At 39.3% G+C, this 144,179-nt stretch overlaps 1 pseudogene; it reads right to left on the bottom strand.

Moving 5' to 3' along the window:
- Window positions 1–11,800: 11,800 nt before the first annotated feature.
- Window positions 11,801–13,546, bottom strand: LOC137206500 (adenylyl cyclase-associated protein 1-like; annotated as a pseudogene).
- Between the last annotated feature and the right edge of the window lie 130,633 nt (window positions 13,547–144,179).

The following is a 144,179-nucleotide window of genomic DNA, read 5'->3' on the forward strand; positions in this document are numbered from 1 at the left end:
AGGCAAGTCTTAGCTAATGCAATAGGACAAGAAAGGAAATGAAAGGTATACTGATTAAGAAGGAAGAAAAGACAGTCCTATTTCACAGATGAGATATTCATCTATGGAGGAAATCTGAATCAACAAAATAACTCTTGGAATTAATAAGCAGTTATATCAAGGTTGCAGGACACTAGGTTAATACACAAAAGTCAATTGCTATATTATATGCCAAGAATGAACAAGTGTAATTTGAATTTAAAAGCAGAGTACTACTTACACTAGTACCTCCCCAAATGAAATACTTAGGTGTACCTCTATCAAAATATGCACAAAAATCTATGTGAAGAAAATGACAAAGCTTTGGTGAAAGAAATCAAAGAAGAACTAAATGAAATGGATAAATATTTCATGTTCATGGATAGGAAGACTCAATATTGCTTAGATGTGAGTCCTTGCCAACTTGATCTATAGATTCAATGCAATCCCAATTAAAATCCCAGCACTTTATTTTGTGGATATCAACAAACTAATTCTGGAGTTTATATGGAGACACACACACACACATACACAAAAACAGAATAGCCAATACAATATTGAAGAAGAACAAAGTTGGAGGACTAATACCCTGGACTTCAAGACTTACTATAAAGTAAGTCTTACTTACTTACAGTAATCAGGACAGTGTGATATTGGTGAAAGAATACACAAATACATCAATGGAAGAGAATAGCCCAGAAATAGATCCATGTAAATATAGTCAACTGATATTTGACAAAGGAGCAAAGGCTATACAATTCAGAAAAATAGTCTTTTCAACAAATGGTCCTGGAATAACTGGACAAAAAAATGAATCTAGGGGCTTCCCTGGTGGCGCAGTGGTTGAGAGTCCGCCTGCCGAGGCAGGGGACACGGGTTCGTGCCCCGGTCCGGGAGGATCCCTCATGCCGCGGAGCAGCTGGGCCCGTGAGCCATGGCCGCTGAGCCTGCGCGTCCGGAGCCTGTGCTCCACAACGGGAGAGGCCACAACAGTGAGAGGCCCGCGTACCGAAAAAAAAAAAAAAAAATCTAGAGATAGACCTTACATCTTCACAAAAATTAACTCCAAATGGATCACAGACCTAAATGTAAAGTGCAAATCTATATAACTCCTAGAAGATATAGAGGAAAACTTAGGTGACATTAGCTTTGGTAACACTTTTCAGATACGTTACCAAAGGCACAATTCATGAAATAAATAATTGAAATATGGATGTTATTATAATTAAAAACTTCAGCTCTGCAAAAGACAACAGCAAAAGAATAAAAAGACAAGCCACAGACTAGGAGAGAATATTTGCAAAAGACATATCTGGTAGAGGACAAAATAAAGGATTCTTAAAACTCAAAAATAAAGAAAATAAACAACCTGATTTTTAGAATGGGCCAAAGACCTTAACAGACACTTCACAAAGAAGATATATAGATGGCAAATAAACATATGAAAAGATGCTTCATGTCATCAGAGAAATGCAAATTAAAACAGCAGTGAGATACAACTACATACCTATTAGAGTAGCTAAATTCCAGAGCACTGACAACACTAAATGCTAGCAAGGATGTGGAGCAATAGGAACTCTCATTCAGTGCTGGTGGAAATGCTGTATGGTACAGCCACTTTGGAAGAGTTAGGCAGTTTCTTACAAGCCTAAACAGGCTCTTACCATATGATCCAGCAGTCATGCTTCTTGGTATTTAGTCAAAGGAGCTAAAAACTTATGTCCACACAAAAACATGTACACAGATGTTTATAGCAGCTTTATTCACAATTGCCAAAATTTAGAAGCAACCAGGATGCCCTTCAGTAACTAGTGAATGAATAAACTGTGGTACCTGTAGACAATGGAATATTATTCAATGCTAAAAAGAAATGAGCTACTAAGTCATGAATAGACATGGTGGAAACGAAACGAACACTATTAAGTGAAAGAAGCCAATCTGAAAAGGCACAAAGGACATTCTAAAGGACATTCTAGAAAAGGCAAAATTATGAAGACAGTAAAATAATTAATGGTTGCCAGGGATTGGGGGGAAGGTAAAATGAGTAGGCAGAGTACAGAGAATTTTTAGGGTAGTGAAACTATCTGTAAGATACTTTAATGTCACTATACATTTGTCCAAACCCATAGAATGTACAGCACCAAGAGCGAACCCTAATGTAAACTATAGACTTTGGGTGATAATGATGTGTCAATATAGGTTCATTAATTGTAACAAATATCCATTCTGGTGGACAGTGGTGATAACGGAGGAGGTGAGGGGTATATAAGAAATCTCTGTACCTACCTCTTCATTGTACTGTGAACTTAAAACTTCTCTAAAGATATAGTCTTAACATGCAAAAAAAGAGAAACATTTACTGTATATTTTTTCATCATAATGGAAGCCCTTATAAAGATCTGATGATATGACCTAACCTGGTCCTGAAGCTAAGGGGTTATTTATGATGCTAAACTTGGGCTGGAATAGTGCCACTAGAGCCATCATAGGGTGGTATATCCACAAATAGATGATGTAACTTCAGAGACAGGGGTTGGGAGCAATAAGACTCAGCTACCCCTCTCTACAATGTCATTCTATTTCCTTGTTGACTAACACATTTCTGGGCAACATTTAATTTTGAGAACTTTCTTCATTAAACCATTCATTCATCCATCTCAAATTCAGCAAATACTTAGTTGAGTAAGTAGGAAGTGCTAGGCGTTAATACATTAAACAATTATCATTCATCATCATTGTGTTTCAGATACAACAGTGACCAAGACTATTTTCCTGCCCTCGAGGTGCATTTAGTCTAATATACTTATTTACACATCAAAAATATAAGTGAGGGCTTCCCTGGTGGCACAGTGGTTGAGAGTCCACCTGCCGATGTAGGGGACACGGGTTCGTGCCCCGGTCCGGGAAGATCCCACATGCCGCGGAGCGACTGGGCCCATGAGCCATGGCCGCTGAGCCTGCGCATCCGGAGCCTGTGCTCCACAACGGGAGAGGCCACAACAGTGAGAGGGCCGTGTACCGCAAAAAAATAATAATAATAATAATAATAAGTGAATGTCATACTAAGTAGAGTGTAATATATGAGAATGATAAATAAAGTGATATGGAAGTTTATAGAAGGATGACTTTTTCATGATTATGGGTGTCCAGACAGAATTAAGCAAAAAAGGGTGAATTCAGAGATGAATAAACAAGTTAGGTGTGGGAGAACAGAGAATATTTTAGTGAGGGGAAAAGATAATAGGTTGTACAGAAACAGGAGGGCAGAAGCGTACTAGGAATAGGTATATAGTCCACTTTGACTAGAAAAGAATATTGAATAGATGAAAAAAGTAAGAAGATTGAGATAGACCAAGGTCAAATTACAGAATGATAAAGTCATGGTGACTATGAATCTTAAGAAAACAAGGGAAAACACTAATAGTGAAGATCAGAACGAAGGAGAAAATGTTCATAATGAAATCTCTGCTGGATCCCCTAGGGCTAAAAAGTATAAGTGAAAATAATCATTTTAGATGTACAGGAAACCCAGAGAAAGCATTATCACAAAAGATCATTTCTGAAATTGAGACTATTAAGTAAAAAGAAGATAATCCCCACTTACATGGAAGTGGTAAGTAAATAGGTACAGTTGGCCAAAGATAGGTGTATTTACTTCCATACTTACATTTTACGTTAACAGTTCTTGAAATGTGATGCGTAAAGAGATGAATAGAATCTGATTGAAATAGAAAATTGGCTGTGGAGTGGCAATGCAGAAGGAAGAATGGATTTAATTGTAAATAATATAATTTCAAGGAATCTTTTTATGCATCCTCCACTACCCACCCCACTACTCAGATATATTTTCGATAAAAAATTAACTTGGGAGAGTAAATGAGTTAATATCAAAGGGAAGTGATTCAAGCTGTTAAGAAAGGCACTCTACAACACCAACCTGTTATTACTAATGATCACAATAATAATGAGAAATTGCTGCACAGGTCGGGGGTCTGCACCTTGTCTTTGAGAGAGAGGAGAAAAGAAAGAGCCAGTGTGTTCACACTGCCTATAGCACTGCATGGTACGGGAGCGAGGCAGGTAGGAGAGTAATTTTTTCCAATAGCTGATATTCACTTCTGGCATCTTTAGACATAGAGAATCATCAGATAACAGTTAACAAAAAAGTAGTAGGAGCCCAAATGCCCACTAAATGTAAAAGCCTCAGCATTGTGCTGAGACACAACTGTAAATATTAGACTCTGCTGTTATGATAATGGCACGTATTTGGCACTCACCTATGCCACCCATCTGTTGGCTGTTCTCAGGATGGAAGCAAGACAGCGGGCTGGTTTCTTTCCTATTCAAAGCATGAGCAGTTTGCCATTTCTCATTTAGGATTTAATGTGCATTTTAGGGCAATTGCTCCAGGAGAAAATGATAAGGTAGGGAAGGAGAGAACAGCTCCTGGAGACCACAGATTATTCAGAGCCAACAGAGAGAAGAGCTGGTGAAGATGTTCAGTCTGAAGGCAGCCAGTTAACTCATATGTTTGAGGAATTCTGTGGTGAGCCTTGCTTCATGCCAGGGTTGGAAAAATAAGAGAGACTAAGAGCTTTTTCTGAACACAAATTTATTTTCTTAATACAATGGAAGTCTGGCCCAAAGATGCTTGGTTATTATTGTTTCCTTGTCATCTCCTCAATTCTATTTGTATTGTGAACTAGACAAAGCTCAGACACACGTCCTGAAAAATATTATAATCAAATCTGATGAAATTCTGATTTCCTTCTAATATCTATTTGATCAGCCACTATAAATGACTATTTCTGTATTTCTTTCTGCTTATTAGACTATGTACTCATTGAAAGCAGGGGCATATTCATCTCAGTATTGATGATGTCTAACACATCATCCAGCATGGAAAAGATAAAAGCAAATATTTAAAGAAAGAATGGCAAGAAAGCTTAAGGGGGATACTTTACCCATAGCCCAGGTCGGTGATCAGGTCCTTGTGTCCAGTCACCTGAGATGACAGTGTAAGTGATTGGTACCTTGGGAACCTTATGCAAAAATCTCATGGCTCTCAGAGAAGCCACACTGTAACCATCAAATAAGTATGTATTTCCAGGGGGAGAGGGGAGGCAGGAGGCTTCCCAACAGCACAATATGGTAGCCAGAGGATTCCAAACATCCAAGTGTTATTTAACTGATGCCATGGCCGGAACCAACCAGGAGACCATGATGACACTTCAGTTTGAGAACCTGGAGTAAGACTTACGGTCATCTCCACCACTTGGCCATTAGAGACAGTTAAGGATCTGACACACCGATTTCTAGGAGACTTAGATATACTTTATGCCAACTCATCATCCACCAAGACTGAAAGCAGAACACATACTGATGAAAAGTGGTGGGACTGTGACTCATCCTGACCCACAGCTATTGATTGGCATTCTGGTATCAGGCCCCTGAAATTTTCCTGCAGTCTCTATGTACAGCACCTACAGCCAAGTAGAGTGATGGCCGTATCTTCCCAGAGATAATTTATGGTGAAGTCTCTCTTCTAGGGAAACTTTTTTCACAAAAGTTTTCATTTGACAATGATTCTTCATAAGATGTAATTTTTCCTGAATGTTCTTTGCCTTCAGGCACCTGCTCTGGAGCATTCTTCCCTCTGCTGTGGTGGTGCCTGAGATAGAAGAGTCCGCAGCCCAACTGCTGCTACAAATAATGACTTTTACCTCCCAGTGTAGAATCTCAGGCTTCCGAGCCCCACAAAACTTAGAGAAAGGAAAGGAAAAGTTAGAACTTAGAGAAGGGAAAGGAAAAGATGGAATAGTGAATGGAGAGATACTTTGGAACCAAGGAAAGAAAGAAGAAATGTCCTTTGAGTAGAGATAACCCCAGCTGAGGAGGAAGGAAATTCTTATCTCTGCCTTATTTTGTGAGGTCATAGAGATGCCTTCTGACCTTCAATTTCTTCTTATGTAATATATTGCTCCCTTAAATATTCAACAAATAAGTCTTGGGTACCTACTCTATACTATGACCATTGTCTCCCAACTCTCCTCGAGGAGAAAAATTTCTTGTCTCCCAGAAGTTCTATACATAGGAGTATGTCTTCTTCACCCTCCTTCATCTAGCCTGAGGATTGAGCTCTACTTTGTGGGGGAAAAAAAGAGAATACAAACAAAAGCAAAAGAAAGAATTATGAATAAATAAGCCTCAGCTATTTTCCACTCTTATTCCGATCTTTCATAGACGGAATGATAATCGTTTATTCATCCATCCATCCATACTTTCAAAAAAAAGTTTTATTGAGTGTGTAGTGGGAATACACACTGCTCAAAGGGATGGGGACGTAAAAAGACCTTAGAATCACTGGTTCATGGTTCTCAGTGAATGGACAAAGATGTAGTGTATCTGGAAACATTGTCCCCAAAATACGTATGTGGAATCCATTTTCGCTCAATCCCTACTTCCACCTGTGTTATGATTTATATAATTTCCTGCCAATTCTACAAGCATAAGTTATTCATCTGCTTATACCACTCCTGTCCTTCACATCAATAAGCTGTATATGTTTGAACTTATTGTGATCACCAAAAGTACACCAATTACCCCTAAACACACTGAAGAGCATCCTAGAAATGTTGATCAAGAAACAAATAAATGTACAATATACAAGTTTGTTATCTAAAAACTTGGAAACCTAAGATTTACCTTTGATTATTCTCTCTTACTTCAACATCAAATCCATTAACAAGTCCTCTTAGATATACCCTCAACTATATTCAGAATTCATCTCTTCTCTCCATCCATACCACCACCATCCTCATTCAAGCTTCCATCCTCTCCATCGTGGACAACTATGATTGTGTCCTCAGTGATCCACCTGCTCTGTCATTCTACGGTCTTTTTCCACACAATTGTAAGAATAATCTTAAGGTAATCTAAATTTGATTATGCAACTTTCCCACATTAACCCTCCCTTGGTTTCTTATTACACCCATTACTCAACTCAGGCCCCTTGTCATGACCTATAAAGCGTGTATGATCCAGCTCCTACTTCACTTTCATCCTTATCCCAGACCACTTATTCTTTAGATCTTTCTGCTCCAACCATATTGGGTACCTTACTCTTCCTAGAGTTTTTCAAGTTCATAACCATCTTATAGACTTTGAATTTGCTATGATTTCCTCTGATTTTAAATATTATCTCTTAGGCCATTACATGGCTGCCTTCTTATCTTTCAGATTTCAGCTCTGCTAAGAGAAACCTTCATTGACTATCCAGTCTAAAATGCCCTCCTAACTCTAGTCACTGTCACCTATCCTGATTGATTTTCTTCCTAGTAATTACAACGATAATTTACACGATTCTTGTCTGCCTTTGCTGATGAGAATGTGATCTCTTTGGAGGTGAGGTCATGCCCATCTCATTCCTATCTATAATCCTCAGAATCTAGAAGAAGACCCACAACAGAGTAGGTGCTCAATAAATATGTGTTGGATTTTTTTTTAATGAATTAATTCATTAAAGAACAGTAGACTGAGATAGATGGGTACTCCCAGACCCTTACCCCTGAGGAAATTTCTCCTGTGCCACTTGTTGGCTAAATAAACAAGAACAAACAATAAAAGCAAAAATCAAACAAAAAACAGACAAATTAACAATTGAAAGCATTTTAACTAATTACTGCAAATAAATACACCAAAAAAAACCCCAAATCAACAAATAAACACACAAAAAATCAATAACCACTGATTTTGTCTAATTTATTGCTGTTTGCTCTTCCTGTTGCAAGACCCAAGTATTTCCTGAACTGAGGGCCATCTTCAGCTCTTTCAGCCACCACTACCTTTCTCAGGTGATCCATTTAGTGGTTTCTTCCACCCGGAGTAATGTTTTCCCCAGAATTCTACCACCACAGGCTTCAGTAGAAATATCTGTGACACAGATACTACAGCCATTTTTCTCCCAAAAGTAAAAAGAACTGCTGTCTTCTCACAAGGGGCCCCCAACACTTCCAAGGTGGCATCCTTTTTTCCTTTCCAGCGACGTGAATGCAATCTCAGGCACACAATAGAAGCAGTGCCGACAAAGTCTGTTCTTGTCAGCCTCACAAACAGCTTCATTACTTGCTAACTGCAAACATGGTTTGAAGCTGCTGCTCCTGCCAAGCTGAAGTCTTCAAACGCCGGGGTTGAGTGATTGAAAATTCCAGATTATAGGCAGAAGGGGATGAAGAGTTGTTTAGAGCTCTTGCTTATCCGCTAAAAGCCTCTGGCCAGAAACAGCTCTCTGCTTGAAGGAAAGTAAATTTCTTCCACAGCTGAAAATTAATGTGTTTTGAGGGAAATCTTGGCAGGACTTGTGGCAGGGAACGTGGCTTACAGGCCTGGGGTAGGCATGGGGAGTGATAACTAGCAGTCATTCCTCAAACCAGGGAGGTCCCTGTCTGACAATAACCAAGGCTGGGAGCACTAAGATTTAACTGTTTCTCTCAGTGTGAGATGGGATTAGTTATGCCATTGCAGAAAAACACGTCTGTAGGTTGATCATGGCTATAATTCTAATTGTATCATATTTGATGTAAGGGTTCTGTTTTATCTGACATCTTGAAAAACTGGACCACACATCATTGGACATGGAAGTGCCAGGATTCTGGTTGAATATTCAAGGATATAAGGACTTTAGCTGGGTTACTGAAATCTCTTTATCTTGAATTGTCTTCAACACCAAACTGTTCTTGAATTACAGATTCAAGTAGGAAGAAGAAACAGGAACAAATTTCCTCTATTCTCTATCACATTCTCTCAACATTCAACATATACATTCATTCATTCATTCAATTATTAGAAATTATGAATTGAATTCTTTCTGACACATGTTAGGTGATGGTTATGCAAGGTATCTGGAGCAGTTCAGTAGCATGGTCCCTGCTGTCAGCTGCCTCATATTCCCCCTGGGGAAACAGAACAGACGCTTAAACAAATACTCAGGATGGAATGTGATGTAGCTAAATATGAAGTGTTGGAGAACCCAGATGTTGGAGTGATTTGTTGCACTCACTTTTGGAAAGGACTTGACAAAGGTGGAAACCATAGAAGTTGAGTAGAATGAGATTTCCAGGTCTAGATTGGAGATGGAGGAATTGAATAAGTAGTTTTCTAAATAAATAAACACATACACGCAAACATCTTTAGAGGTTATTAGCTCTGGGGGTAAAGTTGTGGGCAGACCCTTTGAAGAATATAAGGAAGATTTTGCCTTTCTCACTCAAAAAATAATGCCTGTAAACATACCATTTTCAAAAATGTAATTCCAAGGAGATCACAGAAGCCTCCATAGCAGTACAGATTAATACTTTAGGAAAACTTTAGTCTAAATCCCTTTAGTTCATTTTCACCTTTAATGCAGTATTTCTCAAAGTAAAGGCTGGGAGCCAGCTACATTGGAAACACCTGGGATGTTTGCTTAAAATGCAGATTCCTGGGGCCCCATTTCAGACCTATTAAAAAAGTTTCTCCAGTGTGGGGTTCAGGACTCTTCATTTTAACAACAGTTGTGTGATTCTGTTCAATGAAAACTTTAACAGCTCCTGGGAGATTCTGGTGCACACTTCTAAACCCTGGAGCATTTCCTGTTTATTTGGACTCACTGTGACCCTTTTAAACTAGGGGTGTTGCCCACCTACATCTGCTGAGAGGCCTAAAGGACTTCACTCACAGAACATCACCTATTTAGGATACCCTGATTCCCATCCTTCCTGCAAGTTCCGTATATTGAAGTTCAGCTTTTGACATCAAGTGCCGTTTATGCCTACCTTGTTCCCATGGGTGTGTCTTATCTGCCTAACAAGACTGCAAATTCCCTGGGCTCTTGGTTCCTTGCTTTTCATCTTGTATCCTAGATGGCTGGGTGCATGGCATGTGCTTAATAAGTATTTATTCGTTGCTTATGGAATCAGTGTTCCTTCCTCTTATTCCTTGAACACATCTGGCCAGCCTCACTGTCATTCCATCAGGATCCAAATGGTTTCTATTTGTGGTGGGGTTTTTTTGCATTTTGTTTTCGGCTGGTCTTGTACACCCCTGTGTCTACATCATCTGGTCTGTTTTATGAAGAATGTATTGTTAGATTTATCCTCAGCTTTGCTTTTCTCTCCCCGGCCTCCCTGTGGTTCTTTCACAGAAAGCCCTTTGTGTTGAGCAAACAGGCTCTAATCTGCACATCTTCCTCTGCGCTTCAACAGGGCTGCCAGGTGAGCATCCCGACACCGGCCTGGAACAGCTGTTCAGGTGGTCCTGAGCAGTGGGCAGTGATTGTGTGTGCAGTTCTCTTGTCTGATGGGCCCTGGGTTCAGCACGCTCAGGGAGGAAACCACAAGCACAAATGTTTGCCTTGCTGCCTGGAAGTCCTAAAAGCAGCTGCCTGCTGATTGATGATAACTTGCATAATGACACCGAGTGTTCAGTTGCTGCCAGGCGTGAGCGAGACCCTGCGAGCTCCCCTGTGCAAGCCCTGGCTGGTTGGCCAAATCCTTATCTTTCAGCATGCAGGCAACAAAGACGGCAAGAGCCAGAAGGTACCTGATCCAGAGATGCCCATTACAACCCCGATGGTTTTAACACATGGAGAGAGCGAGGGAGCAGCTTGACGCTTTCCGCTTGCAAAGTCACTAAGAAAACTACACACAGGGGTTCAGCACAGACATGGTGCCTCTATATCGGAATATCAGGATAGGATATACTAGTATTTTTATACTTTATGGATAAAATGGAGTCTATTATGGAGCTAGTAGAATTGGCTTCTAGAAACATTTCTCTTTTTTTTTTTTGGTTTTAATTTTATTCTATTTTCTGTATAACTTTAAGTACATGAAGATTCATTTCCACAGTCCTCAGGAAATGGGTAGAAATCACAGGACAATCTCTCTTCCCACCAAAAAAAAGTTACGTATTTTGGTAAAGTGTTTGGCCTAGAGGAAACACTGAAATTTACAATAGCAATTCTGTGCAAGATTTTTACACAAGACCTAAAACCAGCCTGCAATGGAGACTTTAGTCCTCTGTTCAGGTGCCCAGACAGAAGCCAAAAGCTGTCGAGCCTGACAGGGCAAAGGAAGCAACGACGATGGATGATGGGTACCCGGCATGGAAGGAGGAAGGGAAGCCAGATTCCTGGGAATGGTGTGGTTTTCCTTTTTTTTTTCTCTCTCTCTCTTTTTTTTTCTTTGCGGTATGCGGGCCTCTCACTGTTGTGGCCTCTCCCGTTGCGGAGCGCAGGCTCCAGACGCGCAGGCCCAGCAGCCATGGCTCACGGGCCCAGCCGCTCCGCGGCATGTGGGATCTTCCCGGACCGGGGCACGAACCCATGTCCCCTGCATCGGCAGGTGGACTCTCAACCACTGCGCCACCAGGGAAGCCCTCTCTCTCTCTTTTTAACTCATCTCTGTAGGAAGGTGGTGGGCAGGGGTCCCAGAGAGAGGAAGGGTCCAAGACTCCTTTAGCTGGCCTGGGTGCAGGGCACCACCCCAGCAGCTAACACAGGACAACCTACTATCTCAGGTTCGGGCAGATACAGGATGGAATGCAGAAGAAAAGGAATGCTTATAGGAAATCATTTTGCTTGGAATGCTAGATGGCCAAGCTTCAGTCTTTGGTCCTATGCAACCCTTGCCTAACTTGTCAATAGTGAAAATTAGTTTAAGTTAGAAGAGCCAACTAGGGTCACACCAGGTTCTGCTACCTTCACGCTCATTGTTAGAAAAAGGCTGAAAAGCTAAAACAAAGGCTGAAAGCTAAAACACACCTGTCCTGATGTGCACTTCCTTAAGAATGGACTGGCTGTACGGTTGAGCTGATACGGAAAAGCTGCACCTTCCTGCAGAAGATCAAAGACCTGCTATCCCACCCCAGATCTCAGCCTGAGGTATATTTCAGTGAAGGCAGGTAGCTGTGCTTCTCAAAGCAGAGAAGCAGTTTAAGAGCAGAAAGGTAGAGGAAATCTAGAAAAGAACCATCTTGATACAGATTTATCCCACAGTGTGAGGGAGAGGGCAAAGAACCCAGTGGCACTTTGCTTACCCAGCAATTTCTGTCACTGTGGTGACCAACTTCTGCCCATTCCATATGGTCTTGAACTGCTCAGGGACTGGGAACTCATTGAGGTCACCACCTTCTGTAGGAATGAGGACATTCATCTCAGAAGATTTGGCACTGACTATCTCACAATCCAGGGAATTCTTGCTCAGGTAAACGTGGCAGCCATCTGTTTCGTTGATGGAAATGGTTAGCACTTTACCCGTTACCTGAACTTTGACATCCCTACAATTGATTATCTCCACAATGCCCACCACGTCATCGAACACCAGACCGAGTTTCTTACAGTTAGCTACTGTAGCAGAGTTAATTTTGCCCTTGATTTGCAATGTTGAGTTGACACACTTGAATATGTAAGCTGCCTGTTTCAGCTCTGTGTCATCTATCACCAGGTTGGGAACATTCTCCTGATTTTCCACTCTCCACTTCTTGCCCTTCAGTTCAAGTAGAGCTGGCTCCTTCTTTGTGACTGGTTTGGGGGATGGGCTGACTCCTGGTTTAGATGCAGAGAATGGTTTGGGGCCACTCGTACTGGAGCACTCTGAGCGTTCAAGGCAGGGTTCTTTTGAGTCTTCATGTCACCAGATACAAGTTTCAGGGCATGTGTGATGCTCTCCCCCGATTAACCTGTGCAAACAGTGCTGAGCGGGAAGCAGACTCATCTGAGCCTGAACTGGTGGGGACTCGGGGGGTGGTGGGCCTGGGGGTGGGTAGGACCCGATCCAGCAGAGGGTCCAGATGGCAATCCACTCAGTTCTTTTGCCATGGCCCGGTTTTGCTCCCGGCCAGTCCAGTGGTATGGAACTGTTTAATGTAAGCCTGCAGCTCTGTCCATATACTCAAGTAAGCTTTGACCCAGCCCACATCTTTGTACTCCTTGAGGAGTCAGCTTCTATAAAACATGGCAGCATCATTCATTTCCTTCACTTAGGGACCAGACTTGGGAGCCGTAGCCACCCAACCCAGGGCCTGGGTACTTTCGCTGACAGCTGACAGGTGATTGAACAACTTGCTGCCTCGATTCTTCTCCCAAAAGGTTATCACTTCTTGGATCTGCTCGGAGATGGGTGCCAACAAATCAGAAAGCTTATTGCCTGCTGGCTGCTGGCCTTGAGAGGCTGTAACCAAGAGCACTCACTCCAACTTCAGACCTGTGTGGGCCGTCTCCGCATATGCTTCTGCACATCTCCCCCAATCTCTTTACCGATCTTGAGGTACTCTGCCACAGGACCGGCCAACGGTGAGTCAAACGCTTGCACCTATGGAGTCGTTCCTGCTTTTGCAGCACTGTCTCTATACCCACGGTGCGTGTCAGGGGTACGGAGCCTGCCTTCAGGCGGCCCACCGCTCTCTCCAATCTTTCTACCAGATTTTGCATGTCAGCCATAATGTAGCACCTGCTCAGAGCTCTGCCTCACCTCGGGACTGTGCTCAGCCGCTCTCCCTAGAAACATTTCTTAAGGAGATTTTTTCTTCTACTGAGGCCAGATTCTAAGCCAGCCACACTTATGTTCATTACCTTCCCATAGGATTTGGCTCACTGGTGTGAAAAAAAACTATGTAGTCTTTGAAATTAAAATGGCCTACCAAAGTGGTTAAAAATGGCAACGAAAAGTGGAAGAATACCAATGTACAATCTTTTGCATCAGCATTTCTCAAATCACTCTCTTTCATCCATTTTTATTTCTACTGATTTAGTTGAAACCCTTACCACTTCTGTTGCGATCCTAACAGGTTCCCTTACCTGCAGGCTCACCCTGCTGTAATTTATTCTCCACATGGCAGAGAGATTTCCCACAGTCGTCATGGGTCACGTTATTCTTCTCATTGGCTCTCTTGGGTTGCCTGTGGCGGGAAATGTCCAAACTCTCTGTTGCAGACTAGAGTGTGCATCGTGATTCTCCACTTCTCTCTAAATGCGGATAAACCTCCTCAACCAAGGGGCCTATAAGCTGCAAAGTGATCAGGTTTCTGTCTACATCTCCACAGGCAGGGGACCCTTTACTCTTTACCTCTCACGTTGTTCTGTCTACCCTGGCTTGGCCTGCCTTTTGTGTCGGTAGCCATTACATTTATCACATTGAATTCTGCAGAATGTAAGTCATGAAAGATGTTAACTGGAGCTGTTAAAAAAATTGGTCAAAGAAATTTGAGAAATTGGTGAATATTAAATCACACTATCATACTAAAGTCTGAACATCCTATTCTAAAAAAAAAAGAAAAAGAAAAAAGCAGCTTTGTTTAACCAAACATAGCTGAACTCAGAATACCTTTTTTTGGAAACACACCTGGGTAAATCTGTTTGCTGGGTCAACAATCTGGAAGATTCACTCTTAAAGCTCTTTGCATCCTGGTCTCTCTTTTGCCCCCTCCCATACATACACACTGATGTGAATTCTTCTGTTTTCCTTACGGCATACACCCATCACCCTTAGCACAGTGCTCTAACATTTACTATCTCAAGATTCCTTTGGATATAATTTGCAAAAAACAAATTCAGATTAGTTTTAGCAAATGGGGAAGATTTCATATTGGCAAATATAATGGTGGATGGCAATCTTGGTTATAACTTAGTAGTTCTCAGTAGAGGGTGATTTTGTCCCTCCACCTGCTGTCCCCCAGGCGAAATCTGACAATGTCTGAAGACATTTTTGTTGTCACAACTGCACGAAAGTGGTGCTACTGGCATCTAGTGCCAGGTAGAGGTAGGCACCCTCACCACCACCAGGAGGAAGTATTGAGCCCAAAATGCCAGCGGTGCCAAAATTGAGAAACTCGACTAGATCCAAACACTCAAGTTATTAGGAATTCTTTGTTATTCCTCTCTCATTTCTTCTGTCAAAGCTTGATTTTATCTTTGTCTGCGTAGCAGGAAATATGCCTGGTGTCCATATCAGATTCCCTTAAATCTGGTTTTATGACCTAATAGAAGAAAAGTCTTCTTCACTAATTTCAACCAGAAAAATATGCAAGAATTTATTTAATTGGTCCAGGTTTAATCATGTGTTCATTACAAAATCACTCCCTGTAGCTGTTACAATGATCCCAACATAGGCCATGTTCCCATCTTTGGGGAGATGGCATGAGAATTGGGGTGGGGTGGGCAAAACTGTATTAGTCAGACAAAAGCAACATTTATCACACTTTCTTAGAATTCACTTCCTCATTTTAAAAATAGAAATGATAATTTATTTCATAAAACATCATTGTGAGACATTTTTAATGTATATAACGAGTCTAACAATATTTGAAATAAGAGAGATGTTTAATAAATGGTAGATATGATTCGTAGATTCTTTTTAATGTTTTTACTGTGGCAAGAACACTTAACAGGAGATCAACCCTCTTCACACGTCCTTAAGTCCGCAATGCAGTATTGTTTACTACAGGCACAATATTGTATGGCAGATCTCTAGAACTTATTCCTCTCACGTGACTGCAATTCGATACCCTTTGAGAAGCAACTCCCCAACCCCCCTTCCCTCAGTCCTGGTAACCACCATTCTACTCTCTATTTCTATAAGTTTGACTATTTTAAAGACTTCATATAAGCAGAATCATACAATATTTGTCCCTTGTGTCCAGCTTACTTCACTTAGCATAATGTCCTCCAGGTTCATCCGTGTTGTCATATATGGCAGGATTTCCTTCTTTTTCTAAGGCTGAGTAATATTACATTTTATATATATATACACATATATATATCACACTTTCTTTATCCATTCATCATCAATGGACATTTAGGTTGTTTCTATGTCTTGGCTATTGTGAATAATGCTGCAATGAACAAGGGAGTGCATGTATTTCTTACAGATCCTTATTTCAGTTCTTTTGGATATATAGCCGGAAGCAGGATTGCAGGGTCATAGGGTAATTCTATATTTTAATTTTTTCAGGAGTCTCCATACTGTTTTCCATAGTGGCTGCATCATTTTACATTCCTGCCAACAATGTATAAGAGTTTCAATTTCTCCACATCCTCACCAATATGTGTTTTGTTTGTTTTGCTTTAAAAATAGACATTCTAACAGGTGTGAGGTGATCTCTCGTTGTGGTTTTATTTGTATTTCTCTGATGATTAGTGATGTTGATCACCTTTTCTTATACCTGTTGGTCATTTGTATTTCTTCTTTGAAGAAATGTCTATACAAGTCCTTTGCCCATTTTTTAATGATTATTTCATTTTTGCCATTGAGTTGTAGGAGTTTCTTACATAATTTGGATATCAATCCTTTATCAGGTATATGTTTTGCAAATATTTTCTCTCATTCTGTAGGTTGCCTTTTTGCTCTGTTGGTTGTTTTGTTTGCTTTGCAGAAGCTTTTTAGTTTGATGTAGTCCCATTTGTCTAATATTGCTTTTGCTACTTGTGCTTTTGGTGTCATATTAATTGGTAGCTATTTAATGATGATGCTGATTAGAAGACAAATAAGAAAGCAATATAAATAGTCAATCTCTAACATGAAAAGAAATCAATATCATATGTAGTCCAGAAATCAGGATAGAAAACATAATATTTATCTTTGGTTTTGATATTTATTTTTAAGTGTCAGCAATTGGGCTTTTAAATTTGCTTGCTTACAGAAGTATACCACAAGCTGATAAAATATATCTGGTAGCTGTGGTGTCAGGAGTCCCTTTAGAGTTGTGAAATATACACAGTTTGAAATATTTGGTGTCAAGGTAGCATTTAAATCCTCAGACCAATTAAGTCTAATTATTGAGTGAATAGTAATACTTTTCTTCAACAACGTGAAAGTTAAATTAAAACTTATTTTCAAATTAGAAGTTAACACCTACTACCTGTCAGTCAGTCAAATGTTTGTTTGAGGATCTGGTTAGGAAAAAAATAGAGATTAAAAATACTAAAGTAAAGTCAAGTCTTTCTTATATTATGAGCATTATACTTAGATTATACAAAAATCTTGCTTTTTAAACCAGTACTGTGGCAAACCTAAAATAGATTTTTCTGAAACTCATGAACAAGGTCTAGTTAAACGTGTCAAGCATGTGTGAATTGTAGGTAACTCATGGGCTTGGAATGGCAGAAACGTCCCATCGGTTGTTGCCAACTGACAACAATCTCATTGTTCTCTCCAGCTATATTAAAATTACATAATATTTCTCCTGTTTTATGTGAGCTCTGGTGGAGAGCTATAAAAAGTAAACAGATAGGTAAGAACCTGGCTATGGAGATTAGCGCAGGAGGAAAACCTTACCATGGCAGTCAGCAAAGAAGACCATCTTGTTGGGTATAAAAATCACGAGTAAATACACACAGGGTGTACACACATATATGAAGTATATTCCAGGCTTTACCCACTGTGCTACAGAAGCTAAAATTTTGCTCACTGGGTTATGGATAACATATGAAGGGTGCTGTGCAGTGTAGAAACAAAGACATCAGAAATGGCCAATGTGAACCACGTTTTCTGATGATCAATAAATACGGAGTAGGCTCAGTTTTATATTCAACTATATATTTTTCTTTTTTTTTAACATCTTTATTGGAGTATAATTGCTTTACAATGGTGTGTTAGTTTCTGCTTTATAACAAAGTGAATCAGCTATACATATACATATATCCCTATATCTCGTCCCTCTTGCATCTCCTTCCCTCCCACACTCCCTATCCCACCCCTCTAGGTGTTCACAAAGCCCCAAGCTGATCTCCCTGTGCTACTATTGCTGCTATTGCTAAGTAGTATTCCACTGAATGAATATACCACATTTTTTAAAATTTCATTAAAAAATACCATTCTTCCATAGAATGGAACAAAGTAATGTATATTACAACATTGGTATGTCTCAAAAATATTCCTGTACCAACACCAATAACCTTGGTGTTTCATTGACCAATAATCCTATGAATTTGCAATATTACCTCCCCCTCCTCTCATTTCACAAATGTGGAAGCACAAGCCCTTAACTACTAGGCTGTATAGAGACTGAATTCATGCCTTACAACTGGTTCTCAGTACCCGCTTATATATCTAAGTGGTTAGTAACTCCAAGCTAAATGAGCTAATCAAATTTAGGAGTATTGTGAGTATACATAGATTGTTGTTTTCCAAGTTCTGTGGGCATGGAAGGAGAGCTGTGTTCAGGAGAGCTGTGTTCTTGACTCTTTGAAAAAGAGAGAGTTAGGTTTATCAATTCAGAAGGGCCTGTGTTTCTACTCTCTAAATAAGAGACTGTTAACAAATGTCATATCATCGTGGCAAAAACTTTCTTACAATATGCCAAATTCCTTTGCTTCACTCTCTTGTACCTTAAATAGACTAGTACACTTAAGCACTCAAAATCAAATCATTGGAAGATGTTTTATATAAAAAGTCTCTTAGTGCTTTTTCCCCTCCCTTCTTATTAAAATGTCAACACCTAAGTCTAACCATGGAGAAGGTATTGTTTGCTGGATGAATAATCTTAGCCAGTGAATGGTCCTTTCCCTCATGCCTCCCTCCTTCAAAAAGAGGATTAAGCCATTGTTCCCTCTGAATTCAACAACTAAAGTAATAAAAATGATGTTTTTCTTTATAAAGTCAAGAAATCACAAGTTTACTAGTTTTCTGGGTTCAAATTTTAACCCTCAACAACCCTGTATAGCATTCCTGAGAGGGTAAACCCCTGTTTTCTTTTTCCCAAATGATGACAGGAAAATTCTTCTTTCAATGTACCAGAAAAGGCAGAATTAATACAATATTGGTAACACTGAAAAAGAGAAAAAGAAAAACAAAGAAAAGCAACAATCATTAATCATTGAGCATTTTACAAACACTACCTCATTTATCCCTTCATTGGTAGTGGAAGTATTACCATTATCACAGATAATTGTGGCTCCATGAGGTGATATTACCTACACAAAATCACTCAGATGCTAAGAGGTGAAATTGGGATTTAAACTTAAGTCATTTTTGACCCCATATCCCTTATGTGTGTACATTCAGCCGTATGGAGTATTTCATCAAAACTCACTTCTGTGCTCTTTTCTCATAAGTTTAAGAATTACTGGCTATTAACCTGTTAACCTTTTATTCTTCCTTACCGAATGTTATTCTTAAATAGGGAAAGGAAAATAAAATGTGCCCTCAGGAGCCAAAGTTGTTAGGTCTAGTTTACCCTACTGTTTCCCCCCCAACTTTGTCTACTCAACTTCCATTCCATGAGTTGAAAACTCCTGCTGATAAAATAGAAGCTGTTAATAATGGAATTCAGCGTCATACTCTAGTTTTTCACACTGGGGTGTTGAACATCAGGATTCCAATCTAGTCCCAATGTTTTTTCTATCTGCTTTCCTTGCGTGACCTCATTCATGTCCATGGACTAAATTATTATATCCGTGCTGCTTGTTTTCGAATTTCACTCCCCAGCCCATACATCTTCACTGTGCTCCAGATCCTTGAGTCCAAGTACTTTTTCTTCATTTAGAGGTTTCACTGGCGTCTAGAATTCAACAATTCCAAAACCAACTCTGTCACCTCTCTGCGAAATAAACATTATAGATGTGATAAAGAAAGAATGAAAAGGAAATAAGGAAGGAGGGAAGGAAATAAGGAAGGCGGGAAGAACCAGTTCCACATTCCGTGTTTTACTTTTCATTGAAGGGTACCACCAGCCATCGGTGGCCAACCAAACACCAGAGCAGCACATTTGACTCCTCTTCATTTCTTGCAGCTGATCGATCTCCAGGACCCACTGGCTTTACAGTCTATGTTTCTCAAGTAGTCATCCTTTTTGCCCCTAATGTTGTTTAGTCTCTGGCATCTATTTTCAAGAATCAATCCACTAGCTTTCTAAAGGGGTTTCTATTCAATCTTTTTCCTTGTCCACTCCTACAATCTGAACTCCATGCTGTAATACGAGGTAAACGTTTAAAAATGAATATCTGAACATGCCAATCCCTGTTCCTGCTGTAGTACTATAGGGTTTAAGGCATGGAGCCAGACTGCCTGGGTTTGATCCTGGCTCTGTCATTTATGACCTTGGCCAAGTTACTTAACCTCTCTATGCATCAATTTTGTTTTTGTAAAATAAGGATAATAATAATGATAACCTTATGGGATTACTATGAAATTAACCACATGAAATGCATACTATGTAAGTGCTATATAAATGTTAGTTGTTTTAGTTTTTTTCTTATTATTGCTGAAACACTTCAGTGAAGCCCAAACTCCATTACAGGACTTACCAGGTTTTTTGTGTTCTGACTACCATGTACCTCACTGGTCTAATTCCTCAACGCTTTTCACTCTCACGGTAGAAGCTCTGGCTATAAATTTCTTTCACTTCTTCCAGTGTACACTGCTTTCTTTTATCTCTGGCTAGTCCTTATGTCTGGAACACATTTTCCTAACCACCCACCTCCTCTTCTTCCTTAAGGTCTCAGTATAGGTATTTCTTCCTCCTGGAAGCTTTCCTTGAATCCCTAACCTGAGTTAGGTGCCCTTCCTCAGTGATGCTGTGGCATCCCACAGCTGCTCCATCTACACTTACCATATCTCTCCAGAGCACTGTGACTGACCATCTACGTATCTGTCTTCAGCACTAAATGTGCAGACACCGTGAGTGTGGGCACGCTGTCTTCCTTGTATTCTTTGACATAGCATCCAGTGCAGAGTACATTCTTTATAAATATTTACTGGATGTGTTAACTAAAGAGACTTTTTGCACTTTGTTGATGCACAAATGTTCACAATCAAATATGCTCCCTACCATACCCAGTTTCTAGTGGAAAATATAAGGAAAATAAATTCGTTAATTCTAAACCTGGTAGATTGGGCTGTGGAGGAGGAACATCTCCCTGCCGCCCAGTGACTTTGCTGTTTTTTGCTACAGTTCCTGAACTCATCAGTGCAATATTAGCTATAGTCATAATTTTGATTGGATTTTTTTTCTCCCATTGTCACTTGTTAGGCTCTCTGTTTATTTCCTCAAACTTAATAAAACTTACTGTATTTCATAACCATTATGGTGTAGATTATCAGAGTCTCAAGACCCAAAGATTACTGAAGAATTATAATTTGAAGAGCAATGATTTATTAGTTATAGCAGTTTTATTTAAATAAACAAGAGAAGATAAGATTCCTCTTAAATTCATTTACAATTCCAAAGAAATTTCCACAGATATGTGTGAGGAACAGTCATAATCACTTTTTCTTTATAATCACTTTTTTTTTTTTTTGGCGGTACGCGGGCCTCTCACTGTTGTGGCCTCTCCCGTTGCGGAGCACAGGCTCCGGACGCGCAGGCTCAGCGGCCATGGCTCACGGGCCCAGCTGCTCCGCGGCACGTGGGATCTTCCCAGACCGGGGCACGAACCCATGTCCCCTGCATCGGCAGGCGGACTCTCAACCACTGCGCCACCAGGGAAGCCCCCATAATCACTTATTTATGCTTCTACTATATTCAAACCACTTTTAATGTTTGCTTGAATCATTGTTTCTTCTTGAATTGCCAGTGGTGATAGAAAGACAGTACCACATTATATTTGAAAGTACAGGGAGAATTTCTTCAATAATCCCAAAGGTAGTGAAATAAACTACTAAACAAGTATAATAAGTAACAGCAAAAGTACCATAAGTAATAAGTTATAGCAACATTTTCTAAGCTAATTTTCTACATATTAAGTTGCTACAAATATTTTTGCTGAAACAAAAGAAAATAAAAAGAATAGAATTGGATAGGAATTTTACAAAATATGATTTGATCGAAAATAGGAAAATTTTAAATGCACAAAAGATTGCCCACAGTCTCCACACTGTCTGGAAAAATAAGTGACAAGGTAACACTATAAAGTAACTTTTCTAATCACATCTCCCAGTTTTCTGTCCATTGACTGGACAAATTTTAAAATAAAAACCAGCTTTTCCTTTCTTCTTTACTATCCCTGAGGCCACTTTAATTCTTTACATTCTAAGAATAGCCCCCAAAATAGGTAAGAATTTTCCAAGGGGAAATATTATTTCAATTTTCTTCATTCAATATCTACCACCCCAGGGCTTCCCTGGTGGCGCAGTGGTTGAGAGTCCGCCTGCCGATGCAGGGGATATGGGTTCATGCCCCGGTCCGGGAAGATCCCACATGCCGCGGAGCGGCTGGGCCCGTGAGCCATGGCCGCTGAGCCTCCGTGTCCAGAGCCTGTGCTTCACAATGGGAGAGGCCACAACAGTGAGAGGGCCGCGTACCAAAGGAAAAAAAAAAATCTACCTCCCCTATGTCATCTAAATTCTAATTCTACAAAATTCCTTTATGTCTTTCCTTATGACAGTACCCTGGTGATTTAATAACTCTTTCCCTCTCCCTTTCTTCCCCCCTTCCTTCCTCCCTCCCTCCCTTCTTCCCTCTGTCCCTTCCCCCCTCCCTCCGTCCCTTCCTTCTCCCCTTCCTTCCTCCCTCCCTCCCTCTCTTCCTTCCTTCGAATCTTTAGCACAACCTGGTACTGTGCTACCAATTTGTTTATGACCCTTAATTTCCCCCTTAATGAACCAAGGTTCACACCAGGAGAGCCTAGGTGGGGTGATGTTTCTCTCCATCTGTTGTTTGTCATGTTAAATTTACATATCACTGGCAGTGCCCAGATTCGATAATGATAGGTGAGGGTGTGTTATATATGTGCTAACAGAAAGCTATTTTAGAATTTCTGCATGCAATTAGTAATTTTCATCCCAGTTCAATCTTTCTTGCGTGCAGTAAACCTTAACTACAAAACGCTCAGCTGGAATTACTAACAAAATAACCTTTACAAGTGATGCCTTTTTTTCTTTACCTGGTATCATTTGAAGCATGATGTCCAGTGAGGTAGAACTTTAATTTCTAAGTATGTGTGTATGTATTTAAATAAGAGAGCTTGCACATAAAAACTGCTTGCTTCTTTCATTTCTAGAGATAGTGTTGTCCATTTATCTTGGGGTAAATTTTCTTTTTTTCCCACCTTATAGTTTGGTGAAAAAATGGACACGTTTGCGTAGGGAGCCCAGAGGCTTGCTGAGAGTGGAAAGATAATGATCTAGACTCCTTCCCATTGAGTTTCCATGTTTTTAAACCATGTCTGAAGGACCTGGAGCTATGACTGAGACCTACGAATCCCTAAAGGGAGATAACTGTAATGAAAAGAGTAATTAGGGCTGGTGTCCCAGACACAACACCAACCTGTAAGTTTTTATGTCAGGTCATATAACAGGTGAGTTACACTTGTTTCCTTTCTGACCCAGTTACTCAGGTACCATGAGCGTGGTTGAAAGAAGGAGATCCTCTGTACAATCTGTTTTACATCTTAAGACTGCTGGCCTTCCCAACTGGGAAGAATGACACACAGAGGTAGTAGCAGCAGCAATGGAGAATGAAGTCTCACCTTCCTTTCTATTATCACCATCAGCACACCAAAGCTACTAGATCCTGGGAATGAGAAATGAAGTGTGGACTTCCCCAAATCAGTGGGATGAGGGGTCGAAGGCATTTAATCTGAGTATATAAGTAAACTCTTCCCCTATTGTGTAACTTCTCCTAGAGAACTGACACCATCTGGTAATATAATTTACATGGACTTTATTATTCCAGTTGAGGGATCCGAGCGTAAATCAGATATTTTTGAGGTTGGAGGAAACAAAATAGACTCATGGTGAAGGAAATGTATGCCTTATCTCAAGTTTATTTAAATGTTGGAACTTCTTGAAAATTTTCCAGTCCCAAAATTAGGCAGTAGTTGCCCTTGTTGGCTTTGTATGTGCTGATGTGGCCTGGTGGAACCGCATCTCCTGGAATCCCCTTCTGTGCAGGTGTGTGGTCAGGGAGGGCCAGAGAGAGGTCCTCGTGGGAGATCAGGAGGGTGAAGTGGAGCTGTAGCCCTTCTGTGGCTGGTGACACACACTGTCACCACTCAACTGTCAGCTCACCTCCTTGGCCTGAGCCACCAGCTGGGTCAGCTATCGATTCAGTTTCCCTGGTTTTTCCTTCAGCTTCTTTGACCCCTGGGCCAGATATGTGTTCAGCTCCATGATGAAAGGTCCAGCTTCCATAGGACACCCTACTCATTATGGTCAGAGGCAACAAGAACTGATGAGGGTTTCTGTCCATCCTTGTAGGTTCCAGCTTGTTCTCACTCCCACCCACTTTGCATCAGCTTTCCTCCCCCAAACCCAACTTCTGTCCAGCAGATACCAGCTCCAGCATCAGAAATGGGATAACAGCCTTAGAGAAGCTAAGTACTCAGCTCCCACAATTACTTATGGCCAAATAGGTACTAAATCCATATATATCTGATCTACAGTTCTGTTTCTCTGATTGAATCCTTGCTGATACACTGTCATCTGGCATCGTAGACTTAAGACTATGGCAGTCACATGGACACCCCTGGCAATATTACCTTTCAGTGAGTATTTTAGAGGCGTATATACTTAGGCAACTACTTCCCTCACTCTTCAAATTTGAAGAGATCATTTTAACAAAGGTAAAACTCATTCTTCTGACAAACATGTTCCCGATTCTACTTCCTCACCCTCTTTTTAAGGCACTGTCTCTTTCCATCTTTTCCCACCTTTGTTAGATAAAGATCAGGACAAAATATTTGAATCTGAAGTTCTAGAAAGCTAAAGCTTATCTGTTTCTCAAAAGATTGGTAGTGGAGCATTTATCTCACTATTTTTCGATGGGTACTTCTTTAATAAATCCGTAATTCAAGTGCAAGGACAACTTGATTTGGGGATTTTTTGTTGCTGACCAAGGTTTTAAATCTCAAAGACATCAGTGCATGGAAATCTTCATCAATGTGCATGTTACTTCAGCACCACCTTCATCAGAAAGTTGGCAAGAAAAGAAAGAAAACATCTAAGAAGGTAAGAATGAAAATGGAGCTTGATTGATCACTTAAAAAATCATCAGTACATGTATTAAGCCTGAGCTTTTTCTGGGTTAGAACCACCTCTCCTTCCACCCTGTAAAACTACCCTTAATCATTAGATTCCACTAAATGAACAAAATCCATAACCATATTTCAAACACATGTAGAAAATTAACTCATAAGAAAAAAGTGAAAATGCTTCATTAAGGAATTTAATTTCTAGTAAAGTTCTTATTAATGATATATTGAGTCAGGAGTAGTGACAGTTTATTATAAGATAAACAAAGCAACGTGCTACCTGATGTTGGGAAGCTGAGCACAAAGAAAGGTTCCTGGTATAGCCTTTGATAGGATCATTTCAACAAAAAAAATCTGAAATTAAATGCCAAAAATATCGTATATGGTATGACATCAAATATAAATATATACATGATATTTGGGGCACTTAATTTAGTATAAATATGCAAATATATATAATATATAATTTAATATATAATTTAATATATATGCAAAACTACTTCTTTATAAATTTTAGAAATATATTTTTGAGAATAGTAATGTAGCAACTATAATGAAAATTAGGAGTATACATAAAGTTGGACACTTAAGTGCATTTGTGATCTAAGGTGAGTTAAGACCTTCCCAAAACCACCAATAGGCCTCAGGAAACAACAGAGTCTGAATTACTCATTTTACAGATGAGGAAACTGACAACCAAGGACATAGAGACCTGTGGTGGTCACTGCAGGTCAGGGGTCCAGGGTCTCCTGACTTCTAATCCAAAATGCTAACAAACTAGTGGTTATCAGTAGGGTGAGGGTGAGGGGCAAGACAAGGTAGGGGATTAAGTGGCACAAACTACTAGGTATAAAATAAATAAGATACAAGGATGTAATGTACAGATGTACAACGTAGGGAACATAACCAATATTTTTTCATAACTTTATATGGAGTATAATCTATAAAGCTATCAAATCACTGTGTGGTACACCTGAAACTAATATAATATTGTAAGTCAACTATACTTCAATTAAAAAATATAAAAATAGGTAAATGCTGACCCCACACACTGGCCCCTCTGTGGGGAGCAGCTGGTTCTTGCGTAAAACAAAAGGGCTGTGTTCTAACGCTGTGATTACTGCAGCTTTAGTTGCAAATAAAGTGCACTTTCCCCACTTTACATAAAAGACAAAATCCACACGCTAAGAATATCCCTGTTGTCGGTGTGAAGGGAGTGATTGCACATTTCACAAAATGATGCAAACTCAGGCACACGTTGCTGGTGCCTGCTCCCTGCAGGCTCGGGCACCTCTCCAAGTCCAAATCCAGCTGCCGTGTCTCATTTTGAAGCTCATATAACCACCTTCTACTAACAAAAGTCATGCTTATTCTTCCCATTTTTTAAAGTTATGTGTGAAAAGTAGGAGATTAAAGCAGATGAAGAGAGAGCCATGCACATAGCAGGGGCAACTTGTTACTACAGTGAGGCACAGGCTGGGAATTAAATGAGTTACTGTTTCACTTTTAGAGTTGCTAGAAAATACAGCAAGAGGAAAATACTGGGAATCTGGGCACAGGTCTCTGGATTTGATGTTTAAAAATTTGCTTAAACGATTCATACTGGCCTTTTAACAGTCATTGCATACCTGTTAACCCAGTTCTACCACTTAGCGGCTTGGACCTGTTGACCCCTCTGTGCCTCAGTTTCCTAATCTCTAAAATTGGAGTGTAATAGTATCCACACTCCCGCGTAGACTGGCCTATGTTAGAGTCCTGGAAATACCCCCTTACACAGTGGGCAAACCACAGTAAAACCTTGACCTTTCTGCCATCTTTTCTGTTCTACCTCCTGTTCAAAATACTGTGAAGATTGAAAGAGAATAAGATCTAAAGGGCTATAGAGACGTGGGGGATGGTTACAATGCTCTGTCTATACTGTACCTACCCTCAGTGATGTGACCTCCAAACGCCAGCGCAGGTGACCAAGTTTACCTCTATGATATTGAGCTTAAGACCCTTTCACTCTGTAGTTGGGAACCTTAGCTTCTAGGGAAAAACTTGCTGGAAAAATATTAGGACATTTTATTTGTCACAAGATGACACTCCCACCCAAAGCCATGAAAATCAGGTAATAACCCAGGCTGTCTTATGATGGTTTCAAAGTATCAATGCTGGGAACACATTTCAAACAAACTACACGCGCGCGCGCGCGCACACACACACACACACACACACACACACACACACACACACACACAAGCTCACAGAAGTTGGATCCAGAAACTCGGGGCATGTTGTCATGTCTCTTCCATACCCTCTCCCAGATCCAAAGCACCTACATGATGTCTACAACATATTAACTTCTCAAATTATTGAGTGACGTCTTAATCTACTATACATGTCTGCTGACATATTTTCTTTTTTTTCGTTTAAACATCTTTATTAGAGTATAATTGCTTTACAATGGTGTGTTAGTTTCTGCTTTATAACAAAGTGAATCAGTTATACATATACACGTGTCCCCATATCTCTTCCCTCTTGCGTCTCCCTCCCACCCTCCCTATCCCACCCCTCTAGGTGGTCACAAAGCACCAAGGTGATCTCTCTGTGCTATGCGGCTGCTTCCCACTAGCTATCTATTTTACGTTTGGTAGTGTATATATGTCCATGCTACTCTCTCACTTTGTCCCAGCTTACCCTTCGCCCTTCCCATATCCTCAAGTCCATTCTCTAGTAGGTCTGCATCTTTATTCCCATCTTGCCCCTAGGATCTTCATGACCGTTTTTTTTTTTTTCTTAAATTCCATATATATATGTTAGCATACAGTATTTGTTTTTCTCTTTCTGACTTACTTCACTCTTTATGACAGACTCTAGGTCCATCCACCTCACTACAGATAACTCACTTTCGTTTCTTTTTATGGCTGAGTAATATTCCATTGTATATATGTGCCACATCTTCTTTATCCATTCATCTGATGATGGACACTTAGGTTGCTTCCATCTCCTGGCTATTGTAAATAGAGCAGCAATGAATATTTTGGTACATGATTCTTTTTGAGTTATGGTTTCCTCAGGGTATATGCCCAGTAGTGGGATTGCTGGGTCGTATGGTAGTTCTATTTGTAGTTTTTTAAGGAACCTCCATACTGTTCTCCATAGTGGCTGTATCTATTGACATTCCCACCAACAGTGCAAGAGGGTTCCCTTTTCTCCACACCCTCTCCAGCATTTATTCTTTGTAGATTTTTTGATGATGGCCACTCTGACTGGTGTGAGTTGCTATCTCATTGTAGTTTTGATTTGCATTTCTCTAATGATTAATGATGTTGCGCATCCTTTCATGTGTTTGTTGGCAATCTGTATATCTTCTTTGGAGAAATGTCTCTTTAGGTCTTCTGCCCATTTTTGGATTGGGTTCTTTGTTTTTTTGATATTGAGCTGCATGAGCTGCTTGTATATTTTGGAGATTAATCCTTTGTCAGTTGCTTCATTTGCAAATATTTTCTCCCATTCTGATGGTTGTCTTTTCCTCTTGTTTATGGTTTCCTTTGCTGTGCAAAAGCTTTGAAGTTTCATTAGGTCCCATTTGTTGATTTTTGTTTTTATTTCCATTTCTGTAGGAGGTAGGTCAAAAAGGATCTTGCTGTGAATTATTGCACAGAGTGTACTGCCTATGTTTTCCTCTAAGAGTTTGATGGTGTCTGGCCTTATATTTAGGTCTTTAATCCATTTTGAGTTTATTTTTGTGTATGGTGTTAGGGAGTGTTCTAATTTCATTCTTTTACATGTAGCTGCCCAGTTTTCCCAGCACCACGTATTGAAGAGGCTGTCTTTTCTCCACTGTATATTCTTGCCTCCTTTATCAAAGATAAGGTAACCATATGTGTGTGGGTTTATCTCTGGGCTTTCTATCCTGTTCCACTGATCTATATTTCTGTTTTTGTGCCAGTACCATACTGTCTTGATTACTGTAGCTTTGTAATATAGTCTGAAGTCAGGGGGCCTGATTCCTCCAGCTCCGTTTTTCGTTCTCAAGATTGCTTTGGCTATTCGGGGTCTTTTGTGTTTCCATACAAATTGTGAAATTTTTTGTTCTATTTCTGTGAAAAATGCCAGTGGTAGTTTGATAGGGATTGCATTGAATCTATAGATTGCCTTGGGTAGTAGAGTCATTTTCACAATGTTGATTCTCCCAATCCAGAAACATGGTATATCTCTCCATCTATTTGTATCATCTTTAATTTCTTTCATCAGTGTCTTATAATTTTCTGCATACAGGTCTTTTGTCTCCTTAGGTAGGTTTATTCCTAGACATTTTATTCTTTTTGTTGCAATGGTAAATGGGAGTGTTTTCTTGATTTCTCTTTCAGATTTTTCATCATTAGTGTATAGGAATGCAAGAGATTTCTGTGCATTAATTTTGTATCCTGCTACTTTACCAAATTCATTGATTAGCTCTAGTAGTTTTCTGGTAGCAGCTTTAGGATTCTCTATGTACAGTATCATGTCATCTGTAAACAGTGACAACTTTACTTCTTCTTTTCTAATTTGGATTCCTTTATTTCTTTTTCTTCTCTGATTGCTGTGACCAAAACTTCCAAAACTATGTTGAATAAGAGTGGTTAGATTGGGCAACCTTGTCTTGTTCCTGATCTTAATGGAAATGGTTTCAGTTTTTCACCATTCAGGACAATGTTGGCTGTTTGTTTGTTGGTTTGTCATATATGGCCTTTATTATGTTGAGGACAGTTCCCTCTATGCCTACTTTCTGCAGGGTTTTTATCAAAAATGGGTATTGAATTTTGTCAAAAGCTTTCTCTGCATCTATTGAGATGATCATATTGTTTTTATTCTTCAGTTTGTTAATATGGTGGATCACATTGATTGATTTGCGTATATTGAAGAATCCTTGCATTTCTGGGATAAACTCCACTTGATCATGGTGTATGATCTTTTTTTTTTTTTTTTTTTTAACATCTTTATTGGGGTATAATTGCTTTACAATGGTGTGTTAGTTTCTGCTTTATTACAAAGTGAATCAGTTATACATATACATATGTTCCCATATCTCTTCCCTCTTGCGTCTCCCTCCCTCCCACCCTCCCTATCCCACCCCTCCAGGCTGTCACAAAGCACCGAGCCAATATGCCTGTGCCATGCGGCTGCTTCCCACTAGCTATCTACCTTACTACGTTTGTTAGTGTGTATATGTCCATGACTCTCTCTCGCCCCGTCACAGCTCACCCTTCCCCCTCCCCATAACCTCAAGTCCGTTCTCTAGGAGGTCTGCGTCTTTATTCCTGCCTTACCCCTAGGTTCTTCATGACATTTTTTTTTTTCTTAAATTCCATATATATGTGTTAGCATACGGTATTTGTCTTTCTCTTTCTGACTTACTTCACTCTGTATGACAGACTCTAGGTCTATCCACCTCATTACAAATAGTTCAATTTCCTTTCTTTTTATGGCCGAGTAATATTCCATTGTATATATGTGCCACATCTTCTTTATCCATTCATCCGATGATGGGCACTTAGGTTGTTTCCATCTCCGGGCTATTGTAAATAGAGCTGCAGTGAACATTTTGGTACATGACTCTTTTTGAATTTCGGTTTTCTCAGGGTATATGCCCAGTAGTGGGATTGCTGGGTCATATGGTAGTTCTATTTGTAGTTTTTTAAGGAACCTCCATACTGTTCTCCATAGTGGCTGAACCAATTCACATTCCCACCAGCAGTGCAAGAGGGTTCCCTTTTCTCCACACCCTCTCCAGCATTTATTGTTTCTAGATTTTTTGATGATGGCCACTCTGACTGGTGTGAGATGATATCTCATTGTAGTTTTGATTTGCATTTCTCTAATGATTAATGATGTTGAGCATTCTTTCATGTGTTTGTTGGCAGTCTGTATATCTTCTTTGGAGAAATGTCTATTTAGGTCTTCTGCCCATTTTTGGATTGGGTTGTTTGTTTTTTTGTTATTGAGCTGCATGAGCTGCTTGTAAATTTTGGAGATTAATCCTTTGTCGGTTGCTTCATTTGCAAATATTTTCTCCCATTCTGAGGGTTGTCTTTTGGTCTTGTTTATGGTTTCCTTTGCTGTGCAAAAGCTTTGAAGTTTCATTAGGTCCCATTTGTTTATTTTTGTTTTTATTTCCATTACTCTAGGAGGTGGGTCAGAAAGAATCTTACTGTGATTTATGTCATAGAGTGTTCTGCCTATGTTTTCCTCTAAGAGTTTGATAGTTTCTGGCCTTATATTTAGGTCTTTAATCCATTTTGAGCTTATTTTTGTGTATGGTGTTAGGGAGTGATCTAATCTCATACTTTTACATGTACCTGTCCAGTTTTTCCAGCACCACTTATTGAAGAAGCTGTCCTTTCTCCACTGTACATTCCTGCCACCTTTATCAAAGATAAGGTGTCCATATGTGCCTGGGTTTATCTCTGGGCTTTCTATCCTGTTCCATTGATCTATGTTTCTGTTTTTGTGCCAGTACCATACCGTCTTGATAACTGTAGCTTTGTAGTATAGTCTGAAGTCAGGGAGCCTGATTCCTCCAGTTCCTTTTTTTGTTCTCAAGTTTGCTTTGGCTATTCGGGGTCTTTTGTGTTTCCATACAAATTGTGAAATTTTTTGTTCTAGTTCTGTGAAAAATGCCAGTGGTAGTTTGATAGGGATTGCATTGAATCTATAGATTGCCTTGGGTAGTAGAGTCATTTTCACAATGTTGATTCCCCCAATCCAGAAACATGGTATATCTCTCCATCTATTTGTATCATCTTTAATTTCTTTCATCAGTGTCTTATAATTTTCTGCATACAGGTCTTTTGTCTCCTTAGGTAGGTTTATTCCTAGATATTTTATTCTTTTTGTTGCAATGGTAAATGGGAGTGTTTTCTTGATTTCACTTTCAGATTTTTCATCATTAGTGTATAGGAATGCCAGAGATTTCTGTGCATTAATTTTGTATCCTGCTACTTTACCAAATTCATTGATTAGCTCTAGTAGTTTTCTGGTAGCATCTTTAGGATTCTCTATGTATAGGATCATGTCATCTGCAAACAGTGACAGCTTTACTTCTTCTTTTCCGATTTGGATTCCTTTTATTTCCTTCTCTTCTCTGATTGCTGTGGCTAAAACTTCCAAAACTATGTTGAATAATAGTGGTGAGAGTGGGCACCCTTGTCTTGTTCCTGATCTTAGTGGAAATGCTTTCAGTTTTTCACCATTGAGGATGATGTTTGCTGTGGGCTTGTCGTATATGGCCTTTATTATGTTGAGGAAAGTTCCCTCTATGCCTACTTTCTGCAGGGTTTTTATCATAAATGGGTGTTGAATTTTGTCAAAAGCTTTCTCTGCATCTATTGAGATGATCATATGGTTTTTCTCCTTCAATTTGTTAATATGGTTTATCACATTGATAGATTTGCGTATATTGAAGAATCCTTGCATTCCTGGAATAAACCCCACTTGATCATGGTGTATGATCCTTTTAATGTGCTGTTGGATTCTGTTTGCTAGTATTTTGTTGAGGATTTTTGCATCTATGTTCATCAGCGATATTGGTCTGTAGTTTTCTTTCTTTGTGACATCCTTGCCTGGTTTTGGTATCAAGGTGATGGTGGCCTCGTAGAAGGAGTTTGGGAGTGTTCTTCCCTCTGCTATATTTTGGAAGAGTTTGAGAAGGATAGGTGTTAGCTCTTCTCTAAATGTTTGATAGAATTCGCCTGTGAAGCCATCTGGTCCTGGGCTTTTGTTTGTTGGAAGATTTTTAATCACAGTTTCAATTTCAGTGCTTGTGATTGGTCTGTTCATATTTTCTATTTCTTCCTGATTCAGTCTTGGCAGGTTGTGCATTTCTACGAATTTGTCCATTTCTTCCAGGTTGTCCATTTTATTGGCATAGAGTTGCTTGTAGTAATCTCTCATGATCTCTTTTATTTCTGCAGTGTCAGTTGTTACTTCTCCTTTTTCATTTCTAATTCTATTGATTTGAGTCTTCTCCCTTTTTTTCTTGATGAGTCTGGCTAATGGTTTATCTATTTTGTTTATCTTCTCAAAGAACCAGCTTTTAGTTTTATTGATCTTTGCTATTGTTTCCTTCATTTCTTTTTCATTTATTTCTGATCTGATTTTTATGATTTCTTTCCTTCTGCTAGCTTTGGGGTTTTTTTGTTCTTCTTTCTCTAATTGCTTGAGGTGCAAGGTTAGGTTGTTTATTCGAGATGTTTCCTGCTTCTTAAGGTGGGCTTGTATTGCTGTAAACTTCCCCCTTAGAACTGCTTTTGCTGCATCTCACAGGTTTTGGGTCGTTGTGTCTCCATTGTCATTTGTTTCTAGGTATTTTTTGATTTCCTCTTTGATTTCTTCAGTGATCACTTCATTATTAAGTAGTGTATTGTTTAGCCTCCATGTGTTTGTATTTTTTACAGATCTTTTCCTGTAATTGATATCTAGTCTCATGGCGTTGTGGTCAGAAAAGATACTTGGTACAATTTCAATTTTCTTAAATTTACTAAGGCTTGATTTGTGACCCAAGATATGATCTATCCTGGAGAATGTTCCATGAGCACTTGAGAAAAATGTGTATTCTGTTGTTTTTGGATGGAGTGTCCTATAAATATCAATTAAGTCCATCTTGTTTAATGTATCATTTAAAGCTTGTGTTTCCTTATTTATTTTCATTTTGGATGATCTGTCCATGGGTGAAAGTGGGGTGTTTAAGTCCCCTACTATGAATGTGTTACTGTCGATTTCCCCTTTTATGGCTGTTAGTATTTGCCTTATGTATTGAGGTGCTCCTATGTTGGGTGCATAAATATTTACAATTGTTATATCTTCTTCTTGGATCGATCCCTTGATCATTATGTAGTGTCCTTCTTTGTCTCTTTTAATAGTCCTTATTTTAAAGTCTATTTTGTCTGATATGAGAATTGCTACTCCAGCATTCTTTTGGTTTCCATTTGCATGGAATATCTTTTTCCATCCCCTTACTTTCAGTCTGTATGTGTCTCTAGGTCTGAAGTGGGTCTCTTGTAGACAGCATATATAAGGGTCTTGTTTTTGTATCCATTCAGCTAATCTATGTCTTTTGGTGGGAGCATTTAGTCCATTTACATTTAAGGTAATTATCGATATGTATGTTCCTATTCCCATTTTCTAAATTGTTTTGGGTTCGTTATTATAGGTCTTTTCCTTCTCTTGTGTTTCTTGCCTAGAGAAGATCCTTTAGCATTTGTTGTAAAGCTGGTTTGGTGGTGCTGAACTCTCTCAGCTTTTGCTTGTCTGTAAAGGTTTTAATTTCTCCATCAAATCTGAATGAGATCCTTGCTGGGTAGAGTAGTCTTGGCTGCAGGTTTTTCTCCTTCATGTCTTTCAGTATGTCCTGCCACTCCCTTCTGGCTTGTAGGGTTTCTGCTGAGAGATCAGCTGTTAACCTTATGGGGATTCCCTTATGTGTTATTTGTTGTTTTTCCCTTGCTGCTTTTAATATGCTTTCTTTGTATTTAATTTTTGACAGTTTGATTAATATGTGTCTTGGCGTATTTCTCCTTGTATTTATCCTGTATGGGACTCTCTGTGCTTCCTGGACTTGATTAACTATTTCCTTTCCCATATTAGGGAAGTTTTCAACTATAATCTCTTCAAAGATTTTCTCAGTCCCTTTCTTTTTCTCTTCTTCTTCTGGAACCCCTATAATTCGAATGTTGGTGCGTTTAATGTTGTCCCAGAGGTCTCTGAGACTGTCCTCAGTTCTTTTCATTCTTTTTTCTTTATTCTGCTCTGCAGTAGTTATTTCCACTATTTTATCTTCCAGGTCACTTATCCGTTCTTCTGCCTCAGTTATTCTGCTATTGATCCCATCTAGAGTATTTTTAATTTCATTTATTGTGTTGTTCATCGTTGTTTGTTTCATCTTTAGTTCTTCTAGGTCCTTGTTAACTGATTCTTGTATTTTGTCCATTCTATTGTCCATTCTATCTCCAAGATTTCGGATCAACCTTACTATCATTATTCTGAATTCTTTTTCAGGTAGACTGCCTATTTCCTCTTCATTTGTTAGGTCTGGTGGGTTTTTTCCTTGCTCCTTCATCTGCTGTGTGTTTCTCTGTCTTCTCATTTTGCTTAACTTACTGTGTTTAGGGTCTCCTTTTCGTAGGCTGCAGGTTCGTAGTTTCCATTGTTTTTGGTGTCTGACCCCAGTGGCTAAGGTTGGTTCAGTGGGTTGTGTAGGCTTCCTGGTGGAGGGGACTAATGCCTATGTTCTTGTGGATGAGGCTGGATCTTGTCTTTCTGGTGGGCAGGTCCACGTCTGCTGGTGTGTTTTGTGTGCTGACATATTTTATAAAGAGCATGAATATTTCAAATTCTGGATAATATGTTGATTTATATTTTTTTTATACTTTACAAAATCACTTTTGTTTCTTTTGCTAAAATATGTTCTGTTAAGCCCTGGGAACTTATTCTTCATTGTAGAAGTACTGAACAAAATAAAAAAGACATTCTCAGCCTTTTCTTCAGATGCTTTAGACATCCTGGCCTCATTTTAAAAGTGAGATATTGAAGTTTTCATAACTTTAAAGTTATGATATGTTTGTCTCTCTGAACCTTAAGGTAACTGAAAGAAGACATTCTTTTTCCTTCAACAGAGTGTTGTATATCACTCATATGGGATAATGTGAGGAAAAATAAGGGGCAGCATTTGCCCTAAAATTTGTCACAAAATACCCTAAATTTTGAGTTCTTAATTGACTAAAGTTATAACTGCACAATAATTTCTTCTTAAACACTACCTCTTCATTTCACGTCCACCTTCCTTCATTTATCTGTTTATTCATTCATTCATTCATTTAACAGTCATGCACTGAGCATAAAATTAGGTATGGAGACAGCCAGTTGAATGAAAGAAATGCACAGAAAGAACATCAGATCCCAAGCAAGAGGATGCAGATTTTGATTAATTCAGCAAATATTTATTGAACCTCTCCTGATTATCAAGCATTGTGCTAGGCTCTGGAGATAGAGCTGTAAACAAAATACAGAAGTGCTGTCCTTATAGAACTTAAAGGATAGTGAGTCAGAAAAGAAACACCTGAATAAACAATAGAGTGATCATTTCTATGAGAGTCATACATGGGGTGATATGATAGAAATCCGTTGCTGATTATTTTCAACAGATAGGGTAGTTAGAAAAGACCTCTGAAAAGGTGGTCTGAGAACTGAAGGAACTGAAAGATGAGGACAAGCCATGTGAAAAGACAGGGAAAAGAATGTTCCAGGCTAAGGAACAGTATCTGCAAAGGTCCTTTTACATAAAGAATGATCTGGAAAGGAGACAAGCGTGGGTAAAGCGAAATAAAACAAGATGAGAAGTGGGGAAGCGTGCTAGATAAGGTATGCCTTAAGACATGGTAACAGTTTTGATACATTCCCTTTGATTAGAACTATGGTATTAATGGCCAACTATCATATATCCAATAACTATGTGTTGTATAAGGGATCAGAACATCAGGAGAAACTATATATCATATATGAAAGATACAGAAGCAATTTCAAATTTACAGAGGAGTTGAAAGAGTAGTGCATAGAACTCCCATATATCCTTTGCCTAGAGGCTTCTTTCAAGTTTCTGATTTTCCCGTTTATGTCCTTTGAAGTAAAAGGATGCATATCCAGGATTGCAGGGCACCAGCTGTCAGCTCTCTGATCTCCTCTAAACTGGGACAGGGCCCTAATGTGGCCTTGACATTAATTTTCAGTGCTTACAAGCCAGTTATTTTGTGGAATGGGGTTTCTCTAGTATTTGTTTATGACTTGACTAAGGTATGCATTTCTTCTTTTTTGACCAGATTATCACATATGTGATATTTTATTCTTCTGTCTGCATCCTACTGCATGGCTTGTGACACAGATTTGTTTCATTACTGGTGGTGCTAACTCTGGTTACTTCATTAAGAGGGTACCTGCCTGGCATTATTGCCTCTACAGAGTAACTTTCCTCCCCCTTGTAATTAACAATGTTTTGTAGAGAGGTATCTTGAGACCAATTAAAATCCTATTCTTCCACTTTTACCACTGGTTTTAGCACCACTGATATGCCTTGCCTGAATTAATTATTAGTATGATTATTACCATGAAATGGAGATTTTCTAATTACATAATTTCTTTTATAGTTGTTAGTTTGCATTTTTTTGTATGGAAAAAATCCCCCCCCTTTTATTCATACAACTATTTGTTTTTATTAGTATGGACTTGTAGATTCCAGTTTAATTTAGTGAGTTATAATCTCTTAATATCTTTATTAATTTTGAGGCTCAAATTTTCCCTGATTTTAGCCAGTGGGAGCCCCTTCAAGCTGTCATTGCATCCTTTTGATATGTCCTCATCAATCTTTGAGCATTTTCTTACTTTCTGGTACAACAAAGTGCTCCAGGCTATCTTGTGATTTTCCTGACCTAGTCCTGGGAATCTGCTATTTCTCTGATGAGACCTGGTTCCTTTCAATAGAGAAATGATATTTAGAAACCAAGATCTGGACACTAGCTGTACGCATGGCCACTAAGATATCAGTGATCTTAGGATCTCAGGGTGGAGAATTCACATCAATATCTCCAATTCTGATCCAACAATAAAAAGTTCATTCTAGCTTTTCCCCTTTCCATTTTTCCCCTCCCTTCTCAGACACTGAGAAACCTCACTGAACTGTCATCTTATTGCATTTCAATACCCTCCTCATATGGACCACAGCTGTCACCAGACTGACTGAAAAAAAAAAAAGAAAGGAAGAAATGAAGGAAGGTAGACATTCATTTTTTTTTAATGAATGAATTTAGTGATACCACAGTGAAATCATTTCTATTGCATGTATTTTGTTTCAGGATCATTCCATTTACAACCATATCCAGCCTCTTTCAATCTAAATTGTTAGTCACCCAACAAGCTTCCCTCCTAGGGTCTTTTGGAGTCCAGCATCACTGTTGTGTCATTTTAACCTAGCCAGTGGCTGCGTGGATCTGCTTTTAGAAAGTTCTTGTTTAGGCACAGGTGGGGGGCTGTAAAAAATATATAAGTTACAGTTCTTCAACCAAAAATGAGGGACTCTGCTCTAGCAGAATGGCTAATCAGTCAATGACTATCTCAGAAAAGACTATGATAAATGTCATAAGAAGAATAAACTGCATCAAAGGTGTAAAGGAGGGAAAACTGATAACTAGAAACAGAAACTGTTCTCACTAGGGCTTAGGTTGTATTCTACCTCAGTCTTACTTGACGAACAAGTAAATACCTAAGAAAAGATAAAACTGTTAGATTTAATAGAATTTGCAGAAGACCTTAAACTAAACACATCTAACAACAGCAACAAAAAAAATGTGATGATGGAAATGTCAATTTCCTTAACAGCTTCCTCTGTTTTACTTTCTGATGCCAGGTACAAATTCACTCTAAATCCTGTCACAGGGATTTAGATGCACATGTTTGAGACATTGACAGTTGCTCAATAGTGGATTTTAAAATACCGTTGGTTTGCAGGAATGCCTGATAGAGGATATACATGATTCATGGGGAAGTGGGCCTTCCTGACTCATTTTCTAGGCTGCTTCTATCACCAAAGGCAAACATTTGACCCTGAAATCCCCAACATTAATGTATCTTACCCAGCTCTAAGTCTTGCTGCGTTATTTTTATCTTCTCACAAAGAAGTCATTCATCCATTAATTCCTTCAGTCAATCAACAAACACCAATAATTCTCTTCTGTCCCATCAGCATGGGATGAAAAGATGTTTCTGAGATTCATATATTTATTCACAATTCTTTACTAAGTAGTTACTATGTGATAGGAATTATTCTTGGTGCTGGGGATGAACAAGGCAAAAGTTTCTGTTCTCATGAAGTTTGTGGGAGATTGACATATAAAGTAATGAGTACTTTTCAGAAAATTATAAATGCAGTGAAGACAATGAAACAGGCAACATGATGGAGTGTTGAGGAGTGCTACTTTCAATTTGATGGTCAAGGAAAGCCATCCCTGAAGAAGTGTTGCTGGGTCTGAATGATGAAAAGGAGCACAAGTCTAAAAAGACTTTGAGAAGAGTATTTGAGATAGTGATATCCATTACATTTTAAAGAAACAGTACAATACAAACTGGGCATTCACTGTAACGATAAGTTCTTCAATGGAAGTATATATAGTGAGTTTAGGCAGACAGAACGTAGTGCATTAGGAAGGCTGGGAGCATGAGACAGATATTGGAGATTAGGGAAAGCACTGCAGAAGGGTAGTATTTCAGAAGAGTTGATGGTATTTCTGAGCTTCTTAGGCAGATAAGAGAAAGACATGAAGTCAAATTATCATGGGCAAAGGCTGAAACCACACGGTATGTTCAGGCAATAAACTTTGGTGGATACACTTAGAGCTTATAATGAAAATGAGACTGAATGGAAATGAGTGGAAAGGTAGGAACAGGGAAATATATTTTTTAAGTTCTGCACTGAGTACTTAACACTCAGTTGAGCTACAATTTGATTGCTGTGATTTTTAAAAAAATAGGTTAATGATCCTCGCAAACCACCTAGATCTATGATATTCCAAGCATTTCTCCCAGTGTCTGGAAATTCTTAAGAGGGCCCCAAAGCTTATGCTAAGGAATGAGGGAGGGCTGAATGGGAAGACCTTGAGTATTCATGCCCTTGTTAAACTGGAGCTCTTGATTTTTTTTTTTTTAATGTTTCTAGCTTGTTGGGATTCTGTTTCACAGGTTGTTTTTGAATAATGAGTTTTAATATTAAAAAACAAACATAATTACACAGATCTGAGAGTTTTACTTCTGGCTATGGCAGAATGGCTTCTGGCAGACTAATCCCCGCTCCCCCCAGCCCACCTCCACCCCACAGAGCACAACTATAAAGATGGAAAGAAATAAAAAACCCTCTGAAAACCCTGGAGAGTGACCAAGATAGCTGGAACTTTCTCATAAATGATTAGTGATTGGTGCTACTAAATATTCAGTAAGAGAAGCATTTCCCCCCTTTTCCTATGTTCCTATTTTTGCCCTAAGTAGGAACTTTCCGCCTTTTAGAAGTAGTGGGAATTTCAGTACCTGGTCTATTATCCATCCAATTCCACACGCATTGGATTGGTGCTATTTGGATCTGAGCATGTATATGTTCTATCTTCCCTGGACATGCCTGTGTACTTGATTGTGCTTCTGCTTCTGTATTTACCCTGTGTAAAGAATCAGTCCTGTGTGTGCCCACTGTCACCACCCGAGCATATAAAGAAGTGACTCTGGGTGTCTGGATAAGTGTCCACCCCTGAGACCCTAACTTTTCTTGGGCTGGACCACGGATTCAGCTCAGGAAGCACTGCAGAGCTTGACTGTGGCTGCAGATTGAAACGAAACTCCAAAATAAAGCCCACTAGTGTGAAAACCTAATTAAAAGGCTGAAATTTTGATTTCCATCTGTCTGACTCTTCTCTTTATTTTTCAGTTTATTCAGAACTTACGGGGAAAGAGAAGTGTCGTGATTCATTCTCTCTCAAATCTCAACACACAATACAAATCAATAAATTATTGGTACTGTAGCTCTAAGAGAAGAAATTCCCAGGCCTAGAGCCTTCCTCATTTCCTGTCTTGCATGCCACAGTTCTGCTCTAATCCACTGAGAAAATGGGTTATCTCACAGGATTCATCTCAGCAGTTGTTATTGAGTCACTTCCATTGGCCAAGTCTTGTGCTGGGTACTTTTGGGATATAAAAATCTTGCAGTTCAGTAGGGGAACTCCAATCTGTGTGAGTGAACCATAATCCATTTAAGTTTGCAGCAAGGCCATCCTTGACTCCCCTTTGATAAAGCAACCTCAACCCTGACTCCATTCTCCACCCACCCATTTACTATCATGTTATTCTATCTATTTGTTCTGCTACACTTGTCACAATGAACTGAGTTACCTTGTTTATTTCCATTGTTAAATTACGTATTTCTGGCCTAAAATGTTAGCTCCATGAGGCCTACAATACTGTTTTGGTCACCACTGCCTCCTTCTAAGCTAGAATATGATACTTGCTCAATAAATGTGTTTACTGTCAAGAGAATTAATTAATTATAAATTAATAGTACAATATCACTTTATAAAAAAGTCAATGATAGGGTATGGTGCCCTTTTGTACTTCTTCCTTGGAAAATTAGGAAAGGCTAGGAAGAGGAGGTGTCATTGCCACTGGACTTGGATGTTAGGTTTGGGATGTGTAGAGAGGAGAAGCATTCTGGGTTATGAGAGAAGCCTAAATACAAACATGGCACCAAAATCGCAAGATTATTTTTATTCAATGAGTATTAGAATAATGACTAACATTTATTCCTCGTCAACTTGCACATATTTCCAGTGGGATGAATCTTACTAGTTCTTTCCAGTCACACAAAGAAAATTTAAAATACAGTCAGATTCTCTCCTTGGGTTCATACAGAGAAGACTCACCATGCCAAAGGTTTTTTTAAATTTTGTTTTGTTTTGTTTTTATCCCTCTTTTTGTATAAGAAGCTCTCTGTCTGACATTAAAGGGACTCTATCCCAACTGCAAGATTGTGAGTCAAGTTTGAGCAACAGTTCACTGAACAATAATTTTCTTCAATCGAATCTTGCTCTTGCTGGGGAAATTCTCTCTACACTTGACAGTACTGAGAGCTCCAGAATAAGAGTTATCTGTCTTGTGCTTTCCAAGTCAAGCCTGTTGTCACCATCAAAAATCATTCATGAAGGGCCACATCATCTAGATTTAGCCCCAGCTTTATCTCTGAACAAAACAAAATAAGTGGACACCCTTTTTCTTTACATCACCTATGAACAAATTTTATCATAGTGTCTTTAACACTTTATCATCAGTTATTCATTTTTATGCTTGACCTCCTGTGGATAATGTGCCTTTGGTGGATGCAAGCTTGTCTTATTCTCCTTGATATTCTTGTTGCCTGGCACCCAGAAGGGCCTCAAATATTAGCTGAACAAATGGGTTTTGTAAATGATAACATGAATAAACATCAGACTATGCAAATCACCATAAATATTGAACATATAAAGTATACTGTATACATATTTGCAAGGTTTCTCAAGACTAAATAGGAAATTTTTAATGTCCATCATAAAGATGTCTATTAAAACTCCTGTTCAGGTTTACCTTTTAAAAACGATAAACTGTGTGTTAGAGGTATAAGCATCTAAGATTAGAGCCAGAAAATTTACTGGTTGGGGAATAGGAAAGAAATGTGACCTCAGATTTCCTTGTAGAGATACTGTGCTTCCGTCTTCATTGGATTTTCATTGCATGGTACCAAATATAAATTCAGCAACACTAAATTCAGCAACGCTAAAATGAATATCTTTATGTACTTCTGTATATTGGTTTAGTTTCTTAGAATTCTTACACAATTGATATTTCCTTTGATAACGTACACTATGGCAAGTGTCTTGACTCAGCGATCATATAATGCAAAAAAATTAGACTATGAAGCACCTACTAAATGACATACTATTCTGACAGCTGCTGACACCACAGGAATAAGATAGATATGTGCTTGTCATTAAGCAGCCTTATCAAGTGAAGTCTAAAGACACTGAATTAGTAACAATTAGTATGGTACATGTAAAAAGGAATATGCAGTGAACACATGTTGGAAAAAAGATATCAGACCTAAATTTCTCTTCTGTATTGGGTCACTGTAAACGTAAATTCTACTTACGATTTTCAAAAAATGTGTGGAACTTGTATAATTGTCACTCTGTTTATCCGGCCCAAACAGAGACTTGAGGAAATATCCTTGCCAGGCCCTTTCTGATGGAATGTATCTGAGGCCCAGACAGTCTCTGTGATATTTCTCCAGGGATAAAGCCCAGAACCTTGCTGGCAGGTTGTTCAAAGGGCTAGAAGTGGATTTCCACAACCTCACCCCCTTCCGCTCCTCATGTGAATGAGCCAAGCCACACTGTTCTGTGAGGTCAGAGGGCAGCATTCGTTTTCTTTAGCACAGCAAAGGGAACGATCAACATCTCTAAGATAATAAAGACTGTGTATATTGCAGATTTCTGATTTCAAGCAACAAAACCCCTTTCAGCTAGCTGAAGCTGAAAATGAGGCTTTTCTATGTGGCAACAGGAATATTGCAAGGAACCAAGGGCAGGAAGACACCAGGGATCAAGTAGATGATAGAATCAGGAAGTAGCCCAAAGACAAGCTTTTCTTTCTTCATCTCTGATCCTTTTCTCCTATTGACTTAATTTATGTTTGTTTCCCTTCCCTACTTCACAGGTTGGGTACAAGATTGACACCCTTTCTTTGAGGCAGTCTCTCTCTGTCTCACTCTCTCTCTCCCCTAGATACTCCTAAAATAATCTGTTCACCCCTTTTCTCCTAGGAATAGATCCCCCAAATATCTTCAAGATTCATGCCCAACTGAAGTGTCTACACACCTTTGCACCTTTGCTGCAGCTACCTGTGGCATACGACTGTCAAATGAGATATAAGAAGACACAAGTACAATTTGCAAGAAGTCTTCTTAAAGGGAATCACATGGAAGAGATCTTTTATCCCTTTTAGTCCATCTTGCTGCAGGATTGATAACTGTAACTAAAGCACCCATAGAAAGGACCATGGGAAAGATGGTAAAATGTGAAAAGAACCATGGGGTAAGAGAGTAAATGAACAACAAGAGGTTAGGAGTCTGGGACTCTGACACCATACAGCACTATAACAACCCTGCAGTGCCAATTCCTGGAAGTTGATGTGAGAGTTAAGTCCCATCTCTTGTAAACTACTCTTAATTTGTTTTGTTTTGTTTTGTTTTCTGTATCAACTTCTTAACTTAATCCTAACTGACTGATATACTTTCTCTCCCCCTATCTTTCTAATATTCTTTTCCTCTTACATTTTTTCCTACCCTCTTACTGTTTTCCAAAGACCTTTATCCCTGATCCTATGACTGGTCATGAGGCTCTTTCACATTAAAATAAAGTGGCTGCCTCTCCAACTCCCACTTGGTGAGAGAACCAATTAGGAGGTCTTTGTGCACAAGATGGGCTTTCTAAAGATTCCAGTAGAGTATGAGTCGGGGAGGCTGAACATTCAAAGGGGAGTCTTGGAATTGTTCTGAAAAGGATATTCTGCTAAGATGGATAAACCCAAACACCTTGTTACACTAAAATATTACACTTATAGAGCTCATCCCTCCAAGAAAGTAAAGTTACTCCCAAATGTCAACAGGTTCAGAAACCATTTAGTGACTATCTCAGAGCTTGATCAATAAGACACTTTTAAGGGCTGTCTGGGGTGCAACCTTAATCTTGAAGTTGAGGCCAAGGAACGGCCACGAGGTCTTCCGTGGTGTCTCTTTTATAGTTGCCACAAAGGAAAGATTCTCAGCATCAAAAGGCCAAGGCTTTAGCCAACAAAGATTCTTAAATTCTTATCACAATTTCTAAGGAGAAAGAAAGGGTAAAAAGTGTTTGTTTTATGTTGCTTATCCTCAAAGATTCAGAAGCATGACTCTGTGAACTAAGTACGTCCCAAAGGCAGGTCAGGTTGGTCTGAGAGCCCAGCTGTTTGTAGATGCCCTGCTCTATTTCATGTGGCCAGACGGGGGCAAAACCTTTGGGGTTTTATCCCATAATTCAGCCACTGCTCCCGCCCTTTCCTTTCATCAGCCAACTTTCATTATATCTTTTTTATTGAGATGGTTTCTTTGCTTCACTGATAATTGGAATACCAGCCCCTCTTTGCTGGTCTATAAATTTGGAAGTTACTGCATTTATGGCTGTGTCAATCTGACACAGTTTTTCAGCCCTGAGAACTGCAGCATGAGTTGATTTGTTGAGGGAACGCAAACATTCAGAATATCATGCATGATTTGGATAGAGGCAAATCTATAATTTAACATTGCTCATGTCTGCACTATTGCACCAACATACCAGTTGATGGGGGCAACTTGATTTGGATGAGAGAAATAAGTATCTCAGGGCCATTCTTGCATGAAGCCTGATTTGGAAAAGGAAGTAGGTGGACCTCAAAAAATAGTGAACGTGGGTTTAATCCTATCTTTGTTACTTCATATACTATTCACTAGGTACTTACTAGATTACTTAAATGTAAAGAATGTTTAATATTCTCTATGTGTCTGATGTAATTTGGGTCTCTTTTATTTTCTCTTATAGTTTTAGTTGCTAATTTACTGGTCAGTATTCAGAAAGTCAGATTCACATAGTGGCTAAGGCCAATGGGCTTGGGAATCAGACTGGCTTTATTTAAACCCAACGCCACCTCTTCTAGCTGAAGACCATAGGAAAGATCTTGAAATTCTCAGAACTACAATGTCTTCTCTGCAATATAGTGATATTGACTATAATACCTGCCTCATAGTTCTGTTGGGAGAATTAACTGAGATCATGTCAGTAAGTGTTCTTTGTTGTTGTTTTTTTTTAAATTTTATTTTATTTTTTTATTGTATTTATTTTTGGCTGTGTTGGGTCTTCGTTGCTGCATGCGGGCTTTCTCTAGTTGCAGTGAGCAGGGGCTACTCTTCGTTGTGGTACACGGGCTTCTTATTGCAGTGACTTCTCTTGTTGCAGAGCATGGGCTCTAGGCGCATGGGCTTCAGTAGTTGTGGCACATGGACTCAGTAGTTGCGGCTTGCGGGCTCTAGAGCTCAGACTCAGTAGTTGTGGTGCACGGGCTTAGTTGCTCTGGGTCATGTGGGATCTTCCCGGACCAGGTCTCGAACCTGTGTCCCTTGCATTGGCAGGCAGATTCTTAACCACTGTGCCACCAGGAAGTTCCAGCAAGTGCTCTGAATGCAAACTATCCCTGTTATAGACTATAACTGTGGCATTTGGGGCCATCGGGCAGGGTTCTGGGAAATCCTCCAAGAAGTTATTCACCTGTTCACCTGAAAGATAACCCAATTTGACCTAATGGAAGCCTGGGATAGTGTGAGTCACATGGTCCTTTCATGACATAGTTTGCCATGTCCAGCCATGACCTCTAAAAATCAGACTGAAGTGACTATAATTGTAATGGGAACACTATATTCTGAGCAAGAACAGTCTCAGCTCTTCATCTTCTGGTCAAGTGCCTTCACAAGGTCCTGCCGTCCTGCCTTTGCTAAGGCGCTGTGTGCTCTTAATTGATCTGATGGAGGTTAAAGACTGATAGACCACTAGGCATATAAATATGCTGTTGCCCACAGAGGGTGAACTTGTATGTTTTCTCCTAAGTTTTTTTTTCCATTAAATTTCTATTCTCATAGAAATAAGTGATCACTAAAGAGGTTCAAAACACTCACTTATAATAAAGTGATTCTTTTTTATTTTTGCAACTTGCTGTGTTTGTCCATCCATACATTGATTTGTCTATCCATCCAACCAGTAAGCATTGCTGGAGGATGTACTTCATCACAGGCACTCTCTTGGGTGCTGGGGACTCAGAAATGGGTAAGGCACGTGGTCTTCGTTCTCCTGTATCTCACTATTTAGTACGGTTTACAGATGAGCTCATCAACCTAATGTAATGTGATATGTAACAGTAACAGGTAAAGGATTCTCCAAGGAGAGGGTCTCCCCACTCTGCTTGGGGGAATAAGAAAGAACAACACAGGATGTGAAGACTGGGTCATTTTGCAAAAGATGGAATAGAGACCAAGGACAATCCAGTGATGAATCCCAGGAGAGAGTGCTGAGTCCGAGCTTCATTTCCTGCTCTGCCTCTCCTTAACTGCAACTTAAACCCAAACTTGTCTTCCCTTAGCATCTTATTTTTCTCATCTGTACAATGGAGACACAGTATATAGAGTAGTACCTCAACTTAGAATCCGCCATGTGGAGCTGTTAAAAAAAAATAGCTGCCTGAGCCCTGTCTCAGACATGTTGTTTATCCATTCATAAATTCAGCCTACTTTTTGTGCACATGTTTATTAAGCGCCTGGTTGTACCAGATACTGTGCTAGGAACTGGGGAGCAAAAATTAAATGTCCTTGAGATGATATTAGGGGAGACAAGCATAGCAAGTAATCACTATAAGAAAAAGAAAAGAAAAAAGAAAAAGAAGATAGATATTTCAAAAGAGAGCTTATAATAGCAGCAACCAACTTATTAGAAGGACAGATTCCTGGAAGAAGTGAAAGGTGAACTGAGGTGTCAAGGATGAGGCAGAAGAAGAGCAAATTAATTAGGCGAAAGATGGGGAGACCATGCCTGGAAAAGGAATCGCATGTCAAAAGTCCTATGAAATCAAACTCGGTAGGTGAGGCCAACAGAGCATTTTAAACTTTGCAGGTGATTTGGATGTTCATTCAGGGTTGAGAAGCTCTTGCTAACCCCCGATTCTCAGTTTTACAGGGCTGCTGTAGGGAGCAAATAAAAAGAGGCTTCTAGAAAGCCTTTGAAGTGTAAACAATGCTTTACACAGAGTGTTGTGTGTACAATAGCCCTCAATGATCATCAGATAAGAATTGTACTCAGGGTGTTAAAACCGATGAGCCCTTGATATGACCATAAATTTAGGGGATTACTGATATTTCACACCCAGATCGACATTTCATGTCCCTTTAGCCATAGTGATATGACTCTTACACTATCGATAGCTTCTCCATTTTCCATTTAAGAGGTCTTGTACCTCAATGTGAACACTAATGGTGTGTAAGGATTGATGTTTATGAGACTGAGGGAGAATGCCAGGAGAGTAGGATGAGCCCGGGAATGAAAGGGAAAGTTCTGGCTACTTGCCAAAAGAAATAGGAACTTACTCTGTAACCACCTATATGGGAAAAGAATCTAAAAAAGAGAGGATATATGTGTATGTATAACTGATTCACTTTACTGTACAGCAGAAACTAACACAGCATTGTAAATCAACTATAGTCCAATAAAAAATTAATTAAAAAAAAAAGAAATAGGAACTTGCAATCACGGATTGGATATCTGGTGGAAACAAATACATCACTGGTCTGGGGGGCAGGGCTACAGAGCTGTGGTCTTCACTGTCATAGTTAGACTTCTTGACTTTAAATGTGCAATAACCAAACCAACCCGTCGTCCTATCCTTAGTTCATTATAACACCAAACTGTATAGCTAGATCTTTACAGGGTTGAGCTAATATCATAAAGGGATGTGCAAAGTCCTGAGGAGCTCAAGTGAAATAAACGATGGAAATGCCAACCTTAGATTAAGGAGATACACAGTAACCACAGTCCCTGCCGTTTCCATGGGCAGGACATTCCTCATCTGATAGAAATCAGACGAGTGAATGGAGGTAACGAACCAAACCAGATGCTCCATGGGATAATTCACTTGGGCACAGAGATGTGATGGAATGGGAAGTGGAGTCCCAGACGACAATATAAATCCTGCCTGCATTGTGACTGTGTGTGAGTAACTCAACCCATCAGTGCCTACATTCTCTCATATACTAAACGGGGGTAGTAGTTATGATGATGATTAAATGAGACATTGAAGTTAAAATGTTTGACACAGGCACAGAAGAATTCCAAACCAGGTACTGTAGATACTCTCTCCCTCTAACTCCCATGAAGGAGGTAGAGCATAACTCACTACCCCTTAACTGTGGACTTTCTATTACTTCTCTGCAAAGGATACAGTACAGGAAGCAGGGGATTACAGGGACCTTTACACTGACAAATTGGATCTCAGCCAACAGTGATAAATCATGTAGATAATATGTACCCTTAATAGGATGGGGTAAGAATGACACTTTACCTCTTTGGTCTTCCCTCCCCCAAAATCTATAACCCCAGTCTAATTATGAGAAGATTAGCAAACAAACCCAGATTGACGGTATTCTACAAAATACCTCAGGAATGTTTCACAAAACTGTCACAAGCATCAAAAATAAGGAAAGTCGGAGTAATTGTCACATGATATCTGGATGGGATCATGACACAAAGAAGAAAGAAAAAAGGAGGAAGTAAAGAAGGACCTAAGTTAAGTACTCAGGTCCAAATCCAAATAAATAGAAGGTACTTAATAATAAATGTAACAATATCGGTTCATTAGTCGTGACTAATGCAGCATAATGATGTAAGATATTAACAACAGAGGAAAATAGATGTGGGATAGATGGAACTCTCTGTACTATTTTTGCAAATTTTCTATAAATCTAAAACTATTCTCAAATTTTAAAAGCTTATTTTAAAAGTGTTGGCGCCACACGAGGGACATAGTAAGAACTCAGCACGTGTTCTCTCTCCACTTCCTCTTCCTTCTTCTCCTCCCTCCTCCAGTTTATACAAATTGAAAACTTGACTTAGTCAGCGTTCAGAGGCATGCCTCGATGTATATGGGTCTAATCCCACATACACACACGTATATGTTCCTCAAACTTAATGCATATATAAATATATAAGTTATGATGATTCTGCTTGCAAATAAGATGGCTTATAAAATAAAACCATGTTATTTTCTCACAATATAAGAAGTCTAGAAAAAATAGGTACAGGAATGTCCTGGGAGTCATCATTACCATTAAATATCCAGGTCTTCCCATCACTTGCCTTTTCCATCTTCAGAACACAGATGATGTCATCTCTGATTCCCAGTGACGTCTGCTCTAACCATGCTAATTCAACATTGTGCTGGCAGTTCTACCTGGTCAAAAAGACAAGAAAAGGAAATTAAAAGCATACATCTAAGAAAGAAGGAATTAGCAGTCAGAATTTGTGAATGACGTGAGTATCTATATGAAAAATCACAAGGTATCTACAAAAAAAAGAAAGAAAATCCTTCTAGAACATATAAGTAAGTTCAGTGAGGGCATAGGATGCAAGATAAATACACCAAAAAAAAAAAAAATCACTGTGTTATACTAGCAACAAGCGTGTGTACACTGAAATTTATAATATCAATATAATACCATTATGTGTCCAAAAGTCAACCACTTAGGTATAAATCTAACACAACAGGTATAGGACTTGTGTACTGAAAAATACAATATGCTAATGAAAGAAATCAAAGATTAAAATGGAGAGTCACACTGCAGGCATGTATTGGAAGGTTCAACTTAGTAAAGAAGTTAGTGCTCTCTAGATTCTTATACAGGCCTAATCAAATTCCTATCAAGTGGACCTACACACTGTCATGCAGAGTGAAGTAAGTCAGAAAGAGAAAAACAAATACCGTATGTTAACACATACATATGGAATCTAAAAACAAAAAAAAATAGGTTCTGAAGAGCCTAGGGGCAGGACAGGAATAAAGGCACAGACGTAGAGAATGGACTTGAGGACACAGGAGGGGGAAGGGTAAGCTGGGACGAAGTGAGAAGGTGGCATGGACATATATACACTACCAAATGTAAAACTGATAGCTAGTGGGAAGCAGCCGCGTAGCACAGGAAGGTCAGCTCAGTGCGTTGTGACCACCTAGAGGGGTGGGATAGGGAGGGTGGGAGGGAGGTGCAAGAGAGAGGAGATATGGGGATATATGTATAGCTGATTCACTTTGTTATACAGCAGAAACTAACACACCATTATAAAGCAATTATTCTCCAATAAAGATGTTAAATAAATATATTTTTTAAAATTCCTATCAAAATCCCAGCAAAATTTTCTGTAGAGACAAAATTATTCTAAAATTTGTATGGAAAGGCAAAGGAATTAGAATAGCTAAAGCAATCTTAGAAAAGGAAGGTGAGATGAATCAGTCTACCTGATTTTAAGAGTTATTATATAGCTACAGTAATCAAGACTATATGGGATTGGCAAAGAGATAGACACATAGATCAATGGAACAGAATAGATTCTAGCACGTACGTATTCCCAAATGATTTTGAACAGAAGTGCAGAACCAATTCAATGAAGGAAAAATAGCCTTTTCGATACATGGTGCTAGAGAGTAATTGAATATCCACAGGCAAAGAAATAAAAACAAACTTCGACCTAAGTCGCATACCTTATACAAAAATTAACTCAGAATAGATCACAGTTGTAAATGTAAAACTTGAAACCATAAAACTCTCAGGAAGAAAAAGAGAAGTCTTCAGGATCTAGAGCTAGGCAAAAACATGTTTGATTTTACACGGAAAACACAGTCCATAAAAGGGAAAATCAGTACATTGGACCTCACCTAAATTAAAAACTTCTGTCTTGAAAGGTCTCTGTTAAGAGGATGAAAAGCCAAGCACCAGACTGGAAGAAAATGTTGCAAACTCCATATCTGATGAAGGTTGAAGAATATAATGAATGTTCAAAATTCAACATTTAAAAAAAATCCATTTAGAAAATGGACAAAAGACATAGTCATTTTACCAAAGAGGAATACAGATAGCAAAGAAGCATGGAAAAAGGTGTTTGACATTACTAACCATGAAAAAATAAAAGTTAAAATCACAATGTGCTATCACTATACACATACTAGAATGGCTAAAAATTTTTTTTTTAAAGTGACCAAAGCAAATGTTGGCAAGGATGCCGAGAAACCAGATCACATATATTTCTGGTGGCATGTTTTTTAAATAACTAAACATGTGACTGCCATACAACCCAACAGTTGTACCTCTGAGCATTTATCCCAGAGAAAAGAAAATTGGTGTTCACACAGGACCCCCCACGTGAACGTTTATAGCAGCTTTATTCAGAATAGCCCAAAACAGAAGCCCAGATGTCCTTTAATGGGTGAACAGTTAAATAAACTGTGGGACATCTATGATAAACTATTCAGCTGTAAAAAGGAATGAGCTACTGGTATATGCAACACCTAGATGAATTTCCACAGAAAAGTGATGAGTGAAAACTGCCAATCCTAACGGGATGTATCGTGTGGTTTCAATTTATGTAATATTCTTTTTTTTAAATTTTTATTTTGTATTCGAGTAAGGTTGATTTACAAGGTTGTGTTAGTTTCAGGTGCAGCAAAGTGATTCAGTTATACATAAACATATACCTATTCTTATAATATTCTTGAAATGAATGACAAAGTTATAGAAATAGATAACAGGTTACTGGTTTCCAGGAGTTACAGAGGGCTATGGTTTGGGAGAGAAGTAGATGTGGCTATAAAAGGGCAACAGGAGTGATCTTGTGGGGATGGAACTGTTCTGTATCTTAACTGTATCCATGTCAACATCCTGGTTGAGATGCTGTGCAGATCTTCTTCAGCTTATGATGGAGTTAATGTCCCGACAAGCCCATCATAAGTTGAAAGTATCCATAAGTGGAAAACCCATTTAATACACCTGACCTACCTATCAGCATAGCTTAGCCTCATCTACCTTAAACATGCTCAGAACACTTACATTAACCTATAGTTGGGCAAAATCATCTAACACAACACCTATTTTATAATATAGTGTTGAATATCTCATGTAATTCATTGAATACTGTACTGAAAGTGAAAAGCAGGATGGTTATCTGGGTACATAATGGTTGGAAGTGTCTGGGTGGTTGACCCTCATGATGGCATGGCTGCCTGGAAGCTGCAGCCCACTACTGCTGCCCAGCATCACAAGAAAGTATCGTTCCCCGTATCCGGAGTCCAGGAAAAGATCGAAATGCAAAATTTGAAGTACGGTTTCTGATGGATACGCATCGCTTTTGCACCATCATAAAGCTGAAAAATCAGAAGTTGGGGATGGTCTGTACTATAGTTACCGTGGAGAAACGGGAAAGAGCACAGGAGATATCTTTGTATTATTCTTATAACTGTGTGCAAATCTACAGTGATCTCAAATAGAAAGTTAAATTTAAAAACAATCATGCTAGCTTGGTCTTAATACCTCATTTGCACAATGAAATTAAATCCACTGGCATTTATTGACACTGTTTTTTAGGTACAGTTAGGTACTGCAGGGGGTTCGATATGTGTATGTGTGTAATTTGTCTGTACAAAATTATAAGAGAGCAGAGCATGGAAGACGCATTGCGTTGACTCGGTGGTAAAGGCTGGGAGACTCTTGTCTTTTCCTCAGTCTCAGTTGCAGTATCAACCTCTTTGGTAGAGGGACTTCCATGGGCATGTACTTTAGACTTACGGGTACTTGCAGATAACTCATGATCACATCCTTGAACTAGAAATGACCTTTTACTTCTTTCCCAAGATAGCTGTAGATATAGATATAGATGATATAGACAGAGGTATAGATTATGATTTCCAGTTATTTTATTAATGATATGTAAACTTTAACTCCTTTTTGTTGAGAAAAAGCCTGAAGGATTAAATGATTAATAATAGAGACTTGTCTGGGCCCAGAGTGACTGCTTGAGCTGAGCTAGTCACTAGCTGTGTGACATTGAGAAGGATGCTTACCCTCTCTGTCCCTTTCTTTACATAGAATAAAAATAAATATTACTTCAGAGAGTTGAAATGAGCTCTGAATGAATTAGTATTTGTAAAGCACATGGAACAGTGCTCTCAACAGCATTTGTAAAATAAATTCACTCTGAATTTCTTCTGTAGTTTCTCCTGCAACTACAGTTTATGAAGTGAAAATAAATTCACTGTCTATTTTTTGTAACTTCTAAGCTGGTAACACTTACAGATTTATATGCCTATTGTAAATGATCACAAGGAATTTGAATACTTTTGTAAGAAAAAGATGAAGTTAAAATAATACATCTTTTAAAAGATACGATTTGAATGCTTCAGTTTGTCAAAATATTGTTCATTTAAACATTTAACAATTTTGTTTTTCTAGTTTCAGTCCACATATTTCAAGAAGAAAACCCTGCAGGCTGTGTTTTGTTTTTTTTTTTTAACATCTTTATTCGAGTATAATTGCTTTACAATGGTGTGTTAGTTTCTGCTTTATAACACAGTGAGTCAGATATACATATACATATATCCCCATATCTCTTCCCTCTTGCGTCTCCATCCCTCCCACCCTCCCTATCCCACCCCTCTAGGTGGTCACAAAGCACCGAGCTGATCTACCTGTGCTATGCGGCTGCTTCCCACTAGCTATCTGTTTTACGTTTGGTAGTGTATATATGTCCATATAGGCTGTGTTTTATTATAATTATTTTGTCAGTGTTAAGAATGCAGATGCATGGATTTGATTTGTTTGTTGAGCATTAACCCACTGTGTGCCAGGACCCTCATCCTTGCACCACTTTTTGGACCAATAAACTCCCTGGGGCATGTCAATCAAAAGATCAACTGTGTTGCATTTAACCAGGGAAATGGGATAAAGATATTTTTAAAAATACATACATGCCTTTACTCACGGTTCTCGGTATGACATGAATGCTGGGGATTTGCTGAACAGCACAGTTGATAACCAGAAAATTTGGACCCCTTTACTCTCAACTTAGAACAATGTCATTTCTCAGAGTGACAGCAGAATGGATGCTTAAAGATAATAAATTCATTAATCTTACCCTCATAACATTTCAAAGGAATAATGACAGATGAGTAAGTGACTCAAAAAGAACTTATCACCAGAAGTCTCCACTTTGTAAGGCAATTAACAAAACAAAACAGGGCAAAAAGGAGCTTCAAAAGGGGGGCTGATTGAGGGCGATGGGTCTTGTCTGGGGGAGATTTTGCATCTCCAGGTGACAGCTGTCAATGCTGGAGACATTTTTTGATTGTCACAACTAGAAGAAGGGGTATTACTGGTATCCAGTGGGTAGAAGCCAGGGACGCTGCTAAGCATCCTACAATGCACAGAACAGCCCTCCTTAGCAAAGAATCATCTATCCCAAAACACCAGTGGCACCGAGGTTGAGAAACTCTTTTCAGGACGTTTGATTTGCTTGGTTGGCATTATAATTTACCAAGCCTCCCCAGTCTTTTTTTCCTTTTTCCATGTAGAATAGTAAAAGGTGATAAGAAAAATGGATATGAGGCTCAACACAGTTTTCTAACAGGCTCTATTGCAGGCTCTCTGTAATATTCTCTTTTTGTTTTTTAGATTACTTAGCATTGCTTTCTATTTTTTTTTTAAATTTTATCAGAGTTATAACTGAATTACAGTGTTGTGTTAGTTTCAGGCGTAGAGCAAAGTGAATCAGTTATATATATATATATATATATTTTTATATATATATATATATATCTCCATTCTTTTTCAGATTCTTTTCCCATATAGGTTATTTCAGAATATTTAGGAGTTCCCTGTGCTAAGTAGGTCCTTATTAGTTACCTGTTTTATATATATCAGTGTACATATGTTAATCCCAATCTCCTCATGTCACCCCAGTGTTCATTGCAGCACTATTTACAATAGCCAAGACATGGAAGCAACCTAAATGTCCATTGACAGAGGAATGGATAAAGAAGATGTGGTACACATATACAACGGAACATTACTCAGCCATAAAAAGAATGAAATAATCTTTACAATATAATTTCCTTTTGACTTGACTGTCCTCCTTGGGAGGTGATGTCTCACCGAGAGCCTGGCCAAGATCATTTCCATCTTTATGTGCCTAGTGGTTAGAGTGTGTGATGTGAAGTTCTACACACTCAGCGAAAGTTTGTCAAATGAATGGTTTCACGAGTCATCATAGTAGGATACTTCTCTAAAAGGAGCACCAAAGAAACTCTACATTTAAAGAATGCTTCAGAATCAATCAGTCCTGGATTTAAGGGAAGATTGTGGCATTAACAAGCAGGCAAGGTATAGTGGAACAGGTACTGTAGATTGTTAGGAGGAAAATTGAGATGTGAACAAAGTTTTGAAGGAAGATGTCAAGCAAGAATACTCTACACAATTAAGAAGTTATCCAAGTATAAAGACAATGGCCAGCCTTCTCAATCTGAAATGCCTATGAATTCCTCCTTGGGAAGAAAAAACTTGTCAATACTATCCAGACATTTAAGATTTTAATGTAAATAACAAACTTCAAACAGAGGACTGGCAAAAGGACTGGTGACAAGTACTCAATATGTATAGATGTTTGCATATATATTCAACATATACATTTATATATATGTGTGTGTGTGTGTCTGATTATACATATATATTTATAAAAATATATAAGTGTGTACTCAAATATAAATACCACATTACTGATCAACAACTATAGAAATTATGTTCAGGGTATATAGATAGTAAACCTGAAAAATTAAAAATACTATAATGAATGAGTAACAAATTAGAAAGTGGCATTAGGGTCCTTATTCACACAACTGAGTAAAACTAAAACTATAGGTTACAAAAAATGACTCCTGGGCTTCCCTGGTGGCACAGTGGTTGAGAGTCCGCCTGCCGATGCAGGGGACACGGATTCGTGCCCCAGTCCGGGAAGATCCCACATGCCGCGGAGCAGCTAGGCCCATGAGCCATGGCCGCTGAGCCTGTGTGTCCGGAGCCTGTGCTCCGCAACGGGAGAGTCCACAACAGTGAGAGGCCCGCGTACCGCAAAAAAAAAAATGACTCCTGATTTTTAATGTTATTTATTCTTTCTAAATTTTAGGGATATTGGGAAGATCCTTTTTTAGAGCAGAATAATTTATTTGCCTTTTAATAATTTTATATAATTTTTTCAGTTTATTTCTTATGTTAAATTTAACAAAATATTTAATATTTTTATTTTAAAATTCCCCATAATATAACATTTCCCTAGAATATTTCTCTTTTTCTCTCCTCTCTCTCTCCCTATCTATCCAATCATCCATTTATCCATTCAGGTTTGTAGGAAGATACCTGGAATGGTGCTAAGAAATGTTACTTATGCTATTTCCATGTGGTTGGATTTGGAGTAAATTTAAAATTTCATATTTTTCTTCAATTAATTTTTATAATAAACATTATTATTTTAGCAAAATCAGTGGACCAACACTTCTTTTATTTAAAACTTTTCCCTCAGTTTATTGACACATAATTGTCCTACATTATATCATTATGCTGTACACTTTAAATTTTTATCAGGCTGTATGTCAAAACTTTGCTTTTTAAATACAGTAAAATTATTTTTCTTCAGCACACAATTCTATGAATGTTAACATGTATGTAGATCTGTGTAAGCGCCATTACAGTCAAGGTACACAGCAAGTCCACAGCTCCAAGAATCAGCCTCATGTTGTCCCTTTATAGTAACACCTCCCCCCAGTCCCTAAGCCCTTTCAGCTACTGATCTGTTCTTTGTCACTATAGTTTTGTCTTTTTGTCTTGTAAGTAGAATCACATAGTGTTTAATCAGGGTTCTCTGGAGAACAGGACCAGTAGGATGTATGTATATTGTAAGGAATTGGCTCACGTGATTATGGAGTCTGAGAGTCTAAGAAATCCAAGAGCTGCAGTTGGCAAGCTGGAGGTCTAGGGCAGTCGACGGTACAGTTCCAATCAGAAGGCAGGAAAACAAATGAACTTAACTTATAAAACAGAAACAGACTCACAAACATAGCAAACAAACTTACTGTTACCAAAGGGGAAAGGAGGTGGGGGAGGGATAAATCAGGAGTTTGGGATTAGCAGATACAAACTACAATAGATAAACAGCAAGGTTCTACTGTATAGCACAGGGAACTATAGTCAATATCCTGTAATAAACCATAATGGAAAAGAATATATATATATATATATATATATATACACACACACACACACACACACACATATATAACTGAATCACTTTGCTTTACACTGGAAATTAACACAACATTGTAAATCAACTACACTTCAATTTAGAAAAATCTTTTTTAAAAGGGAGGAAAAGACCAATGTCCCAGCTCAAGGCAGTCAGGATGCAGAGTTCCCTCTTCGCTGCAGAAGGCTCACCATCTTTGTTCTCTTCAGGCCTTCAACTGATTGATGAAGACCACCTACATTAGGAAGGGCAATCTGCTTTTGAGTGTTGAGCCCTATCACTTCTTAAAAAGATTTTGAACACAGATAGGACAAAATATTGACAGTGGTTAATTCTGAGTAGTAGTGGTATGAATGACCTATTTCTTCCTGATGCTCTTTGTATATTTTGCTTTGAAAAGTTAAATTTTCCAAGAAGAGAAAAATTTTTCAGTAGATCATTCTACAGTTTGTATGTAGAGACTGGAAAGACTTCTGTGATTCATCCAGAAGACAAACTTAAGAATAGAAAACACCGAGGAAATACAGAACACAGACCTTCAGCATTCCTGCTTATCTCCTCTTTGACTCGGTCCAAGATAATTTACTCTTGGTTGTCAGCTTGGGCAACCGGCTGTTCTCTGTAACTTTGGGCTTAAGTGGTCGCTTCGTGGCACCTAAGAGAAAATACAGAGTTGGAGGAAAGTGACTTAGAACCAGAGTCAAAGGAAACTATGAAAGTAAATACACTTTATTAAACTTCATCTGTCACAAAGGAGTAAAAGCGCAGACTCTGGAGTGATTGAGCGGCACCAGACTTTACGCTGAGCTCAGCTATTAAATATTGTCATGTATCGCTGTGCTCTTTCTCTTGCCTCTAAATGAACTTCCTTCGCTCCCTTTAGATTCATTTATTATGCAGTGAGTTGCTATTTAAAAAAAATTATTTGGAAGAAGTGACTAATATACTTGCACAGACCACCTTTTGTGCTAACTGGGTTTATTTGTCTGCATCAATGCAAACTCACAAAGTTTTTCTCGTGAAAAAGGCAAAATCTACAGGTAGGATACCTACTCACAAAATTCCTGCCTATTACGAAATCCGTATACTGTCTAAGACAAAGTTTTTAGCAACTAAGTTCGGGGCCGAACTACTGAAAACCTTCTTTCTTAAGGACATCAATTTATACGGAGTATAAAATAACAACAACAAAAAAAGAAATGAAAAAATAACCACCCAGAAATCCAAGCAATCCAGTAGATATGAAAGGGAGCCAGGAGGTTCTAGGTTGTTAGGTCCAAGCCATGATGAAGGTAGAATATACTAATGTTTCTATTAATGCATATTCATTTAGGGTTTAAAGAGAAAAGATTCTGCTTAACAAAAAGAAATGAATAGATCAAAATTGCTCTATTTTGTACAGCAATTTCTAATATTTATACTTTTTTGAAGTTTTTTTAAAATTAATAAACTTTAGTTTTTAGAACAGTTTTGGGTTCACTGCAAAATTTAAAAAAAAAAAAAAAGAATTGGGTCTCCTCTTTTGGGTTCATAACTGTATAGTATCTGAGTTAACTGGATACTTGTGGAATCCTCTTCATTGAAAGAAGTGGGACTCTGACTCTCAAGCTTAAAATCCTTTGTCGGATGCTAGCGGCCCCTAGTTTTAAGCACCTATAGCCCAGTGAGAGTTCTTTTCTAATGGGGCCATTGATGATCCAGAGTGAGGTGAGGAAACTCAGAACAGCGGATGGAGGTTCTCATAAACTAGATTTTTTTCAGTTTAACATATCTGTGGTCTGCAGAATAATGCCCCCCTTCAGGTGTCCACTTTCTGTTTTTTTAGTATTTTCTTGGTCATGCTATGCGGCATGTGAGATCTTAGTTCCCAGCCAGGGATCAAACCTGCACCCCTTGCATTGGAAGCACAGAGTCTTAACCACTGGACTGCCAGGGAAGTCCCTTCAGGTGCCCACTTTCTAATTCCCAGAACCCTATGATTATGTTACTTTACATGGCAGAGAGGACTTTGCAGATGTGATGGAATTAAAGACACTGAGACCAGGAGTTTAGCCTGGATTATCCAGGTAGGCTCAATGTAATCAGTCGAATCCTTAAAAGTGAAAAATCCCTCTCAGTTTTGGCCAGAGAAAGAGATGTGATGACCGAAGGAGAGACAGAGATACGTGATGTGAAAAAGATTCACTTCATCATTGCTGGCTTGAAGATGAAAAAAAGGACCGTGAACCAATGGATTTGAGCAGCTTCTAGAAGCTGGAAAAGGCAAGGAAACAGACTTCCCTGCAGAGCTTGCAGGAAGGAGGCAGCCCTGCCGACACCTCATCTTTAGCCCAGTGAGACCCATGTCTGATCGCTGAACTACAGAATCATATGATAATAAACCTGTGTTACATGAAGCCACTAAGTTCGTGGAAATTAGTTATGGCGACAACCAAAAACTAACACAACATTTTTATTATTTTTGTGAGATCATGACTTTTGGCATCTTTTTTTTTCTATGAAACAATAGAAAATGGTACTCTGTGTGTGTGAGGGGGTTCATTTTCTTACTTACCAAAAGAAAGTATAATCATGTTTTTATTAGTCCTCTAATCTCCCTCTGCTGTTCCCTCTGTTCTCCATCTCTCTGCCCCCCCCCTTCCTTCCTTCCTTTTTTAAACTGTCATGAAACCTAATTGTTCACATTACAAAGTCCACGTGTATTGTTCATACGTACATTTCTTGGATGGCCTTTCTGATCCTGTCCACCTCTCCAGATGCACATCTCCCCACCCTCCAACTCTTTATGCTCTGCGATAGTGGATCCCAATTCCCAATTCCTGTGATAGTGGAATCACAATTCCTCGGGGTACTTACGAAGATCCACACACCCACTTCCCACCATGCACCTACTGAACCAGCATCCCCCAGGGAGGGGTCTGAAAATCTGCATATTTATCAGGGAATACAGGCCTTAGTGAAGTATGAGAAACGTCATTCCAACAGCACCAAGCTGGTGATATGCCTTGTGCTTGCTGAGTCCTCTCACCCTGTGCTTCTAATCAGGCGCCCCTCTGCCTAGAATCCCCTCTCCCCACTCTGCTTCCCTCCCTGACTTTTCCTGGCAAGCACCTCCTCATGCTTCAGTTGATATCGTTGGATTCTGCTTCTCGCCTCCTGGGAAAGAGTTCCCCGGCCAACCTTCACTCCTCGAGTCCTGTGCAGCGTTCGTCATAAACTACAGTGAAGGCACTTGCCATACTGTTTTGTAATCATCTGTTTGTCTTCATCAGCAAGATTCTAGCCTTGAACAGAGAGGTCGTGCCTTATTCGTTTTTCTCCCCCAGTGTCCAGCACGGTGCTGGAGAGGTTATTAGGTGCTAAATAAATGCTTATAAAGTGACTGACTAGGAGAGGGAATACAAGAACACATTAAATAGTAGAGGCATGATGTCATGAGGCAATCCTCTGCTTTCTCCTTTAAGCATCAAGCTCATTTTCTGATAATTGCCTGGGGACCCAATTTAGAGAGTCTGTCACAAATGTCTGCATGAGAGGAGAAATCTGGTGTATGGGTTTTCTATGATAGAAAGTCTCGCCATGACAATGTTACCTTCAAAATGTATTTCACTTATTTCTAAACACTTCTCACCATTTCTATGAACAGCACTGTGGTCCAAGCTTCTATCCTGTCTCCCCGTACTTCCTCCAATATGACGAGCACATGGGCTTTTGTCCTCACTACTTCCTCTGCTTGAGGAAATCTTTTTATATCATGGTATATGGATCATGGCTCAGTCCCTCCCAGAGAGGCTGTGCCTAGACAACCTGTCTAAAATGTGCTCCTATCACAAGCTATTAATTTACCCTGCTTTATTCTTTTTTTTTAAATACTCATATAAAATGTCTACTATGTATTTAAATGTTTGCTTTTAACCTGTCTTGACAATTAGAATATGAGTTCCATGAAGGCAGAAATTTTGTTTGCTTTGTTCACTGCTCTTTCCTAGTGCCTACAGTAGTTCAACATATACTGTAGAGGTTTAATACATGTAGTAGGCAACATATATAGTAGGCATTCAGTACGTTGCATGCAGTAGGTATTCAACACCAATATATGTTGAAGGCTGCACATGGGTGTGGCAGAATATTCCATGATAATCATGCAGCCCGGCACAAGGCACGATGCATACGTGTACTCATCTAGGGCACATCAGATACCTGAAAGTGCATTTTAAAGGCACATCAGCTATGCCTGTGATTGCCAGTATACAAGAATTTGATGCACATTCTGTTTCTCAGTTGTATATGATTATTTCCTAGGAAAGCATGTGAGAGTTTTCCTGTTGTTTTTTCCCTTATGAAAGTGGTCCCTGACTTGTCCACGGCAGCGTGTGGGAGCACGGCTGGGTTTGTTGTGGGCTATGGTGTTCCTGGATGTAGGTCCAGTTTAGCTTTTCCTGTTCTGCTGCTGAGATCCATTAAAAATCAAATAAACAAAGAGAGGTGAGCTCAGAGACAGTGCCAGCCCTGGAAACCTTGTTTGCTTGTGCAAGACAGCCACATGCTCTGTTTCCACCTCCCCCCAGAACACCCTCTTTGTTTTGAATTCCTGGAGTGCAGTGAGCCATCCATCTGCAGGATTTGATCCTGGGATTTTTTTTTTTTTAACTGCATAGTAACTCTTATATCAAGCACAGCACTTTTTTTTGTTAGCTTCGGGCCATTGCTGTCTGTATTATCTTCCTACCTAGGAGTCTCTTGCTTCATTTTGCTGATGCCCTGCAGGGATTTCTGAACTCTGATCCATTTCCTTTCCATACCTTGAAGTTTTTCCTTTTTTTTTTCCTTCTGGGCTATAGCTGCAGCAACTATAGCCTTAGCTCTTAGACACTGACTTCCTTTCTTTGCTTTTCTCAGTTTTTCTTTCTGTCTTTGGTGGATCAGATGTTTCCTAATTGCAAGAATAAAAAATATACTCCAGGGACCAGCGTCCGAGGCTGCATAGTTTTCTATTTTGAGTTACATTTGTGTTGCTTCCCTGCCCGACTCTTCACATCTCCATGCCTGGGTTGGCACAGTCGGCATACGATGGTGCCGTGGATGTCTCGTTCATTTGATGGGCATGAACAGCTCTGGGACAGTGCATGCGATGCCTTTTCAGAGAAGCAACCCTGCCTTTGAAATTATATTTTAAAAGCTCTTAGATGTCTGGGTTTACATCTTTCTGCCTGAAAGAAATAAAAGGAAAGAAAGAATATGCTGGATATATAAAAGGAGAATACTTCTTTCTTCCCTTGCCATCCTTCCCGTCTCCAAGTGCAGGGTCCACGTGGACACAGTATGGGCATGTGCTTTGAACTTGATGATTGGAAAGAGAGAGGTGAGAAGGTATGAGCCTATATGAGACATTGGTTAGCACGGGTTGGATGAGTTGGATGAGTTGGATGAGTCTGGGCTATCAGAATCCTTCAAAATTTAATCAGATCTGCTAATCTAAGATGACCAACTTGTCCCAGTTTTCCTGGGGCTTTCTCGATTTTAACACTGAAACTCATATATCCCAAGCAAACCAGGATGGTTGGTCACCCGACAAAATCATCCAAACACAGTTTTGAGTGCCTACTGTGTGCCAGCATGTCCCTTAAGGAAGCTCATGGTTTGGTCAGCCAGTCCTTTATCCTGTCCTCATCTGCATTTTTCTTCCTTCTGTTTACATAAACCTTTAAAAGTTGCCCTTTCGTTAACGATTTCACATTCACGTCTGGCCTTGGTTGTCCCAAACGTTTGACCCTCCGTTAATTTGATTTTATTCTCTGGCATGACCTTGGTATCCCATAGATCCAAAGTGAAAATGCGTTTGGAGTGACAACAAAAATTGAACGTGGGTAAATCTTAGGGAAGACAGTAACCCACAGAGGAAAAGAGGTACAGAATGCAGGGGTAGCACGATGGGGCTCTGTCCCACCACCGCATGCAGAGAGTATGCCCTTGGATTTGCACAAACGCTGGTAAAATGTCAAAAGCAGGTGTTTCTTTTTTCTTCAGTCTGAGCTTCAAGCTAACATGGGCATTCAGCTAAATCCCTCCCAGGTGCTGAAACAGTATGCGGTTTAGGATTTGAGAGGTAATTATTGCTGAATGCATTGTACGGCCAGTGCACCTGCCAGGTAGATGTTATGAAAGAGAGTGCGGGGGGGGGGGGGGGGGGGGAGGAGGGAACCAAAAGAATTTGGGGGACAATTTTTCCATCACAAGACCTCTTAGAAAACCTAAGACCCTCAAAAGCCAGTCATGGAGCTAAGTATATTCACAATATGGTTAACAACACAATGAGGCAGGAGGAACTGAGAATCCTAGCAAGATAAGCCAAGGGTTCCTGGTCACAGAAAACAACAACAACAGGCCAGTGGCCCTGCCCTGAAGGAACTCAAGATCCAGTGGGAGAGTCAGAAATAAATCAAATAACTGCCTAAGTTGATGTAAAATCGCTGATGTGATGACGCCATGAAGGGGAGGTACCAGGATTTCTGACGGCAGATAACGGAAGGATTTGAACCAGTTGGGTGGCTTCCCGAGAAATAGGAAATTGGGCTCAAATGAATAATATCTGTGCTTGTTTAGTGCTTAACCTGTGCTGGCACTGCCAACAGCTTTCCTTGCACTTTCTTGATTAATTCTTACATATCAAATTTGAAGGTAGGCGTTATCCTTTCAAACCGCCTTTGCTATAAGAAGAGTGTTCCAGCATTATCTTTAATCTCTGGGGGGATGTTTCGTCATTATCAATATCCTAAGGAAGAATATTCCATTAAGATTCCCTAGAATGGAGGTGAAGTGGAGCAGAATTTGCCACCCCAAAGGTACCTCTTTGTCAGTAAAAGGCTGATTATTTTTGGAAACAGCACACACAGGGAAAACTCAGTAGAAGTTACCCTTCTACCCTTTTGTAAGAGACATTTACATTTATTGAGGAAATCTCCATTTGTAAGGGTGTCTCCCTCTCTGTACCTGGATGACTAAATCTCTAGAAACTTATCCATAGAGCAGGCAAGGACTTAAATCTGTACAACAGCCATACCCTTGTTTACCTTGCTTTTCCTGATAACCTCCCATAACTGACTCTCCCCACGGGCAAGCTGAAGATGGTATTTAAGGTAATGGCTTGGGCCTTTTCGGGGAGTTACTCAGTCTTCCTGGGTTTCTCCCTTGTATACGGGAGGCATATGTTATTAAACTTGTTTGTTTTTTTCCTGTTAATCTTTTATAACCAAGGGGTCTTAGCTAAGAACTTAGAAGGGTAGACGCAGAGGTTTCCTTATTTTCCTTCCTCACTGAGGTTCCCTGACCCTGTCTTTTGTACCTCTGTAACTAGTGCCTAGAGATTCTGCAAAAGTACAAGTCTGCAAAGACTAAAACTCAGATGTTAGTTGAACGAATTTATTTATTCTCCATATACAGATGAGAAAATTTGGCCTAGAGAGGTCAGGCAGTGACCTTACAGCTAGTAGGCAGTCACCTTACAGTGACCTGACAGCTAGTAAGCAGTAACCTTACAGTGACCTTACAGCTAGTAAGAGGCAGAGCCATGGTGAAAACCATGCTCTATATCTGTAGGGTATCTTCCAAGGGAGGAAGCAGGGATGCCTTCTGATGTGAGGGTGCAGCAAGTGCACAGTGCATGGTCCTGCGCAGTTCACGGGTTTGCAGCCTCTCCTATATGTCCTTGAAGGGCAGCACCCACAGTGCTGCCTTGGTGTCATGTGTGTTTCCTCTAAAAGCAGGATCTAGGCCGTGTCCCGCCCTCATAGTCAGGAGAATCATATTTCACAAATGGTAGAGAGGAGCTGCGAGACTTTGAAACCTGGCCCCTCAAGATCGCCTGTCCTGCTGATAAAACTACAAATAGGCATGTCCGGGCTCCTGTTTCAAGGACTGACATCCCTGGCTCTGGATTGCTTGTGTGTCGACAATTCCTCTTGGAAAATCTTATAAGCACCTTTTGAAAGCCACGCAGCGCCGAGGAGCTTGCATACAGCACAGGCACAAAAGCTTGAAACCTTGAGGCTCTGCCCACATGGATTAAATAAAATGCTTTAAGTGACTTTGCAGCTACTTAGAAAAAACAATTTACATAAGTTGATGTGCTGTTGGAGGAGGGTAGAAAGGGTGGTTTTAATTTTTTTTTAACCTTCTCTTCCCCTTAGTTTAATAGCTGCAGACACCTCAAAGAGGCAAGTCATTTTAATAAAACCTGCTTGTAAATTTACTGAGACAGAGTCCAGATGCCCCGATTTCAGGCAGCTCCCCAGGGCCTCCCATGTCCACTGCGCCAGCGCGGAAGGGCCCCAGGCTGGGCGATGCCCGAGGAGGCCATGCGCTATGACTCATGCTTTCTGGGCCCTGAGATGCTCCAGTCATTCCAGGATATTTAATTGCTAAAAGTATTCAAGGTTTTACTGAAGAACTAGGCAATGCTCAGAGGTCTTACCTTGCTTTACCTTGATGAAAATGGACTCTGGAGAACTGAGATGCCAGCACACAGCAATCACACACACACACATGCACACATGCACACATACACATATACACACATGCACAATACACATATACATACATGCACAATCCATACATATACACACATACATAATACACGTGCACACGTGTACACATATACACACATCCATGCATACACATATACACATACCCATATATATGCAATACACATAAACACACATATGCACACATAGACATATACACATATATACATACACACACTCACACATACAGAGGCAAATATTAGGCTCATTGATGCGGCCTAGATAAGAGGGATGGTGAAAAATATAAAATTGTTGCTTACATAATGATTGCATATATTCATTTATTTTATCTAGCTTGGTTTTATTGTTATTTTTTAAACAGGTGATATATATATATGGTAAATATTCCAAACAGATTAAATTGTTTTTTGAATTAGGAATAATTCTCCCTCGTTTTCTCCCATCACACTCAGTTGTCTGTTTACTCTCCAAAGAGATAACAACATGGTGAATTTCTTCTAAATTCTTTCAGAAATGTGTTGTACATAAGACATATTTCCCATCCTCTAATGTACATTTTTATGCACAAACAGTAGCATGTAGATATAATTATGCATCTGGATTTTTTACTTCATAATATATCTTTGAAATATTCCACTTCAGTGATGTTGATGATGATGGTGGTGATAGCAGTGATGACACAACACACCCATACATGTATAGTATATGTTCTAAATCTGACATAACTCTAAGTCTTTAATCCTTACAGCATCCTTACAACAGCTCTGTACTCCTTTCCCCAAATCATTCTGCAGCATCAGCTCTCAGCATGATATCACTGCCTCTCACTTAGGGATGCCTTATTCTTAAGGGCTGCATAACATTCCTTTAAACAGATGTATCCCATTAATATATCCTGTGCACTGTTAATGATGTCTTAGGTTTCTTTTTCCTACTTTTTTTCTATTTCAAGCAGTGTTTCAATCTTTCAATATTTGACTACATACCTTTGAACTTGTGCTTTGTGTACATATTTGTAATATCAATTAATCAAGTTATAATAGCAGTTTTTTAAAACACCAAATGCTGATTTTCTTCTTACCTAGAGGAGAAATGGAGAGGGCTTACTGAAGCAGGCATTTCCTGTGTCTCTACTCTTGCAGCCAATATGAAATGGCCCCATGAAGTCCAAGGGCTCACTAATTATTTGTTAAATGAAATAATTAAATAAACAAAAGTTGTCATGTTTTAATTATACACAATGTATAAAATATTCTGAGTTACCAGATGTCATAAAATTTATAGAAATGTTACCCTCATTCTACAGATCAGGAAGGGAGACACAGAGTCTCAAGGATAAGAAGGAGCAGTGTCATCTTTAAACTTCAGCTCTTTGGAATCCAAATCTATCCACTATGTGTATCTATGTGTATGTGTGTATATGTGTATGTGGATGTATGGATGTGTGCATGTATGTATATGTGCATTGTGCATATGTTTCCTCTAGTTCCAAGCTCAACAGGGTTTGACTCAGGGAATGCTCCACTTTGTTTCCACTTGTGCGGGATGAATGCCAATTTGCAAGAGAAAATATTAGATACAATGATGGATAAAACTAAAATGATACCTAACATGCCTTAAACACTTATTGCGTGGGACACTTGAGACAAATACTTGGCCTCACATTATCTCATACTGAGGACAGTCACCCTAGGAGGCTCAGTCTATTGCTGTTGCCATTTTGCAGATTAGAAAAAGCAAATTGAAGCTAAGCAAAGTTTAGTGACTTGCCTAATATCATAGGAGCTGGTAAGTGACTAAAGAAGACTCAACTCCAGATGGGATGGTCTCCAGAGCCCCAAAGCCTTAAACGCTACTTCTCTACTGGAAGTTAGAATAAATATGGCCTAGATACCTTTTAAGACCTTGAAGCTGATACGTATGGGTTGTGCTGAATCCCAAATGCATCTATATTTCCTACAGTTTCCTGTCCTTTATTTTCAAGTCTTCACTATACCTCTTGAGGACTCTGTCTCAGCTTCTATTATAATGAGATCTCTTCTGTAGTGAATATTCAGTTGTTTAATAAATAACTACGTATTTTTTAAATGACAGATTCACCAGAATTGGCCATTACTTAATAATCACAAACACCAAGCTTATGAATATTTCATGCTCACTCATTTCTGCTGAGACTGTAAGCACCGCACATTTCTATAGCTACAGATTATGCAGGGAACAATGGAAAACATATGTTTTGTGTGTTTTCTTTAACAATTTGATGATGGAAGAACACCTTGCAGTGTTGGAGATAATGTAAGAAATAGTTGCCTGTTGTTATTTGAGTGCTTGAAATAAAACTCTCAGATGGCAAGTTGTAATCCAAACCACAGTGATTATAGAAGACTGTATAAAAAGGTGTACATTTAAAATTCATAAATCTAAATGATTCTATCTGCAAGTAAGTAAACTTTATTCAATTTTCCACAGCAACTACCCAATACCATCACCCAAAAAACTGCAGACACTGTACTGCTCAGATGTTAAAAAGTTTCAGTTTGAGATTCAATTGTTCTCTCCTGTTTTCTTTCAATCAGTGAATATTAGCGTTGTTATAAGTGATCTGAGGGAGGGGCACACCGTTAAATGAGAGTGCAGAATAGGGAGCCTGATGAAGGATGGTGACACAGGAAAGGCCTTCTCGAAGAAGAATGTTTAAACCTGATGAGGGGATCCAGAGGAGGTTACCTGGCAGAAAGGTGGGATGTAGAGGCGGTAACAGGCATTGGAAGAGCCCACAGAAAAAGCAGGGCACTTTCTAAAAGCTGGAGAGAGCCAGGGTGGTGATAGCGTAGTGACTGAGAGGAACAGCAGTATGAGATGGGCAGAAGCCAGATCCTGCAGAGACTAGTAAACCATGAATAACAAAGAATTTGAACATTTGCCCAGGAATGGTCACAAGCCATTGAAGGGTGTGAAGCTGGGGAGAGACACGATCTGAGTCCTGATTATAAAAATCAGGATTATTCCAGGTGATGAGCGCTGAGTGCTGAGTGAGAAATGGAGAAAGACAGAGAGGCAGAGAGAGAGAGAGAGAGAGAGAGAGAGAGGGAGAGAGAGAGAGAGAGGATTTAGGACATATATGCAATCGTCCAGATTATGCTGGCCTGGAGGCTTAGATCAGAAGAGTGAAAGTGACCTGGAGAGCAGTGCGTGGACTTGAGAGCCATTGTGGAAGTGAAATACACAGTCAAGAGTGATTGATTAGATGTTGGCAGTAAAAAGAGGAGAGTGTCAAGAGTGACTTAGAGATGAATGACTTGGCAAACTGGGGAGACTGTGAGTTCTGTTTTGAACTTTATAACATTATTTCAAAATTCCCTATTTTATTGCCTGGGAATTTGTAGCAAGAAGAGAAAGGCATATACATACACACACACACACACACACACACACACACACACACACACACACACGGACCACTTCCAAATTGTGCTTCACAATGCCAAGATTTTCAGCTCCATCTTTGTGGGAAGGGCCGCTCTTTCTGTTAAGTTCACCACTCTATTCCCAGTGGCTGTGACACCTGGGCATGCAGTAGGTGCCCAATAATGAGTCTATTAGAGCAGCTAAGCTGTGTTCCGATCTGGGATATAAGAGTCTTGGGGAGATGGCTGTCCTTTCCTTGTCCTTCCTTCCCCCTTCTTTATTTCTTTCTAAACTTGTACCTAAGTTTCTCATTTATGGGCTTTTTATGGAGTTAGACAAACTGATACTAAAGTTCATGTGGAAGAAGAAATATATAAGAAGAGCCAGGAAAAAAATAAACTTTGAAAAGAAAAGCTCTGATGGGGTCTAGTCTTAGCAAACATTAAAACATACTATAAAGCCTCTATAATTAAATCAGCATGGAACATGTCCATATATAGACTAATAGACCGGTGAAACAGAAGAGAAAGCCTAGTCAGAAAGAGAAAAACAAATATCGTATATTAACACATCTATGCGGAATCTAGAAAAGTGGTACAGATGAACCGGTTTGCAAGGCAGAAATAGAGACACAGATGTAGAGAACAAACATGTGGACACAAAGGGGGGAAAGCAGGAGCAGGTGGGTGGTGGTGGTGTGATGAATTGGGAGATTGGGATTGACATATATACACTAATATGTATAAAATGGATAACTAATAAGAACCTGCTGTATAAAAAATAAAATAAAATTCAAAAATTAATTAATTAATTAAAAAAAGATGAGAAAGCCTAGTACAGTCCGAGGTACTTATGGAAATTTAGTATATAATGAAGGTAGCATCTCAAAGCACTGAGATAAAGAAGGGCTTTTTAATAAATGACATTGGGACAACTGAGTAGCCATCTGGAAAATGATAAAATTTGATCCATATTTCACACCATGTATAAGAATACACTCCAAATAGATTAGGGATCTAAAGTAAAAATATGAAACTATACAAGTATTAGAAAAAAAAATAGGTAAACTCTACTTCAATCATAGTGGAGAGAAAGCCTTCCAACTGTGACTCCAAATCCAAAAGTAATATAAGAAAAGATTGACAAATTTACTACAATAAAAGGAAGAAGTTACATGGGGGGAAAAAACCTAACAATAACATATATGAAATCAAAATACAACTGAAAACTGGGAGAAAATATGTATAAAATATGCCACAATAATGTCTCCAATGGATTGAAATCTCTAAAAATTGAGAGACAAAGTGGCAAAAAGCTGATATTTTAAAATGTCAAAAAACAGGGAGTTCACTGGTGGTCTAGTGGTTAGGACTCAGCACTTTCACTGATGGGGCCCAGGTTCTGTCCCTGGTCGGGGAACTGAGATCCCACAAGCCGTGCGGCACTGCCAAAATAAATTGCTCTGAAATTGATGAAGAATCCAACCACTCGGGCTTCCCTGGTGGCGCAGTGGTTGAGAGTCCGCCTGCCGATGCAGGGGACACGGGTTCGTGCCCCGGTCCGGGAGGATCCTACATGCTGCGGAGCGGCTGGGCCCGTGAGCCATGGCTGCTGAGCCTGAGCGTCCAGAGCTTGTGCTCCGCAACGGGAGAGGCCCGCGTACTGCAAAAAAAAAAAAAAAATGGCATGACCCTACAATTCCCCCAAATGATCAGGGTGTCCAGAGTCATATGTGAGTCACTAAGTAGAAAGATTCATATGAACACATACTGGTAGCCAGTGTCTCTGAAAATAAAAGATTTCCTATTCTAAATGTAATGGTATTCTAAGTGGAGATGGTAAAGTGCAAATGACTTAGTATCAAAATTTAGTATAAAAGCTGCTGGGTATACAAAGAGATGAAAAGGAGAAGGGAAGCTGGAATTAGAAAAGATTCTAAAATTATAATTGTCACAAGCTTAGGGGAGAAAATTAGCCATCTTACCAGACACTGCAGTGAGGAGAAAACTTGTAAATTAGATTTATAGGGAAGTAACCTCAACATAGACAAAAAATAAACAGAAAAGAACAAAGTCAAGCACCACTTGTAACTAACCTTGGAGAGATCAACTCTTTGATGGATTCAGTAGCCTACCTAGAGTACGTGTCTGTCTAGCGATGATTAACTACTGAATTGAAAACAGATTTACGTGTAGTTTAGGACACCCATTTGCAAGAGCAACATATATTAAAACTTTTATAGAATAATACTTTATATGAAAGTCAAATAAGGAAAACTTTTTCTTCCCCTCAGTGAAGTCAGCAGGGATTGTTCAAAATCGTTAGAGTGCTTGCTTTGTTTTAAAATCATATGAGCAGTTTAAAACTAATTTCATAAATACCAAGAATAAGAAAATATCATATACAATCCAATTTCCCTACTATTCAACTGACTTTATTGTCTGGGCAATGTTCATCTCTTTGTTTTATGCATGTAAAATATTATGTAGTTATAATAGCTGTCATAAATAATTTTGTATTCTGTATATTCTTACTGTATCACAAACATTCTTAGGTGGCTGTATTGTCTTTATTGTTCTCATTTTTTATGACAGCTGAGTAGTCCATATCAACATTGCATGATTGTTTGGTTTTGTATTTTTTCCTAATTTTTCTTTATTAAAATACGGTTGAAGCTTTTACATTGTTTTTGAAGGGAAAGCATTTTAAATGTATTGTTTCACTACAGACTAGTTTGAAAATAATATCAACACAAGAAGAGAATTACCCACAAAAGTCATTCTGAAAACATCCATGTTTTATTTATGTGCATCTTCAATTTCATGTCACAAAAAGTATAGAGAGAACGTTGTACTCTATACTTTCCATTAACATTATGCCCAGCATATTCTGTTTCTATTCAGTGATTTTTTTGTACCCTCTCTACAGTTACTGTGGCTCACATTACTCTATATTTTTTTCTTTAGGTAATTCACTGTTCTCTGAAACTGGTCCTCTAATGAACTTGTGTCCTGGTGCATTACCTGCTTCCTCCCGCTGAAATGTAAGTATCGTGAGGGCAAGAACCTGGCCTGTCTGTCCAGTGCTGTCTCTGCAAGGTCTGGAAAGGTGCTAGACCCAGACTGGGTACTCAATGAATGATACTGGACAAAAGAGTAAATGAAAATCAGAATGGTTGCAGAGCAAGTGTAGAGCTACGTTTTGAATCCCAGAGCTCTGACTCCACAATGGTTCTCTAATACAAAATGAAGGATAACCCATGTGCTATCTTCCTTTCTGTCATTCCCTCAATGAGGTGGTGATAGTGAATGTTTCTTAAAAGGATTATAACTTCCTATGGTTACAAGGGATTTTGCAGTAAATCTTCGCAACCCCTCGAGAAAAAGGGAAACTTAGATTCCCAAGATCTAGCAGTAAACTAAGAGCGGTCTAGAGATGCTTAGCTGTTCTCAACTGTAAATATTATGACATACTCTTTTATGATACTATTTTATAATATTTTAGTGATGTCAAAGGATGTGAGCTTTGAAGTCGCTTGGCAGATGACGTAATATCAATTCTACTAATTCCCAGCTGCATAACCTTGTCCAAGTCACTTCCTGCTTTCTACCTCAGGTTCCTCTGCTGCAAAATGGGGGACAATAATAATGCCCTTTCAGATGATTGTGGTGAGGACTAAGTAAATTGGTATAAAAACAACCATATGTCTATATTTACACGTATTTGGAGTGCTGCATTGTCTATAGAAAACATTCCATAAATATTAACTATAATCATCATCAGCATGTAATGGTCAGTAGTTTTGCAAATCCAATTAACTTTTCACTTGTAGAATTTAAAAAAACAGAGTTCACAAAGTATTCCTTTAAATAGACAGGACACGTTCAAGGCTATTCCTTGAATATCCCTCTTACTTATTTGCATTACACTGTCTCTTGACTGGAAGAGAGAAGGAAGGATGACCAACGTTTTGCTGGAAATGGTGCATAACCGTGGCTTTGAACATGCAAATGCATCATTCATGTGAATGTCATTGATCACGTGTGCTCAGGAGAGGTGGGGGGGGATGTTAAGTGATGCTGCTTTTGACTATAAAAATCTCCGGGGCCAAATTATGTAAATTCTTTTGGAGCTCAAAAGAGTATCCTGCCAACTAGTGGATGTAATAAATGTTGTTGATGTTGTAATGAAGATACTTAAGTTTCTGATAAAATGGCTTCTTCTTTGGTCCTTGCTTTAGGACCAAAGGCTTTCCTTGAAGGTGAAGGGGATTTATGTTTTTACCTAGACTCATAAATTAAGTGGAAAAAAAATCCTATCTGAGGCAAGGAAAGACTCTTCTCTCAGACATAAGTGTGTTCATAGGCTCTAGCATATTCTTCCTCACAGGCAGCACCTGCTGGAAATCTTTTAGTAAGAAACGCAGCTTATTGTACTGACTCTCTTCCCACCTTTTCAAATATTCTTTTCTTTTCTTCCAAATACTTGTTAAGCAATGATGAGTTGGTATAATCTGCACACAAATGAGAGCACGTAATTATGGTCAGGAGACAGTCCATTTTGTGTAGATAGAATTCCATGCCGTTCATAAAAAGTGTCCTCCAGGGGCTTCCCTGGTGGCGCAGTGGTTGAGGGTCCGCCTGCCGGTGCAGGGGACGCGGGTTCGTGCCCCGGTCTGGGAGGATCCCTCATGCCGTGGAGCGGCTGGGCCCGTGAGCCATGGCCGCTGGGCCTGCACGTCCGGAGCCTGTGCTCCGCAACGGGAGAGGCCACAACAGTGAGAGGCCCGCGTACCACAAAAAAACAAAAAAAAATGTCATCCACAGTAGCTTCATTATAGACAGAGAGGCCAGGATCAGCTGGGCTGCAGTAACATACTTCAAAACCTTAGAGTTTCAAGACCATAAGAGTTTATTTCCTACTCATGCCGATTCCACTCTAGTCTTTGTCTCTTCACAGTCACTTTCTTGAAATGCTGACTCAGAGATTCAGACCTTTCTCGTCTTTTGACCTCAACATCTCATTATTCATCCTCTGTGATCACCACTAGAGGGAAAGACAGAGCCTGTAGAATTCACCACCATTCTGCGATGCGTTGATTTGCTGAAGACCATAGGCCACAACTAGTCATAATGCCCACACCTAACTGCAAGGAAAATGGAAAAGGTTCGGGGAGAGGAAAATGGAAAAGGTTCGGGGAGAGGGAGGCGTCACATAAATATTAATGATCAGTAAAATGTAAAGATACAATTACCAAAATATATTCTGAGAAATATGAGGGCTATGGGTATTCTGAAGAAAAATGCAAGAGGCCGGAAGCATCCAGTTAACTAAAACACTATTGCTAATCTGACCCTTTAAATTCCCCACTTAGAAATTCTCAGTGCACGTTAGCCTACTGTCAACTCTGAGAAACCATTCTCCCAATAGGCATGATTATCTTTGTTTAATGCAGTTTTTTTTTTTTTTTTTTGCCAACTCGATTGACCATAGAATAATTCCTTTTCACAACACCCATGAACCTAATGTCCCATTGAACTCACATTAGACAAATATTCCATTAGGCAACTTGAAATACTGAAGTGAAAAACATAATGGGCACTTGATACATGTTTATTGCCAGAACAGTAAATGAATGAATGAGAAGTCACTTTTCAGAGTCAGGGACACCCATTAAATCAGATTTTCGGGGATAAAGTTCTACACAACACCTACCTTAAAGTTGAAAAAAAAAAAACCCTAGGTCAAGCAACTAGCTTTTGCTTATAAGATGCTACACACCAATTTTGATGGGTTTTGTTGTTGTTGTTTTTGCCTCTGTGCTGACTTGAGTGGTTTATTTGTGTCATCAGCCATAGCTCATCTGCCCAAGATTTCATCAGGGTGATTGTACATGTACAGCTCAGCATGTACAACCCATCCCACACTTCTGTCCACACAGAAATTTAGGAATGGAAAACAAACCCCGCATTGTGATGAAGAGAACTGAAATTAGATGTTGCATAAGCCATGCTCTAGATGGTGTTCCACGCTAAAAACCTCACAGACTCACAGTAGGGAGACGCAGCAACAGACGCAGTGCTAGTGTACATTCCACATAATCCAGTGCAGTGCGGTTTTGAGCAATGCTCAGGCATTGGAACAATACCTAATGGTTTGCCTTAGGTCCAGAGAGTGGCTGGTTGTTGGCGGCAAACCCTGGAATCTGGGAGGAGAAAACAATATGGAAGCAATATTATTTGCCATCTAATTTTCTATAATCCAGAAGGGCGTTGTGCTGAATGATAACACACAGAGGAAAGATTAAATGTAATAACATAATATTCACACTCTGTATCAGAAGTTGCTACTTTTGGCGCCATGGAGGCAGATGGCTGGCACTGGCCGTTGCCAGGAGGTGTTAAGTGGGTAAGTGGTACTGAGGAATAGAGTCATCTGTGGGGAAAATGACAGTCATGAACTGCTTGTAATGCTGTGAAAACTCAATGAAGTTGATTAAACGCAGATTGCAAAACTGTTTCCTGGACGACCACAGGACACAATCGTTTATACCGAAACGTGACAAGTCTGACAGGAAAACTGCTGTTTCTGCTGCCAGTTTGTTGAGCATCTTGACAAAGAACATGACCAAGGAGATGAAAATAGCCCTGTCCTCCTAGCAGAGTCACCAGGTCCCCATACACACAGTTGTCTAACTCTGCGGGAAGGTCTTCTGGGAGGGGCAAGGTGAGCGTGATTACAAGCCATCCTAGCCCTGGGAGACAAATTTGTGTAAAGTTTTTGTGAGATCTTATCCTATATTCTCAGTGACCACACTACCTGTGTTAGGTTAAGGTGCCTACCATACAGTTTATTTAGTGTGAGTGAGACAGAGACACTACAGTGGTAACAGAGCGGTTACGTGTATAAGGTTTGCAGGCTCATGTCAAGGGCACATATAGAAAGAGATGGGAATGGGGAGGCATATAGATTAGGGTGGCCCTGCACCAAGTGTGGTTCTAGGGCCCATGGGGATATGCCAACACTTCCTTACTGTTCACGATAAGACAAATGCAAAAATTGAGAGTAGAAATGTTTAACCATTTGACAATTTTGTTGAACCTCATACTAAACAAGTGGACTTTGTATTATTTGTACCTTTTTGAATTTTTACTTTTCTGGTAATTCCTTTTTATTATACTTTACAAAAGTTCTGTGATGGATTGGGAATTTCACCACAGACAGTGTGAGAATCAACAAATTGGAGTTGCAGAGGCAGATTTAGTCTGCATTTCTTACAAGGTTTATTGCTTTTAGCAAAGTACTAACCTATGTACATTTTGTTTTTCTCAACATTTGATAAGTAGATTATATCATTATTAAATAACTGGGTACACCAGGAACCCCTCACATAAACTACTGAAAAATAATTAAAATGTTTAGATAATCCACGCCTACTAATCTGAACATTGCACAAGGTGAGTGATTGATTAAGTTCACTTGTGGAAGAGTGAATGGATCAGGTAACACACACTTGCTTTTTTCCTGTATTCAGTCCATGCAGCAAGTATTTGTTAAGCATAAGCCTTGTTCCAGACACGGTTCCAGCTGCTGAGGGAATGCAAGTGAATAAAAATTGTAAAGACTCCTGCCTCTGGGGAGTTTATATATGATCAGGGGCTACAGTTGAGACAGAATAGTTATAATTAATAAGTAAATGGTATGATTGATTTGAGATTGAAAGTTGCTATAGAAAAATAAGAGAAGTATAGAAAGGCATGGAAAGAGGGAAGATTTCTAACGTGGGTTCAGACTGAGCTCCAAGTTAAAAAAATGACATTTCAACGAAGACACGAAGAGGTCAAGTTAGCCATGTGGATATCTGGAGGGGGAATAGGCCAAGTAGAGGTAACAGCCAGTGCAAAGGTCCTGTGTTAACAAGTATATAGCATATTTGAGAAGCAGCATGGAGGCCAGTGTGGCTGAAAAAGAGAGGACAAGAGAAAAGTGAATAGTTGAAGACACAGAGGCAATTTGAGTCCTTGTAGGCCATTGTGAGGATTTAGTTTTTCACTCTGAGTGAGATAGGAGCCCTTGACAGTTTGAAAAGAGGACTGACATGGCTTTTCTTTATTATTTTAAAGGATTATAAGGCTATCACAGCAATCAAGGTAAAAGATGATGGCAGATCCAACCAGAATGGTAGCGATGGAAAAGGTGGAAAGCAGGCAGGTTCTAGGTATATTTTTACGGCAGAATCAACAGGATTTCCTGACGTACTGGGTATAAGGTATACCTTATACTCAGTATACCTGCAAGATATGGGTAGAGCAGATTATATAGCCATGGGGGTATATCTGAGCTTTGTTTGGAACATGTGAAATCATTCTTGTCTGTTAGGCATCTAAGTATCTCAAGATGTCAAGTATGCAGTTGCAGTCCAGAGTTTGCAGGAGACATAAATTTGGAAATAGTTGCAAATAAATACATTTAAAGCAGTAAAACTGGATGAGATTACCAAAGGAACGAGTGTAGATAGAGAAAAGGACTACAGACTGAGATCTGAGACACTTGGGCATCAAGAAGTTATGGAAAAGAGAAATTGGCAAAGGAGACTGAGAAGGAGGGACCAATAGGACAAGAGGACAATCAATAGGGGGTGGGATTTTGGAACCAAGTGAAGAAAGTATGTCAGGGAGGAAGAACTCATCAACTGTATCAAATGCTGCTGATGGTCACATATGGTGAGGACAGAGACCTTCGGATTGAGAAATGTGGAGCTCATGGATGACCCTGTAATGGTATAATGGTGTGTGGAATGGCGAAGAAAAAGTCCTATGGGAGTAGTTTAAAAGAGCCTGGCCAGAGATGAATTGGAGACAGGGAACAAAAACAAGTCTCTTAAGTCTCACAAGGGAGCAAATATATGGAACAATCGCTGATGGCAGAAGTGGGGTCAAGAGAGATGCTTTATGTAAATTCCAAGAGAGTTTCTTCTGGGGAAAACATCAAATCAGTAATAGGACCAGTCATTGAGAGGGAAGACACACTCCGAGGTGGTCCTCAAATGAGCCAGTTTGGGAGACTAAGTAATGGAGCTGCCAGAGGTGAACACAGTCACAGCAGAGAACCCTCTAACGCAAGAACAGGAACCGCTGTATGAATTACTTGTCTGATTTCAGGGGCTACACTTTTTAAATTCTGTAAGTGGTGCTTACCAGGCAAATTGCAGACATTTGTTTGCAAATGCAAACTCCTTTGTAACCATCATTCAGCCATTTGTACAATCACATATTTCTTCACACGAGTAATTAATACTGATACTTAATGCTAAATTGATAGGGTTTCTTGCTCTCTTGCTTACAAGCTCTTCACAGTCTAGCTGTAATTAAGAGTTAGCAGAGACAGTTCTTCAAGGGAATGGGTGGAAGTCTACTGTCCTCAGTTTTGGATTGACGTGTATTAACTAAAGTAGAAGTAAAAGCAACAAGGCTGCTTTCTTTTCAGTTTTTTGCCTTTCAGAACATTTTATCCTAATGAAGGAAGATAAAAATATATCATATATTTATTATATATAAATATAATATATAATTACTTTTGCAAAGTATATAAATTATGTAATGTAATTATATTTACAAAATACAAAAATATTAAAAAATACAAAGCATTATATATATATCTGCCATAGGTGTATGTGTGTATGCATGTATGTGTGTATATACAGCATATATGTAATATAAAATATTATATATATTTATATATTATATAAAATATATTTATATATATATACACACCTTTGACAAATATATAAATACTTTATATTTTGTAATATTTTTTGTAGTTTATATTTTGTAAGTTTATATGTTGTGATCTTTTATATATAATATATAGTGTATTTCAATATCATGGTACTCACTTATATTAAATATTACTATCTCAGAGGTATAATACAAAAGGAAAATTTTGGTCAGCAATGCCCTTGTCCATTGCAGATGTACCTGGTCAATGGATGGTTTACTTTTGTCGTTCAGGATCCCAGGCTTCTTCCCTATTGTGACTTTGCCTTCCTTTAGGGTCCTGGATAAAGCCTATCTTCTTCTTAACTACTTTGACCTAGAAGTGACATATATCTCTTCTACTCACAGTGCATCAGTGAGAACTAGTTGTATGGCACTCCTTAGATGCAAGGAGCCCCGGGGACTGCAACCATGTTTACTCTAGTCAGCCACTTCTAACACAACTCTGTACTATGTAAGGAAATCATGTCACTCTGGGGGCCAGCCAGCCATCTGCTACAGGGAAAGAGTATTTCAAGGTCAGAGGCAATCATTTCAGTATCTGATGCTCTTTGCCTACATAATACTCCAAAGAATTTAGAGTTCTGCTATAGGGAGAAAAGCAACGGGAAGACGTAAGAATGTTCTAATATGACTTAATCTTTGATAAATTAGAGCCCTCTGAATTAAGTGAGAAAATTTGGGAGTTTTTTTATCTTATAGAATTTATCAGCCTGGGAATCTGTAAAATGAATCATGAATCTTGTCATACCCTATACTTCACAACTAGCACTAATTATATATTTGCACCATGAGGCAATTGTGGCTTTCTTAATTACAAGATCACATTAATGACTAGTGGCGATGATGAAGAACAGTCGACATCAGTGCCACTCAAGAGAGTAACAACAGGAAGAATAATGTCCTGGGACAGCCACTAAAATCAAACTTAGATTGAAGACTAGGGAAATGATCATTCCTCATCATAATTGTAATATATAAAATATTAAACATTTTTCTTCATTTTGACATTTTAATCACATCCCGTACTCCTCATATAGAGATATTTCTTTGAATTTTTTGAGACTTCTTTAGTTTATATAAATACATATACTTATATTGTATATAATATGTATATATTTAACATAACATTTGGTTTGTGTTTTTCATTTTTTGGTATTGGTGTTGGTGAATTCTTTATTTAAAAGCTTAATGTCTGAACTGAGAGCAATGCACACAACAATCGCAGTATTAGAATCTCAATAAATCTACTCAGCATAATGAACTGAATTCCTTGTACTTTAGGTGTCATGTTACTCTTTCTTTGACTTAATGTGTATTGAGGTCTGTGAAAATAGACAGCCACAGTGAAAGTTCAAGGTAGATAGCAAGTTAAAATGAAAAAGAAAACTTGCTTTTTAAATAATCTTTGGCAAGAGACGTGTGAAATTTAGGAACCAGGTAGATCATTTTTTACCAAACTTCTTCCCTGCTCCCCTCCACCGGAAAATTGTCATTTTTTAAATCTACATTTAAAAAACAATCCCTGTGTCAGCATCAGTTTATTGAAAAGTCATCTCATAAGAAATATCATAAGAGTACACATTTCGGGGAAGAAAAAAAGGCTTTTCCTTTATCACTGAGATGAGCAGAGTGTAAAAGTATGCTTAGAAATAAATAGTAAAGGAAATCAACTAGACCTTACAATCTTTAAAATATCTCAACTTCAAAATGTCATGAAGTAGTATTTGCAACTTGAAGGGGTATTCCATAAATATTTATTAAATGTTTAATTAAATTAATTTACTAAATGTAAAATCTTAGTGATTGTGTCAGAACCCCTCTCTACCTCTCCATCCAATTTGCTGCCACAGGAAATGTAGAGTCATCAGGCAACTTTGCCCTTTGGTCCTGAATTATGTTTGGCCAATCGGAGCACCAATAGGAGGTTGTAGAAGAGAAGGATGAAGGTGTGGCATTACTGCTCCTGGACCCTCCCTACAAGATTGTCTCAGGCTGGGTGGAAAGATAACATCACTGCGCAATGCTGCCATAACTTCAAAGGTCAGTGCTTCTAAAAATCACTCACTTCCCTAAAGTGTGGAGATGGTAACAGCTCTGCTGTTATGAGCCCGGAATACGCCAGTGTCCCTGTGGTTTCTCTACACCTTGCCCTCACTTTCCAAGACCTCTTAACTTGAGAGTGCCATCTGTGACCCCAACCCAGGATTCTGACTGATTCAATGATAATGATTTACAAAATACGATGCCTATCACTATAGGGTTCTATACGGTCATGTATGAAAATAAGACACATAGAGAAATAAATACAATACATGTTAAAAGCAGTAAGGGCCATATGAGAACAACTAAAATGTCATGGAAGTTTCAAAGAGTAATTGCTTCTTGAGCAATCAGGGAAGATTTCATGGAGGACATTTAAATGGGACCTTGAAAGATGGGCACTATTTCCATAAGGAAAAATACACTTTCAGGTGAAAGAAATAGTGGAAAAAAGTGAGCATTTTTTGGCTTGGTTTATTTGGGGAACTGTATCTGTTTTATTGGAATATATAATCGACAAAGAGAATAAAAAGGAGAATAAAAATAAGTAGGCCAGGGATGAGTTGAACTCAAATATTGGAGTGATTAGAAATTTGGTAGATATTTTAAAATCAGTGATTCCAACAGGTGCATGAAAAAGTACTCAACATCACTAATCATTAGGGAAATACAAATTAAAACCACAAAAAGATATCACCTCACACTTTTTAGAATGGCTGCCATCCAAAAGACAAGAGATAACAAATGCTGGTGAGGTTGTAGAGAAAAGAGAACCTTTTTGTACTTTTGGTGGGAATGTAAATTGGTGCAGCCACTATGGAAAACGATATAGAGGTTGCTCAAAAAATTAAAAATAGAACTGCCATATGATCCAGCAATTCCATTTTTGGGTGTGTATCTCAAGGAAATCACCTGAAGAGATATCTGCACACCCACGTTTATTTCAGCATTGTTTACAATAGCCACAGTAAGGAAACAGCTGGAATATCCATCAATGAATGAACGAAGAATGCATGGTGTATGTATAATAGAAATCTATTCAGCCACAAGAAAGAAGAAAATCCTGCCAGTTGTGACAACCTGGAGGAATCTTGATGGCATTATGCTAAGTGAAATGAGTCAGACAGAGAAAGAGAAATACTGTGTAATTTCGCTTATATGTGAAATCTAAAAAGCCCAAGTTCATAGAAACAGATCAGATTTGAGGTTACCAGAGATGGGTGTTGGGGATGGAGGAATTAGGTGAAGGTGGTTAAAAGATACCCATTTCTAGTTATAAGGTAAGTGAGCTCTGGGGGTGTAATGTATAGTATGAAGACTATAGTTAGCAATACTGTTTTATATATAAGTTGCTGAGAGAGTAGTTCTTAAAAGTTCTCACCACAAGAAAAAAAATTGCTACTGTGTGAGGCGATGGATGTTAGCGAAAGTTGTGCTAATCATTTTGTAATATATACATATTTCAAATCATTATGCCATTCCCCTGAAACTGATACAGTCAATTATATCTCAATAAAACTGGGGGAAGAAAGAAGAAATTTACATATATCAGAAAAATTAGTAAAAATAAAAACCAATGGTGAGTTCATAACTATCTTATTGCAGATAAAATTGTCATCAATATATAAGAATTTGAGAAAAAACCCTGAACATTAGGAAAATTAATTTGGCAATAAGATTAGAGATTAAAAAGGGAAACTTTGGGTGGAATTGTGAGAGTCTGCCCGAGGGTGTAACGTGGCGTGAAGACGAAGAGTTGATGGAAAGCGACAGAAAGAGCTATGAGTCTGGGGGACGGGAGAGCCAGTCTGTAGAGGCAGGACTTGGAAGAACGTGGCAAAGGCGGTTCCAGATGGCAGACGGGAGGGATGGAGGTGGCACTAATGGTCATTTGGAAGTCATTAGAAGAAACAGTTTGGGGAAGAAAGCACCTTGCATTTTGATAAAAAACAAACGTCACTTCTGCCAGCCCGACATTAAGATGAACTTGAGGACCAGATGCTCACAAATGTGAAGTTGGATCCCAGCAAAGAGGGTAGAGCCAGGATATAAACTTGGGAAAGGTCTGAAAGAGGGGATCATTGAATCACATGCAGGAAAGGAAACTTGCATCAGTGCTCACATATATGAAGAGGAGGAATGAGAAGGTTAAGGGGTATGAAGGTAGAGTTAAACATCTTAATGTGTAGAAAGTATTTAGTGCAGTACCTGGGTCAGAGTAAATGTGTTTAATAAAAAGTTGGCTATTACTGAAGTCACTGTTAGCGTTGAGTTAAGGTGAGTCAGGACAGTGAAGTATTACGGAAGTTAAGAGGCTTTAAAGAAGGACTAATTTTGCTACAGTTTCAAATGCTCTAATGCTGGGATATATAGAGATATGTATTTGGAATATATATCTAGAAAGATATAGAGAGATGGAGTAAGAAATAGATAAACAGATAGTCTGCTCTCTGGTTGTCCTCACATATTCTGACATTCCGGGATCAGTGTTTATCTTTTGTATCCCTTCCAATGAACTGTGGAAGGCTTAGTGATTCATCTTCAATATCATCAAAATTTGTGTTGGTTTGTGTTGGTTAAGAGCACAGGCCATCCAGTCAGACTGCCTGGGTTGAATCCTGGCTTCATTTCTTACTAGATCTGTGAGGTTGGACAAGTTGCTTAACCTTTCTGTTCCTCAACTTTTTCATCTGTAAAATGGAGTCATGATATTACCTACTTCTGTTATGGAAATGAGTTAAGTACTTTAAAAACAACTTTCCTAACGTAACTAATAAAGGTTAGTTGCTATAGTATTTATTGTTTTCTGCTCCTACATAATTATATATCCCTGTTCTCATCTCACTTTCTACATGTGTTATTCTCTTTGCACCCATGTTGCACCACACTGGATATTGTTATAATTGTTGTAGCTGAAGTACTGGAGAAAATTGAGAAAGACAACACAGTGTAAAACAGAATGGGCATGAGTTTACCTTTAAGAAACAGGTTTCCTCGCCATCTTGGCTGTGAGGAATGTGTAAGAGCTCTCCATCTCACTCAGGATGTGTCCCACTACCGAAATAATCTTCTCAAATCTGTGTTACTCTCTATGTCTGGGCTAAGAAACAGACAGCAATGAGGTGTACGGAGGTTAAATAAACTGTCTATGATTAAAAAATAAATGAAACAGAAATTGCCAATTAGCATAAGAACCAAAAGCAGTTCTGGAATATAAAAACATAGGTTCCTTATACATACAAAAGTATACTGTAATAATAGTGGTTACATCCACCAGTCCTGAAAGAGTTTGTCACAATTTGAAAGCTCCATAAACAACTTAAAATCTGTTCTCCATCTTCCAACTAAGTGAAACTAAAATTGTTCTTTTTAAGTGAAAGCTTTACGTATAATATAAAACAGAGGTAGTGCATGATTGCCCCGAACTCCTGACTACAACTGTGTTTTGTAGTGTGATTTTGTACATGGAATTCAAATGCTTTGAAGAGGTAAATGTTAGCCACAACCCCACAATCCCCAATCTTTAAAACCGATCTGATTCACATGGGTTTTGTTTTTTTTTTTCTTTTAACATCTTTATTGGAGTATAATTGATTTACTATGTTGTGTTAGTTTCTGCTGTATAACAAAGTGAATCAGCTATATGTATACATATATCCCCATATCCCCTCCCTCTTGCATCTCCCTCCCACCCCTCTAGATGGTCACGAAGCACCTAGCTGATCTCCCTGTGCTATGCAGCTGCTTCACATTAGCTATCTATTTTACATCTGATATTGTATACATGTCAATGCTACTCTCTCACTTCGTCCCAGCTTACCCATCCCCCTCCCCATGACCTCAAGTTCATTTTCTATGTTTGCACCTTTAGTCCTGTCCTGCCCCTAGGTTCTTCAGAACCTTTTTTTTTTTCTTTAGATTCCATATATATGTGTTAGCATATAGTATTTATTTTTCTCTTTCTGACTTACTTTGCTCTGTATGACAGACTCTAGGTCCATCCATCTCACTACAAATAACTCAATTTCATTTCTTGTTATGGCTGATTAATATTCCATTGTATATATGTGCCACATCTTCTTTATCCATTCATCTGTCGATGGACACTTATGTTGCTTCCATGTCCTGGCTATTATAAATATAGCTGCAATGAACATTGTGGTACATGACTCTTTTTGGATTATGGTTTTCTCAGGGTATATGCGCAGTAGTGGGATTGCTGGATCCTATGGTGGTTCTATTTTTAGTTCTTAAGAAACCTCCATATTCTTCTCCATAGTGGCTGCATCAATTTACATTCCCACCAACAGTACAAGAGGGTTCCCTTTTCTCCACACCCTCTCCAGCATTTATTGTTTGTAGATTTTTTGATGATGGCCATTCTGACTGGTGTGAGATGATAGCTCATAGTAGTTTTGATTTGCATTTCTCTAATGATTAGTGATGTTGAGCCTCCTTTCATGTGTTTGTTGGCAATCTGTATATCTTCTGTGGAGAAATGTCTGTTTAGGTCTTCTGCCCATTTTTGGATTGGGTTGTTAGTTTTTTGGATATTGAGCTGCATGAGCTGCTTGCATATGTTGGAGATTAATCCTTAGTCAGTTGCTTCATTTGCAAATATTTTCTCCCATTCTGAGGGTTGTCTTTTCCTCTTGTTTATGGTTTCCTTTGCTGTGCAAAAGCTTTTAAGTTTCATTAGGTCCCATTTGTTGATTTTTTTTTTATTTCCATTTCTGTAAGAGGTGAGTCAAAAAGGATCTTGCTGTGAATTATGTCACAGAGTGTTCTGCCTATGTTTTCCTCTAAGAGTTTTATAGTGTCTAGCCTTACATTTAAGTCTTTGATCCATTTTGAGGTTATTTTTGTATACAGTGTTAGGGAGTGTTCTAATTTCACTTTTTACATATAGCTGTCCAGTTTTCCCAGCACCACTTATTGAAGAGGCTGTCTTTCTTCATTGTATACTCTTACATCCTTTATCAAAGATAAGGTGATCATATGTGTGTGGGTTTATCTCTGGGCTTTCGATCCTGTTCCATTGATCTATATTTCTGTTTTTGTGCCAGTACCATACTATCTTGATTACTGTAGCTTTGTACTGTAGTCTGAGGTCAGGGAGCCTGATTCTCCCAGCTCCGTTTTTCTTGCTCAGGATTGCTTTAGCTTTGGGGGTCTTTTGTCTTTCCATACAAATTGTGAAATCTTTTGTTCTAGTTCTGTGAAAAATACCACTGGTAGTTTGATAGGGATTGCATTGAACCTGTAGATTGCTTTGGGTAGTATAGTCATTTTCACAATGTTGATTCTTCCAATCCAAGAACATGGTATATCTCTCCATCTGTTTGTATCATCTTTAATTTCTTTCATCAGTGTCTTATAGTTTTCTGCATACAGGTCTTTTCTCTCCTTAGGTAGGTTTATTCCTAGGTATTTTATTCTTTTTGTTGCAATGGTAAGTAGAGTGTTTCCTTAATTTCTTTTTCAGGGTTTTCTTCATTAGTGTGTAAGAATGAAAGAGATTTCTGTGCATTAATTTTGTATCCTGCTACTTTACCAAATTCATTGATTAGCTCTAGTTGTTTTCTGGTAGCATCTTTAGGATTCTCTATGTATAGTATCATGTCATCTGCAAACAGTGACAGTTTTACTTCTTTTCCGATTTGAATTCCTTTTATTTCTTTTTCTTCTCTGATTGCTGTGGCTAAAACTTCCAAAACTATGTTGAATAGGAGTGGTGCGAGTGGGCAACCTTGTCTTGTTCCTGATCTTAGTGGAAATGGTTTCAGTTTTTCACCATTGAGAATGATGTTGGCTGTGGGCTTGTCATATATGGCCTTTATTATGTTCAGGTAAGTTCCCTCTATGCCCACTTTCTGGAGGGTTTTTATCATAAATGGGTGTTGTATTTTGTCGAAAGATTTTTCTATATCTATTGAGATTATCTTATGGTTTTTATCCCTCAGTTCATTAATATGGTGTATCACATTGATTGATTTGCATATATTGAAGAATCCTTGCATTCCTGGGATAAACCCCACTTGATCATGGTGTATGATCCTTTTAATGTGCTGTTGGATTCTGCTTGCTAGTATTTTGTTGAGGATTTTTGCATCTATGTTCATCAGTGATATTGGCCTGTAGTTTTCTTTTTTTGTGACATCTTTGTCTGGTTTTGGTATTAGGGTGATGGTGGCCTCATAAAATGAGTTTGGGAATGTTCCTCCCTCTGCTATATTTTATAAGCATTTGAGAAGGACAGGTGTTAGCTCTTCTCGAAATGTTTGATAGAATTCGCCTGTGAAGCCCTCTGGTCCTGGGCTTTTGTTTGCTGGAAAATTTTTAATCACAGTTTCAATTTCAGTGCTTGTGACTGGTCTGTTTATATTTGCTGTTTCCTCCTGGTTTAGTCTTGGAAGGTTGTGCTTTTCTAAGTATTTGTCCATTTTTTCCAGGTTGTCCATTTTATTGGCATAGAGTTGCTTGTAGTAATCTCTTATGATCCTTTGTATTCCTGCAGTGTCAGTTGTTAATTCTCCTTTTTCATTTCTAATTCTGTTGATTTGAGTCTTCTTTTCTTTCTTGATGAGTCTGGCTAAAGGTTTATCAATTTTGTTTATCTTCTCAAACAACCAGCTTTTAGTTTTATTGATCTTTGCTATTGTTTCCTTCATTTCTTTTTCATTTATTTCTGATCTGATCTTTATGATTTCTTTCCTTCTGCTAACTTTGGGGTTTTTTTGTTCTTCTTTTTCTAATTGCTTTAGGTATAAAGTTAGATTGTTTATTTGAGATTTTTCTTGTTTCTTGAGGTAAGATTGTATTGCTATAAACTTCCCTCTTAGAACTGCTTTTACTGCATCCCATAGGTTTTGGATCCCATAGGTTTTGGATCATCGTGATTTCACTGTCATTTGTTTCTAGGTATTTTTTGATTTCCTCTTTGATTTCTTCAGTAATTTCTTGGTTATTTAGTAGCATATCGTTTAGCCTCCATGTGTTTGTATTTTTTACAGATTTTTTCCTGTAATTGATATCTAGTCTCATAGTGTTGTAGTCAGAAAAGATACTTTATACAATTTCAGTTTTTTTAAATTTAACAAGACTGGTTCTGTGACCCAAGATATGATCTCTCCTGGCGTATTTTCCATGAGCACTTGAGAAGAAAGTGTATTCTGTTGTTTTTGGGTGGAATGTCCTATAAATATCAATTAAGTCCATCTTGTTCAATGTATTATTTAAAGCTTGTGTTTCCTTATTTATTTTCATTTTGGATGATCTGTCTATCGCTGTTAAAGTCCCTTACTATTATTGTGTTACTGTCAATTTCCTCTTTTATGGCTGTTAGCATTTGCCTTATGTATTGAGGTGCTCCTATGTTGGGTGCATAAATATTTACAATTGTTATATCTTCTTTTTGGATTGATCCCTTGATCATTATGTAGTGTCCTTGTTTGTCTCTTGTAATAGTCTTTATTTTAAAGTCTGTTTTGTCTGATATGAGAATTGCTACTCCAGCTTTCTTTTGATGTCCATTTGCATGGAATATCATTTTCCATCCCCTCACTTTCAGTCTGCATGTGTCCCTAGGTCTGAAGTGGGTCTCTTGTAGACAGCATATATACGTGTTTTGTTTTCATATCTATTCAGCCAGTCTATGTCTTTTGGTTGGAGCATTTAATCCATTTACATTTAAGGTAATTATCAATATGTATGTTCCTATTACCATTTTCTTAATTGTTTTGGGTTTGTTTTTGTAGGTCTTTTCCTCCTCTTTGTTTCCTTTAGTATTTGTTGTAAAGCTGGTTTGGTGGTGCTGAATTCTCTTAAATTTTGCTTGTCTGTAAAGGTTTTAATTTCACTGTTGAATCTCAATGAGATCCTTGCTGGGTAGTGTTATCTTGGTTGTAGGTTTTTCCCTTTCATCACTTTAAATATGTCCTGCCACTCCCTTCTGGCTTGCAGAGTTTCTACCGAATGATCAGCTGTTAACCTTATGGGGATTCCCATGTATGTTATTTTCCCTTGCTGCTTTTAATATTTTTTCTCTGTATTTGATTTTTGATAGTTTGATTAATACATGTCCTGGTGTGTTTCTCCTTGGATTTATCTTGTATAGGACTCTCTGCGCTTCCTGGATTTGATTGACTATTTTCTTTCCCATGTTGGGGAGTTTTCCAGTATAATCTCTTCAAATATTTTCTCAGAACCTTTCTTTTTCTCTTCTTCTTCTGGGACCCCTATAATTCTAATGTTGGTGCGTTTAATGTTGTCCCAGAGGTCTCTGAGACTGTTCTCAATTCTTTTCTTTCTTTTTTCTTTATTCTGTTCCATGGTAGTTATTTCCACTATTTTTTCTTCCAGGTCACTTATCTGTTCTTCTGCCTCAGTTATTCTGCTATTGATTCTTCCTACAGAATTTTTAATTTCATTTTATTGTGTTGTTCATCATTGTTTGCTTGCTCTCTAGTTCTCCTAGGTCCTTGTTAAATGTTCCTTGTATTTTCTCCATTCTCTTTCCAAGCTTTTGGATCATCTTTACTATCATTATTCTGAATTCTTTTTCAGGTAGACTGCCTATTTCCTCTTCACTTGTTTGGTCTGGTGGGTTTTTACCTTGCTCCTTCATCCGCTGTATATTTCTAAGTTTTCTTATTTTGTTTAACTTACGGTGTTTGGGGTCTCCTTTTCACAGGCTGCAGGTTCGTAGCTCCCGTTGTTTTTGGTGTCTGCCCCCAGTGGGTGAGGTTGGTTCAGTGGCTTGTGTAAGCTTCCTAGTGGAGGGAACTGGTGCCTGTGTTCTAGTGGGTGGGGCTGGATCTTGTCTTTCTGGTGGGCAGGGCTGTGTCCAGTGGTATGTTTTGTGGTGTCTGTGAACTTAGTATGATTTTAGGCAGCCTCTCTGCTAATGGGTGCTGTTGTGTTCCTGTCTTGTAAGTTGACTGGCATGGGACGTCCAGCACTGAAGCTTGCTGGCCATTGGGAGGAGCTGGGTCTTAGGGTTGAGATGGAGATCTCTCGGAGAGCTTTCACCAATTGATGTTATGTGGGGCTGGGAGGTCCCTGGTGGTCCCATGTCCTGAACTCAACTCTCCCACCTCAGAGGCTCAGGCCTTATACCAGGCTGGAGCACCAAGACCCTGTGAGACACATGGCTGAGAAGGAAAGGGAGAAAAAAAGAAAGAAAAAAAGTTTGCTAAAAAGAGAATTTAAAAAATAATAACAATTAAAACAAGAAGACAGCAACCAAACCAATAAACAAATCCACCAGTGATAACAACGCTGAAAACTATACTAAAGTAAACAAAAATCAGAAGCAAATCAGTTGTACACGACAGACCCCAAGTCTACAGTTGCTCCCAAAGTCCACCACCTCGATTTTGGGATGATTCATTGTCTATTCAGGTATTCCACAGATGCAGGTACATCAAGTTGACTGTGGGGATTTAATCCGCTGCTCCTGTGGCTGCACGGAGAAATTTCCCTTTCTCTTCTTTGTTCGCACAGCTCCTGTGGTTCAGCTTTGGTTTTGGCCCCGCCTCTGTGTGTAGGTCCCCCTCAGGCATCTGTTCCTTTTGGGAAGTCTGAGGTCTTCTGCGAGCATTCAGTACGTGTTCTTTAAGAGTTGTTCCACATGTAGATGTAGTTTTGATGTGTTTGTGGGGAGGAAGGTGATCTCCATGTCTTACTCCTCCACCATCTTGAAGGTCTCCCTTCTGTGTATATTTTAAAATAGAAGGATAATCCAAATAATTTAGTTTTTAGGTTATCTCCTCCCCGAGCTCCTTTCGCAAGCGCAGTCCAGAGGCGGCACTGCTCCCGCCGCCCCGAGGAGCAGGGGAGGTGACTTTCTTTCCCCACACCTGGCTCCAGGAGACGGAGGTACACACACAGCTCCCAGGAACCAGTCCTCAGCTAGCAAGGGACTCCAGGATGGCTGGGGAGCGGTACCCGCCCGCCACTTTGCCAGGGTCAAGAGATCCTGGGATGTAGGAAAGAAAGGAATGAAGAGAGATGGGGTTTTTTTACTACCTGGCAGGATCTGCGGCCATTTGAGTTTGTAACTTAGTAGTCACCAGAGAAAAGACACATTTTGACTATCTTTATTGGATTTTATGTATCCACATTATTCAGGGGAACTGACTGTCCCAAATTCAAGTCTAGACAATGAATTTATTCAAAATACATTAAACATTTATATTGAAACTTTTATTGACAATATTATGTCATTGATGTTTTATTTCCTATATCTCCCATGTCAGAAATACTTTCATTTACAAATGTAGAACCCACCTGACATGCCCCAGGGAAAGGAACATGAAAGCCTTTTGTTTTGCAGCCCAAAACCTAGATAGATACAATTTTGTACTTGTCAATCACACCTCAGTAAAGCTGGAGGGAAAAAAGAATCTGGGCTTTCAGAAAATCCAATTGCTCATTTACCCCTATTCTTGTCAAAGGCATATTTTCATAAACATTCACACACTCTAAATCTTGGAGGAGAAGAATACTAGCTAGTCTTATTTTTTTCTAATCATTGGCTCATTTAACATGAAAAAGTAAATGACGTTCGAGCTTATTTCATTTATTTTTTATATTGATTTTTTACTAAAACTGTAAAAGAACAAGGCCTTGGTATCATAATGCGCAAGCGGGAATGATTAGACGGATGCAAATACTCAGTTAATCACCAAAGAACACCGTTTTGGGGTCTGCATGGCCTTCTTTACAGTGGCAATAAAGACTGGGGGGTGTTTGGCATTCGTTTTTCACATAAAGTGTTAATGAGATGCACAACGGATGACTATTCTTTCCTTTCTGGATTTTAAAAGATGATTTGTGCCATTGTTCTGTTTATCCTAAGAAGGATTTTTTAATTAGTAGAATCCTAAAGACTTCTTAACAGGTGTTTCCATGTTTCTGATCGATATTTGTTTAACATATGGCTAAGAAAACAACATAAAACAATGCAATAGCTGAAATATAAAATTTATAAGTGCAGAGTGCTTTGCAGTTATCTTAGGTTGGGCTCCCTGGCAGACAGATTCTACGAAGGAGATAAAGTTACCACAGTGTACCCTTGGGAAGGAAGAAGAAAATAACTGGAGAGAGAAGAGGGAGATGCAGCCATGGTGAAGGTCTAGGCCAACCCCATGGGGCGTCTGAAGCTGGGAGGCCCTTTTGGGGTGCCCTGAGTTGGGGCTTTTATATTTCTCCCTTGACAAATCATTACATGTGGGCTGCCCCGGGAAAGGGGCATGACCTCGGGAGAGGCAAATTATTTCCGTTGAGGCATTTCCAACAGACCTTAAATATTTGGGTATTTTCCTCCTCCTCCCCTGCCAGTGTCTGTTTACCAAAGCAACTGGCCATAGGTCCCTTGGAAGGATGAGTGGAGGCATCATTACCACGTGTGGTGGTCAGTACAGGATTCTTCCTCCCAGACACCTGGCCTCTTCAGTCAAATGATGCCTGATCTGAACACTGGCTTTCTTGCAGAGCCTGGGAAAAGGACTGTAACATTTTATTGAGGCAGCTTCCCTCACGCATCTTCCCTGGTCCTCCATGCATCTTCTGATTGTGCACACACAGCGGTACACTTACCAGCTGTCCATCCGTTTGGCTGCAGGGACAAGTTCTATTAATTATCTCCGTAACTCTCTGGGTCTGGCCCTCTGGCTGCCATGCTGACCTGCCACTCAGTTCAGTGCTCACATTCACCTGGCTTCTATAGTTTGGGGCCCTCTTCCTATCGTTACTAACCCAGCGGAGTGATGACACCTCCCACCATTAGCCTTGGTCTACTGAGAATGCACGCTACTGAACTTTGTGATGCAGGTGCCTCTGCCAGCAGCACATCCCCTATAGCTTCGGAAAAGGGCTTGTCTTTCCCGGAATCCCATGGAACGTGGTCGTCGGGTGGGTCTTCCAGTCTGACAGAGTGTACCCATCACAGCTGCCCGCTGAGCTGAGCTTTTTATTCCCCTCTTCCACCACCTGCCCTGGCATGGGGCATTTCTGCCTCACTTGCTGTGCGCCTCTTTGCCACTTCTGGGAGCTTTCCTAGCATTTGTGCTAGGTGTGTTTGTACCACCTCTACTAGTTTTCTATGCATAACAAAGTTAGCTGTTTGTAACAGCCCCCGTTTGTTATCAGTTCTGTCCATCAGAAGTCCACGTGGGCTCCACTGGGCTCTCTAGTGACGGGACCCACCAGGCTGACATCCAGATGTTGGCTTGGGGGGAACTCTCGTCTGGAGGCTGTGTGGGAGAACCCACTTACAGGGTCATTGAGAAACTGGAGATTTTAGAAAATATGCTAGAAAAATTCTGGATTCAAATGTTTTTGCCCCTGAAGTTTGTGCTTATGGCCCTTTCTTCCTTCCTTCCATAACTTAACTAGGTGAATCTGTTAATTCTCTCTGTCTGTGATGTGTGTCTGCTGATGTCTTTGCTCACTTTTAAAAACTCTTTTAAATTTCGCTTTTAATCCTGACTTCCTAGGGGCCACCCCTGTGTCTGTGTAGATTTGTGTCAGCCGGTGATGGCACAGAGGTTATGCTCACGTCACCTTGAGTCAGGAAGTCTTCCATCTCTACCGATGGATTTGGTTGTAGGAGAAGCACATTCGAGGTTCAGAAGGTTTTCAGTTCTGCCCCAGATTTCACCTTCTACTGGGCCCTTTCACATCTCCTATGCAAATGTCGCAGCTTCAGGGCTAACCAGGAGTGTGTGGCTAGCATGTGCCCCCTCCAGAGTCCATTGTCTGTGTTTGCAGCCTCAGCCTGGAATATGCTGCCCTGATCTCGAAACCTCAGGCCAGTGTGTCCATTGGCCTACCCCACCCCCACCTGAGCAACTGCTACATAATCACTTTTAATATTAAGGCTGCTGGGTGCGGCCACCACCCACTGCTCCGAACAACAAAGCTCCTTCAGCCAGGGCACAGAAGCTGCCAGTCCCCATGACCTGTCTCATCTGGCAAAACCTGCATATGCCTCCCGAGCTGGGGCAGGCGGGGAGAAGGCCTCCCCCAGAATGCCACAGATTCCCAGAGTTGAGCAGATTTTTCAAGATTAACCACTTCTCAGATTGTTGTGATGTTGGTTCATATCCAGAACACTTAAATGGTTGTGCTTATTTGTCTCTCTATGGTTGCTCTCTGGGGAGAGGATTTGCCCACCTCCTTGCTTGATCGTGGTTCAGCTTTTGGAGACTTCTTTTGGAATCTGTGATTTATCTCATTTTCTCCCCAGAATTAAGTTAGAGCCAGTTTGGGTTGCTTAAAAGCAGAGAACCTTAATGAGTAAAACTAGATTTGGGGGCTTATTTTCCGAGTCAGCATTTCAGAAATGCACTTTGCTTTGCTTGTTTCATAGTGTAAATAGTGCTTCAGATGAAGGACTTTTGCCTTCTTTTCAAATACATTTTCTTTTTCCTGTGAAGGTGAGTTCTTGACTAAAGAAATCAGGAAAATCCTAAAGGAAACTCTATGGTGAGATTAAGTATCTGCTTCCTTTAGTTCACATGCACTGTTGACTGAGAGCTCTGTTTCTGTCTGAGAACTCTTTGCGATGTGAGTATATTGAGCTTGGTTAGAGACTCCAAGTGTGGGAATGCCCTGGCAGTCCAGTGATTAAGACTCGGTGCTTTCATTGCCGAGGGCCCGAGTTCGATCCCTGGTCAGGGAACTAAGATCCCGCAAGCCGCCCAATGTGGCCAAAGAAAAAAAATAAAAAGACTCCCAAGTGTGAGAATGCAAACCAGACACCAATTCCAGGCCAAATGTAATATCTGAAGAGCTATTTGAAAGGCCAACTTATGAGAATGCTGGAAGCAAAAATATATTTGGAAATGTCTCCGTAACTACTTTATTTGAGAAGGAAGTAGAAGTCATTCTGAAACGCGATCCGGAAAAAAGGCATATCCATTTCCTCAGAATATCAGAAGCAGGGTTTTGAGGTTGATCTGAGACTTTACAAAGGCTCCAGCTGCTATGTGGGCTGCTGCCCGATAGCAGAAGCATGCGGGCCACCTGCACATCCCATCAGAGCTCCAACAAAAATCGGCTGTGTTGCTAACAGCTGTGAGGCAGCATGGACTTGGAGTGGATTTAAACAGCAATTTCAGTAGAATTACATCTCCATTTACCGGGACATTCAAAAGGCCAATGGGAAGGTCTAAAATAATTTGACTTGAGTCTCTTCTTTTCGTTTAGCAAATTAAGTACAATTATGTGTATAGACATGATGAAAAACATTCCATCTTTCTTGGATTGTACCTGAGCTCCGACGCCCTAGAAGATCAACCAGAAGTTCCTTTTCTTTGCCAGGAAGGTCAACATGTGTAGAAGAATCATTTTTTTTAACAGTTATGATGAAGAACATGAGTGGTTCGGCTCTGAAGCTAAATAAGATTCTTTCTCTGAATAACAATCACCCAGAGGTCAGAATATTCCCTGGCTGGCCTTTAATGATCCTTATGAGAGGACTCTTCAAAGAAAGCTTTCTACAACTGGAGGTTCAGTTGGCTTCCTGGTCTTGAGCAAAGTGAATAGATGTGGTCCTTATGCCCCAAAATGCTTCCAGTTCTAGAAAGAAAACTAACTTTTGTGGGCACATTCATACTCTGGAATTTAATAAATGCTTGGGCTTGGGGATGGGGCAAGGTGTAATGGTAATACACAAACATCTTTTTATTCTTATCTTTCTTATAGTTTCTCCCAGATATCAACTCCTTCCTATACTCATAGTATCCACAGATTTTTAGCCCCCAGTCTCTCCAGCCATGCTTACAAATGTGAATTTATTGAAAAGAATAAAAGTAACTTCATCTTGAAAACTGGTGCTGAAAGGCACAGTTTATTTTAATTCTTATAGGTATGTGTGTCTGTATGTATATGTGTGTGTGTCTGTGTGTGTGTATAAGGAAATGGTTAAGTTCTAATCAGTAGATAAGACAAACATCTTGTACAGTCAAAACTACCCTTGACATTTTATCTTAGAATATATCCACCACATCCAGTTTTTCCTCCAGTGTCAGAACAGTAGCTCTTTCTTTGGTTGAACACCAGATGAAGTAGGTAAATTGTGTTTAGGGACCAAAACAAATGAACAAACAAACAACTTATCTTTAAACATTAGAATCATAGGCACGCAATGTGAGGGATATAAGACTTAGACCAGAGTAGGGAAAACAAGCTTCATGCCTCCCATGTCCTGCTCACTTTTAGGCTGCCAGGAGCAAAATAGCCAGCATTACTTGAACTATCCCTTTATCTCATTTTAATTATTACTTTAAAATTAGCTGCTGAGCACACATAGATGAATTGTATTGGTTTAAGTATGTGTGTTGTGCCTCATGATATATTCATAATAAACCACACACACACACAAACGCACACACACACTTTGGAACAGTGGAGATACATGCATGTTATTTTCCACGTTCTCCTAAACTTATTTTTCCCCATGCACCATGGCAAAACACCAGCTGACTGAGACATCTCCAAAAATCTTCCCCTATCAAACATGCAACTCTAAACTTCTCCTCTGTTAAAACAAGTTCAACAAGGGGATGTTGTCAAGAGTTCTTTAATCAGTTAGGTACACTATCCTGTCCCTTGAGTTATCCTAATTATTTGAATGGTTTGATTTCCACAAGATTCAAAATTGCATATTAAAAAGGAAGGTGGGGAGAAACGCTGGGAGAAAGGGATACTTTCAGTTGCCAGATGAAAAGCAGTGATAGGTTCCCTCAAGTAATCAACACTCAGCTTTGTTTGGAACACAATTGATCCTGTCAGGGCTAAAAACCCATCTGCCTCTGCTGTTGATATCCCCAACAAGGAAGAATAATTAGAAAATTCCTTAATTAGTGTTCCATTTAATCTTCCATTGTCAAGGTAAACACTTTGATTAAAGTAAGTAGTACTCAGGAGTAACTACAGACTATTTGAATTTCCATAAATGTATTTAATTTTCCCATCTTTCACCATCTCAACCAATATTGCCCTTCCTGAGACTTGCAGTAACAGGGAAAGATTTTAAGCAAAGCAAGTGAAGTGCTGGTTTTCACCAAGATCTGATCCCCAAGGAACAGATTGTCAGCTTTTCTTTTCTGCTGAAGATACAGATGAGTTCATAAGCCATCTTCAAGATGCTCCTGTTAGTAGGGTCAGCCTGCAGCGACCATGATGCTTCCTGTAGTGATCCACACAAGGCTCACTGGGGACTGTAGTCAAATGCACTTTCCTGATGCAACTAGAGATTCTCATACTAAGTGAAGTAAGAAAGAGAAAGACAAATATATGATATCACTTATATGTGGGATCTAAAATATGGCACAAATGAACCTATCTACCAAACAGAAACTGACTCAGACATAGAGGACAGACGTGTGGTTGCCGAGGGGGAGGGGGAGGGGGAGGGAGAGGGATGGATGGGGAGTTTGGGGATGGTAGATACAAACCATTCTAAATGTAATCAAACTATTACATTTAGAATGGATAAACAACAAGGTCCTAATGTATAACACAGGGAACTGTACCCAGTATTCTGTGATGAACCATAATGGAAAAGAATATAAAAAAAGAATGTATATATGGGTATAACCGAGTCACTTTGCTGTACAGCAGAGACTGGCACAACTTAAATTAAAAAAAAATTTTTAATGCCCATTCCTGGGCGCACTCTTAGATTTTAATTCCATAATTGGATGGTGGTAGGGTTCAGGTATTTAAATTTTTATCTCCCCAGGGATTCTAAAGCAGAAATACTACTTTTACCATCCACCTATGACTCCTGTTTACCTTATTTAGGCAAGCTACCTATGGGACTCAGCTCCTTCTGTTGGAAAGCCCCCTAACTCAGAGATATAAGCCGTGCTAATGTTATCTTTTATCTGTTTTCCCGGTTTTAGCCTCTTATTCATTCATTCATTTGTTAAACAAGTATTTCTTTTTTTTTTTTTTTTTTTTTTTTTGCGGTACGCGGGCCTCTCACTGCTGTGGCCTCTCCCATTGCAGAGCACAGGCTCCGGACGCGCAGGCTCAGCGGCCATGGCTTACGAGCCCAGCCGCTCCACGGCATGTGGGATCCTCCCAGACCAGGGCACGAACCCGCGTCCCCAGCATCGGCAGGTGGACTCTCAACCACTGCGCCACCAGGGAAGCCCAACAAGTATTTCTTGATCACTTACTACGTGCAAAGCAATTTTAGGTGCTGGAGATTTAGGAATGAAAAGCAAAAAAATTAATAACATCAGGGGCTTATATTCTACTGAAAGGAGGCAAAGAAGAATTACCCAATAATTTAGAATACCAGGAGTGATGAACACAATGGAGAAAAAAATAAAGCAAGGGCAAAGGATAACGTGTGGGAGATAGGTTCTGATTTTAAACTGGATTGACATGATAGCTGACAAGTTGGGGCTTTGAATGACCGCCCCCCCCTTGTGGTTGGGAATCCTCCATTCACTTAAGCGTCACACCCTGCCAGAAAGTAAAGCCAACACAGGAGAAAGCAGAGGGAGAGAAATTGGTTCAGGCATCCTTGTCACAGATCCTGAATTCAACCATGCCTCTATTTTTTGGTAAGACATTAGAAAGACATTTAGTAAGGAAGCTATTAAACCCACTCCTCTATTTTTTAGTGAGACAAAACATTAAATTCCCTTTCTGATTAAATAAAGAATACATCGTACTTGTCCTTTGCAACCAAAAATTCTAACAAATACTCTAATGAAATTTATTTTTAAAAATTAAAATCTATTTTAATAGATTTCTCACTACATAAGAATATTATAGAAAATTTAGAAAATACAGAAAGGCAAAGGGGGAAAAAATAAATCTTAGGATATCATTGTAATGATTTTGCTGAGTATTCTATAATATGGCTTAATTGAACCAAACTCTACTGTTGTGTGTTTAAAAAATTTATCATTGCTGTTGGTAATGACTCCCAGCAAAATTGTAAGAAATATCTTTGAGGCAAATTCTTTCCCATCCATAGTTATTTCCTTAAGATATATTACTGGAAGTGGAATTGCAGTCTCAAACAGTATACACGTATTTGTGGCTTTTGAAATGAAAGTGTCAGTTTGCCCTCAATTACAATTGTTACCAGTTTTGAGCACCACTACAAGTAGATTAAAGTGTTTATTACTTTATACATTGACCAACAGCAGAAAATAGGAAAAAAAAAGTTTTAATATCTTTCTCTTATCAAATCAGGGATATCATTATTTTATATATATTTATTTTTTCATTCCATGTAATATTCCTTTTTTCACCCTATTAAGAATTTAATATATTTCTTCTTTTGTGAATTGACAGTTCCTTGATTTTAATGCCTTTCAAATATTTGGGTACCTATCATGTTCTTACTGATTTCTAAGAATGCTTTATATATTAAATGTGTTCCTTTGTTGATGACAAAAATTCAAATTATAAGCATTGTTATTTATTGTGCCCAGAACAATAAGTTCTTCATACACCATTTAATTTTCCTACTTTAATAATATGATCTATTATCATGCTTTTCTCTTAGCTGTATACCATGCAAGATACTCACTTAACCAAGGATGAAATTGCGATTTAGAGAAATGAACCTGTTCGAAATCACACAGCAAGTAAACATTAGAGCTGGAATTTTAAGTCCAGTCTGCTTGAACCCAAACCAGTGTTTAACATGATGCTAAGTTGCTATTGATTCTTATTTCCTCTCTATCTCGTAGTTCAGGGGTCAGCAAACTACATTTCTCAGTCCAAATCTGGCCTGCCACCTGATTTCATAAATAAAGTTTTACTGTAACACAGCCATACAATCATTTATTGTGACTTTCCTGCTACAAGAGCAGACTCAGTTGTGACAGAGACCACATGGTCTGCAGCACGCTAAACTATTTACTCTCTGGCCCTTTACAGAAAAAGTTTGCTGACCCTTGCGGTAGCTTCTTGTCCCCTACAAACAATGTAAATAGATATTGGATGTCCTGAATCTATCCTTCTCTCTCTATATCTTAGCGTTCTCTCAACATTTCTATCTAGAATTAAATAACCAGTTATCCTGCTTTTATTTTAGCTGTACATTGTGCAAGACTGTGATTGATTGTCCCTACGGATACTTTCATTCAAAAACTAACTAGCATTTTTTTATTTCCAAAATACCTTATTCTCAGCCCCTCTTATTTCTTAGCATCCTGCCTTGTTTTAATGACACAGCATCTTCCTGAATTTCATTAAGAATAATATTTACCTTTTTAAAGATGTTATTTTTAATGAAAGCTGTTTCATTTGTGGGTTGTTTCTGACTTTTAATCAGGTGTTCATATGAGTTTCTGGATCTGTCATTGCTGGAAGCCATTGTGGAACTCTCTTAACAGAGATACAGAAAAACCTAGGCAGACTTTCCTTCCAATGGCCTCCCAGTTCACTCCTGCACCCAGGCAAAATCAGTCTACTGCCTGTGTGCCCTGCCAGCTCTGCCCCTGGATGTTGCTGTAGGAAAATGGATTCTGTGTGTGAGTGAGTGTGTGTGTGTGTGTGTGTGTGTGCAGGTACATGTGGTTGAGGTGGATTGTGATGTCTCTGTACTCAAAATGCTCCTAACTAACCCTCACTCTCTCTGGTATGGGTCAAATTCCTCTGGGTCTTCACTGCCATGACAATTCCGTGTGCTTCTGTGATATTGTGATTTATAAGAAATCTATGTTTGGTCATTCAGACGACCAAAATATACTTCTCATGTATATTTGGTCTTCCTCCACAGTTCCTGGCTCACCGTACCCCCAACCCTTGGAATTTCCTAAGTGATGAGAGCTATCGAGCTGTCTTTTGTTATGTAAATGAGGTAACTTTGGGAGCGCACCTAAGAATGGAGGCTGGTTGCCAGAGAACCAGTCCCCATCATTGAGGGCTTAAACTTTCAGTCCCACACCTTGATTTCCAGGGAGGGGAAAAGGGCTTCAGGTTGAATCAGTAGCCACTGGCAATGATTTATGTAATGAAGCCTCCATAAAAACCCAAAAAAGGGTAGCTTTTTGACCCTTTTCAGAGCTTCATGCTGGGGAACCGGAACACTTCCCTGTGGCTGGCCGCATGCTCCGGGAGGACAGAAGCTCCTTTGTTCAGGACCTTGCCCTCTGTATCTCTTCATCTGGCTCTTGATTCATATTCTTTAATATCCTTTTATAATAAATTGGTGATCTAGCTGTTCTAGCAAATTAATCAAGCCTGAAGAGGGGTTGTGGGAACCTCTGATTTATAGCCAGTCAGTTAGAAACACAGGTGACAACTTGGACTTGCTATTGACATCCTGAGGTGGAGGGGATTGTGGGAACCTCCAATCTGTAGACAGTTGGTCAGAAACGCAGGTAACAACCCCTAGGCTTGTGACTGAGCCTTTTACCTGTGGAAACTGATTCTGTCTTCAGTAGATAGTGTAGAATTGAGTTGAATTCTCAGATACCCCGCTGGTGTCCAAGAATTGCTTTGTTGGGTGGAGAAACCTCCACACACATGTGTTGGAATTGGGTCCAGGAACCCTTATCAGCGTCTAAGAAGAACAACTTATCAGCTGGATAGATATGTTTCCTTTCATGGTGATCATAGTGGAATTTATTCTGGCAAATAGTCTTCTGTGTTTGTAGTAGGAGGTTGGGCCCTTCCTCGGCATCAAGGCAGGTAAAGCTCTGTTCTCTGTTCCTTCTTTGTGTTTAATAGGGATAAATCTATGGGAACATTTAGGCTAGAAGAATACATTACACAAGAGCTGATTGTTCTTAATCTGTAGTATTTTAGATGAAGCTCAACAGAATCTGTTAAGTAAGACTCATTTGCTAAATAAGCTAAGGCAACGAACAGGCTACAGAACTGGAACACAGTGTACAAATCAGCAATAATAAAGCGCTCATCAAAAAGTACAGGAGACACATCATACTGGGAGAATCCCTTCCCAGCCTGGCACCGCATTTTGAAAGTGATGTTGATAAGTTCCTCTATATCAAAAAGTGGGCAACCATGGTAGAGAATTGTCTGGAAAGAGAGTCATATTTTTGAAGATCGTTTTCACATTTTGTAGTGGCTTCCAGATGGAAAAGAGAACAATATTATGAGTGACTTTAATCAGCAGAAAAAATATTAATGATGAGATGTTATAGGGAGGAATTTTTTGGTTTATATTAAGTAATATAATTTATATTTATTTTTAGTTTAGAAAGAGATATCCTTCTAACAATTAGATATATCCCAAAACAGAATAGGTCACCTTCTGAAAAATATTAGATCATTTTAGTTAAGAGCTTAATTTGAGGTTAAAATAAGCTTTGTCTTTGTTTTGAATCACTAAGTGTGACCTTGGGGCAAATTACTAACTTTCTCTGAGCCACTAGTTCTAAATTTGCAACATTTTCATAAATGTTGTTATAAAGATAAAATTATAATGAGATGTTCTTAGAACAGCACTCACACTCAACAAATGCATTTATGTTGTCACTGGTGAGTGGTGAGTTTCCCATTTCCCGGGTGTATTCAGGTAGAATCTGGATATTCTACCTCGAATAGTGTACAGGGGATTCCAGTGTTGAAATGGAGGTTGGATTAGATTTGGTCAAGTAAGTTTTGACCACATATGTACTGACTTTAATTTTGCACATCCTTTGGTTTATTCATTTGTCCCAACAAATATTTACTGACTACCCATTATGTACCAGGACCAGGCTAGGTGCTAGAATTCCAGCTGATAAAGGAGATAAGATAAATCCTTGGTCTCTTAGAACTTGTACTTCAAGGCGGGGAGAAGAGATAAGAAATAAACCTTAGGGCTTCCCTGGTGGCGCAGTGGTTGAAAGTCCGCCTGCCGATGCAGGGGACGCGCGCGTTCGTGACCCGGTCCGGGAAGATCCCACATGCGGCGGAGCGGCTGGGCCCGTGAGCCATGGCCGCTGAGCCTGCGCGTCCGGAGCCTGTGCTCCGCAACGGGAGAGGCCACAACAGTGAGAGGCCCGCGTAGTGCAAAAAAAAAAAAAAAAAAAGAAAGAAACCTTAAAAAGCAAGAAAACATTAGATAGTGGTAAATGCTCTACTTAAAGTTAAAGGAGGATAAAATAGCAGAGTGTGCCTGGGAAGGCCTCTCTATGTGAAGCCATTGAGATGGTGGAGTTGTTCACTAAAGCAGCACAATCTAACTTAGTCTGACTAATTCAGGGAATGACTAGTAGTAGAGGATATGGTTAGAGATGCAGGCCAGGGCCAGATGATATTGGGTTTTGTAGGCCAGAATAAAGTGAGGATTTGTGAACAAAATTAATGAACAGCCACTGTTGTCTACTGACTGATTACAACACTGCCATAACTCTTCAACTCTCAAACCCAAATCTCTAAAAATTTGCATGATCTGCTGAGGTCCTGCCTCCTCACCCTGCATCAACTACATCATGTCATGAGAAAGTCAACCTAAATAGATTTTATGGATTTAAGAGCAAAAGGGAAAAAGAAAGAAAGCAACAGATTTTACAAGTCCTGTAAGGATGTCTTCCGATATACGCTTCACCACCTCTTCACTATAATCATTGTTTTCTATTTTTTCTTGGTTTGGTTTTGTTTTTGTTTTCTGACTTTTGCAAAGTATTTTGCCAAAAAGTATTTATCAAGTAAAGGATTAATTTATAAATATTTGTTGTAATTTTCTTTTTCTATCTTTCTATGTCCTTTTAAAGAAGGAAAGATTGCCAAGTTCCAAACTGCATTAAATGCACACCTGTCTAAGTGCTAAACCTGAGTCGTAATTAACAGGAAATAAGCCAAGTAACCGTATTCTTTTCTGTCAACAATCAAATACAGTTTTACGCCATGCAGAGAAGTCATGACCGCATGTTTAATTATAGTTTTCAAATGTCTTTTTTATGAGGATATTATTGCCTAACATTTACAGAGGATTTACCACTGATATATGCCAGGCAGAGTCCTAAGCACTGTATATATACTATCTCATTTAATCTTTACAATGATTCTATAAAGTAGATTTTATCGTTACGCCATTTTATAGATAAGGAAACTGAAGCTCAAGAAAAGTTTAGCAAGTTGACTAAGTTTACACAACTAATAAGGGGTTGAACTGAAACTGAATTAAAGGCAATTTGACCAAGGATCCTACATTCTTAATTATTCTAAAAGCTGTCGTAATATAAGAAAGATAATGAGGAAAACATTTACTTGAAGTCAGGAAGGCTGTCTACTTACAGAGTGACCACTCTGATTTGGGGCAGATATGTGATATTTTCTCTGTTTTGAGATGGAAGGTTAGCTGTGGGAAATGGAGAAAGATGTGCTATATAGAACAGATTATTTAATCTCTTTGATTCTCAACTCTCTTGTCGGTAAAATGAGGATTAGAATACCTACCATATAGATTCCTGATGAAGATTAAATGAGATGATGGGCCAAGAGTAGGCATTCTATAAATACCAATTATCTGATTAAGTTCTTTATTTCCTTCCCATCTCTCACTGAAATCTTGGAGATGAGTGGTACCAAACTGTAAATCATTTTACAATCCAGGAATGAAAGCTGATGCAAACATACAGTGTTATAATTCCTTCTGGAATCAAAAAAGATTTTTACAATATCCTTTGATTTACTGTGGAGGAAAATGTCATGCACACTAAAGGTAAATTAAGTAAGACAATTGTTATGATCTATATGGTGATGGCAGTTACGTATCTTATCCAAGTTCATGGTGCTAGTAAGTAAAAGAGGCAGGACTTAGAAGCGACACTGTTATCTTCTTTTCAAGTAGCTTTCCTGCTACATCCCCCTGAAAAGGTACTAATTTATTATTTGGTTTCTCTCAACTACAAATCACCTTATTTTTCCTTTTTCCTCTAAATCATGTTAGTGGACAACAAGCTACAGAGAAAGTCTGTGTATCACTGTCTAATCTCCTTTTGGACAATATCACCCTGCCATGTTTCTGTCGAAATGAATCTGCAACACTGACGGGAGAAAAAATATCTAAAGTAAAAGTCCTCATTGTTCATTCAGGGATGGAGTTGGCTGAACGAAGCCTTGGGAGGTGGCATCACCAGGGCAGACTGGATGCAATTAGGAGACGCTGGATGCTGCTGTGTTCCCTGGCACTTCTGCACTCACTTAAAAGGGCAATTTCGCTTTGTTTCTGTCCTGGCTTTCATTCCACTTCTGCGGTTCACAGCCATGGCCAACCCTGAACGCACTTTTATATTGTATGTGTGGACAGTGTCTGTGACATATTGACCTTGCTTAAGATAGGGGAACTGGAGGCTCTTTCTTCTACGCGTGGGGAAACCAGCTATGCTGGTGAGTACTGCATGGAATGAAAGGACAGCAGAAACTGTTTTCAGAATTTCCTGAAGATCAGGGGAATGAAGCTAGAGTTGAGATGCTTGAAACTATTTTTATACATGATTTGAATTTGCTGTGTGAAATATTGACGCAAAAAAAGCCCGTATCATAACACCTACTCACACAGCCCTTTGGTGAGTAGGGAGGGAACATTTCCTCTCTTCCTTAACTCGGATTTCCAGGGTTTACCAGGAATACAAGGAAAGGGTATGGACTATAGTGTATGCTAATTGTTATGATTGTCACCCATCCATCTGTCAAATGATGCTGAAATTGTATCTGGCAGGAAGGGTAGCACTTACTTTCAGGACTATATGTCCATGAGTTTTTATTTCAGATATACTAAGTCTCAGAAAGTTCAGATGTTTATGTGCCTCTACCTGACAAAATTCCATCAGGATCCCCATGATAAGATAAAGGAGAGGGTCCAAAAGTGCATTTTCTGAAAATATTTTGAGAGTCACCTTTTGGTATCCAAGCATAGGCAGTATCCTCTAGAGGTAAGTCTTGACTTGAGGGATAAACACAGAATTTATCACAAATATAGAGGGGAGAAAAGTGAAGATTTATATGTTACAGGAAAAAAATAAAAGAAGAATCCATAGCTAGAGTGGATTTGGACTGATTTGCAAATAGTTGGCCTAGAACTTTTTTAAGACTATCAGCCTAAATATTGGCTATTCCCCCCAAAACTTACCTCAATTTCCACTGGCCCTATTTAGGTGAGGTCTTAAAAGATATTTTACAAAGTTCTTGGAACTGAGAGGCAAGGAACCAAAGTCATGTATCATCCTAAGGGTGTACTATTTAGCCTCTGTGACAACCTTGGTGGTGGTGGTGGGTTATTTTTTTTTTATGTATATAAAGTAAAATTCATTCTGTGTGGTACAGTTCTATGGGTTTTGACAAATGCATGGAATCATATATCCAGCCCCATGGCCATGGCACAGAACACTTCCATTATCCCCCAAATTCCTTTCTCTGTCTCCTTTGCAGTCAAGCCTTCCCTCCACCATCAACCCATGGCAACCAATAATCTGTTTTCCACCCTATAGTTTTCCCCCCATTGTATTAGGTGTGGAATAGTATCATGTTGAAGATTTAAAATTTTTTTGATATAAATTTATTTATTTATTTTTGGCTGTGTTGAGTCTTCCTTGCTGCGCTCAGGCTTTCTCTAGTCGCAGCGAGCGGGGCTACTCTTCGTTGCGGTGCTCGGGCTTCTCATTGCGGTGACTTCTCTTGTTGCAGAGCACGGACTCCAGGCGCGTGGGCTTCAGTAGTTGTAACACGTGGGCTCAGTAGTGTGGCTCACGGGCTTAGTTACTTAGTCGCTCCGTGGCATGTGGGATCTTCCCGGACCAGGGCTCGAACCCGTGTCCCCTGCATTGGCAGGCGGATTCTCAACCACTGCACCACCAGGGAAGCCCGAAGATTTAATTTGCATTTTTCTAATCACTAATGATGCTGAGCAGTTTTCATGTGTGTATTTGTCATCCTTATATCTTATTCAGTGAAATGTCTGTTAAATATTTTGCCTATCTTCTAATGGAATTGTTTTCTTACTGTTGGGTTTTGAAAGTTCATTATATATTCTGCATAAAATTTCTTTATCAGGTATAAGTTTTGCAAATATTTTCTCATAGTCAGTGACTTGCCTTTTCGTTCTCTTAACTTTGCCTTCTGAAGAGCAAAATTTCTCAATTTTGGTAAGTCCAGTTAATGAATTTTTTTAAAATTTTATGGATCATGATTTTGGCATCATATTTAAGAAATTTTTGCCTAACTCAGGGTCACATAGATTTCTTCTGTGTGTGTGTGTGTGTTTCTAGATTGCTGTGATTTTAGGTTTTTACGTTTATGCTCCATTTTGAGTTAATTCTTGTATAGGGAGCAAGCTATGGACCAGGGCTCATATATCTTGTGTTTTATATTCCAGCATAATTCGTCAAAAAGACTATCCTGTCTCTATTTAACTACCTTTGCACCTTTTCAAAAATCAATCAACCATAATGTGTGGGTCTATTTCCGGACTTTCTAATCTGTTCCGTTGATCTATCTGTCCTTCCTTTCTCCAGTACCACACCTATTACCCTTATTTGGTTGGGTTGTCAGAAAGATGATGAAATAGGTGAAACACAGGTTTTGTTTTGTTTTGGTTTGGTTTTAGGGATGTGAAACTATTCTGTATGATGCTATAATGGTAGATACATGACATTATGTGTTTGTCAAGAAGCCACAGAACTTTACAGCACAAAGAGTGAACCTTAATGTATCCAAATTGAAAATAAAGCATTTAAGAGATGGAGAGATCCCAGGATGGAATACAGACCATAACAAAAGAATCTAACTATATTACAAACACTGTGCCCGAAAGACACTCACAGAAGGGATGGAAGAAGAAGGTGCTGATCTAAGTAACTCTGGAAATGAGTACGGTCTGTAAGACTAAAGGCAAAATAAATGTCACGTAAGCGCTGTAATTGACAAAGGTGTTTCCCACAGGGATGGCAGTTAACAATCCTGAAACCATTACACATGTGTACGTGAATTGAACAGTTAAGTAAATGGATGGCAGATGGGGGAAACCACGTTTTTCCTTGTTGGAGTGTGAAGTTACAGACAATCAAGGGGGAAGGCTCCAATGATCCATGAGGTAACGGATTAAAGTTGGAGTCATTAGCATGAGCTCTTGTTTAGCTTAATATAGATACAGATACATATGTATAGATATGTGTATATACAAAAATGAGTATATATATGTACATATATATTAGAATCAACAATGCACTTGCAGCAGTGAGCACACCAAGGGCCCAGATTCTGGTTTCTAATTCTATTCTCCAATAAAAGGAACAACGGCTTCTTGGGAAAATGGCTGATTTAAGGACGGGGTCAGGATATACAAAATGAGCCTGAAGAGTCTTGTAGTGCCAAAAAGTACAGAAAGCCTCAAAAAAAAATCATTGGTGGGAGTATGTCAAAGGGACATAGAAGCCAACTGAAAGCACATCCAATGACCAAAGCTGGGAGATTTAAGCAACAAAACACAGTAGCATTCCAGAAGTTTAAAATCATAACCGAAAGTTTAAAATCAATATTCATACTATATACTGGTGTAAATAAATGGTTGAATAAGTAAATAAATTGGGGAAAATGGGTAAATCTTCTGTGCAGAAGAATTTCACTAATTTATTTGCCCTTAAAGAGGTGAAGCTTAATTTCCCACGCCTTAAATTTGGGCTGTCCATTGTGATTTCTTTCCAAAGAGGACACTATGGAAAGAAGGACAAAAGTAACTTTGCAGTGGAGAAACCTGAGACACCACATCAGCCAGGTGATGAAGATCAAGCACAATGTAGGTCATGTTGATAGGGTGCCCCCTCGATACAATGTGAAAACAATGCCATTTTAACTTCGTGTCTTCCTTCCGAGAAACCATGACCCCAAGTCTAATTGTGAGAAAAACATTAGATAAATCCCAATTGAGTGATATTCTGAAAAAAAAAAAACTGACCAGTATGCCTCAAACTGCCAAGGTTATCAAAAAGAAAGAAAGTAAGAAATTATCACAGCCAGAGGAGACATGATGACTAAAGATAATATGGGATACTGGAACAGTAACAACGAAAAGGCAACAGGTGAAATCAGGTTAAAAAAAGGAAGTTAAAAAAAAAAAGACCTACTAGAGCATGGACTTGAGGATACGGGGAGGGGGAAGGGTAAGCTGTGACAAAGTGAGAGAGTGGCATGGACGTATATACACTGCCAAACGTAAAATAGATAGCTAGTGGGAAGCAGCCACATAGCACAGGGAGATCAGCTTGGTGCTTTGTGACCACCTAGAGGGGTGGGATAGGGAGGGTGGGAGGGAGACGCAAGAGGGAAGAGATATGGGAACATATGTATATGTATAACTGATTCACTTTGTTATAAAGCAGAAACTAACACACCATTGTAAAGCAATTATACTCCAATAAAGATGTTAAAAAAAAAGAGGGAAAAAAAAGGAAGTCTGAATAATCATGGACTTCAGTTCATAATACTTTTAAAATATGGATTCATTGTGACAAATGTACTATACTAATACAAAACATAAGAATTGGGTGTGGGGTATGTGGGAACTCTCCGTACTATCTTTGCAACTTTTCTATAAGTCTTAATTTATAGAAGCAAAACGTTTTTTTTTTTAAGTGGAAAAAATCACAAGCTTTTCTGCCTCAGTCTTAAACATGAGATTCTAAAGCAGCTTCATCTCATTTTCCGTCACCAATCTAAAAGTCCCCAAAGTATTTGCTTAGAAGAATTACAAGGCTAGGTCTCCTCTTAAGGACAAGAGTGCCATATCTTTCATGGGCTCAGGTGAAGGGATGATGACATGCCACTGTAAGTGCACAGAGTCTCAGGGGAGAGCTTGAAGATGGCCACACACCCTTTGCTATTCCTCCCGTGAAGAGGTGGAGTCTCCCTTCCTCTTGAATCTGTACTCTCCTTAGTGATTCGTCTGATCAACAGAATGTGGCAGAAATGGCATCCTGGGACTTTTGAGAACAGGAGCTAAGAAGCTTCAAGCCTGCTAGAATCCCTTGGAACAGACAATCTTGGGACATCTCCTTGGGGAACTAAATGCCTTGTAGTGAGAAGCCCAAGCCCCATGAAAGACCAGGTGTAAGTGCTCTGTTGGTACCTCAGTTGAGCTCCTTGCCAACAACCAGCAACTCCAGACAAGCATGTGAGCCGTATGGGCCATCCGTCCCAGGTGAGAGGTGACTCCTATCCTGATCACCATCTAATGGCAACTGCAGGGTAGAATCTCAGTGGGAACTGCCAGCTGAGCCCAGTCAGTCTGCAGACCGTGAGGGATAACAATAAAGGGTGTTTTAAAGCACAGAGATTTGGGATGGCTTATTCTGTAGCAATATAGATAAGTAAAATTGAGCACTGTTGAATGTTGCAGTTTCAAATTCAATTTTCTAGGAGCATTTCGTGTAGGAACAAACAACTACACAAAAGCAAACATTTACTGTGTGCCTCACATTTGCAAGGCATGGTCCAGCAACTGCAGCTCCAAGCCTTAGTGATACCGCTGGGCAGAAAGAAAGCATTTTTCAAGTAGCCATTGTGACATATGTCAAAGGAGCCACCAAGTCAAAAGATTTATGTCTTCCAAAAGATTACTTACTACTTAAAAGACTACCTACTGCTTCTTCGCAATTATTTCAGAAGTATGGCTGGTTAGAGTATATGAGGACCCTCAGAGGAAATAAACATAAAATCAACACACCTGAACTGGTATAAATTGAAAGACCTTCAACATTATCCTCGCCAAATATGAATACTTTAGATTAATGTATGTTTAATAGGTTATTAATATTAGATTTTTGAAGCAAGATGGCATTTCTAAAATTTCTTTTATCGAAAAGATTTGTTATAAATATGCCAACTCGATGAGTTTCAAAATCTTGAGTAAAAGTTAATGTCTCAACAAGTTATCCTATCTACATCCATGAGTTTGTTATTATTAGGTTACTATAAAATGCAGTGGAAATTGAAATGCATTGCTTAGTTAGAATGAATCTATCAATATCCTTTCTTTCTGTTTCTTTTGAATAGGGGAGAAATATAATCATGTGCAATTTGTGCCAGTAACCCAAGGGAAGAGGTGAAAAGGTGTATGAACATAAGCTTGGGAAGGAGCCATGAGCCAATGAGGTGACTAATGTCTTAACCCTCTCCCAGGTAAACTCAGAGCTAAGCACGGAGGGAAGCAGGACAGTACAGCAGTTAAAGGTTCTTCTCATTGAAGCAGAAGTCCAGTTCCTCCGCTCACCAGATTTGTCACCTAAGGGTTTTAAGCTATTAGAGAAGCATTTTTAAAATATATGTATAATACTTGCCTTAGAGACTGGAGGGGTTAAAATATGATTAAGCTTTGAAAGTGCCTGGCAGAACCTGGCACGTACTAAGCAGTGGTAAACACTGGCTTCTAATTTTAATAAGTTGGGAAGAACATGATCTGGATTCTATGCCCTGGCTTCTCCGGCCACTCACTTCTCTGCAGGGAAGATACCAGTGCTCACAGAAACAGTCTCAGCTCATTGAGAAGGAGAACATTTCCTCTGACCCATCTGTTTTTGGATGCCATAATTCTGGTCAGAGCAGTGATACGGAGAAACATCTGTAGGGCTTTGTGATCTTGGCAAATTATTTAACCCATCTCTCTGCCTCAGTCTTTTCATCTGTAAAATAGGGATAATATGGTACCTCCCATATAAGGCAAATATGAGGATCAAATAATATTATGCATGTAAAGTGTCTAAAACAATGACTGGCACATAGAAAACATTCACTTTGTCATTATTATGTTTAAACAGTTATTATCAGTGTAAAAAAATATATCATGAGGCATACCCTGGTATTCTGGTAGCCTTTCCATTGGTCTTTTCCCTAACCATTTTTTTTTTCAGAAAATATACCTGAGTGTAATAAGATGAAAACAATACTAATATGGTAACAGGGGTCATTTGATGTATCTTAGAGAAGTTGTTGCTTTAGTTGTAAAGGTTTTTTTGTTGTTGTTGTTTTTAAGGCACGTGGGTTGTTGGGTGACATATTGAGACCTTGGCTAACAGAGCTCAAGCAATAAGCCTTGTTTGAAAGATTATGGAGAACAGCCCCAAAAGGGGAGAGGAAAGAGATCAGAAGGGCCAAGAGGGGAGGGAAGAAGGAAGAACTGGCTATCAAATGGTGCGTGGAACTGCAGGGTGGGAACCAGTGTAGGGTGGATGAACGTGTTCTAAGAATAAGCATGTTCACACGTCATGTGTTTGCTTGGCTGAAAGCTCCTCTTCTCTCCAACAACCCCACCCCTATCATGTGAAAGTCTATTCACTTGTGAACATGTTGGACCCATAGGGGCTTTAATGTATGCACATTAAGAAAGTGGATATCCTGCCTCGGTGATGAGCTGTAGGCAATAGATGACACACGCATAGAAAAAGGAATTCAGAGGCAGGGAGTCACTCTGCCTCATTTACCCAATGCAAAATTGTAGAGAAAATATTGACTGTTTCAAATGTCCACAAGTTATGGGATGGAAGACTCATGACCATCTTAATAAGATCTTACCATCATGTCCCTGTGCCCAGTCCAGGACCTTGCATATGAAAAATTAATGGATCACAGCTCGCATCTGGGTTACATATGTCTCAGGCATTGTGTATATAAGTAGTATTTACTGCAAAGTATTCAGGCCTCGTTCATAATTCTCTAGCTGGTCTGCGTAGCTGAGAGAGAATGTGTGTGTTGAACGAGACTACTTGAAATACATTCATTTTACCCAGACATTATTTATTCAGTGTATTTTTTTTCTTTAATACTTAACATTTACCATGTAGTGTTCCAAGTAGACAATGATGCCCTCGTGGATCTTTCACGTTAGGCAGAGAAAACAGAATATATACATGTTCTAACAAGCATAATAATTTCACATAGGGCTATGAAGAGTATTAAAGAGGGTGTTTGGTTAGGGGGGATCTTGACAGGGAATTCAATAGGGAAGCCACTTAACAGAGGATTTGGGGGTTGAAGCATGAATGATGAGAATTAGCCATAGGATAATTTGGTTGTAAAGACAAATTAGACATCTAGACAGAGGAGCATTGTGATAAAGATGAGGTTAGTGAGATGTAAAGAAGGTGAGTGTGCTGGATTGAATGGGGTACAGGGAATAGGTGAGTTCAGAGATGAGGAGAGGTATAAGTAAAGAGCTGAATTTTATTCTGAGGGCAATGGGGAGACTTTGGAAGATTTTAAACAGGGGAATGACATGATCTCATTATAAGAATGTCTTTTCCAATAAACAATGTCCATCTCATCTATATCTCATTTGTCTATCACCACAAACCTGGACTCTAAGCTTTTAGCACTGCATCTTTTAAGAAGGCAACTGATACTCAAAGTGGATATTTGCTTTTTTCCAAGGTCGTTTGAGCAAAAGGAAAAATTAAGGACTTTACATCATGGCAAGTGAGAATTGGCTGCCTCTCAACTAGAGTGCTTTGCGTTTAATAACTGATGGAAGGGAAAAGGGACCTTTCTAAAATCGCTGCTGAAAGACACAGTGTGGTACTGTGATTTTTTTCAATACTCTTTGCAAAGTAAGCTAAAACTCATCTTTGAAAGAAGCATGAGTAAAATGCTTTTCCTTACTTTTCTTCTAAGTCTGGCTTTTACCCATGTCTTTGCTGAGTCTGCATATGCACCATCCATGCCAATTGCTAAGGCATTAGCTGATGACCTGCAATCTGGGGAAAAGGGTCAAGAGAGAGATTAGAGCTGAGGGGGGAACCTAGGGCTTAGAGGGAAGGGGTGATCCATGAAGCGGGTTTCAGCCAGCCTGACTCAGTATCACCAGAGGTGTATAAAAAGGATTTTGTGATGTTTAGATTTTTGTGAAATGAAGTTATGTACCTTGATACAACATTTCTTAGTTTCTAGAACAGTCCAAATCAGCAAATTTGAAGTTACCTTCAATATGACTAATATTTTTGGTTTATGTAAAATTTCATTTCTGTGATAACATTATAGTGTATGTGTTTAACATATTGCATTAAATTTTGTGCTGTTTTATGGAATTCTTAATATAATGCTCTGAATCATATATGAACTCTGAAAACAGACCTTTACTTTTAATTTATTTTATAAAGCATTGTTAGTCTTCCTTATAATTCAAGGTTTGGTAATTTATGCCAAAACTTTTATCGAAAGCAAGCATAGGGACTTCCCTGGTGGCACAGTGGTTAAGCATCTGCCTGCCAATGCAGGGGACATGGGTTCAAGCCCTGATCCAGGAAGATCCCACATGCCGTGGAGCAACTAAGCCCGTGAGCCACAACTACTGAAGCCTGTGCGCCTAGAGTCTGCGAGCCACGACTACTGAGCCCTCATGCCACAACTACTGAGCCCATGAGCCACAACTACTGAAGCCCGTGCACCTAGAGCCCGTGCTCTGCAACAAGAGAAGCCACCACAATGAGAAGCCCGCGCACCGCAAGAGAAAGCCTGCGCACAGCAACGAAGACCCAACACAGCCAAAAATTAATTAATTAATTAATTATTTTTAAAAAGCAAGCATAATAAAAACACTCTTTAAAACGTGGTGGCATTAAAACACTAAAGATATTCTGATTTTTAAAAATAAGTTAACTAAATAGAGTAGATCTAGATTAGATTAGGGAAAGATTGTGCTTCCTCCTGTTCTTACTTCTTCTCACCTTGTAATCCCATCATTCAACTTTCAGTGACCAAAGATGTTTTACGTTTCTTCTAGATACCAAACAATATGGTAGGTGGAGTGTAGGCACTGGTGAGAAAAGCAGACATCGACCCTATAGAAACAAAGGACAATGTATATACAGTAAACAAAGAGACATAAATAAATGAATGAATATACAGTTACAAATTGTATTGAGCTCTAGGATGCAGGAGTGAGGGGATGGCATACACTTTGTTGCCTCCCTCGTATCCAAGTTCCCCTTTTTTTCCTTAGCAACAAAACTATAGTTTTTGCTGTTGGTGGTGGTGGTATGGGGATTTTTGTCTGCTTGTTGGTTTTTCGGAGTGGATGTGGTGACAGTATGCCCTACCTAAAAGAACTACTTTTCCCAGAATCCTTTTTAACTAGAGTGAGCCTGTCACTGAGACCTGGCCAATCAGATGAGAGGAGGCATGCACTCTTCTCTCGGTCAGGAACACGGACGAAATTCTGGAGTGGAGAGTGGTCGTGTGGGGACTGTAGGGCGAGAAGCATGAGTGCAAAGATAAATGGAATCTGGGTTCCCATTCCCGGGCTTAGTGTTACATGGCAAAATATGTACAGACATTTACTTTAAAATGTGTATTAGTTAGGTTTTCAGGCTAATCCAGGCTGGGATGTGAGTGCTGAGAACTTGCTTAGGAAAGAGGTAGGAATTAAATAGAATAGAATTAAATATAGGAGCACCAACAATTCTCTGAAGTTGGTCGGTTTTGTCTATACAAATGCTTAAGAAAAACAAACTGAAATTTTAAAAGACAAAAATACACCATCCTTACACTTTTTTTTAAGAAAAAAGGTAGGATATTTGGTACACACCCATATTCACACAATATATTTAGCTGTCTACTTCTCTTTATGTGTGCAGGCCTATATATCTAATGAGTAAAATGGAAATATCTATTCCTTAGGTTAAGTTTTCATTTCTACTTTTGACTAAAATAATAGTTTTCAACTTTTGTTTGTAATATTAGAGGATACAGTGAGCCTCACCCCAGACCAAATGAAGCTTAGAGACTCTGATTTAGTAGGTTTGGGTGCCGTGAGCAGGGCCACGACATTGGGAGGTTTAAAAATCCCCCCATGATTCTCATATACAGCCGGTGTTGAGACTCACTGACCTGGAGGAATGAACTGTACTTGGGCCGTTTGCATACCTGACTTACCTGTGCAGAAAGGGCAGTCAGGGAGAAGAACCTAGGGGCTAACAACTTCTTGCATCCCATCAGAAAGAAAGTCTCCATTCAAGTTCTGTCTTCATTAGGAAGTAATTGGGTGATCTTGAGAAAACTATCGAATCTTTCCAACCCTCCGTTTCCTCATTGTAGATTAAATGAAATAATAGATGCCATCCACTTACCGACCAAATATGATGAACATGCAATGTATTTAAGATCTATATCAGTACAATCAAGTTTCTGCATCCAACATAATCACACGAAAACGACTGACATTTTGCGATTTGGAGGATACTTTGGGATGGTCTCACTGAAAATACAGACAATGGGAGATGCAAAAATGTGCTTTGTGAGCCCCACAGAGAGACTCCAAGAGCCAATAACCGGCGCACTTGAAACTAGATGCAGTAAGAAACCTTTGTGAATGCATTTGGAGGACGCCCGTCATATTAAGATGCTATTGAAAAGTAAAAACAGCAATTTCAAATATGAACCTCTACTAAAAGAATCCCTAGAGCAGGCCTACTCAGTTGCTGGCTCCGATTTGCAAGCTAGCTGCTCCTCGCAGGACAAGCCTGTGTAGCTGCTCCATGGCGGGGCTCAGCGGGAATGTCATTTACTTAACCATGGATAATGGTTTTTCAGAGCAACCCCAGGGAAGCCAGCAAGCAAAAGTTCCTTCATTATGATAATAGTATCATAGTCTTAGAGTTAAAATAAACACTTAAGACCATCTACCCTGACCTGTTTATTTTAAAGATTTAAAATCCATAGCCCGTGGGTTCAGTGCCTTGGTTAACTCACTCTAGACAGTTGATGGAGGGCAATTACAAGCCCCCAGGCTTGTTGATGTCAATTCTAGTACCCTTTATATTTCTCTTAGAACTGCTTTCCGATCCAGCAGCCCCAAGCCACGTGTGGCTTTTAAGTCTTGAAATGTGGCTAGTTTGAGTTGAGATGTGCTGTCTTAGTACATTTGGGCTGCTATAAAGAGTGCCATAGACTAGGTGGCTTATAAACAACAGTGATTTATTTCTCACAGTTTTGGAGGCTGAGGTCAGGGTGCCAGCATGTCAGGGACTACTGGAAGCCCCCTTCTGGGTTGCAAACTGCTGCCTTATTATATTCCTCACATGGCAGAAAGAGAATGAAAGAGCTCTTTGGTGTCCCTTTTATAAGGACACTAATCCCATTTGTGAGGGCTCTATCCTCATGACCTAATCACCTTTCAAAGGCCCCATCCCATATCATCACATTGGGGGTTCAGATTTCAACATATGAATTTTAGGGGGACAAAAACATTCAGTCCATTGTACATGCTGTAAGTAACATATACCTCAATTTTAAAGATTTAGTATGAAAAAATAGAGCACAATATTGTTATGCTGATTACAGGTTGAAATGATAACATTGGGGATACATTTGGGTTACAGATAAAACATACAATTAAATTAATTTCTTCTTTTTACTTTTTGAAATGTAGCTACCAGAAAATATAAAATTACATATGTGACTCACATTTTATTTCTGTTGGACAGTCTCAGATTCCTTGCACCAAGGCAAGTTAAAAGAACCAGGAAACACAATTTAAAAGATTCACAGTCATTTAAAAGTTGCAAGGACATGGTAAGAAATAAAGGGAGAAAACTTCATAGAATAAAGATCTGTGTAGTCAGGTTTAAAATTCTAGATGTGTTTTTCAAATGGCTCATCTTCTAGAAACATGGAGAAGTCATTCAAAGAAAGAAAATGGGAGCGTTTCATTCAGTGATTTAGGGGCAAAACACATCAACATTTAGAGGCTACCAGCTGTTCTCCTTTCAATGTGTCTTGCTTGCGCTGCAGGGGGGAAAATGTATTACATACAGATTACAGTAAGTCCCCTACGTACGAACGAGTTCTGTTCCGAGAGTGCATCCGTCCAATTTGTTCTTAAGTCCAACAAAGTTAGCTTAGGTACTCAACTAACAATCAGCCATATAGTACTGTACTGTAATAGGTTTATAATAAGTTCGCATCTTCGAAAGTTCGCAACTTGAAGGTTCATATGTAGGGGAGTTACTATATAACCCTTAACTGTATGCTTCTTACGGTCATTGACAGACATCAACATGACTCCTAGAGAAAGTTGTAGTAAGGATAAGTTATTTTTATCTGAGAAATGCCTAGCAAACCTGTATTTTTCTTTTTTCTTTTCTTAAATTATCCTACAATAAATTGACTTTTTATATATGTTTGTAATACACATGTTTGTAGCAAACAGTAGGTTCAGTCAATGTGCTACTACAAATTAGACTGCTGTTCAAGAGAGGGGTTAGGGAGGGGTATCTGTCTAGCTGGTTTTCTTTCTTTCTTTCTTTCTTTCTTTTTTGATGGAGATTTATTTCTTCCAGGTTTAAGATGGAAATGGAAACCTGTACCATTATTCATTTGGCATCACAGTAAGTAAGCTTCATCACCAATGGAAGTTTTAATTTCTTTGTGGAAATACATTCCTTGCTGATTAATTCCATCTTCCCTTCATTTTCAAACTGCAGAAGATTTGCTTCAAAACCCAAAGATCAGGTATATTTCATTCTTTATTGAACCAGTAACAGAAGAAAATACATTTATATTATTCAGGAAGCAATCATGGAGATACTTTATAGCTCATTTGTATCAATATCAAACTAATTCAATAAGTCAAACATGCTGCCCTTTAACCATGGAAAACTGTAAGGTATTTCAGCTGAATAAATTAAGGGCAATTAACTAAAAAATGAGCTACACACATGAAGCTCATTATTTTTAAGTTGAGGGATCCTTTTAGTTTATTAGAATTGTTTTTTTTTTTAATATGCCAGATGCCTGTTTTGCCCAACAAAAGTCAAAACACCTCAAAGTATAAAAACATGCACCCCATGTGTTATATAAACTTGACTTGATAACTAACATCAGCCATGTCACTTGCAGCTTTTATCTTGGTGAAAAATACATATTACTTGTCTAAAGGAAAGGTGCAAGTTTAGAATGCCAGAAATACCCAAAATATTAAAATCCAACACAAATTGGATTCAATTGTATAATTCATGCTGGAAAATCAGTTAAGATCAGGAAGAAACAAGTTGGACATTGGCCAGAAATTCCTGTAAAAGGAATAGACAAACCACATGCTGGTTGGCTTTTCTAAATATGGACAGAACAAAGAGGATGTGTTTTGTACAAACGCCTGTTCTGGGCACAGATGTTTGTGACTACATGTCATTTTCCTGAAACTTTTAATAAAGCATGTAGATATTTACTGACACTGCCTTAGTCTCCTAATGGTTCTGCCAGCAATACTAAATGTTGGCTATTTATGCGCCCATGTTAAAGGAAATTTAGTCAATCACGATTGATTTTTGCCAGTGGATGCCCGTGAATGGGATGAACAGACTAAATAATCCAAAACAGTGGATGAAATGAAAAATAAGTTGGGTTCTACAAGGCCCCATGTTCTGCCATGTTTGTTGGTTCAGCTATGTGTGAATGTATGGTCATTAGACTTTTTGTTCACATCAGAAGATTTGCATTTCCCGAGAATCTGGCAACTATTATAAGAACAATAATCTGAGGAGAAACATCTTGGGTGATTGATATGAATTTGCCATGGATTAAGATGTTCAAAAAGTATTACCAGAAAAATATTCACTGAGCATCTTTTAGCATTCTAGATGTTCAGGATACAGAGGTGATTAAATAAAGACCCTGCGTGTATTCTATCCAGAAGGATGGCAGATAAGTTATAAATAAACAGACTAACGATGTTACATTAAGGTTCTGTGAAGTTAATAATGGCATAGGTGGCCCGGGCCAAGGGCAACTTCAGTCACAGTGGGACAGCCTCTGTAGGAGGTAATTTTGGTTTTTTTAACTGTGCGTTTTGAAAACACATCAAATCTACAAAGTGTTGCAAAAATAGTACAATTAACTGTGTATTTCCTTCATTTCGCTTAGCCAATTGCTAACACTTTGCCATGTTTGCCGCATACTTATCTCTGTATTGTTCTTACCCAATTAAGAGCTTTGGGTATCTTGAGCCTTCACTCATGTTATTCATTCCTAAATACTTCAGCGTGTATCTCCTAAGAACAATGCCATTCTAGCAATCACCATGGAACGGTATCATATTTAGGACATTTAACACTGATGCAAAACTAGAATGTAAAATACAGTGCATATTTTGAATTTGCCAGTTGGCTCAGAACTGTCTTTTCTAACATAAGGAAGTGACTCTGACTAATAACTAATTGATGAGCTAGACACAGCCACATAAAAGGGGTTTCCAGGAATAAAGACAGAAGGAATAGAGAATCCAAAGAAAGTTACATAACATCTGTGTAAAATATTTATTTAAAAATGACAGTTCTAGCCAATATTCTAGGAATTATTATAACCAATTATAATAACCAAAATCTGGCTCTACATATGCTAGTTAATTTGTAAAATTTTATGTAAAATTCTATGTAATAAGAAACCTTGTCCAAATGGATAGTCATTTTGTTTCTATTTGGTTTTCCTCTATTTTACCCGTATGCACTTCTTACCTGGTCCTCCCCGCATCGTCGATTGCAGTAATCTGCCGAGGAGCGCCACCAGTAAGGTTTAGGGAGATTGTTGCCTGCAGAATTTGAAACATGGAGATGAGGTATTGGAAGCAATTTCTGATAAGAGAGGCCTATAAATTGCTACCCCAAGGTACAGCTTGCACATTACCCAACAAAATATTTTTCTTTAAACAAGATTCAGAGGGAGGAGGGATGTATTAGCCATGAAACTTAATGGACTAAGGTGCCATTACTTATTAAATAGGACTGTTTATATGAAAAATGAACATTGAATGTACACATGGGGATAGTGTAATCCATTTATCTTATCTACATACACAGAAGATTCTGACCGTAATGGACCTGGTGGTCCCTTTTTGCTCATTCCATTTGCTTGAGTACCGTGTCTGGATTAATAAAAAGAGCATATTTTCCCAAATGAACATAGACAGAAAGGCAAACTGGCCCTCTCCTAAGGACAGAGAGATCCCTCTAGGACTTTCAGAGGGACCCAAGGTCAGGTGGCCCTCACTTGGGACCACGGAAAGATTGTAACATCTTTCATGTCCAGCAGAGAAGCAGGCTGGGATGTCTGATTCTTTCTAACCTTTGAAAACCATAAAATAAATCCAAAGCATCATAGGCCATCTGTTACTTACAACGCAATATCTACGGATAAATCCGAGCAAAGGGAAAACTATTACCCCCACTGGGCGAGAGTTGCAGTTAAATTTCCTTCTACTTCACTTGCCTGATCACTGCCCAAGATATCATAAAAAAAACCCTCCTATACAACCCCCTTTCTTCACCCTTGAATTAATCGCTCCTCTTAATGTCTACATTTTATATTTTTTTAAAAGTACCAAGCTATAAGCAAGAGTGATGGGAACTCTGAACAAGAAAATGTCACATACACATTTTTTTGTCTTATTATTGACATTTACAGCAGCCTTAAAAAAAAATAACTAAAAATACCTGAAAGACCAGCAAGAATAGATGATTAAACAAATTTACCTAATAAATATTAGCCATATTAACCGCATTAAAAAGGAATGTGGATCATGTATGCCTCTGCTAAAGGAGAGCCATCATGGAAGGGAAAGGACATGACAAGACAACACAAACCCAGAAAGTCAATTGCAGAATTATACTCAGAGGAGTCCCTTTTTTTCTGTAAAAGCAAGAAGGCAAGCACTGTGTATGACTGTGTGCCACTGGATGTGTGTGTGTGTGTGTGTGTGTGTGTGTGTAAAGAGAACCATAGATTAAAGAACTGAGCTGTTCACAGTAGTTCCCTTTGAGACGTGCTATTGAGACCTGACAGTGATGCGGAGAGGAGTGCCTTTTTAGATTTATACTCATTTTTACGTTGTGTTAAGCCCATATATTGTCATTTAAAAAATAGCAAGGACATAACCATAAGGTAATAGAGAGAAGTGGCAGCTTAGCAAATGTCCAGCCTAGTTCCATATTCTTTGGACATATCCCTTTTTTTTTTTTTAACATCTTTATTGGAGTATAATTGCTTTACAATGGTGTGTTAGTTTCTGCTTTATAACAAAGTGAATCGGTTATACATATACATATGTTCCCATATCTCTTCCCTCTTGCATCTCACTCCCTCCCACCCTCCCTATCCCACCCCTCCAGGCGGTCACAAAGCACCGAGCTGATCTCCCTGTGCTATGCGGCTGCTTCCCACTAGCTATCTACCTTACGTTTGGTAGTGTATATATGTCCATGCCTCTATCTCGCTTTGTCACAGCTTACCCTTCCCCCTCCTCATATCCTCAAGTCCATTCTCTAGTAGGTCTGTGTCTTTATTCCTGTTTTACCTCTAGGTTCTTCATGACATTTTTTTTTCTTAAATTCCATATATATATATGTGTTAGCACACGGTATTTGTCTTTCTCTTTCTGACTTACTTCACTCTGTATGACAGACTCTAGGTCTATCCACCTCATTACAAATAGCTCAATTTCGTTTCTTTTTATGGCTGAGTAATATTCCATTGTATATATGTGCCACATCGTCTTTATCCATTCATCCGACGATGGACACTTAGGTTGTTTCCATCTCCAGGCTATTGTAAATAGAGCTGCAATGAACATTTTGGTGCATGACTCTTTTTGAATGATGGTTTTCTCAGGGTATATGCCCAGTAATGGGATTGCTGGGTCATATGGTAGTTCTATTTGTACTTTTTTAAGGAACCTTCATACTGTTCTCCACAGTGGTTGTATCAATTTACATTCCCACCAACAGTGCAAGAGGGTTCCCTTTTCTCCACACCCTCTTCAGCATTTACTGTTTCTAGGTTTTTTGATGATGGCCATTCTGGCTGGTGTGAGATGATAGCTCATAGTAGTTTTGATTTGCATGTCTCTAATGATTAGTGATGTTGAGCATTCTTTCATGTGTTTGTTGGCACTCTGTATATCTTCTTTGGAGAAATGTCTATTTAGGTCTTCTGCCCATTTTTGGATTGGGTTGTTTGTTTTTTTGTTATTGAGCTGCATGAGCTGCTTATAAATTTTGGAGATTAATCCTTTGTCAGTTGCTTCATTTGCAAATATTTTCTCCCATTCTGAGGGTTGTCTTTTGGTCTTGTTTCTGGTTTCCTTTGCTGTGCAAAAGCTTTGAAGTTTCATTAGGTCCCATTTGTTTATTTTTGTTTTTATTTCCATTTCTCTAGGAGGTGGGTCAAAAAGGATTTTGCTGTGATTTATGTCATAGAGTGTTCTGCCTATGTTTTCCTCTAAGAGTTTGACAGTTTCTGGCCTTACATTTAGGTCTTTAATCCATTTTGAGCTTATTTTTGTGTATGGTGTTAGGGAATGATCTAATCTCATAGTTTTACATGTACCTGTCCAGTTTTCCCAGCACCACTTATTGAAGAGGCTGTCCTTTCTCCACTGTACATTCCTGCCTCCTTTATCAAAGATAAGGTGACCATATGTGCATGGGTTTATCTCTGGGCTTTCTATCCTGTTCCATTGAGCTATCTTTCTGTTTTTGTGCCAGTACCATACTGTCTTGATTACTGTAGCTTTGTAGTATAGCCTGAAGTCAGGGAGCCTGATTCCTCCAGCTCCATTTTTCTTTCTCAAGATTGCTTTGGCTATTCGGGGTCTTTTGTGTTGCCATACAAATTGTGAAATGTTTTGTTGTAGTTCTGTGAAAAATGCCAGTGGTAGTTTGATAGGGATTGCATTGAATCTGTCAATTGCTTTGGGTAGTATAGTCATTTTCACAATGTTGATTCTTCCAATCCAAGAACATGGTATATCTCTCCATCTATTTGTATCATTTTTAATTTCTTTCATCAGTGTCTTATAATTTTCTGCATACAGGTCTTTTGTCTCCTTAGGTAGGTTTATTCCTAGATATTTTATTCTTTTTGTTGCAATGGTAAATGGGAGTGTTTTCTTGATTTCACTTTCAGATTTTTCATCATTAGTGTATAGGAATGCCAGAGATTTCTGTGCATTAATTTTGTATCCTGCTCCTTTACCAAATTCATTGATTAGCTCTAGTAGTTTTCTGGTAGCAGCTTTAGGATTCTCTATGTATAGTATCATGTCATCTGCAAACAGTGACAGCTTTACTTCTTCTTTTCCAATTTGGATTCCTTTTATTTCATTTTCTTCTCTGATTGCTGTGGCTAAAACTTCCAAAACTATGTTGAATAAGAGTGGTGAGAGTGGGCAACCTTGTCTTGTTCCTGATCTTAGTGGAATTGCTTTCAGTTTTTCCCCATTGAGGACGATGTTGGCTGTGGTTTTGTCATATATGGCCTTTATTATGTTGAGGAAAGTTCCCTCTATGCCTACTTTCTGCAGGGTTTTTATCATAAATGGGTGTTGAATTTTGTCGAAAGCTTTCTCTGCATCTATTGAGATGATCATATGGTTTTTCTCCTTCAATTTGTTAATATGGTGTATCACATTGATTGATTTGCGTATATTGAAGAATCCTTCCATTCCTGGAATAAACCCCACTTGATCATGATGTATGATCCATTTAATGTGCTGTTGGATTCTGTTTGCTAATATTTTGTTGAGGATTTTTGCATCTATGTTCATCAGTGCTATTGGTCTGTAGTTTTCTTTCTTTGTGACATCTTTGTCTGGTTTTGATATCAGGGTGATGGTGGCCTCGTAGAATGAGTTTGGGAGTGTTCCTCCTTCAGCTATATTTTGGAAGAGTTTGAGAAGGATAGGTGTTAGCTCTTCTCTAAATGTTTGATAGAATTCGCCTGTGAAGCCATCTGGTCCTGGGCTTTTGTTGGAAGATTTTTAATCACAGTTTCAATTTCAGTGCTTATGATTGGTCTGTTCATATTTTCTATTTCTTCCTGATTCAGTCTTGGCAGGTTGTGCATTTCTAAGAATTTGTCCATTTCTTCCAGGTTGTCCATTTTATTGGCATAGAGTTGCTTGTAGTAATCTTTCATGATCTTTTGTATTTCTGCAGTGTCAGTTGTTACTTCTTCTTTTTCATTTCTAATTCTATTGATTTGAGTCTTCTCCCTTTTTTTCTTGATGAGTCTGGCTAAAGGTTTATCAATTTTGTTTATCTTCTCGAAGAACCAGCTTTTAGTTTTATTGATCTTTGCTATCGTTTCCTTCTTTTTCATTTATTTCTGACCTGATTTTTATGATTTCTTCCTTTCTGCTAACTTTGGTTTTTTTTTGTTCTTCTTTCTCTAATTGCTTTAGGTGCAAGGTTAGGTTTATTCGAGATGTTTCCTGTTTCTTAAGGTAGGATTGTATTGCTATAAACTTCCCTCTTAGAACTGCTTTTGCTGCATCCCATAGATTTTGGGTCGTCGTGTCTCCATTGTCATTTGTTTCTAGGTATTTTTTTATTTCCTCTTTGATTTCTTCAGTGATCACTTCGTTATTAAGTAGTGTATTGTTTAACCTCCATGTGTTTGTATTTTTTACAGATCTTTTCCAGTAATTGATATGTAGTCTCATAGCGTTGTGGTCAGAAAAGATACTTGATACAATTTCAATTTTCTTAAATTTACCAAGGCTTGATTTGTGACCCAAGATATTCTCTATCCTGGAGAATGTTCCATGAGCACTTGAGAAGAATGTGTATTCTGTTGTTTTTGGATGGAATGTCCTATAAATATCAATTAAGTCCATCTTGTTTAATGTATTGTTTAAAGCTTGTGTTTCCTTATTTATTTTCATTTTGGATGATCTGTCCATTGGTGAAAGTGGGGTGTTAAAGTCCCCTACTATGAATGTGTTACTGTCGATTTCCCCTTTTATGGCTGTTAGTATTTGCCTTATGTATTGAGGTGCTCCTATGTTGGGTGCATAAATATTTACAATTTTTATATCTTCTTCTTGGATCGATCCCTTGATCATTTTGTAGTGTCCTTCTTTGTCCCTTGTAATAGTCTTTATTTTAAAGTCTATTTTGTCTGATATGAGAATTGCTACTCCAGCTTTCTTTTGGTTTCCATTTGCATGGAATATCTTTTTCCATCCCCTTACTTTCAGTCTGTATGTGTCTCTAGGTCTGAAGTGGGTCTCTTGTAAACAGCAAATATATGGGTCTTGTTTTTGTATCCATTCAGCCAATCTGTGTCTTTTGGTGGGAGCATTTAGTCCATTTACATTTAAGGTAATTATCGATATGTATGTTCCTATTCCCATTTTCTTAATTGTTTTGGGTTCGTTATTGTAGGTCTTTTCCTTCTCTTGTGTTTCTTGCCTAGAGAAGATCCTTTAGCAGTTGTAAAGCTGATTTGGTGGTGCTGAACTCTCAGTTTTTGCTTGTCTGTAAAGGTTTTAATTTCTCCATCAAATCTGAATGAGATCCTTGCTGGGTAGAGTAATCTTGGTTGCAGGTTTTTCCTCCTTCATCACTTTAAATATGTCCTGCCAGTCCCTTCTGGCTTGCAGAGTTTCTGCTGAAAGATCAGCTGTTAACCTTATGGGGATTCCCTTGTGTGTTATTTTTCCCTTGCTGCTTTTAATATGTTTTCTTTGCATTTAATTTTCGACAGTTTGATTAATATGTGTCTCGGCGTATTTCTCCTTGGATTTATCCTGTATAGGACTCTCTGTGCTTCCTGGACTTGATTAACTATTTCCTTTCCCATATTAGGGAAGTTTTCAACTATAATCTCTTCAAAGATTTTCTCAGACCCTTTCTTTTTCTCTTCTTCTTATAGAACCCCTATAATTCGAATGTTGGTGCGTTCAGTGTTGTCCCAGAGGTCTCTGAGACTGTCCTCAGTTCTTTTCATTCTTTTTTCTTTATTCTGCTCTGCAGTAGTTATTTCCACTATTTTATCTTCCAGGTCACTTATCTGTTCTTCTGCCTCAGTTATTCTGCTATTGATCCCATCTAGGGTATTTTTAATTTCATTTGTTGTGTTGTTCATCGTTGTTTGTTTTATCTTTAGTTCTTCTAGGTCCTTGTTAAGTGTTTCTTGCATTTTGTCTATTCTATTTCCAAGATTTTGGATCATCTTTACTATCATTATTCTGAATTCTTTTTCAGGTAGACTGCCTATTTCCTCTTCATTTGTTAGGTCTGGTGGGTTTTTATCTTGCTCCTTCATCTGTTCTGTGTTTTTCTGTCTTCTCATTTTGCTTATCTTACTGTGTTTGGGGTCTCCTTTTTGCAGGCTGCAGGTTCGTAGTTCCCGTTGTTTTTAGTGTCTGTCCCCAGTGGCTAAGGTTGGTTCAGTGGGTTGTGTAGGCTTCCTGGTGGAGGGGACTAGTGCCTGTGTTCTGCTGGATGAGGCTGGATCTTGTCTTTCTGGTGGGCACGTCCACGTCTGGTGGTGTGTTTTGGGGTGTCTGTGGACTTATTATGATTTTAGGCAGCCTCTCTGCTAATGGGTGGGGTTGTGTTCCTGTCTTGCTAGTTGTTTGTCATAGGATGTCCAGCACTGTAGCTTGCTGGTTGTTGAGTGTAGCTGGGTGCTCTTGTTGAGATGGAGATCTCTGGGAGATTTTTGCCGTTTGTTATTACGTGGAGCTGGGAGGTCTCTTGTGGACCAGTGTCCTGAAGTTGGCTCTCCCACCTCAGAGGCACAGCCTTGATGCCTGGCTGGAGCACCAGGAGCCTTTCATCCACATGGCTCAGAATAAAAGGGAGAAAAAGTAGAAAGAAAGAATTAGTAGAAGTAGAAGGAAAGAAAGAAAGGAGGGAGGGAGGGAGGGAGGAAGGAAGGAAGGAGGGAAGGAAGGAAAAATAGAAAGAAGTAAAAAAAAATAAAGTAAGATAAAATATAATAAATTTATTAAAATAAAAAATAAAGAGAAAAAAACAGACGGATAGAATCCTAGGACAAATGGTGGAAGCAAAGCTATACAGACAAAATCTCACACAGAAGCATACACATACACACAAAAGGAGGAAAAGGGGAAAAAATTATAAATCTTGCTCCAAAGTCCACCTCCTTAATTTGGGATGATTGGTTGTCTATTCAGGTATTCCACAGGTGCAGGGTATATCGAGTTGATTGTGGAGCTTTAATCCGCTGCACCTGAGGCTGCTGGGAGGGATTTCCCTTTCTCTTCTTTGTTCTCACAGCTCCCAGGGGCTCAGCTTTGGATTTGGCCCCGCCTCTGCGTGTAGGTCGCCGGAGGGCGTCTGTTCTTCTCTCGGACAGGACTGGGTTAAAGGAGCTGCTGCTTCCGGGGCTCTGGCTTACTCAGGCCGGGGGAGGGAGGGGCACGGAGTGCGGGGCCGGCCTTCGGCGGCAGAGGCCGGCATGACGTTGCACCAGCGTGAGGGGCCGGCCGGCGTGACGTTGCACCAGCCTGAGGCGCGCCGTGCATTCTTCCGGGGAAGTTGTTCCTGGATCCTGGGACCCTGGCAGTGGCGGGCTGCACAGGCTCCCGGGAAGGGAGGTTTGGAGCGTGACCTGTGCTCGCACACAGGCTTCTTGGTGGCGGCAGCGGCAGCCTTAGCGTCTCATGCCCGTCTCTGGGGTCCACGCTTTTAGCCGCGGCTCGCGCGCGTCTCTGGAGCTCCTTTAAGCAGCGCTGTTAATCCCCTCTCCTCGCGCACCAGGAAACAAAGAGGGAAGAAAAAGTCTCTTGCCTCTTCGGCAGCTCCAGACTTTTCCCAGATTCCCTCCTGGCCAGCCGTGGCGCACTAACCCCCTGCAGGCTATGTTCACGCCGCCAACCCCAGTCCTCTGCCTGCGCTCCGACTGAAGCCCGAGCCTCAGCTCCCAGCCCCGCCCGCCCCGGCGGGGGAGCAGACAAGCCTCTCGCGCAGGTGAGTGCAGGTCGGCCCTAATCCTCTGTGCGGGAATTTCTCCGCTTTGCCCTCTGCACCCCTGTGGCTGCGCTCTCCTCCTCGCCTCCGAAGCTTCCCCCCCTCCGCCACCCGCTGTCTCCGCCCACGAAGGGGCTTCCTAGTGTTTGGAAACCTTTCCTCCTTCATGGCTCCCTCCCACTGGTGCAGGTCCCGTCCCTATCCTTTTGTCTCTGTTTATTCTTTTTTCTTTTGCCCTACCCAGGTACGTGGGGGGTTTCTTGCCTTTTGGGAGGTCTGAGGTCTCCTGCCGGCATTCAGTAGGTGTTCTGTAGGAGTTACTCCACGTGTAGATGTTTTTCTGGTGTATCTGTGGGGAGGAAGGTGATCTCCGCGTCTTACTCTTCCGCCATCTTCCCGGAAGCCTCGACATAACCCATTTTAAACAGGCAGTGAAAATTGAATTAGCCCAAGCTCCCCAAATCTTAAAGAAGGTAATTCGGGCAATTATTTATTTAATTTAAATAAAAAAAAGAATACCACCCCAACCTACTTTCCTGTACATTTGGATATTTTAGCACAAAAATTATAGATAATTTAAATGATTAGCTTGCATGTTGTAGACAATTTAAACTGAGGCTATAATCAGTGAGATACTAAGTTTAAGTTATTCAGAGTCATGTTTCCACACATTTTCATTTATTAATGATAATTCAAGAAAACTTTCAAAACTTCTCATAAAGTAGATTTTCATGGAATTAATTTTAAGTTGAAAACTGGAGTATGATCTCATCATTGGAGCATAGAGAAAAGAAAGAGAGAAAAGATATCGGCTAGTTACGATAATAGCATTCATTTTGTGTCCTTTTTTCTGTGTAAACTTGTGACATTAAGTATGACTTTTTCTATTGCCTTCGGTTACCTTCCTGTTTTCCAAAGCTCAGAAATGGAAAGTGGGGGCAGACTCTCTCCTATCTTATGTCAGGGTTCCACCAGCTCTGCAGGTTTAGTCAAGAGGTTATGAGCCTGGAGGTCCTGCTAGCAGTAGGCTGTCACCCACCTGCCAGCTACACAAAAGGGACTAAAGGGCCAGTACTTGGTGCTATTTGGGGCAGAGCAGTAGCTGTGCTGTGTAGTCCATAATTGCACCTCACAGTGGAGAAATAAATAAGCTTTTTCTTTCTTACCTCTAGCCAAGTGAGAGATTTTTAAAAGAACCATATTGAGAACTAGACATAGGTTCTCCTTGACTTCGGGGACATAGGAATGGGTGTCTGATGCTGAATGAAGGAAAGTTCAGAGGAGGGAGAGCTTAGGAGAGCAAAGAGAGAGGGGCTGCACTGCAAGCTGAGTGTACCTTTACTGTTTGCAGAATAAGAATGTGTGCTTCTCGTGGACCAGCATTGGCGTGTTCGAAGGGAGCTGTCCTAGGGTTGTCGTAAAAGAGACCCAGCCGAGAACACCCACAGAGAGATGGGCACCTGGAAGTCCAGCTGCTGAGAGAGAAGGCATTGCTCCTTGGAAGGGCACACAGTTGGGGACTCCGTGAGAGCTCTCTTAGGAACCCAAGAATGCACCCCATGTGAGAGAAAGAGCCAGAAATTTCTCCTCTACTCCGCTGAGACGGTCCAAAGCCAGATAACAACCGGTCCCCCCAGGTAAGACCTTTACTCTTCTTACTGCGCCTCTCTCCCCGGTGTATCAAACTCTACATCAGTTGTGTATGGGTGCTGGTGAGGAAGAAGGGACAGCAGAAAGGAAGAGGCGAAAAGCCGGTCTGCAGGTCAGGGGAGACAGACCAGCCTTACAGTGGCTGAAAGAATGGGGGTTCCGTATAGCTGGGCTGAATCTTAATTACCAAAATGACCGTTCTTCTGAATGAAAGACCATGAAAAAGTGTGTGTTGCTGAAGACTTCATCCAGCATAGAAAAGGGAGCTGCACAGAGAAGGGGTTTAATGGGGCAGAGGGAGAAAGAATAGAAAGCTCTGTGCACTCTGCCAGGCCAGCTTGTTCAGTCCGTAGTTACACATGGCCGCTTTCAGTAAGTTCCTAAATGCTGGTTTAGAACTTTTTATTCTACTTCATACATTTATGAAAACCACTCTGAGGAAAATCTCCATTCCTTTCACGTATTGTGGAGTCTTTCAGAAAGATGTCTCCCCAGTCCTTTGGTGAACAATGGCTCCGTGTCATTGAAAGAGTCCCTTCTATGAGCAAAATCATGTTAGGGAAGGGACTTTGTCAGCAGAGATTCAGGGTGCTATCAAGCCCATAATTCCTGCCACTGTGAATAAGAATTATGTGTGAACATCAAAAGGAAGATGAGTTCTGCCTCGCCTGCCATCTTTTGCTATTAAGAGATTCTGGACTTTAATCAGAACTTTTGCACAGCGCCCCTCTAACCATTCAGAAAAAGTTGGTTTGTGCCATTCAAAAAAGAGTTGGAAATGGTACTTGCTTTGTTTGAAAGTAGCCAACAAAAAGCCCCCATTTAGCAAGCATTTCCTTTTGTAGTTTAGTATAGGTGTTTGGGGTCAGGCGTATTTCCCTGAAAGTAAGTCATAAATGTAGGTTGGAGTTTGCAAACCCACAGCCCAGGCGTCCATGTGTGTGTTGCCAGCCTGGTGTTTATGTTTTAAAACCCATGTTATTGTTTTGTTTTCTAAGAGCTTTACTGAGGTGTAATTGACATTTGATTCCAGACATATTTAAAAAGTATAATTTGAATTTTGTGTACACATAAACCCACCGAATGATCACCACAGTGAAGATAGTGAACGTATCCATTATCCCTAAATATATACTTGTATCCCTCTGTATTCTGTCTCTTCTGACCTCTCTGCCCTACCCCCATCCCCATGCAACCCCCAATCTTCTTTCTGTCACTGTGGATTGGGCAGTAGACTGTTTATGTTTCCCCAAAATTCATCAGTTGAAACCTAACCTGCAATGTGATGGTATTTATTAGGAGGTGGGCCCTTAGGGAGGCGATTAGGTCAGGAGGGTAGACCCTCATGAACAGGATTAGTGCCCATATAAAAGAGGCCCCAGAGAGCTCCCTCACCCCTTCCACCAGGTGAGGACACAGCATCTATGAACCAGGAAGCAGGTTCTCACCAGACACCAAATCTTGATCTTTGTCTTCCCAACCTCCAGAATGGTGAGAAATAAATTTCTATTGTTTCTAAGCTACCCAGTCTATGGTATTTCTGTTATAGCAGCCCAGATGGACTAAGATAGATTGGTTTACATTTTCTAGAGATTTATAGAAGATTCATACAGAATATAACTTTCTGTTTGTTTTCCTTCACTGAGCATAGTTATTTTGAGATCCATCATGTAGCAGGTATTAATCCATTCCTTTTTTATTGTGGACTAGTATTCCATTGTATGGATATACCACAATGTTTATCCATATGCCTATTGATGTATATCTGGATTATTTTCATCTTGGGGCTATTGCAGATAAAGTTTCTATGAATATTTGGGTATAAATTTTTGTATGGACAATGTGTTTTTCTCTCTTGGGTAAATACTTAGGAGTGGAATGGCTAGCTCATAAAGTAGGTGTATATTTAGGTTTTTAAGAAATTACCAAACTATGTTTTTAAAGTTGTAATTTTTAAATTTCCAACCATCATTTTATCAGCATTCTAATTCCTTCACATACCTACCATCATTTGGTATGGCCAGTCTTTTTAATTTAAGCCATTTTAATGGGTTGCAATGGTATCTCACTGGGGTTTTAATTTGCATTTCCGTAATGATGAATAATGTTGAGCTTCTTTTGTTGTGTTAATTTGCCATCTGTATATCTTCTTTGGTGAAGTCCGTTCAAATCTTTTCTGCATTTTTACTGAGTGTTTTCTTATTATTGAGTTTTTTTTTTTAAACTGAAGTATAGTTGATTTACAATGTTATGTTAGTTTCAGGTGTACAGCAAAGTGATATGTGTATATATATATATACACATATCACTTTTTCAGATTCTTTTTCCTCATAGATTATTACAAAATATTGAGTATAGTTCCCTGTGTTATACAGTAGGTCATGGTTGATTATCTATTTTATATATAGTAGTGTGCATATGTTAATCCCAAACTCCTAATTTATCCCTACCATAAATTTGTTTTCTACGTCTGTGGGTCTATTTCTGTTTTGCAAATAAGTTCATTTGTATCATTTTTTTAGACTCCACATATAAGTGATATCATATAGTATTTGTTATTATTGAGTTTTAAGAGTTTTTTACATATTCTGAACACAAGTACTTTACCAGATATGTGCTTTACAAATATTTTCTTCCAGTCTTTTCATTCTCTTAACATTGTCCCCTGAAGAGCAGAAGTTTTAAATTGTGAAGAAGTCAAATTTATCAATTTCTTCTTTTATGGATTTTCTCCTATGTTTCCCATCTCTCAGCATCATTGTCTTTAATTATTGTGTCGATTGCTTTGAAAAATATTATCTTAAGTATTGTGTCTGGTTTTTTGTTTGTTTCAAGGGGGATAGTAAATCCAATCCCTATTATTCTATTTTGGCAAGAAGCAGAGGCCTGGTGTGTTACCTTAAATTTATTTTATGGCCAATATTTAACAAACTGGAAACTCCACATAATGATCTACAGATTTGGATTCCCTTGAAAATTATCTGGTTACACAGTGGTCATATTCCTGCATAAACTAACAGGCTGGAGCAGAGTAGCCTTCAGCTTGGTTACTAACCACTAACCACTTACCCAATTCAGCTTTCTGATTCACTTGATAAAAAACAATATCTTTTTATTAAGTTTCTTAAAGATATTAAAGATAAAATTAAAGATATTAAAGATATTATTAAAGATATTAAATAAAATATCTTTTATTTTATTTATTTATTTTTGCTGCATTGGTCTTTGTTTCTGCCTGCGGGCTTTCTCTAGTTGCCGTGAGCAGGGGCTACTCTTCGTTGTGGTGCTTGGGCTTCTCATTTCGGTGGCTTCTCTTGTTGCAGAGCACGGGCTCCAGGTGTGCGGGCTTCATTAGTTGTGGCGCACAGGCTCAGTAGTTGTGGCTCGTGGGCCCCAGAGTGCAGGCTCAGTAGCTGTGGTGCATGGGCTTAGTTGCTCCGTGGCATGTGGGATCTTCCTGGACCAGGGATTGAACCTGTGTGCCTTGCACTGGCAGGCAGATTCCTAACCACTGGGCCACCAGGGAAGCCCAGAAAACAATATTAATTACAAGGTTACTTAGCTTCGTTTGCACTCAAATATAGCCATATCTCTAGGTCATACATTGGATGGGCAAAGAGTTTTAGTCATTCAGTGAACAATTATCCTTTATTATTAAATGAAAACAATGCATATCTGATTGAAACGGTACAGTACTATTATCTTTATTTGCAAAGAAAGGGAGAAATTGACATTTTCAGTGCTTATATACCAGGCATTTTAACGTATAATGCTTAGTTAAATCAGTGAATTCAAGTCCTAAAACAATGCTATGATTAATTCTTTCAAATACATATTTATTAACCTTCAGTGCAGATGGGGCACTGGCTGATGACTGCGATGGGGCAGAGAGTGTTATGATATCATCCCCATCTCATAGGTGCAGCCTGCTGGCCATCATGTAAGACTTGCAGCCTTCTTGTAAGCTCTATTCCTCCAGGACTGGGGGCTGGCTAATTTACAAAAAAACATAATTAATCTTATCAGTGAGAATTACCTGAGGGTGGCTCAGATTAGACACATCAGACTTCATTCTAATTTGGTATTATTGCAAGTATTATCTAATTGCTTCAGAGACCGGTTGAGCTATCTCCTCTGGATATGTGGATAGAAGTATTTTCTCCAATTTATTTCCTACGAGGTGGTTTTGTAACTTGCCCCAGAATCCTTGTTCGGTCTAGTTACCGTGAAAGAACTGATGAGAGGTATAAAATGAAGACCAAGTGACCCATAAAGATCAAGCCCCTTTGGACTTCCAGCCTGGCATGGAGGGAGAACAAAGATTCCGTGCCATGAAATAAACTTGAAATAAACTTGCGGTCTCAACTTCCCTCATGCAGGCTCCTTGTACGTAATGGGCAGTATTCTCTTCCCCATCCTAGCAGATGATTTTAGAATCAATTTGGATAAGGAATGCAAAAGTACTGTGTAAAATTAAAAGCAATATAAAATGTAGGAAAACAGTCTGTTGTGCTGTGAAATGATAATATTAACAATAATAAGGATAAATAACCCTTTTTGAATATTGCTATGCAAAACATTGATCTAAGCACTTCACAATTAGGAGTTAATTTAACCCTCATAGTAACTTCATGACAGTAGCTACTATGATCATCTCATTTTACAGATGGCAAAACTGAGGCACAAAATGTCTCAGTAACTTGTCCAAAGTCACAGCTAGAGGGTGGCAGAAATGGAACTGAGGCCAGACAGGAGTCTCTTGAGTCCATGTTCTTAATTACAGCACGATGCATCTCTCAATATGAGAGCTGAATTGTCCACAAAGAGTATTAGAAAACAGTTGTTTTCAGGGAAAAAAAATCAAGTTGGGTGTTAAAGGTTATTAGAATTCCATCTTAACAGAGTTTGTTGTTTTTTTAAATTGTTTTTTCCTTACAGGGATTTTAATAGTGAGGTTTTCTTTATAGAAAAAAAATCCAAAACAAAAATAATCATATTAGATTTTAATTATCTGCTTAAATTTTTCTCCCAATATATCATGAGCCCAATATACCAGTATATCATGATACCTTTTTTTTTTTTTTTTTTTTTGCGGTACGCGGGCCTCTCACTGTTGTGGCCTCTCCCGTTGCGGAGCACAGGCTCAGCGGCCATGGCTCACGGGGCCAGCCGCTCCGCAGCACGTGGGATCTTCCCGGACCAGGGCACAAATCCGTGTCCCCTGCATCGGCAGGCAGACTCTCAACCACTGCGCCACCAGGGAAGCCCTCGTGATACCTTTTGAGCAAAATTTTTGTTTTTCCTTTTTATTCCTTTTTCTACTCAAAACACAAAAGAATGAACAAAAACATATAATAGTTCCTCAACAGATACTTGATGAATAAATTTAAGGTTACAGTTTTAATTTGGCTTGCTTCAAAAGAAACATTTTGATATGGTATCTCTACTGAAGGTAGATATAGAATTATAATTAACATCTATATATTACCTGGAGAGTTTCTTCAACCTTCCCTATATTAAATAAGATTATAATTCAAGAATTAAAGGATAGTCATATTTTTAATATAAAATTATCTTTTAAAAACTATTTCTAACTAAAAAGGGTATTTAAGTAATCACACATTCAACAGATTAATTTTAAGGACACTGTAGGCATGATAAAAACTCAGAATCCTAGGTCCTGAACCTGAGTCTCATGTTTCATGTCAACTACTCTAACACCAATGACGTGAAACAGACTCATGAAACATTACTACCCAACATTGTAACTGGATGTTAGGAAAAAGAATTGAAATAGATCTCATGGGAGACATTTTTTGTCTAGTTCCAGACATATGCTGCTCTCTAGTTTAGCTTAATAGGTCACTCTCAGTATTGGTACATAGCCAAAATATTCCCAACTTTATTTTTCTTTTCATCTAGATAAAATTTGTCAGTTTTTATTCCAAAAGCATGGAGTTCTGCTTTGATTTGTGTAGCATGAAACCCCACCGCTCATTAACCAAGCAAATGCCTTAGAAGCTAACCTTGGTAAAATTAAGGAAAAACAGGATTTCTAGGGATTCTTGGCAGGAAAGGAAATCCTAATTTCTGAACTCTTTATATGCGGCGTTGACACTGCTTAGAGTGAAATCTGGCCAAAGGTATAAAACAACATCTGGCAGCTGTTCAAGAGCCATGTTGCTAAAGCAGAGATAAAAGTGAGAAAATACAAGCATAGGACGCAAGCATGAAAAACTACAGTAAGTCGCATTACACTAGATTCAAGCTCTGGAAGCTGTTAGAGCTGAGAGTGTTCTTTATACAGGCACAGAGCTATGTAGGTCAGGGACTCAATTTAACATAGATTTTGCTTTCAGTCTTGGCCTCATGTAGTAGCCAGTAGTCTCACCCTTACCCTGACAGTCCATCTTCAACACAAGGGCGGCTTATTTGGGGCTTTGTACATGGTTAGGGACTGAGTTTTATCCTAAAGCAATGGGAAGCCATGGATGGTGGTGCCTAGATGTGACTTAGTCTTGTGTCTTTAAAACACCCCTCTGACTGCGAGACTGAAAAGGTTAATCATAAAGAAAGGGCAGTTATGGGCACTAAATAAGATAATTCATGTAAAAAGCCTAGCATATTTCCTATTTATAACCTTGACCCAGAACTTGTCACGGTTTTAAATATGTAAGCATCTATGCCTTTGCTTCTTTAATTATTCACTCCTTCACGTGGTGACTGCAGTCCCATGAGAACAGGGAGCCCATCTAATGCAGCCGACCCTGAAATCTAAGTGCCTGGCACAGAGGAAGAAATGCATATAAAGCACCAAAAGGATCAAATGAATGGATAAATGGATATGTGAGAACTCCTAGAAAATACTCCTGCTGGGAAACTTTCTTCCATTGCACTCATCTCAGATTGTGATTTGATGTGCCTGTGAACATTTGATTAACGGCTGAATCCTGAACTTGACCGTAGCTCCATAAAGGCAGCCACTGTGTCGCTTTTACTCACTCCCTGCTATTTTCTCACCATCCAGCCGTCTGGTACACAGCCCTTAAACATAAGCATTTGTAGAATAAATTAATTTAGTGGGTCCCACGGTTGTAGCAGAGGATGTACGTAGAATCTTATAGATGGTTATTCCGTAGTTCTTTTGATATATATATGTCCTCCTCTAGCACGTATGCTCCCTGGGGGTGGGATACATGTATCTCCACTCCCTGCCAACAGCTGCCCAGCAGAGTGCCTGTATCATAGCAAATACTCCATACATATTATTAACTGGATGGCATAGTTCCCAAACTAAATGTAAATAAATGTGCTTGATTAATTTCATCTTCAGGAAGAGTCTTGAAAAGAATGAAAGAAAGTTCCATTGTCAATTTAACTTTTGTTGTATTTTATTTATGTTGAAGAAAACGTTGGAAGAATCTGGAGGCTTAAAAGATGTTATACTTTTTAAATTCATGCTTTGGAAAGTCTCAAGAGGCCCTTCTTTCCCCTTGGTATTAAACAAGGCCAACGATATTACCAAGCTGAAGCTAAACTGGCATGAATTATTCAGAGCAGCAGGAAAAAGCAGCTGCTCATCTTCTCTGTCCCTAATTCTGAAGGGTGGAGAATTGGAGGGCAGTGGTGATAACACCAGGAGGGAAGAAAAGATAGATTGTTGCCCTAAACCTCATAAGCTATAACATCTGCAGCATTGCGTTTAATTTGGCGGAGTCCACAGTGCCTGCTGTAGGTAATAAGGGCAAAAAATGGGAGGAAGCATATGAATCCTTGCTTGGATGGTGGAAGTGCATGGGGGAGAGGAAAAGGGAAGGGGAAAGAGCAGAGGAGGGAGAAGGGGAGGAGGGGAGAGAAGGAGGGAAAGACACTTGCATCCATCCTAGAAGGCAGGAGAACAAATTCTACTTAAGGAATAATATGGGGCTGGGAAAACTGTCTTCCTGTCCAGAAAAAAGCTCAAGGGAAATTTAATGTGTAAAGAAAAGTATTTGCAAATTAAAACATGTTAAAATATTGTCAAAATAAAACGACCCGGCCACTCAGCTGAAGAGAACCCCTGCCTTCCGGATAATTTTTATCTCTTTGATCCAGAGGCTATTTGGGAATATTTTGAACTTCTTGGAGACCCAGTGGGTGGCATATAGGAAAGTACTATGAGAGAGAAGGGGTAGAGATGTTGTGATCATAAATATAAATACTGGAATCATAAAGTCCCAAGGGAATTCCCTGGTGGTCCAATAGTTAGGTCTTTGCACTTTCACTGCGTAGGCCCAGGCTCCATCCCTGGTCAGGGAACTAAGATCCCACAAACCGTAAAAATAAATAAATAAATACAATAAAAAATAAAGTCCCAGGATTTTAGGACTGGAAAGCACTTTAGAGTTCCTACCGTATGGTCTTGGGTTGTGGAATTTGAGACATGTCCAGTTTTCTTTTGGATTGAAGTGACTTTTACATGATGGATGTATTGATGGGTGGGAAACAATCTTGAATCTATAAAGTTTTATTGAAAACCACCCTGAAGACATTCTGACCACATCAGCTGCTTCCTAATGTTGCAAATCAAGAGCAGATGAATTGAGTCAGAAATGGGAAGAGAGTCCAGCCTGCAATACGATGCTTTTTGGCGAAGGACAAGTAGATGCTCAGTGACACGCTGAGGTTAAGACACTGAGGTTAGAGACAACACTCTCTTGTTGCGGAGCACGGGCTCTAGGCACGCGGGCTTCAGTAATCATGGCATGTGGGCTCTAGAGTGCAGGTTCAGTAGTTGCAGCACACAGGCTCAGTAGTTGTGGCTCGCAGGCTCTAGAGCGCAGGCTCAGTAGTTGTGGCGCACGGGCTTAGTTGCTCCGCGGCATGTGGGATCTTCCCGGACCAGGGCTCAAACCCGTGTCCCCTGCATTGGCAAGCGGATTCTTAACCACTGCGCTACCAGGGAGGCCCTAGATGGGCCACCACACTGAGGCCCATCTAGGCTTTCATAAAAGAAAATGTGTAATAAAAACAGGAACTGCAAAGCATGTATCCCATTACATTCATTGATGTGAACTTAAAAAACACAACTAAGATCACTCCCTTCTTGACAGCCTGTACAAACACCCACTTACGTGCACATAAGCATACATATATATCCATAAAGAAGTGTTAGGTTTCTCTTTAGAGCAGCAGTCATCAATCAGAAAGGACTTTTCCCCAGGGACATTTGGCATTGTCTGAAGACAGTTTGGGTTGTCACAACTGAGTGGGGGAAGGTGGCACTGGCATCAAGTGGGTAGAGGGTAGGCATGCTGCTAAGCACCCTATGATGCCAGGGACAGTCCCCGCCACAATTATGTAGCCCTCGGTGTCAATAGGAGAGAAGTTGAGAGACAAGCCACAGGAGGAATATTAGAGAAGTTCTCTCCCTAAAAATAGCAAAAGCTGTCATTGTACCCAGCGTTGTAATTGATTATTTGTAACCTTTATGATTAATTCTCAAAACATCCACAAAAGGTCATTATTGGTATCTGCTTAAGGAGAAAGGGAAGCTTGAAGAGGTTAAGTAAATCATCCAATGTCACTTGTCTCTTTAGAAGGAAAGAGGGGACAGAAAATCAGCATGGTTGTACTCATCCAGCTGGCCCCCAAATTCCTCTTAAGGAAGGCACTCTCTTTGCAAAGAAAACTACTTTGATAAAACAGATGAATATTAAAAGATATACCCCAGGCAACGTTATGGGAGAGGAGAGCCAATAGGAAAAAAAGAACTTGATTTTCATAGCCCCCCAAAATAAGTAACACTTTTTCTATGAAAATACAGATGGTGCTTTTGCCTAGGTTCTCCTGAAGTCATGTGGTTTCAAGAGGTGAATTGTTTCTGACCATTTCATATAACATGTGTTCTTCTTTTTCTTCTTGCCTTAAAAACTAGACAGAAACCAACCATGTCTATTAAAAAGAAAATTCTTATTTTTAAATGCTTTGTTTGAAACAAGTAGGTAAGACTTGTGATTAGTTGCAGGAAAGAATATCACTTTTTTTTTTTTCTTCACAGCATAGGCTGTATTCACTAGAACTCCTGGCCAAAAAAAAAAAAAAAAATTAAACTATACCTCATTCTCAGTATGTGAACTCACACAAAAACTTGCTAAAATTCTCAATGCTCTACCTGTTAAGACCAAGGAAGCAAAAATTCAGTTTCCCTTGGATGGGGGTTTTTCAGATTATCCTTCTTAACAGTTACTGTATGAGCTTATCTTAGAGCAGAGTTGTAAAAATTTCTCTTTAAGGGCCAGATAGTTATTATTTCAGGCCTGCCATCCATGCTGCTGTAGCATGAAAGCAGTCATAAGCAATATATAAACAAATGAACATGGCTGTGTCCCAATAAAACTTTATTTACAAACACAGGCATGGGGCCAGATTTAGCCCGTTGATTGTAGTTGCTGGATCACTACCTTGGATTGAGAGACTCCCATCTGACATACCAGATGCCTGTTCTTGGTACCCAAACCTGAGTAGCCATGTAAGGAGCTTTGAAAAATACCCATGCCCAAGACCCACACCGGGAGATTCTGGTCTCACTTGTCTAAGGTGAGGCCAGAGCATCTGTCTATTACAGGCTGCTCAGGACTGGGAACCTCGAGGCTGGTTGCTGTCTGAGGATCAAAGGAGAGGTTCAAAAACTCACTCAGCACCCACCAAAGTCTTATCTGTGCAGTGTGCTCTATTTCATACAAACTGGCTTCCTCTTAATTGCACAAGAGTCTCATTCACATTTGGTCCTGCTTCTCTCCCTGGAACACACTGCATAGAGAAGCAGGTCAATAGCAAATGATCAGCTCTAACCAGATAACCAACTTGGGGATGATTTTTTAAACCACCATTAAGGTGCCCAGAACATCTTCATGAATTTAGCAAATCTCCCCTGATGAGAATCACACAGGCTCTTAGTGCAGGATTTCTCAAACTTTAATGTGAACACAGATCAGCTAGGGATCATGCTTACATGCAGGACCTGATTCAGTTGTTTTGAGCAGAGCTCACAGTTTTGCATTTCAAACAAGCTTCAAAATGTTGCCGATGCAGCTGGTTTGCAGACCAGCTTGGTGGTCTTGGTGGACCACCCTTTGACTTGTTCTGGAGGATGACTGCTATGACCTTGACATGCCCTCCCACTACCATGTCCCACAAAATATATTTGGAGATGCAATAACCCTATACTTAAGTCAGAATACTGCAAATATACCTACCAAATATGATGAAAATCCACACTGGGCTATTTTAGTTCATTTCTTTGTTTTTCAGTGAGCAAAGACAGGCAAAATAATTTTACTTATGTAGACAAAGTGTTTTGCACTGATTTGTAAGCAGTCAGCAATGATTAATGAAGTTGTATTGGCTAAAATGGTTGTTTTCCTTATCTTATAATATTGCTCTAGCTTCCCTGTTTTTGCTGAACATCCACAATCAGCAGACATTTTTGCCAACTCTACAATATGAGGTGTTTCTTCCTTGTTTCCTATGTAGAAGGCTTGAGTCCTTAACAAGGCTATCCATGCTTCCACGGCAAAGTCTGCAACGGTATTGTGCAAAGAAAATTGGCTTTGTAGATGGGTAAGTTTTCTGTGCTGTGTAACAAATTACCACAAAAGTAGTGGCTTAAAATAATGCTCATTTATCATCTCTCAGTTTCTTTGCCTCTGTAGTTCTAGTTCTGGTGAAGCTTAGCTGGGTCCTCTGCTCCAGGATCTCACCACACTGCAATCCAGGTGTCAGCTAGGGCTGCAACCTCGTCAGAGGTTTGACTGAGGAATAGTCCACTCTCAGGCTCCCTCAGGTTGTTGGCAGAATTCATTGCATTGTCGCTGTAGGCAAAAGGTCCCCGTTTTCCTGCAGACTGTCAGCCAAGAGCCACCTTCAGATCTGCCGGTCTTAGGGGCCATCCACAGTTTCTTGCCACATGGGCTTCCTCAGTTTGATTGCTCACTTGACCAAGCCAGCAAAGAGAACCTTTCGCTCCAGTTTTATGGGATGGAGTCTTATATAATGTATTCTAATCAAGGGAATAATGTCCATTACCTTTGCCATATAATGAAATCTAATCAAGAAAGTGATATTTTATCACTTTTGCCATATGTATTGAAACAAGTCACCAGTTTCCCTTATATTCAAGGGGAAGGAACTACACAAAGGCATGGAATTTAGGGGAAAAGGCTTAATGGAGGTCATCTTAGAGTTTGTATATTTCAGTTGTTGAAAGATTTGGCTTTCTTATGTCTGGAAAAGCCAGAGACTCAACCACTTTGGGGTCATTTGATATTCATGGATAAAATGGGCATAACACAAAGCCTAACTGATACAGCTACGAGAAACAAAATGAGATAATATGCAGCATCATTGTAAAGTTTTATATAAATGTTAGGTTTTGCTTTTTTTGTTGTTACATACCCTGAGAAGACAATGAAAAATGATGGACTTATAGAATTAATAAAACAAATCCATTCCACCTCCTAATAAGAGGTCATAGGGAGATCAATTGCAGTGTTTTTAAAAACATCATTTTCAATACAGTGGGTTGGATTAATTCTTAGAAATATCAACTGCGTTAAGAGTGTGGGCTATAGGGCCTTCTAGTATTCCCAAGAAACTCCTTTCAGTCCAACTATTCCTCAGACAACAACTATACATTGTGGGGAAAGTAGAAAGACAACCAACCAAAGACACTGGAGAGTTAACCAAAGCAGGCTGAAACTGGAGGGAAGTCAACACACAGGAGAAAGGAGTAGCACTGGGTGAGTTTCTCACTTTAATGGCTTTTATCCTGAAGACATGCCCAGTCTACGCTATGCAGGACAGTTAAAACTACGATGTAAAACCTGCAGCCTTGCTAGCTAAAATAGCTAGGGTATAGGGTGTGAGGCAATCACAGCTGTCAAAAAGTGAAGTGGGGGAAATACCAGAAAAGAAAAAGTCAGAGAGGGGACGCACCAAATTCTGTCTACCAGCTGTGCCCACATCACTGGATGACTCCACAAGCATGCACGCATGCATGGGTCAAAGACCAGATGGCTCATCTAAGCCTAGAAGGATTGAACTGAAATATGAACTGCCACCTAAAGCAGGACAGACAAAATTCCGTGATTTGAGTTCAACCAAGTTAACTACCTGCTTTAAAAATAAACAAAAGACAAACACAGTACTCTTCATAGGAGTATAACAGAATCTAAAGTTTCTATATAGCATACTGGTCACAATGTTGAGGATATAATCAAAATTACTCATTATTCCCAAAATAAATATGAAGACCAGAAATGAAGACCAGTCTTGAGCTGACCCAGATATTGGAAGTAGCAGACAAAAATTTTAAATAGCTCTTATAACTAGACTGAAAACATGAAGAAAAAATTTGCTTGAAATAAAAGATTGGAACTCTCAGTGGATAAAGGGAAATTATTTCAAAAATAAACAAAAAAATTCTAAAATTTAAGAATATGACATTGCAAACAAAAAAATTCAATTCATGGGCTTATGGACATAAAGAGGGTAACAAAGAAAAGAGCCAGTGAACTTGAAGATAGAAAATCATCCAATCTGAATAACAGAGA

This window comes from Pseudorca crassidens, chromosome 15, assembly GCF_039906515.1.
Source record: "Pseudorca crassidens isolate mPseCra1 chromosome 15, mPseCra1.hap1, whole genome shotgun sequence".
Classification (NCBI taxonomy): Eukaryota; Metazoa; Chordata; class Mammalia; order Artiodactyla; family Delphinidae; genus Pseudorca; species Pseudorca crassidens.